Genomic DNA, 144,179 nt, shown 5'->3' with positions numbered 1-144,179 from the left:
CCTGGTCCAACAGCCGGGGATTTATCTCTTTCACCTTCACCCCGAAAACGTTTAGCGCTTTGTGCAAAGAAGTGTGAACCTGACTGACAAAACCCTCCCGGATAAAACCCAGTTTCGTTATTATTACTGTTATTAAGTCAAAGCGGTTATGAGCTGCGAACATCGCTTTCAAATTTCGTGAATTAAAAATAATCCAAAAATCCAACTGAATCTCGATTCAACTCCTGATCTTTATTTACTATCATTATTTATTATTTATGTGAATTCTTTTCGGAGGATCTACGGAAGAGGTCAAACACAGAGAAAACTTCCTTTCGGTTTTCGCCGAGCTTTCGACAGTTTTTATACTGTCATCTTCAGGACCTGTTTTATTATCATATAAAAAAATAATAATAAAAAAATCAAAAAATTAAAAATTAAAAAAACGAGTTTATCCCGTAGCCTTTGTTCCTCTCGTCGAAGAGGGTTTGTTTTTTTGTTTATATATATATAAGAAACGCACTGTGATCGCATGTACCTGAAAACAAAGCAAGGAAGATTTTACTCGTTTTTTAGACTTTTATGAGCTAACCTTTTCTCGACCACGTTTTTTAATTTTTAATTTTTATTGTACTTTTAGTTGTAATTTTTAATTATTAATTTATTCTATTTAAATAATGTTTAGATGCTGAGCCCCAACAAACGTAATGTACTTCTGTGCCCAAAACACCATGTCTTTTATTTCCCCATTAAGGTTTAAGTAAGATATTTCAATTTTTGTGCAATTTGTTTTTCATGTTTTTATGGTTTTTTTATGGTAATAAAACAGGCCGTGAAGATGACAGTATAAAAATTGTCGAAAGCTCGGCAAAAACCGAAAGGAAGTTTTCTCTGTGTTTGACCTCTTCCGTAGATCCTCCGAAAAGACTTCATGGTTCCAGCAGGTCGATAATCTAGCTCATCGTTACATTTATGTGAATGTTGTTTTAATTTATACACGTAACAATATGAGCCATCATAATATTAAGTATCCAACTAAAAAAAAAAATATTAAAGTTCAATTCTGTCCATATATGCAATTGTGCAGAACAGAAGAGTTTTGCAGGTCCGGGGGCAGATCATGGTCACATCCTTAGCACCGTCGTCTTAGGCTAAGGGGAAATGGACACCAAGGTCATATCAACCTCCAATTTTGCAGTTTTAACCTAACCTGCTCACTCTGTCAGTTATTTTTAAATTCATTGCCTCTCACTTACTTTTCACTCAAGCAGTAATAACAAGCACTTTATCATAGTTTATCACGCATATAGACACATACTTAAGTGCCTAGTTTGATTGAGTGTCAATGGCATACTTGATAATCCGCCGACGACACTCTTGTACTACAGATTCACGCATATAAATACATTCCGTGGCAATACTTAAAACACCTATATCTAAATTTAGTACAATTAATTAAGGTTTTCAGTTGAGATAAAAAAGTCAATGGCACGAGCGGGATTCGAACCCACGATCTTCGGCTTGATACGCCGCTGCTCTACCACTTGAGCTATCGTGACCTCGATCCACTTGTACACCAACCTCCCATCTCAACCAAACCGTACGAATTTCCCCTCCTTTTTGCCATTTTTCAAAGGTGGTTGAGATGGGAGGTTGGTGTACGAGTGGATCGAGGTCACGATAGTTGAAGTGGTACAGCAGCGGCGAATCAAGCCGAAGATCGTGGGTTCGAATCCCGCTCGTGCCATTGACTTTTTTATCTCAACTGAAAACCTTAATTAATTGTAAGATATTAATTGGTCAAGCGGACCACGAAACTAGTGAATTTACTAAATTTAGTGTACAACAATAGAACCTGTAAGAAACAAAAGTTCTATATGTACAAAAATCTTCCATAACTCGGAATAGGAGACCCAAAGATTCGCAGCAGTGGTCAAGCACACTTCTTATATCGGGCCGAATTCTTACTCGCCCCCTATATGGAGTCTTCTATTCCTTGGGACACATTGACCAACATTACTCTGACTACCGGACATTTGCCCAAAGGTTTGGCCAATTCTATGTCGGGTTAGGATAAACCTTCTCTCCGGTTTAGATTCTCGGATGCCTCCTCCCACGCCAACTTTCCTATACTATATTCTTTACTGCTTGTTTAGCAGCGGGTCGGATGGCTATAATAGATATTCACGTTTATCAGGCGTGTAGACACATATACTTAAATTCCTAGTTTGATTGAGGGTCGATGGCGTACTTGATGTTCCGCCATCGACACTCTTATACTACAGATTCACGCATATAAATACATTCTCTGGCAATAGTTAAAACACCTATATCTAAATTTAGAGTACAACCACTGTACCTGTAATAAACAAATCTATATAAACAGAAATCCTCCATACTTCAAAATAGGAGACCCAAAGAATCGCAGCCGTGGTCAAGTACAATTCTTATACCAGGCCGAATTCCTACTCGCCCCATATAAGGAGCCCTCTATTCCAGGGTTACCCAACACATTCCTTGCTTTGACTACCGGGCTTTTGACCAAAAGTTTGGCCAATATTAAGTCGGGTTAGGATAAACCTTCTTCTGGTTTAGGTTCACAGATGCCTCCTCCTACTAGATACTATATTCTTTATTGCTAGTTCAGCAGCGGGTCGGATCACGATAATCGATAGTCTGAACGTTCCTTGCCGTCTAGCCCGACTTCTCCAGGTACCCAGAAAACTAACACTGATTTTTTGATATCTTTCTTACCAAAAGAGGACGAGCGGATCCACCTAGAATCTGTCATTTAGGGCCCACACTTAAAGAATCAATGAAGAAGAGTTCTCCACGGATTGAACGAGTCCAAGAGACACACTGCAATGCAGGGGTGAGGTCCACGAAGTTCTCTATTCCAAGAACAGCGAGATATGGATCGAGGCAGTCGATTTAGCCAGGGTCGCCAACCGTAAGGACCCAGGGTGGAATCGGTTTCCCAGCTCGAGTACCGTTCCTCGTGTCATTCCAGCTAAGTTATCATTATACTCTTTGGCATCAAAGCTAAATCCAAAAATGACAGATACTCACCGAATTGGACGAAAATGTTCAAAAACGAAAACGTTTTTTAAGTAAATCATGATAGTTTATTTTACGACAAAAATTGAAACAGAATAAATTTTATATTTTGTTTGAAAACATTACAAATATACAAACTAGAAATAATATTGTTATTACTAAAACTACTTATTGTTAATTCTCTTCTTGGCCCGAACTACTAATTAAATCATTTCGAAAAGTTCTAGGACCGTGATCCTATTATGTGATATTGTGATGACCTTATTACATTATCTACCCAAATGCTTGGACAACCAAGTACGGCAGAACTTTGTGCATCCTATTCCGACTGGAAAACGACGTCGTCCCTCCTATTATTTACTCCTCGAAAGTTTCGCCCTCGGTCCGAGTTTGTACTGGTTAACGCGTTGTTGTTAAAATAGCCAAAACTACAGCTGAAATTCTGCCGTACATGGCACGTTTTAATAGCGTCATGAAATTATTTATTAGATTGTGGTTAGGTTTAAAAAATAAGAAATACAAATTGGAAGAATTATATGGTATTATATGATAAAAAATTACGACGATATGAGAGGACAGAAATATTGTCATTGTCCAAAACGGTGGCCTTTCCATAGTGCCAGCTAGATTCTAAATGTTGTCTTAACAAGATGTTTTGGCAAGGCCATAATCAACACAAACGATTAATCGTTTGTGGGAAGTTGGCCGCACATCTTGTACTCCTTTGAGATGACCTGCAGCAACAGCACGTCACTAGCAACTCAGGAGAATACGAAGGGTCTACCAAGGATAAAGGATGCATACGACAGTCTGTCTCCCTTCAGTGCAGTTTTGAGGTTGCGGTGCAATGGTCTGATCTGTGATCTATACTAGAGGACGAACTGGACGCCATACTATTGAAGGCGACTTCAACGCAGTCCGTTATGTCCAAGAAATTATCGAAGTATACATCCCACAACCTAGAGATCTCATTGGCAGGGATTTTCGATTTCTGGATGACAATGTAGACCTCATAGAAGCAGAGTTGTTCAACAAAGTTCAAAAAATCTGGAAATTTTCCTTCTCCCCTTTCACCATTGTCTCCCGACCTCAAACCCATTGAACAACTGAGTTGGCGCGGTTGACACACGGTCACATGCTTTTGGGCCAAAGCCCGCCGAGGTTTAATAAAGGTACAAGTTTTTAAATTATTATTTTATTTTATGACCTTATGTTTTATATATTTCTGAACAATTATGTGGAATATATTAATTTTACATACTTTTTTAATGTCAATTTGCTAAAAGAAGGAGATAAATTATATATTATAAAACAAATTGATTTTCTGAAAGCTTTTGAAAAGTGCAATTCGATTTTCGAAAAATTCAATTTCGTTCCAGAAAAAATTCACTTTTATTTGATAAAGTACACTATGGGTTTGGAAACAATGTCAATTTGATTTGCAAAAAGTACCATTTACCTTTTCAAAAGTTAATCTTTTTTGTAAAATCACTATTTGACTTTGAAATGTCAATGTGATTCGTTAAAGTATGATTTGGTTTGGAAAATTTTCATTTTGAATCGCAAAAAGTACCATTTAGCTTTTGTAAAGTTCTATTTATCCTGGTTGAAAAATTTGACATTTGGCTATGAAAAAGTACAATTTGCTTTTCAAAAAGGACCAGTGCAATTTGATTTTTGAAAAATTCGATTTGATTTGATAGTACGATGTGGGTTAGAAAAATTTCAATTTGAATTAGAATAAGTACCACTTGGCTTTGGGAATGTGCAATTTCATTTTTGAAAAATTCAATTTTATTTGATGCTGTACAATTTGAATTTGGAAAATTTTCAATTTGATTTGTAAAAAGGACCGCTTGGCTTTTAAAAATAAAATTTGATTTTCGAAAAATTCCATTTTCTTGTATAAAAAATTCAATTTTATTTTTGAAAAATACCATTTATTTGTATAAAAAATTCAATTCGATTTGATACTATAAGATTTGGGTTTGGAGAAATTTCGATTTGATTTATAAAAGGTATCATTTAGCTATTGAAAAGTGCAATTTGATTTTCGAAAAATTCCAATTACGTGTATAAAAAATTCAATTCGATTTGATACTATAAGATAAGGGTTTGAAAATATTTCAATTTTATTTGTAAAAAGTACCGCTTGGCTTTTAAAAATAAAATTTGATTTTTGAAAAATTCCATTTACTTGTACAAAACATTCAATATTTTTTGATACTGTACGATTTGGGTTTGGAAAAATTTCAATTTGATTTGTAAAAAGTACCATTTGGCTTATAAAAATTGCAATTTGATTTTCAAAAAATTCAATTTTATTGTAAAAAATTTCAATTTGATTTGATACAGTACGATTTGGGTTTGGAAAAATTTCAATTTGATTTGTAAAAAGTACCATTTAGCTATCGAAAAGTGCAATTTGATTTTCGAAAAATTCAATTTGATTTGACACTGAACGATTTGGGTTTGGAAAAATTTCGATTTGATTTGTAAAAAGGACCATTTGGCTTGTGAACAGTGCAATTTGATTTTCGAATAATTCAATTTGATTTTATACAGTCCGATTTGGGTCTGGAAAAATTTCAGTTTTATTTTTTATGGCCTTATTTTATATATGTGAACCTAGTAATAACTTTCATTTCTAAACAATTATGTGGATTATTTTAATTTTATATATTTTTTAATGTGAATTTTCTAAAAAAAAGGTAAATTAAATATTACAAAACAAATTGATCTTTATTTTACCGATTCAAATCTTTATCGTAGATCATCATTAACTAATAAATGTCTTTTTTATATAGCTTCAATATCAAGATCAATTTTTTTAACATTAAATCGATGCCCATCCCGAAGTACCTCAACATCCGACCCGTAATAAAATTTTAATTAAAAGCTTCAAAACTAAACGTCCTTGTTCAAAGGACTCTTTTACACTTAATAAAGCAGACAAAGTATAAACGATTAGGATCAAATAATAAAGGTTTCCCGGGTCGAAAGTCATAACAGGCGTAGAGGCGTTTGTCAAAAAATGAAATAAGCCAAGCGATAAGGGGAGACATATTGAGCGAGCGTGTGTACAATGGAAGAAATTATTACCAGCGGCTGTGTGCCTGGAGAACACTTTTGCCGAATAACAAACACCCCTGTAATTAATGGGCAATTGGAGATAATCGAATGGGACTTTAAATCTCAGACGGTCAGAACGCCTTTTTACTTTTGCAACCCTTTGCTTCCCATAAGGAATGTTTACGAATTGAGTAAAATCCATCCTTAAGGTACAGTTGTTATAACATCCTCTGTATACAAAACTAACAATTTTTATCATATTAAATCAATTTTCATTTCAACTTTATTGCTAGAACTCTGAAGTTCAAACATAAATCTAGCTTTTTTAAATAAGGTACATTTGAGGAGTAAGTGATCACAGGTTTGATCACATCAAAATAATCTTAAACCTAAAAAATACAACAAGCAAAGGCATACATAAACCAGGCGTCAAAATGTTAAAAGATGTATCAAGTCATTACTAATACCATAATACCTTATTATGGATTTAGAAATGTGCAATTTAATTAGGAGAAAGGCCAATTAGTCAATTAAGCTTTTGAAAAGCTCAATTTGCGCAGCATTGCAAAATCCGCCATTTGGCTGTAGAAAAATTCGATTTGATTTGTAAAAAGGACCATTTGGCATTTGAAAAGTGCAATTTGATTTTTGAAAAATTCCATTTACTTGTTCAAAAAATTCAATTTGATTAGATTCTGTAAAACTTTGGTTTGGAAAATTTCAATTTGATTTGGAAAAAGTATTATTTGGATTTTGATAAGCGCAATTGGATTTTCAAAAAATTCAATTTTCTTGTAGAAAAAATTCAATTTGATTTCATACAGTACGATTTGGGTTTGGAAAAATTTCAATTTGATTTGGAAAAAGGACCATTTGGCTTGTGAAAAGTGCAATTTGAGTTTCAAAAAATTCAATATTGTTGTCGAAAAAATTCTATTTTATTTGACACTGTACGATTTGGGTTTCGAAAATTTCAATTTGATTTGGAAAAAGTACCATTTGGATTTTGATAAGCGCAATAGGATTTTCAAAAAATTCAAATTTGTTGTAGAAAAAATTCAATTTTATTTGATACTGTACGATATGGATTTGGAAAAATTTCAATTTGATTTGGAAAAAGTACCATTTGGTGTTTGATAAGCGCAATTTGATTTTTTTTTTATTTAATTTTATTGTAAAATAATTTAATTTGATTTGATACTGTACAATTTGGATTTGAAAAAGTTCAATTTAATTTGTAAAAAGTACCATTTTGCTTTGAAAAGCGCAATTTGATTTTTGAAAAATTCTATATTGCTGTCGAAAAAATTCTATTTTATTTGATAATGTACGATTTGGATTTGGAAAAATTTCAATTTGATTTGGAAAAAGTACCATTTGGTTTTTGATAAGCGCAATTTGATATTCGAAAAATTCAATTTTCTTGTAGAAAAAATTCAATTTGATTTGATACTCTACGATTTAGGTTGGGAAAAATTTCAATTTGATTTGTAAAAAGGACCATTTGGCTTGTGAAAAGTGCAATTTGATTTGTGAAAAATTACATTTACTTGTACAAAACATTCAATATTTTTTGATACTGTACGATTTGGGTTCGGAAAATTTCAATTTGATTTGTAAAAAATACTATTTGGCTTTTAAAAAGCGTAATTTATTTTTGAAAAATTACATTTACTTATATAAAAAATCAATTGATTTAATACTGTACGATTTGTGTTTAAAAAAGTTTCAATTTGGCTTTTGAAAAACCCAATTTGATTTTCAAAAAATTCAAATTTGTTGTAGAAAAAATTCAATTTTATTTGATACTGTACGATTTGGATTTGGAAAAATTTCCATTTGATTTGGAAAAAGTACCATTTCATCTTTTGATAAGCGCAATTTGATTTTCAAAAAAAGTAATTTTATTTTTTTTTAATTCTGTTTTTTTTTTATACGATTTGGGTTTGGGAAAATTTCCATTGATTTGTAAAAAGTATTGTTTGTCTTTTAAAAGTGCAATTTGATTTTCAAAAAATTCAATTTGATTTAATACGGTACGATTTGGGTTTAGAAAAATTTCTCGACAATGAGGTCACATCCAAATTTTGACCTTTATCTGACCTACTTACCTTACAGAATTTTACAAAGTTGGTTAAAATGTAGAAAAAGAACAGTATTTTGATGATTTTTCTTTTTAAAACGTAACAAATTAAAATATTCTTCGTCGTAGAACGTTTTACTGCAGGGAGCAATGACATTATTACAGCAAAATAATATTTTTTAATCTATGAATAACGATTTATGGTCATTTAATTAAATTTACTTTATAATTTGAATTTTTAATAGTAAAAATTATTTAAAAAATTATAAGTATAAAGTAAATACAGTTCAATTCTAGGTTGATATTTAATTTTTTTTCTCTAATTAAAAATTTAAGAAATTCCGGTTTGTACAAATGATTATCACGTACTAACTAAAAGACAAGAGTTTTACCAGTTATCTCACCTTGCGGTTGATAGAGGTTTAGAACTTGACCGCAATCGAAGGTAGTCCGTTGCCCGTGAGATTAACGAGGGACCGTGGTGTCTTGCTGGTTAAAACACACTAAAATCCCTTTGTCATCAGATCCGTTGTATAAATTTGCATAAACTAAAGTAAGGTTAAGCGTAAACATTAACTCTCAGAAGGATTAACATTCATTAAAATCCTTCTATAAATTTGCCACAAAACAATTTGAAAATGTTAAAGACTACTGGAATTTTTTTTAAAAAACACGATTCAAAATTATTTGATTAAACCGTGTAAGTTATTAGTTTCCGATTCGAAAATAATTTTATAAATATTTCTTTTATTTACAAGGTGGTAAATGAAATATAAAAAGATTCGATTTATACTTTCGGCAATTCCCCCCCCCCTTCGGCTAAGCCCCGAAGCATGAAGTATTGCAGGTTCGGGCCAGTAAAAGGGATTCTAGAACCCTTTAGCAAGATCATCTGCTCTCTCATTTCCATCTTTATGACCTGGTATCCGTATAAGTTTAACACTCATGTTCTTAGATACAATCTAAACTTCTCCTTTCCGTTCTTGAGTTAATAGTCTTCCTCTTGAAGAACGTTTTGGCAATTTTTTTCCACGTATAGAGTGTTCTTATACACTTTCAACTTTTTGTGACATGAAAAATATCAGAAAACGTTTCAGCGAACAAGATTCTCAGTGTGTAACTTAAGTGGATTTAATTTTTTATTAACAACATAATTAATAACATAAATTTTTCTTACTATCCTAACTCATGTGGTATTAAATATTAAGGAATGAAAGAGTTAGATCATCATGATGAACGATTAATTTATCAATCACAGCACAAAATTTGGTCTCAAGGACCATTCTTATACCTAATGTGAAATAATGATTACTAAATTTACTCTACTTTTAATTTCTTAAAAATTAATTATTTTTAATTACTTGGTTATTGTTGTCAATAAGTTACATCTATTTGTTTTACATTGAACTACATACGTATTCACTTCAAATTGCCAATTGAAATGAATACTCTAGTTTGCAGAATAATTGCACAATTTAAAGTAAATTACTAATATTGTAAGTGAAAAAATGCTTTTTCAATACATTTTAATCACCAATTTGTATTAAGCAAAAAAGAAAATAAGTAAGTTTTAAGAGAGTGAATTTTTAGCATCAATCATTGCTGGATAAGAGGTGATTTCTAAGACTATTCTGGAAATAGTTGATAATTTCACATAGCATTATGTATATAGTAATTCCATAAGAAGAGAGAGAGAGAGAGAGAGCTAGTGAGGAAAAGAAAAGCAAGTAAGAAAGATAGAAAAGAAAAACTAAGAAAAGAGAGAAATAAAAGATAGAGATAAAAAAGAAAGAAAGGAAGAAAGGGAGAGAGAGAGAGAGAGAGATCGCTAGTGAGGAAAATAAAAGAAAGATAGAAAAAACACAGGAAAGAGAGAAAGAAAATAACGGAAAATGAAAGAGACAATGTGTACGATAGAGAGAGAGAAATAAAAAAAAGAAACAATGAAAGTGAGAAGGACAAAGGAAAAGATGAGAGAGTGAGAAAGAGAGTGAGGGGAAGGGACAGAAATAAAAGAAAGCGAGGGAAAGAAATGAATCGTAGCGAGAGAAGTGAGAGAAGCAGGGCCAGAGAGAAAGGAAAGGAAAAGTGAGAATGAGGTAGTGAGTGAAGAAAAATTTATAACGAAAATTAAATTTAAGTCAGTGAATTTTTAGAATCAATTATTGCTTGATAAGAGGAGATTTTAACACTATTCTGGAAATCGTTGATAATTTTACATAGTATTATGTATATAGTGATGCTTGAAAAAAAAGAGAGAGAGAGAGAGAGAGAGAGAGAGAGAGAGAGAGGAAAAGAAAAGCAAGTAAGAAAGATAGAAAAGAAAAACATAGAAAAGAGAACAAAAAGAAAGAAAGGGAGAGAGGTCGCTAGTGAAGAAAATAAAAGAAAATAAGAAAGATACAAAAAAACATAGGAAAGAGAGAAAGAAAAGATCGAACAGTGAGAGAGACCGTGTGTACACTAGAGAGATAAATAAAAGAAAGAAAAAATGAGAGTAAGAAGATGAAAGAAAAGAGAGAGTGAGAAATAAATGAAAGAAAGAGAGAGAGTGAAAAGGAGAGGAACATAAGAAAGCGAGAGAAAAAAATGATTGCAAAAGAAATGAATCGTAGCGAGAGAAGAGACAGAAGCAGGGCAAGAGAGAAAGGAAAGAAAAAGTGAAAATGAGGTAGTGAGTTAAGCGAAAAAGTTATAACTAAAATTAAATTTATGATAATGAATTTTTAGCATCAATCATTGCTTGATAAGAGGAGATTTTTAAAACTATTCTGGAAATCATTGATAATCTACATAGTATTATGTATATAGTGATTCTTGAAAAAGAGAGAGAGAGAGAGAGAGAGAGAGAGAGAGAGAGAGAGAGAGAGGAAAAGAAAAGCAAGTAAGGAAGATGAAAAAGAAAAACATAGAAAAGACAGAAAGAAAAGAAAGAGAGCAAAAAGAAAGAAAGGGAGGGAAAGAGAGAGTGAGAGAGAGAGAGAGAGGTCGCTAGTGAGGAAAATACAAGAAAATAAGAAAGATAGAAAAACACATAGGAAAGGGAGAAAGAAAAGAACGGAACGTGCGGGAGACCGTGTGTACGCTAGAGAGAGAAATAGAAGAAAGAAAAAATGAGAATAAGAAGATGAAAGAAAAAATAGAGTGAGAAATAAATGAAAGAAAGAGAGAGTGAAAATGAGAGGCACATAAGAAAAAGAGAGAGAAAAAAAAGATTGCGAAAGAAATGAATCGTAGCGAGAGAAGTGAGAGGGGCTGGGCGATGAAAAAATGAAAAAAAAGAAGTGAAAATGAGATAGTGAGTTAAGTGAAAAAGTTATAACAAAAATTAAATTTATGAATTGAGTAAATGAGTTGAGTGAATTTTTAGCATCAATCATAACTTGACAAGAGGTGATTTTTAAGACTATTCTGGAAATCGTTGATAATTTTATATAGTATGATGTATATAGTGATTCTAGAAAAAAGGAGAGAAAGAGGGAGACAGAGAAAGAAATGGTGCTAGTGAGGAAAAGAAAAGCAAGTAAAAAAGAAAAGAAAGACATAGAAAAGGGCGAAAGAAAAAAGAGAACATAAAAAGAATGGGAGAAAGAGAGAGAAAGAGAGAAAGGTCGCTAGAGGGGAAAATAAAAGAAAATAAGAAAGATAGAAAAGAAAAACAGGAAAAAGAGAGAGAAAAGAAGGAATGAAAACACACACACATATTCTCTCTCTCTCTCTGTCTCTCTCTCCCTCTCGCTTTCTCTCGCCCATTATTTTTTGTTCTCTTTTTTTCTTTCTCTCTTTTATATGTCTTTCTTTTCTATCGTTCTTACTTGCTTTTCTTTTCCTCACGTGCACCATGTCTTTCTCTCTCCCCCTGTCTCTCTCTCTTTCTCTCTCTCTCTCTCTCTCTCTCTCTCTCTCTCACTCTCTCTCTCTCTCCTTTTCTTTCTTTTTGCTCTCTTTCTTTTCTTTCTCTCTTTTCTATGTTTTTCTTTTCTATCTTTCTTACTTGCTTTTCTTTTCTTCTCTCTCTCTCTTTTTCAAGAATCACTATGAACATAATGCTATGTAAAATTATCAACAATTTTCAGAATAGTTTTAAAAATCTCCTAATATCAAGCAATGATTGATGCCAAAAATTTACTGACTTAAATTTAATTTTTGTTATAAATTTTTCTTCGCTCACTACCTCATTCTCACTTTTTCTTTCCTTTCTCTCTCGCCCTGCTTCTCTTACTTCTCTCGCTTTTCATTTCTTGCGCAATCTTTTCTTTCTCACGCTTTCTTTTATTTCTCTCCCTTTCCCTCACTCTTTCTTTCATTTATTTCTCATTCTCTCTTCTTTTTCTTTGTCCTTCTCTCTCTCTCTTTCTCTCTCTCTCTCTCTCTCTCTCTCTCTCTCTCTCTCTCTCTCTCTCTCTCCCCCTCTCGATCTGTCAGTGATGGTTATATATGAAATTTAAGTACATGTCTCAGATCCATAATAGAGATACTAGATTTGCAAACTCCCGTCTGCGATTCGTTAATCACAAAACTCAAACTTTGCCACAATCACTAGAATAAGAGCTGACCTTGGTCCTTGCGGGCGTTTGTCCATAAGATTAAACGTTGGATCTAGTTCAAACTCTTCAACTTGTGACATGACCGATGCGCGATGAGTAGGAACAAAAAAGGAAAGTTTTCGAGGCATTCGATGCCATGAAAGGAGTCATAAAACGAACGTATAACGGGAAGTCGCTGCTTGCCGATGATAGCGATAGTACTTTCTTATAGGTCTATTTTTTCAATTTTCAAAGCATGCGAAATTGAAGTGTGAATGATTTAACAAACTAGTAAGGTAAAAAAATATTCTAATAAAAGATCAAATTAAGTTACAAATAAATAACTAGTGGATGGATGGCATAGGCAAGGCCACAAAACTTTATATTTTGGTATGTTTTAGTTTAACATAAATAAATTTTTCTCACCTCATCGGATCTTTGTTTTTGGAAAGCCTGATGATTAAAACATTCCAGTACCGACGGGACTGAAAGAGTTCGCCCATCTTAAATTTCAAATCTGACGGAAATTCAAAATGACAAGATCGGCCTCTCGTCACAACTCAGGGCTGAGCGGAACTCGGAACAAATCATGAATAATTCACGCAATTTTCCATTTGGCCAATCAAAACCATTTCCTACGAGCCAGCCGGAGACTCCATCATCGGATTCTCCACGTTGATTGACTATACGATTTATTAATTAACACAATTAAAACAGGAAATCCTGTGAATACTCACCTAGAGTTGTCTCAAGAAAACAAAGCCTAGGTGTATTTTCGTATTTGTAAATCCCTCTTAGTCTAAATAGATAAAAAAATTTGACCAATAAGAGGATTTAATGATTATTATTTTTACGATTATGATCAAAACCTTTTTGGCAATTTTGTAAAACTGAATTTTTGATCTTAAAAAAGAATTAACAAAACTTAAGATCTTTCCTCTTTATTGTAGCACCGTTTGTCATCGTATGACTGAAAAATTTGGCTCATAAGAATAATCTATCTACGAGGTGCATAAACAAAATTAGATGATATGATTTTTTTAAAAGAACATGCTTGTTTTCATGGCATTTTTTACAATAAGTTGAAGTCGGGAGGTCAAGAATGAGGTAGTTTAGAAAAACGTTTCGACCTTTATTCGGGTCATCTTCAGGTTGATTGGAAAAAATACAATTTAAGCTGTAAATATAAATTTTGAACCAAGTATTTCATATTCTAACTAAAGACTCTAAAGACTAGAAAATTAATTTGGATTGGACGAGTTCAGATTAATCAAATATGCAGACAATTGGACTTCTTGAAGAAAAAAATTTTAAGCCAAATTACGTTCTATACTGTGTTGAATTACAAAGAAAAAGTACGTTTTTACTTTGTTTAATTTTTTTGCCGAAAAAGGAGTTTCTTTAAAATACTTCATTCTTGTCCGTTCGCCACGAAACAATGTATAGTACTTAATTTTTCTTTGTAATTTTGCTTAATTTTTTTTCAAGAAATCCAATTGTCTGCATGTTTGATTAGTCTGACCTCGTCCAGTCCAAATTAATCCGGATAATTTGAGTTCTATTGTATTTATCAAAAAATGACCACAGTTTGATATAAAAAAATGATTTAAAAAATGCATGTCTTTTAGTGATCAGTTGTTTCATAATTTGTTGAAGTCGTGAGGAGCGGTCAAAAATGTGGGGGTATAGAAAAACACCCTTTTCGGCAAAAAAATGTAAAAGGAGTTTTTCTAAAATACTTCATTTTTGTCCGTTCGCCACGAATTCAACAAAGTATAGTACTTAATTTATCTTTGTAATTTTGCTTAAAACTTTTTTTCAAGAAATCCAATTGTCTGCATATTTGATTAATCTGACCTCGTCCAGTCCAAATTAATCCGGATAATTTGAGTTCTTTTGTATTTATCAAAAAAAGGACCACAGTTTGACATAAAAAAAAATGATTTAAAAAATGCATGTTTTTTAGTGATCAGTTGTTTCATAATTTGTTGAAGTCGTGAGGAGCAGTAAAAAATCTGGCGGTTTTTCGGCAAAAAAATGAAAAATGAGTTTTTCTATAATTCTTCTTTCTTGCCCGCTCTTCTTTGATCACTAAGAAACATGCATTTTTTTACTTTGACTTAAATATTTATACCTTTTAGAATATAAATTACATGTTGCCGTAATTAACAGGTCTGGGTCAAAAACAACTGATTCAAAAGGGATTAGAGGTTTTAAAAAGCTATTAATCACTATAATTTATCTTTTTGGAAGGGTGGGTGGGTTGTTTAACTACAGCTCCGTTCAAAGTGGGACTTAATAAACTTGTTCGTTATAAATTTGCAACCTTCACTTAATTTTTCCTAAGGCTATAATTCTCAGTCTATAATTTTTCTGAATATGGCCGGGCGAAATTGCCGGAATCTGTTTGAACAAACTTTTAATAGCTGCCCAACGCTGGAAGAGCTGACATAAATTTCAACTTTGCAACCGCCGCTGTTCGGGTTCAACATCCTGTAAATACTGAATCCGTTTTGTTTTGTTTTATGACACTCTCAACCTCAAGTTGTTAGAAGTTGCAACGGCGAAAATATTCAAAAGGTAAATATAAACAACAATTTCAATCATTCGAAACTAAGCCAATGGAAAAATTTAAAATTTTAATTTTTGTTCTTTCGCATGGCAGGAAGTATGTTGATCCTATGTTCCGAATTTTGGTAGAAACAGTTTTATCGTATGAGTATTGATCCTGTCCATTGTCCAACGAGTGTTGACGGTGAATGTATTTATTAGCGAGAATGTGCAGTATTGCCATCTCAGCCTCACTTCTCGAATTTTCCCTCCTTTTTGCCATTTTTCAGAGGTGAGCTTGAGATGGAAAGTTTGTGTTCAAGAGAATCGAAGTCATGATAGCTCAAATGGTAGAGCAGCGGCGAATTTAGCGTCGTGGGTTCGAATCCCGCTCGTGACACTGACTTTTTTATCTCGACCAAGACCTTACCTTAAGCTTGTATATTAAATTAATTATTTAGATCGAACTTAATTAAAATAAAAATATGTTTTAAATAATTATGACAAAGCTGCCTTAATATTACGTTGTTTTCGTTAAAAGCCCGTTTATATAATTTATTTTGTTTGTCGTTCAAGAGATAGGAATTATGATGGAGTGTGGGTGGACTTGACGTGACTTTGGGTTGAACATAAAGTGAGAGGGCACAGTGAAAAATTCTCGATCCTCACTTCGTGCCCGGAGTGTCAATTACGACTTTCCTTAATTTTTGAAAAATTGGACCGTCAATCGAAATAATCCCTTGGACTGGATCGGTGTCTATTTTGAAAATTTGTCGTTTTACTAAACGATCTTGACCTTATGTCGTAAATTCAAGTAAAAGTGGGAATCTTCTGAAATGGGGAATCTTATAATTGATTGGGATCCGTTTGTTGACTAATTTTTCCCATAAAAGACATCTGTAATATTTTTTTTCAAAAAAGCCAAACAAAATCTATTTTCTTTGTTTTTTAGGAAGAAAGTTTATTTTAAAATTTTTCAAGTTTTCTTGCGTAAAATCCGGAAATTATCGGCGGCGTGTTCCTCGATGTCTTAACAAACCATTTCGGAATAACAGAAGAGATACGGTTTTCAAATATTGATTCAGCTGTGATATTATGCTGATCCGGGTGTCGGTACCCCTTTTATTATTTTTACCCATAACCGTTTTCGCACTTCTCGATAGGGGGGAGCATAATGAGAAACCTCACTCCAAATCGTTCCTGTGAAAGTACAAGGGTTCGTCCAGAAGCGATGCCCTTCTTCAATAATTCATCAACCCATTTCTTTTCTAATTCACCCCGACTTGTCTCTACAGGCCGTGGCAAATGGTGAACGAACTTTACAGTTGTGCTGGTTTAACATTAATAAGATAACGATCGGATATTCCGCACTTAGATAATTTGTGAATTAGGTCACCAAATATTTATCCGTTTATGAAATATGCGTGTTTTTGTTAAAAAATCATTACAAAAAAAATGGAAAAAATGGATGCTCGAGCCTCCTATGAGCATAAGCGATTTGAGGCGAGTAAACTCAGTACAAGAATAGGCTTATTTCCTTTGATTAATACGTTAATAAAAGAAAGTGAGTCAATTTTCGGTGCACCATAGAAAAATCAAGGTTGGTGCGTCTAATTATGACTCGGCACATTTTATTTTGTTAGTCTCGTACCAAAAAATAGGCGAGTCACTTTTCGACGCACCATTCGTTACAAATTAATTTTAGTAGGTTGGAAGGAAAATAAATAAAACCAATATTATTAAAACATTATTCAAATACAATTTAAAAATTTAAAAAAAAATCTTCACAAATTAATCTGATTAAGGTTTAAGAGTGTTTTTTTTCGTCCGATCATCGTTTTAAGATAGACTAGGCTATTGTGTTGCAGCAAATGGAGGTCTGTTCGAACAATTATTATAATTATTCAGAAATCGTGAGATGCGGTCTGGTGTGATGTAGGTCTCAGAAAAACGTTTTCTTTATTGTGCCAACGTTTCGATCTTTATTGAGATCATCTTCAGAGCTCAAAGTGTTTGTCTTCTGTATAATTGTGCCATTCTTGCGTGTCGTGTTGAGAGTGCCCACTTTGAATAATGTTTTAATAATATTGGTTTCGTTTATTTTCCTTCCAACCTACTAAAATTAAATTGTAACGAATGGTGCGTCGAAAAATGACTCGCCTATTTTTTGGTACGAGACTAACAAAATAAAATGTGCCGAGTCATAATTAGACGCACCAACGTTGATTTTCCTATCGTGCACCGAACTCACTTCCTTTTTTAATGTTAAAATCAAAAGAAATAGTTCTTGAGTCAGATTTAAACGGACCAACGTTGATTTTCCAACGGTGCACGGAAAATTGACTCACTTTCTTTTATTAACGTATTAATCATAGGAAATAAGCCTCGAGTCAGATTTAAAGCACCCACGTTGATTTTCCAATGGTGCATCAAAAAATGACTCACCCTGTGTATATATGTATATATATATACATAATAACGTCGGTTTTGGCGTAGTGAGGTATATAAAAAAACGGATTGGATCATAAATTAATGGTGGACATGCACGTCCAAAGTATTAACGAACAGTATAAAAAACTCCTGATTTTGAAAATTTACAAATTTACTGACAGCTTCGACCGCCCCGAGAAATATCGAGTACTCTGGGGGAATGAATGTGACCAGACTTCTACGTTTCTATCGAGTGTTGTGTTTGTGTTAATTTATTGTAAGGAATGTAATTTATTAGCGTGAAAGGGTGGGTTGCTTATAACATCGTCCCGAGGAATATCGAGTACTCTGGGGTGAGTGTGTATTATGTCTGGAGAGTAAAAGTAATTTATTAGCGTGAAAGGAAGGGGGTTGCTGATAACCGCGCCCCGAGGAATAGCGAGTAGTATGGGGTGAGTGTGTGATGTCTAGAGGGTAAAAGTAATTTATTAGCGTGAAAGGAAGGGGGTTGCTGATAACCGCGCCCCGAGGAATAGCGAGTAGTATGGGGTGAGTGTGTGTGATGTCTGGGAAATAAAAGTAATTTATTAGCGTGAAAGGAAGGGGGTTGCTGATAACCGCGCCCCGAGGAATATCGAGCACTCTGGGGTGAGTGTGTGGTGTCTAGAGAGTAAAAGTAATTTATTAGCGTGAAAGGAAGGGGTTGCTTATAACCCCGCCCTGAGAAATATCGAGTACTCTGGGGTGAGTGAATTTGACCAGACTTCTCAGACTTCTACGTTTTTATCGAGTGTTGTGTTTGTGTTAATTTATTGTAAGGAATGTAATTTATTAGCGTGAAAGGAAGGGGTTGCTTATAACATCATCCCGACGAATATCGAGTACTCTGGGGCGAGTGTGTGGTGTCTAGAGAGTAAAAGTAATTTATTAGCGTGAAAGGAAGGGAGTTGCTGATAACCCCCCCCCCGAGGACTATCGAGTACTCTTAGGTGAATGTGTGTGATGTCTGGGAAATAAAAGTAATTTATTAGCGTGAAAGGAAGGGGGTTGCTTATAACTCCGCCCCGAGGAATATTGAGTACTCTGAGGTGAATGTCTGACGTTTGGAGAGTAAAAGTATTTTATTAGCGAGAATGGAGTGGGCTCAACCCCACCCCGAGGACTATCGAGTACTCTATGGTGAGTGTATGAGTCTGGAGAAGAAAAGTAATTTATTAGCGTGAAAGGAAGGGGTTGCTTATAACCCCTACCCCGAGGAATAGCGAGTACGGGTGAGTAAATGTGACCAGACTTCTATGTTTTTATCGAGTGCTGTAATTGTGTTAATTTATTGGAAGGAATGTAATTTATTAGCATGAAAGGAAGGGGTTGTTGACAACCCCGCCCCGAGGAATATCGAATACTCTGGGAGAGTGAATGTGACCAGATATCCATGTTTGTGGTGATGTACATATATGTATTTTATGTTTTGTTCCTATTCTGTATTTGACAACCTGAGGTACAAACGAGAGACTAGCATTCTAGGATACGTAGAATATATTTGAAATCAGAGAGTCAGTAACCAGATCGAGACGTTCAAATGGCTGGAGTTTAAAACAAAATACGCGTGAATGAAGAGAAAAAGAAGGAAAACACGCAGAGGGCCGGCGATGACCTCAGCTGTTTATCGGCCCATAAACGTCCCACTTCATTAATAGCTTCGAAAATTTCAAAACAAAAGATTATTCAGTTTTTTAAAATATTCGGGTGTGATGCAATAGAAAAAATGCGGCCAACTGTAGGTGGACTCTTAGCAGGTAAGCAGCAATACGCGTCACTTTTGGAGTGGCAAGAAAGTACTGTCACCGTTGACGAAAAGTGGCGTAACTTAGTCCTTTGTCGAGCTTTAAAGCATAGATGTATGTATTTATCAGGAAAAGTGGCAAATTTCGAGTTGTCTGTTTTTCCTTGTTTAGTGAAGCATTTAATGCAGTACTGGAGTCAAATTTTCACTTTATGAAAAAAACAGTTGTGCAAATATGTTTTTCCTAATGTCACATTAATATAGGCCCTAATGGTGACTTTAAAATAGGTCGAAACTTGGCAGTAACAACCGAATTTGCTTTTATCTTCAAGACCTTGATCTAGAGTGTTCATGAATTATTTTAATTTCATTTGTTCTATCCTTTACATCATTTATACTGCTGACCTAATACGTCCTGACCCTATTATCACCACCTACGATAACGCAATCCTATCCTTTAACTCGAATACTGCCCAAGCTACTTCCAACATCCAGGAACACCTTGAGCTTATCGAAGACTGGTGTAAAAAAGTGGAGGACAATTTGAACGAAGAAAAATGCGCTCAGTGTATTTTTACGTTTAAAAAGTAGTTTTGCCCTCCGTTATACATCAACAACAAAGTGATACCAGTTTCCACTCAAGTTAAATACCTGGGACTATATCTCGACAGCAGACTGAATGACTTAAACTTATTACAAGACTTGGACTATTACAAAATTATACGGGGGTGGGAATTATATTTCTCTTTATTTATTTTGTTTACAGCTGCAAATAAGTATTTCTATAAAAGGAAAATGCGGAAGCTGAAAAAATAATTGGAGCAATAAACATATATTTTGTTATAAAATATTTCTTGCTTGGCAGAAACCAATCGTTCTCCTTTCGATTTTGCTGAGGGAGAATTTGAATTATACTTTCACTTGTATCTTATTTTGAAGGCTTCTAAGACCAAAATCGACTTGGACAACTAAGACAAAACAACACTGTATAAGACTTTACTGAGACAAATATGGACGTACTGTGGAGTACTGCCAAGCCACCCAATATCCAACGGATCCAGTCCATCCATCGAAAGTCCTTAGACAAATTGTCAAACCATCTTATTATATCTCTATCCACAAGACCTCAACATTCCTTTTGTCCTAGCCGCTTCCGGCGTTTTTTCGTCCTCCAGACCTAAGTCTCCGGGTACCCAGTCAACAACCAACGTTTTGCCAAGACGCTACATGGTATTTCTTTCACTTATTTGGTCCGTCTTCGTGGGTTTGTTGAACTACCCAATCGCGTTTCGGCATTGCACCATCTTCAATGAGGAACGGTCAGTACGATTTATAGAACTTTTTTCAGTAGAGTGAGTATGGCAAGTCACTTTTCAAAAAAGATAATTCTACTCACAGAGTTTCTTCACTTGCATGCTGGTCGGATAAGACCTCTGACCCCTGACAGCCAATCCCCGAGGTATGTGATTTTCGAAGCGTGCCGGTAATTTATTGTCAATTACACAAAAGCTGGACTAGATACAACTTTCCACGCGTGAGGGCTTGATTGCATATGACCCGAGTGCATATGAGCGTGCTTAACTGAGCACACATAATATCTGTAATCAGTGATCACTATAATAAATAAACCCATACAAACTCGACAATACTGCACGATTTTTTTGAAGTTCAAAAGAAATATTATAATATTATAAAACAAAAAGCTTTAAATTCACAGTTTATTAACAATAATATTCCACCTAAATATTCCATTTTATATATTAAAATATTTTCATAATTTAAAAACGATTTATTATACTTATTTACATATTTCAGCATTACAAATCTATTAATTTGGTTTCCGTATTAGAAATGGTACATCCCTTAAAAAGAGATGCTCCAAAAAAAAGAATGCATTAAAAATAAAATTTAAATATATTATAATATTCGATCCACACGGACACTGACTTCCCACTAACTTGAAAAATGGCAAAAAGGAGGGAAAATTCAAAAGTTGGGGTTGAGGTGGGAAGTTGGTGTCCTAGAGGATCGAAGTCACTATAGCTCAAGTGGTAGAGCAGCGGCGAATGTCTTGGGTTCGAATCCCGCTTGTGACACTTACATTTTATCTCAACCAAAGCCTTAATTAAATATTAATTAATTGAAAAGAATTTATTTGGTCATACGCCCAAGAAGAATGTTTGTTATTTCAGAAGTATTAAGATCTATTTTCCTTTTATCTTACATTTTCCATTTATGGTTGTTTATTAGTTAAATAATTTTATTTTCTTGTGAATTATATTTTTATTTTTATATAAGTGAAATTTATCTTAAGATCCAATAATTGCGTTGTAAAGTAAAAACATTTAAATAAAAAAAAATTTGATTTTTTAAATTAAATTAAATAAATAATTAAAAATACTATTAGTTCTTATTTCTAAAATATGCGGATATCGTGCGCGCCGGGAAAAGGGTGGTAAGGCCTGGATCCTGGCCGCGAAGGCGGATACTCGCGTCTGTCGCAGTGATGATGTTGTGACCATTCCGATTCGGCCTTACGACGTAAAGAGAATAGTGAAAAATATGATATTAGAAATGTGGAAGCGTCGTTGGGCCGACTCGACTGACGGGCTTGAAGGTCAACCGGTGGATCCCGGAAGAGATATCCCGAAGGGAAAGCTTTGTACTGACCCACATGCGGATCGGTCACACACGTGCGACTAATCGGCGCTAGTCGACCCAGGTGCCCAGCATGCCAAGATAACAGACTCACGGTGTCGCACGTGTTGGAGGGGTGTTGGGTGGTTCAGTGTGGACAAGGCTCGGGGCCCTGAAAAGGTGCACCTTGTGTCCTCGTTCACGTCCATTTCTCACTCCAGGTTCCTTGTTTCTTTTCCTTGCGACCTCTCCCAACCTTTGGTAACAAGGGGGTGTTCAGACGCAGCATAATGGTGTAGCCTTGAGGACGAGGCAACCCCTCTAAAGCACAAGCTGTACTCGTGTCGGCCTCGGGTCGGCATGGGGCAGCAGGTGCCTTATCAGAGGCACACGAGGGTTAAGGTGCCAGATCCTGTCTGCATAGACGGGGGACCATCTGAACTACGGGGTAGAAGAAATGGTCCAAAGTTCAGACTCTGCTACATTGGTAATGGACTCGTACGTGGTACGTGGTGATGCCCCTGGCGGGAACTTACAGAAGAGGTTGTCTTCTATCTGTGACCTTCTCAGAAAACTTGCGTATGACCATCGTTATACACCCGGTCTCACGGGATACGGCGTTCATGCCGCTACGATTATGCTGAATAGTTCCTCGAATGCGTGAGTAGTGGCGGATGGAAATGAGTAGTGAATCGGTTGCTGCTATTCGAGTATGCTTTGCACTCAGATGTAGGCCGAGCTCGATTGGCGGTTTTTACCGTAGGCAGTCTCCTCTAGGGGGTCGTTAGTAATACCACTTTAAACAAAACCGCGGCCGGGGTGGATCCGGTAGTTTCTACATTTGAGAAGCCCTAATACTCTGGGAGATACATTGGCCTTCTCTATCTAGGGAGTGCGCGAGAAACCAGACTGATATAGGTAGCCCTTTGCGCGCGGCATACGGTTCGATGCCGTTGCGGACCCAACCACTCGGAATGGGCAAGCGGGGAGAGAACAACATTTAACACAACACTTCAAATTTATCGTTGGCAGTCTATGGTTCTTTGTAATAGTCGAAAGGGTGTCGATGATTTTTCCAGAATCTCGGTTGTTGTTGAAAAATGTGCCCATTCTTGAAAAAATCTATGTTAACCGGAAGGCGTTTAGTATCGGCAGATGTGAATGAATTGTTGATCAAGCCGGAATTCCTGAGCTCTAGGAGTAAGATAAAAAAGGAACGGAGTGGAAACCGCTTTATCCGTCTAACTGACAGCGAGTAACATGAATCAAACCGAAAGGGGCTCCTTTCTTTGCACTTCGCCCTGATTCATTACGCATATTGTGCTCCGCCTTGAAAAGGGATATAAATCAAAATGGAAAAAAAATCGATAAAGAAAATGGAAGAGCTTTCATAAAGACGGTACAGCCCTAGTTCTCCTTGCCTCGGAGAGATGACAATCCTAATTTATTTGTAACGAACTTTTCAGTTAGGTATCTCGACGGGCATAGGAATACCAAGTTAATTTTCCCGCACTCTTTTTTAAGCAATTGTCCTATTTATTTTAAATATATCCAATTAACGGAATATATTTTGTTTTAACTCGAAACATTATACCCATCAATGCTCTTATCTCAATCAATCCATTTACAAGTCATTTTATATCTGAAGAAAAATTAAACTGTATTATTTATAATAAATTTTACAAGAACAATTAACCTACGCAGACCGACAATTATACATACACGGTTTTCCATTCGAGCTAAATCCCCGCATAAATCAGCCAAGCAGAGAAAGATTATCCAATATGTTCAATTGAAGGGTGTAATTTCTTATCTCCATATAGAGAGCGGATATTAATTACTTACTGATGTATTTTTGTATATCCATGGACATTAGTAGTATATTATTTAAGAAATAAAATTTGATTTGATTTTTTTAATTAAAATAAATAGATTTTAGGCAATTTCAATATTCCATCATCAGCTGGCGATGTTTCAACCTACATTCGGAATATGTCGCTGGACGAAGTCATCAAAATTTGTGCATCAGACATGTATTTTTTATTGTTTTTGTAAGTGATATGTAAAAAATAGTTTAAAAAATAAACTATTTTTATTATTTCATACAACACGGCGCTTCACCAAACACTTCGGTAAGACTACACTACGTCGCGGGTTTGCCTATTCTTAACTCCAATTAACTCCTAAACTAATTAATTTTAATTTCAGTTTTTTTTTGTTTTTTTTTACTGTAGAAAGATACCTTATTAATTCGTTACTCGGTAAGATATAAATGAACATGGTAAAAAATACAAATTGTATTTTAAAAAAAGAATCTATTTATTTCAGCTTCACTAACTACAGAAGATAAAAGATTTACAAATCAAAAACAAATTTTGAGCCAAATTCCCTTTTATTAAAATAAATAAATTTTGAGCAAATTTCAGTATCCCATCTTTAGCTCAGGGGGACCGCGGTAGCCGAGTGGTTAGCATGAGAGACTCTCACGCCGCGGTCGTGGGTTCGATTCCCGCCGCGGTCGTGGGTTCGATTCCCACCGTTGCCCCTGGCCCTTTTTTCCCAATAACCCCCAAATTTGAACACACATATACGAATTTGTCACATGGCTAATATGCATAGTTCATAACGCCAAAAAAAAAAAAAAAAAAAATCTTTAGCTCACGATGTTTCAACTTATATTCGGAATAATTCGCTGCACGAAGTTATCTACATATGTGTATCACACATGTAATTTTTTTTTTTTTTGTAAATGATCTGAAACAGAAATACTTTAATAAAAAATAAATGATTTTTATTAATGTATACAACACGGCGCTGGGCCAAACACTTCCGCAAGCTTGAGCTGTGTTGCGGGTTTGCCTATTCTGAACGCCAAATAACTTCTGTATTATCTCAATTCGAAAATGACATTTTTCGACTTTTTCCATTACTTTTGGTTTACTTCTAAGATACCTTAAACATATATTACACCGTAAGATGTAAATGAACATGGAAAAAAATACAAGCTGAATTTAAAAAAAGAATCAATTTAGTTCAGCTTCACTAACAGAACAAGATAAAAGATTTGCAATTCAAAAACGAATTTTGAGCCAAATTCCCTTATATCTACGGTATACACAGAAAAATTCCTCAATACGTGTGGGTGTAATTCCTTAGCTCCGAGTAAATGATCTGTAAAAAAATAGTTTCATAATAAATAAATGATTTTTATTAATGTATACAACACGGCGCTGGGCCAAACACTTCCGCAAGCCTGAGCTGCGTTGCGGGTTTACCTATTCTTAACGCCAAATAACTTCTGTATTATCTCAATTCAAAAATGATATTTTTCGACTTGTTCCATTACTTTTGGTTTACTTCTAATAAACCTTATACATATATTACACGGTAAGATGTAAATGAACCTGAAAAAAAATAAAAGTTGAATTTAAAAAAACAATCAATTTACTTCAGCTTCATTAACAAAACAAGATAAAAGATTTACAATTCAAAAACAACTTTTGAGCCAAATTCCCTCATGAACGGCAAACAGAGAAAAATTCCTCAATATGTGTGGGTGTAATTCCATATTTATAACTCCACTAGCAGGGTAAATTCAAAAGGTGGGGGTTGAGGTTGGAAGTTGGTGTCCGAGTGGATCGAAGTTACGATAGCTCAAGTGGAAGAGTAGCGGCGTATCTTGCCGAAGGTCGGGGGGTCGAATCCCGCTCGTGACACTGACTTTTTTATCTGAACTTAAAACCTTAATTAATTTAACATATTTATAACGTTGTGGGAGCGTCAATTTATGACGTTGGGAATTAATAAAGTTATAAAAAATAAAATAAAAATAAGTCTATAACCGTTAAAAATAAAAGGTTCTTATATTAATAACAAATAATTGAATCAAATAAATCTTATAAATGGTTACAAAGAATTTAGGGAGGAAAAGAGAATATTTTCTTATGATTGAAAAGTACTTTCAACAATTAAGTATAAAGTTATTTTTTGGTATCCTTTTCACTAGGCAAGATGTAAACTATAACGTAATGAACCTTGTTAAATTGAGCACCACCCGACAAGAATTCTTCACAAGCAGTTTTTTTTTAGTCTTTGTGCACATCACACACTTTAGTTTATTTTCTAACGTTGCAAGCGAGCGAAGCTCCATATAGAGAGCGAGTAGCAAACTGAAGAATTTCTGTATACGGGCATTAGTATTATTTCATTTAAGAAATCCAGTATTTTAATGTGTTTCTTTTATTAAAATAAATAAATTTTGGGCAAATTTCAGTATCCCATCTTCAGCTCACGATGTTTCAACTTACATTCGAAATACTTCGCTGCACGAAGTTATCTAAATATTTGTATGACATGTACTTTTTAAGTATTTTTGTAAATGATCTGTAAAAAACTAGTTTAATAACAAATAAATTATTTTTATTATTGTGTACAACACGGCGCTGCGGCAACACTTCGGCAAGTCTGGACTGTGTTGCGGGTTTGCCTATTCTGAACGCCAAATAATCTCTGCATTATCTGAATTTAAAAAATGACATTTTTCGTCTTTTTCCATTACTTTTGATTTAATTTCAGTTTTTTTGGTTTACTCTACTCTTAAGTCTACTAAGATTCCTTATACATACATTACACGGTAAAATGTAAATGAACATGGTAAAAAATGCAAGTTGTCCTAAAAAAATAATCAATTTAGTTCAGCTTCACTGACAAAACAAGATAAAAGATTGAACATGTAAAATACACTTTTTCCTATTAGAGCATGACTTCATTACCAATTACAACAAGTATAAACAAGAAATTATAAACAAGTGAACAATAGTTTTTAACTTTCTGAGAAGAAAAATCGGGTATTTTTGAAAATGTGGTAAACTCATCGAACATTTGTTGGTAAAAAAATGTAGACCTTAAAAATCTTTTCTTTATAAGCTTAAATGTACTTTCTATGCGGTACTTATGATGAAAGAATAACAAAATTGAATTTTTAAAAGTTAAAAAATTTTTAAGTGACTTTTTTAAATTGAATAAGGATTTGAAAAACATTTGGGGTAAAAAAAATCCAATTTGGTAAAATAATAAATGGTACAAAGTTTAATTTCAGGTATAAAATAAAAATAGGCAATATATGGCAATACCATCTCCAAATAGGCGTGAAAGAGTGTCAGAAGGCGAAATGAAAGGTACGAAGCTTGTAATTTTTCCCAGAGCTAACCTTTTCAACGTACTTCAGTGATGGTGTGGGCGGGAATTTCAGTTAAGGGTCGAACAGAGTTGGTTGTCGTTCGTGGATGATCTTTGGCGGCCACTCCCTATGCGGATGAAATGTTGCCACATCATGAGTTGCCTTCCTCTATGAAATCAGCGACAATCTTATTCTAATGAACGATAATGCTCGTCGACTTGTCGCTCGCATAGTACACACCTTCAACAACATAACATCAGGGTCTTAGCCTGGCCAGCCCGTCTTCCAGACATGGGATAACCTCAAAAAACGAATAAGAGCACGTCCTTCACTTCCTGATAACTCCACGATTTTGAACGGTCTCTTCGTGAAAAATAGTCTAACCTCCAGGAAAGAGGCATTTCCAGTCTGGCAGAAAGTATGCCGAGGCTTCTTCGAGATATAATTAAGGCAAGAGGAGGATTGAATATGATATTGAAATGTTAATTAAAAATTCACTAATTTTCGTGGTCCTCTTGGCCAGTTAATATCTTTAAATTAATTAAGGTTTTTACTTGAGATAAAAAAGTCAGTGGCACGAGTGGGATTCGAACCCACGACCTTGGGCTTGATACGCTTCTGCTCTACCACTTGAGCTATCGTGACTTCGATCCACTCGGACACTAACGTCCCATCTCAACCCCACCTTTTGAATTTTCCTTCTTTTTGCCATTTTTCAAATGTCGTGTAATCTATTTGATTCTCGGCGACAAACGAATGGCCACGGAGAGCTTTAGTGAAGGTATACTTCATTTTAACTTCTTAAATTCACTCGTTTTCGTGGTCCGCTTGATCAATTAATACCTTTCAATTAATTAAGGTTTTTAGTTGAGATAAAAAGGCCCGTGGCACGAGCGGGATTCGAACCCAAGATCTTCGGCTGCTCTACCACTTGAGCTATCGTGACCTCGATCTACCTCCATGAAAATTGACAAAAAGGAGGGAAAATTCAAAAGGTGGGGTAAAGATGGGATCGAGGTCACGATAGCACAAGTGGTAGAGCAGCGGCGTATCTAGCCGAAGGTCATGGGTTCGAATCCCGCTCGTGACACTGACTTTTTTATTTCAACTGAAAACCTTAATTAATTGAAAGTTAATTAAAAATCTAAAACAAAATTTAAACAATTTTTATCTGTCTGTCTTTTTTTAATTACTTTTCTTCTTTTTTACTTTTTTTTTATTACTTTTATTAAACGTTAAAAAACGTAAAACTGATTAATATATAAAAATGTATACAAATGAAGTTATACTACAGGTGGGTGGAATTTTGTGCCTGTCAGCGTACAGTATCGAATATTACCGATCGCATAGAATATAATAGAATCATTTATTGTCGTTTTATGCACTGTATGTAGCTTTGAATATGTTTTGAAAGCTTTCAATGTTGAGAAAAATACCTACAATAGTATCTTTTTACGAAGGTTGGATCCTCATGCGCGATCAATGTTCCAAATAAAAACCGTTCGTCAGACCGTCCTTATTCAACAAAGGATAAGGATCGGCCGTCCCACAAAGCCCGGTGACTCCTAAGCCGAAAATTCCTGATTTCAAAGGAAACAGACATCTCCGATTTTTTCCTTTCTTATTTCCATCCGTTTATCTCTTTGTATTGCAATATTACAAACAGTATGTTGCTTTAAATTCTTGTATAAATATTTCATCAATGGGGGAAAAGGCTGATGTTTAATTACCCATTGTCATTACGGACAAATGGCGTCGACAGACTGTTGTAATCATCGGCGAGGCCGAAGATTGCAATAACAGAGACATCGGGGCAGCCAACGGGAAAATTGAACAGCCCGGATTAGATCTATAGAGGGCAATCTTGTATTAATTGCATTTGCGATGTTGGAGGAAAAAATTTTTTAATTACAATAGCGCGAGCCTATTAAATTACTCAGGACTCAATCCGGACGCCCTATTATAAATGGATAAAAAAGAATAGAAATTGTGAGCGCAACGAAAAATTATTAAGTTTATTTTTGTGCGAAATTTGTACCTACATCTAGAGATGGAACAAACAAATGATATACACCCATATACATACATATAATATTAAAAAAATAGAGTAAAATAAAAAATAAATGTCGTGAAGACTGATAAAGGTCAGACACATAATGATGGCCTAACGTAGTTGGTATTAAGTAGGTCTCTTGGCCACTGTAGATTTAGGCGGCGGGTTGACCAGGCGGGATTTCGTAGGGAGCATATCTTTTGGACAAGTGGGTTAGTGTGTATACTTATGGAATTATGGAATTTTGTGTAACGGGAAAGGGGGAGAACTAGTCCATTCTCCTCCCATAACTCCACTGCGATTCTGGGCTCGGATTCTCTCAAGCTCTGGTGTGAGGGGCAGTCGGTCTTTGGGGAATAGCAGGCACCCGAGAGGGAGTTTGTGAAAGCCTGGGGATTCGGTCGCCCACCAAGAGCGCACCATTGTGGAGAATGAATACCTGAGATTGAACAATCCCAATCTGACCTGCGGGCCGTGAGGCCACGCAGTCTCAGATTCGTCCACTCGAGGTGACTGGTCGGGACAGAGCTGATTCGTTCGGCTCTTGAACGGCCATGTCACCCACTCAGGAAGTTGAAGCCCACTCAATGTGGAACTACAGTGACGAATGTGGTTAAGGCTCGGAGTCCTGAAAAGGTGCACCTAGTGTCCTCATCCACGTCCCTTTCTCAATCCAGGTTCCTTCATTCTATCCTGTAATCACCTCCCAACCCTTGGTTACAAGGGGGGTGTCCGGGGGCAAAATAAAGTGTATCCCAGAGGGCGTGGTAATCTCTTTAAAGCACAAGATGTACTCGTGTCGGCCTCGGGTCGGCATGGGCGGCCGGTGCCTTATCAGAGGCCACCAGGGTACCAGATCCTGTCTGCATAGACAGGGGAGGGTGCATAACCATCACCATCCAAAATCTAGCCCCTGTTACTTAGACAGAGGCTGTCTTCTATCTGGGACCTTTCGTGAAGCTTGCGTATGGCCAATGTATTACCCCTCGTTCCTCACGGGAGACGTTGCGACCGGACGACAGCATGTAAGCGTTGAGGACGTCATGATCATGCTACAGTCCCTCGAATGCGTAAGTAAGCGATTGGAAAAGGGTAGTGATATCGGCGGTCTTTGACTCGAGTATGCTTTGCATTGTTTTGCGTATGACCGGCGTGGTACCCTTGGGGAAGCGAAGGATCGGACCACCTAGGCTAGACCTATGGCGTCCCTCGATTACGCGCAACAGGTGTAGGCTGAGCTCGATAAGAGATCTTTTACCGTAGACAGTGCTCATCTAGGGGGTGGGTAGCAATCCCATTATAATCCGAAACCGTTGTCGGGGCGTTCCCGGAAGTTTCTACGCTGGAGGAACCTCTACACTCAGAGTGATAGAGTTGCCTTCTCTATCTAGGGAGTACGCGAGGGGGGGGGGACGGGCTGATGTATTTCGGCCCGTTAGCCCCTCGCGTGCAGCGTACGACCCGACGCACAATGCGGGCCCGACCATTCGGAGTGGACAAGCGGAGAGCGTGGCTACTGACCCTTAGGGGCCGGGACACCACTACACCAATGCTGCGGCGGTAACACTTTTCCGTCGTATGCAGAGGTGCGTCAGCTCTCATCTTGAGAATCAAAACGTCCGATAAGGCTGTATAGGCTAGGTGCGGACGTTAAAGATCCTCTTGTCTTGTTGACGATGAGTAATCGGGAACCCAAAGCCCCTGTTACAATGGGAATGGATTCGTAGTGGTAAGTGGTGATGCCCCTGGCGGGAACTTAGAGAAGAAGCTGTCTTATACATGTGACCTTCGCTCGAAACTTGCGTATGACACCGTTAAACACCCGGCATACGGCGGATCGGACGGCAGCGTACAAGCGTTGAGGACGCTAAGATTATGCTGTAATGTCCCTCGAATGCGTTGAGTAGTAGCGGATGGGAACGGGTAGTGAATCGTTTGCTCCTACTCGAGTATGCTTTGCACGTAGGTGTAGGCTGAGCTCGATTGGAAGCTTGTACCTTAGGCGGTACTTCGACTAAGGTGGTTAGCAATTCCACTATAAACAAAACCTCGGTCGGAGTGGATCCAGTAGTTTCAACACTTGGGAAGCCCTAATACTCTGGGAGATCCAGACTCTCTTTTACCCCTCATCTAAAATCCAAAGCTTCAGTGGCGAAGGTTGATTTGAATAGAACATGGTGTTACGTTTTGGCCCAGAATCTAATCCCGGTTTACTCTAAGTACAAGGTATTTAATGCAATGTGCCGTTCTATTTTGTATTATGCAGGCCAGGTGTGGGGGTTTCAGGATTATGAAGTGATAGAAAGAGTGCAACGTTTTTTTATTAGGAAGATCTTCTCACTGCCTAATTCTACTCCAAACTATATGCTTTATATGGAGTCGGCAGTGGATAAAATTTTCCTTTTTACGCTTTCCCTGCATTTTTCATTTGTTTTAAGGGTACTTAAGGGCCCTGTTGCCCGAATCTCCAAAATTACTGCTCTCGAGGTTATTAAATCTAATGGTTCTTGGTTTCGGCAATGGAATACTTTAGCTTCACAATATGGTTGCGATTTTTCTTTTTGTGTAGAAAACCTCTCGAGTTGGCCCAATTATACCAAGAAACTTTTGTGCAGACTACGTGATCAATATCGTGTGAGTTGAGAGCATCGAGCTCAGGTCTCCAACAGGCATCTTCTCTTTAAGGACCTAGACCACTCTAAGGAAACTTTTAACCTAAATGTTCAAGCTAGTGGGTCTATAAAACTTCCGACTCTTCGATGGCTTCTTAAACTCAGATGCGAGCAAGTGTTCCTCAGTTCTGTGCCATGGAAAGAAGACGACGGAAATTTCTTGTGCACGCTCTGTAACCTAAGAGTTAGGGAAGATATCTTTCATTTTGTTGCCCAGTGTCCCATACTGTCTGAACTCCGTATCCTGTATCTAGGCTATAAATCGCTTTCCAGGTCTCAGCTGCTTGATCTGTTAAATATCGTGGATTTGGAGAAGTCGAAAGGTCTAGCACACTATGCACGTCATGCCTGGCAATGTAGGTACGATTATAATACCGAGTCATAATTGTTTAACTTGTATCTAAAATCACCTAGTTTTTATAATATAGATTTTACTTATAGTTTTCTATTATTACCATTATTATATAGTTTATTTTTTATTTTTCGCTCGCCTGAAAAAGAACAGCCAACTTCCGGCAGACGGATAAGCATCCATGCTGTAAAATGCTTTTAATATTGTATATTATGTAATGCTTCTCTTTAATAAAGCATGTTATCTATCTATTTATCTACTCTGGGAGGTAGAGTGGCCTTCTCTATCTAGGGAGTGTCGGGGAGACCGGGCTGATGTATTTCGGCTTAGGTAGCCCTTTGCGCGCGGCATACGGTCTGATACTTAATGCAGGCCCGACCACTCGGAATGGGCAAGCGGGGAGCGAAGTCTTGGCCTTTCGGGGCTGAGCTGCCTCTACACCAACGCTGCGGCAGTAACACCCTTCTGTCGTATGCGGAGGTGTGTCAACTCTCATCTTGAGAATCAAAGCCCGATAAGGCCGAATAGGCTAGGTGCGGACGTTAAAGATCCTCATTGTCCTTTTTAGGACGACCGAGTATACGGTAAAGACTGTAACGGGAAAGGTTGGGTAACCCTCACCCCTCAGGCAACGTGTGCATCAGTAAGAGTTGGTACGATCGCTATTGTTAAAGCAGTTTTGGATATGTCGAACTGCAGAGGGTAATATGTGGATGCATTTATTTTGATTAATTTTTATTTTCCATCATTTGGTCCATTGATGGATATCGTTTAGATGGCCTTGGCAGGATGGCAGGTCTAGGTTTTGATGCGATGAAAGAATAAGCGTGTTGTCTGCGAATATAGCAAGGAATGTGTTATATCGTATATATGAGAGGACCTAGGATGCCTCCTTGTGGTACCAGCCTCGATAAAGAAGAAAGAGGAAAAATCTGCATCTCGTCAGACTTGGCAATACCTATCGTACAGGTAGGATTCTAAGACCAGGTAATAAGTTGAGGGGAAAAGAGTTTTTAACTTGGAGAGATGCCTTAGGTGCCAGGATCGATCGAAGATTTGAGCCACGTCAAGAAAACGTTTAACGAAAATTTTATCTAAGACTTTCGATAGAAATGAGAGTAAGGAAATAGGCCTGCATCGCTAGGTGGGAAGGTTTATTGGGATTTGGGATCATAGAAATTATTGAATATTTCCAGAGCATGAAATAATGGGTTGTTTAAAGGACTGAATTGAAAAGGTAAAAATATGGGTTTTTTTAAGGAAGATTGCATAGCACGTTCGGAGTAATTAGGTCGTATCCTGTTTTTATTTTTTTAAGGCAATTCAGTGGTACATTTCGCGGGAGGAAATAAGGAAAAAGTTTCGTCTAAAGTACGTTTATGTTGTCTGAGTTTGTTTGGTTTAATATGTCAGAGTGTAGAGTGAAGACCATGGCAAGATATTCTGTGATTAAATTTGCTTTTTCAGCGTAATTATTAAGTTGAAAAAGAAGATCGGTAATATACTTTTTGTGTGTAAGCATAAGTCCTATGTCACATTGCAGATAAGGTTCCAAATTCTAACCATCCCTAATAAGATTAAATTTTTTATGTGCTTTTATGTTTTTCTCACGAAAAAATGATCAACTTTTGAAATGGATATTTTCTCAGCCTTTTAAATTACAGAACTGCGTTAGGACTCATCTTTTATAGAATTTTACGCTGGACAAGATAGCTTTTTTTTAAAATATTTTCCTGCGTTCAGTAGTTCATCAGTAGATTCAATGGGGACCGCGGTAGCCGAGTGGTTAGCATGAGAGACTCTCACGCCGCGGTCGTGGGTTCGATTCCCACCGTCGCCTCTGGCCCTTTTTTCCCGATAACCCCCAATTTGAACAAGAATTCGTACTATGACTAATATGCAAGATCATAAGGCCAATTTAAAAAAAAATCAGTAGATTCAAAAATTCTGGTGTCAATTATTCCTGCACTTTTACGAAAACTTCAAATTGAGCTGTAGAGCCTGGAGCGACGCCGATTAGCAATCTATAGGAAATTTTAATAAAATTTTAATTGGTCACCTTCCACTTTGCCCGATTTCTCAAACGTTTTCGAGTTATTTGCGATTTTTGGGGAAAAACGTGAATTTTTACGTGTTCATGAAAAAAAAACCATCACTCTCTCTTCCGAATTTGTTTTCGCAAATTTTACGTTCTAGAAATTTTGTTCCGAGGGTTTTTTCAAAAAAGTGACCAGGTAAGCAAGAATTCTAATTTTTTCTTATTTTGGCCTCTTGGGATGCTGAAGGCTTGTCTATAACCATTTACTTCAGACCAAAAAAAACCTGGTTATTCCAACTTTTCTTATAAACTCATAAAGCCACCCACTCATAACTGCGTTTATTTAAAAATTCCGATCTCGCTTCATTTTAAGGCCGAATATCTTAGCCGTCGGCATATATAATTACTCAACTAAACTCGGAATTAATCTCCAAGAATCGCAGTACGTGCCATCTCGACTCCAACGTAAGCCGTTACAAGTAAGCAATTAGCATTCCGTTTCTAACGGATTTAATTAAACCCAGTAAGAGAAGGACGGATGCAATTCCAGTTAATAGTTTTCACTATGAATGTACGAAATTTCTCTCTGGATATTTTTACCTAGTTGTTGATTACAGGTGCAAAAAAAAGTACTGTAAATTGCAAGATTATTTCAATCTAGTGTAAACGTGTCACACAGAAAAATCTCTGAATACTATTTACAAGCAAATTTTGATGTTTTACATAATAATTAAACTAACGTTAAATTGTTTTTCATTAAGTTTTCGTTCCAGGTTTTAAAATATTCTATGTATAATAAGTTATAAATAAATGTTAAATATGACAGGAAAAAGTAAAACATGGTGATGTTCAAGTTGGAAAATGTTAAGAATAATAGTTGAGATCCTTCGAAAATACTTTCCGAGAAAAATCTTTTCACTTTATTCCTCCATCACATCCATTTATCTCGCCTATTCACTCACTGACGATCACGCATTCAGGAAGAAAAAAGGTAAAATGTGGGTTCGTGCCATGTTCAAACGTTCAAACAAAACTCGTTAGACTAAACCCGCAACGCGCAACGGTCTTGCCGAAGTGTCGATCGTTACCCCGTTAGAATTGACAGAACGTGTAGGAATAAATAAATTATGAGGGGTTAACCAAAGAGAAATTAGATATAATAAAATATAAATAATAAAAAAAGGAAGAGAGAAAAAGAAAAGAAATAATCCGGGAACATACACTACCAATAAGAAGGGATAAAACCAAGCCGATGACAACTAAAAAGAAGAAAACTTGGTCCGACTTAAAAACCCACCTAGTGACAACAAGACACAAACCCGATCTAATAAAGAACATTCTGATGAAGTAAAAAAATATTCTCAACTAGAAATCACCAAATATGAGAAAAAAATTAAATATTAGCCTCAACATTCAATTAACGGATTTCCGACCTATTTTACTTATATTTACGTATTTAACTTATCCACAAGAAACGTAAGTCCAGTGGACATCTTCAATAAGTCTCCATCACACTGTTCTCAAAAAGATTTAAAAAAATAGTAGTAGATCGCGAGAGTAATTATTTAAATAAAAATTGTGAATTTTAAATTATTAATTCCTGTGAGTAGAAATCAAATATGAAATTATAAATATTATACAAATTAAATTGATTGTAATCAATTAATTAAGGGTTTTAGTTAAGGTAAAAAAGCTAGTGTCATTAGCGGGATTCGAACCCACGATCTTCGGCTAGATACGCCGCTGCTCTACCACTTGAGCTATCGTGACCTCGATCCACTCGGACACTAACTTCCCATCTCAACCCCACCTTTTATATTTTCCCTCCTTTTTGCCATTTTTCAGATGTCTTATAATCTTTTTGATTCTCGTCGACAAATGTAATTTATCTCAACTAAAAACCTTAATTAATTGATAGATATTAATTGGTCAAGCGAACCACGAAAACTAGTGAATTGATTGTAATATTCAGTTATTTTTCTAGCCCTGATAATGCTTTAATAAAACTAAACTTGTTGGCAAAAGAAGGGAAGTTTTATTTGAAATTTGCTTTCAAACAAATCTTGGCAAGAAAAACAAAAAAGGACTAAAACGCATTTACTTTTGCGTTCATCGGAGAATTTTCATGTTTATTAAACATGAACATAAATAAACAACACTTAATCGTGCACAGTTTATTAATATTAGGTTAATATTTCCGGTCATTACAAAACTTCTTAAATGGCCAAAACTTTAAAAATTTTCAAAATACCCAGTCATTCAAACGTTTCTCCACTCAAAAAATGAAAACATTTATGCGAAAGGAATAGTCATACCTGAATATGCAAAAATAATTGCAAACAATGTACAATACATCTCCGTTAGAAAAAATAGAAGTCAATAATTTTGTTTTTGGTAGCCCAAGAGGAAAACCCATAGGCTGCTCGTTTCAGTTGTAATTTTCCCAGTAGGATATGAGTTTAAAGCCGTCGTGAGTGGTTGCCCCCGGCTCCAGTTTCACATCAAAACTAATAACTACAAGTTCAAATCTGCCGTCACGATTAGACTGGATTTATGCCAAGGACGTGTAGAGTCGTTTCATATGTGCGACTATTATTCGAAATAGTGCTTGTTGATATTATAATTACATGCAAAAAAAAATTTTTTTAACAATAATTTTAATTTAGGGCGGAAAATTCAACCCTTTATTCCATTCAGTTACAGGGAGAGAGGATATATTCCTTTTTAGATGGCCCTGCTTAATCTCTCTTGAACCAACCAAATTCAAATTTTGACCTTTTTTAGAGAAAAATTACGTTGGGTAATAATAATAATAATAATTCAATTAATTAATCATTACATAAGGTATTGGTTGAGATAAAAAAGTCAGTGTCACGAGAGAGATTCGAACCCACGACCTTCGGCTGCTCTACCACTTGAGCTATCGTGACTTCGATCCGCTCGGACACCAACTTCTCATCTCAATCCCACATTTCGAATTTTCACTCCTTTTTGCCACTTTTCAGATGTGGGGTTGAGATGTCGATTTGAGAGACTGAAGTAATCATTCTTCCATACATCCTATGGACTGATAATCCAAGTTGACCTCTAATGGCATTCTAAACTTTTGGAATTTTCGAACGTGGGCAGAGGAAAATCCGAGAATTTCTAACTCTTGACATGGTCAGGTGGTTCACAGTATCAACGTTTGGTGTGAACTTCTACTTCCAGGTGGATAGGATCTGTTGGCCACCTCGGACACCCGATTTTAACTCCACTTGGCTATTTTCGAGAAAAAAAAATGTGCCTACGCCAATAATCCTCGATTTGGGAGGCTAAACAAACCGTTCTTCCATACACCCTATGAACTGATTAAGCCAAAGGAAATTGCGAAAATTTCGTCCTGTTGTCATCATCAGGTGATTCCCCCCTGAACATTTGGTGTGGACTTCTCGGAAATTGGACCTTAATTCTACGAAAATAATTTAAATGGTGCTGTTTCTCAATTTTATGAGGGAGGTTGTTTGGAGATCGTGAGGTGCGGTCTGGTGTGATGTGGTTTTAGGAAAACATTTTCTTTATCGTGCCAACGTTTCGATCATTATTGAGATCATCTTCAGGGCTCAAGTGCTTTTCTTCCTACGTCTCACCAGACCGCACCTCACGATCTCCAGATAATCATTGGCTAAAGGTCACCAAACACCACACATTTATGAGGGAGTTTTGAGCAACATTCTTAGATGATGTTCTTCGCCAACAACGACAAAGAATGGTTCTCCAGCTTGATGGATGCACCTCAGAATTGTTTGTAGGTGAAACGTTATTTGAAACGTCACTTCCGGGATGGGTGGATATGACCTCATGGTCCGATCTGTTGGCCTCCTCGGTCACCCGATTTAACTCCACTTGACTATTTTCTGTCATTTAAAAATCAGTGTCTACGCCGAACATAACCGAGCAATCTCAGTAGAAGAACGGATACAAAGGATAGAAAATTTCTCCTAACTCAATCGCTATGAGCACTGGTGAAGTGTGGTTGAAAATAGCAAATCTTTGTATCTTTAGGCAAGACAGGCAGTTCGAACACGAAATGTAATTAATAAATAGTTTGCTGATGATAGTTTTTTTGCTAACTTTTTATCATAATTTAAAATCCGATTGCGCCATTGTTGTCAGCTTAAAAATCCTTTAAAATGGTATGTCAGGATCTATATGGTCGTATTTAAAATTTTGATGTTGAACTGAGCCTGAGGTACCCTGTATAATGTTTCTCCAAAAAAAGGTAAAAATTTGAAACTAGTTTAAAAACTTTTAAACTTTTTTTATAGATACCATCTAAAAAGGACACCCTGTGTAATAGTTATATGTATCCATTACAGTTGATCGTGTCCATTGGCCTACAGTGTTGAGAGTGAATGTATTTATTAGCGAGAATGTGTAGTAGTATGGCCATCTCAGCCTCACCTCTCGAATTATCCCTCCTTTTTGCTATTTTTCAGAGGTGAGGTTGAGATGGGAAGTTAGTGTCCGAGTGGATCGAAGTCACGATAGCTCAAGTGGTAGAGCAGGGGCGTATCTAGCGGAAGATCGTGGGTTCGAATCCCGCTCGTGCCATTGACTTTTTTATCTCAAGCAATACCTTTCATAAAGATTAATTAATTGAAAAAAATTATATGTATATTAGGCAAATTTATTATGTTTTACAACTTTCCATCCCGGCTTTTTCCCCGTCTCACCGGGCAAAGTAATCACGAAAACCATCGGATTTATACGGGTTTTTTTCTGTTTTTGGCAGCGGCTGGTACGGACCGGAGTTAAAAATTCGGAAGGGCTGAAAGGATCGTATCATTTGTATTAATGAATCCTCATATATATCGCGGTCTCGCGGTCTGCTTCATTTATGTCTCCTGCATGCAAATCGTGAGGACAATATAAAATACGCGGGGAAAATTCCAACGATACACCATCCACGGGTCGAATTTTTTTGACAAGGAAAAACGTAAAAATTCGTACCGTACGAGGAAAGAACGTTTACGAATGGGTAAACAAAACCCTTATGATATACCAACAAAAACTCAAAGAATATCAAATATTTGAATACATATCTTAAGCTATTTTCAACCAGGATTTTTTTAGCAAAATCAAACGAAACATTTTTTATTTTATTAAATATGCTTTATTATTTATTTTGTATTGCCAATTTTGTAATTTAGACTGCTTTGGTTTTTACAATTATATTTTATAAAGAAGAAAAAAATTAATTTTTTTTTGACAAATTTTTTGTGTAATAATAATAAAGTGGGAAGTTTATGGGCCAACAAACAGCTGAGATCATCGCCGGCCCTCTGCGTATTTTCCTTCTTTTTCTCGCCTCCTCTGTTTTAAACTCCAGCCATTTGAACGTCTCGATCTGGTTACTGACTCTCTGATTTCAAATATATTCTACGTATCCTAGAATGCTAGTCTCCCGTTTGTACCTCAGATTGTCAAATACAGAATAGGAACAAAACATAAAATACATATATATACCACCACAAACATAGATGTCTGGTCACATTTACTCCCACGTACTCGCTATTCCTCGGGCGTGGTTATCAGCAACCCCCTTCCATTCACGATAATAAATTACTTTTACTCTCTAGACATCACACACATTCACCTCAGAGACTCGACATTCCTCGGGGCGGGGTTGAACCCACTTCAATCTCGCTAATAAATTACTTTTACTCTCCAGATGTCACATTACTCTCCAGACATCACACACTCACCCCAGAGTACCTGATATTCCTCGTGGTGGGGTTAAATCACCCCTTCCTTTCACGCTAATAAATTACTTTTACTCTCCAGACGTCATACAGTCAACCAAGAGTACTCGATATTCCTCGTGGTAGGGTTAAATCACCTCTTCCTTTCACGCTAATAAATTACTTTTACTCTCCAGACGTCACACATTCAACCAAGAGTACTCGATATTCCTCGGGGTGGGGTTAAATCACCCCTTCCTTTCATTCTTTTCAATTTTCTTACTTTCTTGAACTTAAACACAACATTATTAATCTAAAAAGTAGAAAACTATTTACTTATTTTAAAGGATTTTAATTTAAACGGAATTTTTAAGGCCGATTTGTCCTTGTGTATCTCCTGGGATAGATTGCTAAGTCCCAAAAAGAGTTCTATCTTTTTTTTTTTAATGCAGAAAAAGAAAACTTTCTGTTCTATCTGCATAAGTACTGCCTGCGAGCCTAAAACCTCCAAGGGCTCTTAGGCTTAAAAAGTGGTGGCCGAGCTAATTTTTGGTCGCAGAAGCAAAGAAATGCCACAAAAAAGATATAAGGATTATTTTTACATATTTTCTCTTATTTTTCCTGTGGATTATATTAGCCAAAAGCCTCGACATCCTTTTTGCCAGCCTGTGATGCAAGCTCGAAGAGCTGTCGTCTGAACTTTGAAAGAGCAGCTTACCCTCGGCCGGAATCCAGGTCAAATCAGGACATCCGCATTTTTAGATGCCAGTAAAGGTTAATATTAGAAGTTAGCAACGGTACATCTGCTCCGCAACCGGTCTTCTTGTAACTTACATCCAAGTATACCTGTTTTCGCCTTTTCATATGTCCAACGTGGGTGCATTTCATGGTCGCTCCAGCAACACTTGGGTGTATTTACATGACGGACTTGTTTGGTATTTAATTTGGGGTGGTTCGAGACGATGATGGTTCAGACTGCCTTGCCTACACGAGTCCTCTGTGGACCCTCTCGTCGTGCTCTTGTAGTTGAGATTCCCTGAAATTGAGCTTACCGATAAAACGGTTGTGGGTCCCGGGCCATTAGGTCTGTAAAATACGTCCCAACCTTACCTGGCCCAGGCGATCCTAAGCCACTAACATGCAATAAACAAAGGGAAACGGGTCGGATCGTCGGAGAAGCTCATGTCACACCAAGAGCATTAACGGATGACCCTCGGAGGATCTGAATCGTGGGGATCATCTTCACCCGATTGGACATGCTAGGTTGACACATGTACACTTTTGCCTCAAAGCCTATGTATTTGTCCATGCTGCAAAAGGTTGCTGGAAATTTCCCGATTAATTGACGACATTCCTTAGCTCAATATACAATCGTGCTAGAAAACGGCACCGGGTATTCTAACTTCCCGTTTTATATTGGAAATGAATGTATTTATTAGAGTGAATGTAGTGTGAAAGCCAAAGGTGAAATATCGTACTACACTACCCTAGGGTGAATGGTATGTATTTAAGAATGAGGCGAATCAGCTCACGTTAGGGGCTTAAATAACCTCCCTGTTCACCCGATTAAGAATAGGCCATGCGAGGCTGACACACACTTGGGCCAAGGCCCGTGTATGTGTCCAGCATGCAGAGAAAAGTAGCTCGATGTGCCCCACCTAATTGAAGGGTCTAATTCCCAGGCTCCAAGAAGATGGTGTATAGTAATGCCACCTGATATGAGAATCGTGTTGAGCAAGGCACTGAGTATTTGCATCTCCTTTTCCAATTCTTGGAGAAAACAGAGTTGTGTATACCTAGTTGTGAGTGAATGTACTTATTAGTGTAATGTGCGGTTAGGGTCAATCAAGTACTCCAACATTTAGGTTAGTTGTATATGGAGGAATGTTGAGTTCTCCCCATCGTAATTGAACGAGCAGTGAGCATATTTAAGAATGAATGTGAGTACTAATGGATTTGGAACAGTGTTGGGTTCTAAATTGACTGTTAACAGCACCCCACCCCCCAGAGACCAAACTCAGTGGATAAGACTTATAAGGTCTGCCACACTGCCAGCACTCAAGTCTGCCGGCAATTTACTGTAAATAGTAAAAGCTGGAATTGCCGATGAACTATGAGAAGAGAATAGACTCAATCCAAATTTTATATATTTCACAAAAAAATACTGTTGTATACTTAATTTCTATGAATTAGTAAATGTATACCCGAATGGTTTGAAAGATATAAAAAATAAATACTTTCTTCAAGACATTTTTGTAATTTTTAAAAAATCCTTAACAATAAAATAATGTTATTATATAACTGTCACTTTTATTATCATTTTTCATTATAATTTTATACATCTTGTCTGCTGTATAGAGAAAAGAAGATTACAAAAATAATATTTTTATCGCTTTTGTAATTTTTTTTTTTTTTTTAACAAGTGTCATTTCAAGTTCCATGTTGTAGCATAAGCCAATATTCATGCACAAATACATGCAAACGTTTTTTTCTCACTTACCTCAACCGTTTTCAAAACGTTATTTATTAAATTGGTCATTATTTCAAGGAGAGCAAAATCTAAAAATTCGTACAAAAAAAGAGGGTAAATCTCAAAAATGTAATACACATCAAGGGCTACATTTATTACAAAAATCTGGAATAAAATTTTTAAAAATAAAAGGAGAATCCAATTAAAATACACTGTCTTCTGCTCACTTGGTTTGCAATTCATCCTCATAATAATTTAATTTTTTTTAAAAGGATTCTTTCTGGTCTGTTCATAATATACATATATATTGTATATGTATATTATATTCCATGTATAAAATAACAATTAATTGCATAGTTTAAAACAGTACGAAAATATGCAATATAATTTAGTCTTTCACAAATTCTATCTTATCCGTATAGGATTTTTACATTATATATATATATTTTTTTTTTTTTGTTAGCTCTTTTTATTTGGAGTAACCTGGTACTTAAAAGTCTTCAGGCCTTATCATACAAATTCATTTTTTATTATATATATTAATTTGTTTTTTCTTTTTTGTTACAAAAATAAACACATTTTTTCTCATAACTAGTTCAATACATACAGTATGTAAAATGTTTAAAAAAACACCAACGGCAGAAAAAAATTTAAGACCAATATAACAATGACTTGTACACATATTTTGTACAAAAACAATAGAATAACATATACAAAAATATTCAATGCGAATGAAGGTGTAATTATTCTAACATTCAAGACAGATTCAGTTTAGTTGTTTATATAATATAGGACTATCATTCCTTTTTACAATATTATTAAATACAAAATAAGTGTTTCCTTGCTGTAACTGAAAAAAATTTCCCTCAATCGAGTCGGATCCAACGGAGACATTCAGTTAAAATTAAAACATAACTCAAGTATTGAAAACATCGTTTAAATAATCACCACCTCAGAAATCGCACACTCAGTTGCGCCGGTACGGATGGTACTGCTGTGCAGGAGCCGCTGAGTAATTGCCCCTCTGGGGTCCTGGGGCCGCTGTGTAACTTCCGGGTGTATCTCCACCTGCGTTTGCAGTAGACAAAGTCAGATATGGGACAGCACCAGTGATCATGCATGGCGGATATTCGCTCAATCGGCCATCGAATTTCGTATCTATTCACAAAAGGAAGGAAAAGGAATTAGGATAAGGAAAGGTATGTATTTCAAAGGAATAATATTGATCTTTTTTTCTTTTTTTTTGGAATATTTGTTTTGACAGATTGTTTATAAAAGCGCTTACTGTCTTATGTTATATAATAAAAAAAATTCATTCACACATTATAATGTACAAAATGAAAAGAAAAACCGTGAGAATCAAATGGAAATGATACATTTTTTTTACGCTTAAAACAGTAATAAAAAAAGAAACAACATTAAGTTCTGAAGGAGAAAAACACAAAATATACTCACTTTCATACATCATTCCAACAAACATACAGCTAGGGCAGACATAAGGCTTAATTTGTAAGGGATATTGTGAATGATACGAAATTGTTTACCTTCACAAAAAAAAAAATTGTTTTTCGTGGAAAGGAAGATAGAGAAAGAGGAAAAAACAGCAAGTTGTTATTTAAATGAATATAAGTGAAATTAAGAAAGCGGTTAGAAAAGAAAGAAAAAATGAAAACGCCTATAAATAAGGTTTTGGGACATAATTATTGTACAACAGAAAACAGTTGTATTTTATTTTATGAAAAACCAATTCTGTCCTTTGTCTGTTTAAAAGTGAATTTTTTTTCAAAAAAGTGTAATTTATATAAAGCATACTGTACATACCTGCAGTGTTTTTATTCAAATTTTTTTTTTGTGCTGTTAAAGGAAATATGTTTTTGGTTTTAATTAATTAAAATTCCTACATCAAAATCTACATAAATTTTTGTTTATTAGTTTTCTTTTAAGGGGCAACAATAACAACGATAAGAAAGATGAAATAATTTAAGATATTACATAACAATTCATTTGAAGAGAAAAAGATTTAAAAAACATAAAATTAAGAATATAGCAACAATTGAAGACTTTTTTAAAAATACGAAATAAAATACCTTCACATCTATTTGGCAACAAATTTTAACAAATTCTACAAAAAAAATGAGTTCTTTTATAATTTAGATATTCTACTGAATATAATAAATAAATAAAAACTTATGTTTAAAGTAAAAATTATAAAACTATTGTTTGACGTCATGCTGATAAAATAAAAATAAAAATACTAGAAAGTGCAAACTACTAAATCTAGGTTGAATTAAATATATATATGTATATAATATAAAAGTGGACAAGTGCAAAAACCCAAAATGAAAAATTCTTATCCATAAATCGATTCATGATTCAGTTTCATAAATGTTGAATTATTATATACAACAAAAAAAAATGATTGGGGCTAATTAACATCCAATGGTCAGGAGAGAAAGAAGTAGAAAAAAAATACTGTAAAGTCGGAAAGGAAAGGGAAGATAATTTAGCAACACTGCAAGTACTTGCTGCTGATATCAACAAACCGGCCATTTGTTTTTTTTTTATATTAAAAAAAACGAATAGTAAATCACTAAAAAAAAAGTTAATGTGATTGATGTTATAGGCAAACCAAACTGAATAATAAATCATGATTACTTCAACTTGCCCTCAAGGAATAGAACAATAGTAGTATAATTAATAATGATAAACAATAAGGTGAGTACTCGCAATGTTGCCGAGTTAAAACAGGATATTTAAAACAAAGACAACTTTTGTGATCTCTCATCGCTATATTGCGTTCAGCATCATTAACACAATAATACATCGTCTAATAGGAATTTTCTTACGTTTTAATAGCATCACGGACTTGAACTTTTGTCAAGTATTTATAGAAAAAATACAAAATAAAACTCTCAGAATAAAAACAGGCAAAACAAACATTTAAATAACCATAATCAATAATAAAAATAGCAGTTTAAAAATTACATAACTCCAATAAGTGGAATCTTACAATTGTACTCTGTTCCAGTCAGATATAGTTAGATATATTTCTAAACCTAAATATTTATATTAAGCCTGAATAAACCTATTTAAATTTAATTATGATTAATTGTATAAATTACTTATTTTACCTTTAAAATTTAAATGTGTAATCCTAGGATAAAAATAAAATTTGTACAATTTTCTGATAGTATTTAACAAAGTTCATACTAAGTAATAATCTATGTTTTCAATTTTATTTTACTTATTGCTCCTTATATAAAAACAATGGCCTCTTAAAATTAATGACTGTTCACTTATTATCATTATTAAATTACAGAGGAAGGAAGGGATATCTCAGGGCAAGTGGGACAACAGGTTTAACATTCAGGGACAAGTTAAAGTAACCACAATTTCATTAAATATACTTAATTACGATTTGTTTTACCTTAAGAAATTTCCTATTACCTGTATGTACAATCAGTCGATGGATCGTTAAAAACTAAGCGATTTAAAAGACACTTTTGCTTGTCCTTTGTTTAAATATGTAATATTAGTACATTTATAATAATAATAAGGACATTTACTTTTCACTATTTATGTTAATTTAATTAGACAATAATTACGCCCTAATCTCACTTATATTTGACCAATAGGTCGGAGATAACACATGGCAGGCCTGTGTCAATCATGAGGAGGGCCATTCCTTAAACTCATAAGGCTTGTTGTACCCACCTCCTGTACCTTGAGCGCCACTTTCCGGCCCGTAATTTCTTCCGCCGCCGTAGCTAGTAGATTCCTACAACAGAGGACACACAACTGTTGAGCCGCCCGGTCTTAGAAACACCAATTAAGTCTGATTTTGGCTATTACCATTTATTTCCTCTGTTATCTCTTACAAAAATCAAATCCCCTCCTCCCACCAGCAGTATAATAGAGTAATTAAATATATTAGATTTTTTTCCTTTTATGTTTAATTTAGTGAATAATTAATTGTAGAAATTTTGAGCTTTCATTTGGAAATTAAATTCAATACAATAATTGATTTGTTTGTTATTCAGTTGTATAAATGAAAAAATAAAATAAAAATATAGCACAATTGCAATAAGTGTGCTAATTTCACTAAAATATGTTAATGGCACAAATGTAAAAAAAGAATAAAAAAAGAGAAAAAAAATAGCTCAAATGTTATTCCTATGAATTTTAATACATTTAAACAATCTGCTTTTATAGACTCTTTCAAAAAAATATATATTCACATGTTTCTATCAACATACTTTTACAACTTTTTATTCTTTATATTTTTTTCATTAAAATAGAACTGTTTCTGTTAACTGTTAAAATAATGAAACAAACAGAAAAAAAATCCTAAGAATTTAAAAACGTGAAACCAAGCTACAACAAAAGCGAATTTTTCCTACAGTCAACCTTCCCCCCTTTAAGCTGCAAAAACTTTTGCCCCTAACGAGTTCGGGTAAAATATTTAGTGTAAAGAGTGAGTTAGTAAAAAAGACTACATAAAAAGTCAGTGGCACTTTATGAAAAACATCTAATAAATATTTAAAAACTTTTTTTAAATATATTTACCCTGTATTAAAATACAAACTGATCCAAATAATTTTAGATTTTTAGTCAACGTAAGATAAAGCTTGTTTCCTTTGGTGTTCAGGTATTTTTGTTACGAACGAGATCTGACAATATAATCATATAAATTTCAGAACTCTAGCAGAAATCATCACTACACCAAAAATTAATTTTTAACATTTAACAATTTTTTTAAAACAAATTCCATTTATTATTTCTTTTTATCTTCTTTTTTATTATTTCCGCAGGTGGGCAACAATTTTTGAAAAATCTTTTCAAAGTAAATCCTGTACATATGTTCTCTATGTACAATATTTAATGTTAAAGATAACATTTTTCAAAACCAGGCAATAGAAAATTCTAGTAGTTTTATTTATTTTAATAGATTAACAATTATTTTATTTATATGAATATTTTATAGGGAAAAAATTAATAAAAGCCCCTTTCATTTCCCTATGTACTATTTTTTTTCTCTTGTTCTAATTGGAAAAACTTGTGAATGACAAGTAGTAAAAAAAAGTTGATTCATCCCAGATTTTAATAACAAAAATTAATGTTTTTTAAAAATTAATTCTCAGCTAACTATGAGCTGTTTTTTTTTTTCCAGAGTATTTCAACTACGAGGTTATATGAAACCTCGGGGGTGTTTTTGAGGCAAAGCCAGTTGTAAGTACGTTGGGTTCAAAAATGCGAAGCATCGAACCTGGGACCTTTACCTTAGGTGATGTGTGCCATGTCAATGCATAAACTGTTATTGCCACCCTAGCTAATTATCATTACAGTAGTATTATTTTTATTATTTAATCCTTTTTTTTTTCTTTTTTTTTAAAGGGTGTCCATTTTACAACATAACAAATGAAAAATTTTTTAGTTCAGTTGTTAAATTAATCCAAACAAGATCTGATATAATCACTTTAAAGTTTAAGAAATCTATCAGAAATCTTTAACACACCATGACATATTGTCTCAACAACTAAAAAAATCTTTTAAAAAAAAGTCCTAGTAAATTTCTACCTTTGTCTTCACATTCTCGATCCCTCAAACAAATGTTTGCACCACATCACTCAATGGAAAGAGGGGGGGAGCCTCTATATCTCGAGGTTATTTCACCTGTGAGATTTTTATGAACCCTCGAAGTGCCGGTACCTACCTAACAGCGATGAACGCTGTGTCAACGCCTAAACTGTTGCGGCCACCGACACCCCCATCCCCGAGGCTTTTTTGACAACTTTATATACAGGACCTTTTGAATTTTGAATTTGGGGGAGGAATAAAAAATTCAAGACTGCTTGATTCGAACCTGGTACCTTGATCTTACAGTGATGAGCGTCGTGTGAACGCCATTGCGGCCACAAACGTACCCAGGAAGGTTTTACTGCTCTAAGTACTCATTAGTAACTTGAAGTTTTCTATTCAAAAATTTGGGGGGAATTTTTTTTCCAGACTAGTCGTTACCCACTTGTTCACACGCATTAACTACTTGGCCAATGTGATCCCCTCCTAACTGTTCTTAACAAAAAAAGTTGCCGACAAAATTTTTAAAAAGAAGCAACCTTTGGAATAATAACAATTAAAAACAAAGTTAATAAGAAAGTTATAGTTTATTTTATTTTATTATGTTTTTATTTAAAAGCTATTCAACTATATAATTATTTTGTCAACTGAAAAAATTAAATCATAGCAAGGGTTTTTTAATTAATTATATATTAATCACCTATTGGCTCATTCTCAAGACTAGAATAATCAATGTTCAATAAAAATTATGTGTAATAATTAAAAATAGGCCTTTTTTGTTTATATAATTTTATCACTCAATTTAACAATGTTAGGTTAACCTTAACAATTTCCAGGTATTTACAAAGCAATTTAAAGTTTCCTTTTGGTGCTCAGTAATTATTTTAATACGAACGAGATCTGATATTATAATCATGTAAAAGTTTCAGAACTCTAGCAGAAATCATCATCACACCAAAAATTGGTTAAGTATAACAATATAGTAATGTAAGTTAAAATATAATGAACAATCATTTCAATGCTCAGAAAACATAAATAATATTAGGACTTGTATTGGGGGAAGAAGAGGCTTATTTTTAATGAGGGTATTTCAACTATGAGGTTACATGATTCCTCAGAGTGCCAGTGTTTTTGGAGAAAAAAAAAATTGTAACGTCGGGTTCGAATGCATTGCCGCTGGATTCATCATCCTGGTACCTTCATCTTACAGAGATAAGTGCCGTGTCAACGCCTAAACCATTAGGGTCACCGATACACCCAGGGAGGTTTAAATACTTTAAGTATTCAATAGTAACGTTTTCTATTTAAAAGTTTGGAGGGCGATTTTTTTTAGACTAGCCATGATTCAAACCCAGGACCTTTACCTAACAGTGATGAACACTGTGTCAACACCTAAACTGTTGCGGCCACCGACACCCCCATCCCCGAGGCTTTTTTGACAACTTTATATACAGGACCTTTTGAATTTTCCCTCCTTTTTGCCATTTTTCAATTCGAATCCCGTTGATGACACTGACTTTTTTTATCTCAACTTAAAACCTTAATTAATTGAATGATATTAATTCAAGCGGACCACGAAAAATAGTGAATTTATATACACGGTTGCGCGCAATCTAATAATTCTAGTTTTAATAACTTAAAAATGTTCACGAATTTACTAAGTAATTTTAATGTTTTGGTGCTCAGTACTTATTTTAATACGAACGAGATCTGATATTGTAATCACATTAAATTTCAGAACTCTAGCAGAAATCATCATCACACCAAAAATTGGTTAAGCATAACAATGTAGTAATTAAAGTAAAATGAACAATTATTTCAATGCTCAGAAAACATAAATAATATTAGGACTTGTATTGGGGAAGAAAAGGCTTATTTTTAATGAGGGTATTTCAGCTATGAGGTTACATGATTCCTCAGGGTGCCGGTGTTTTTAGAGAAAAAAAAATTGTAACGTCGTAATCCAGCACTGCATTCGAACCTGGGACCTTCCATCTTACAGTGATGAGTGCCTTGTCAACGCCTAAACCATTAAGGTCACCGATGCACCCAGGGGAGGTTTAAATACTTTAAGTACTCAATAGTAACGCTTTCTATTTAAAAATTTGGAGGGCGATTTTTTTCAGACTAGCCATGATTCAAACCCAGGACCTTTACCTAACAGTGATGAGCACTGTGTCAACGCCTAAACTGTTGTGGCCACCGACACCCCCATCCCTGAGGCTTTTTGACAATTTTATATATAGAGTTGTGCGCAATCGAATAATTCTATTTTTATAGCTTAAAAATGTTCACGAATTTACTATGTAATTTTAATGTTTTTTGTTTATATAATTACATCACCCAATTTAACAATGTTAGTTTTAACAGCTTAACAATTTCCAGGAATTTACAAAGCAATTTAAAGTTTACTTTTGGTGCTCAGTAGTTATTTTAATACGAACGAGATCTGATATTATAATCACATTAAGTTTCAGAACTCTAGCAGAAATCATCATCACACCAAAAATTGGTTAAAATATATTGGAAATTGTCCAACTGTATTTATAAATCCATTAGATGTCACGGTCTGATTGACCAAATAATTTCTTTCAATTAATTAATCTTTATGTAAGGTATTGGTTGAAATGAAAAAGCTAGTGTCACGTTATAAATTTTTCTCAACTGGAAAATTAAATCATAAAAAGGATTGATTAATTAAATTTACCTTAATGACCTAGTGGTTCTTTCTAAATATTAGAATAATCATTGCAATATTTAATTTAAAAAATTTACAATAGGTCTTGCATTGCATAAAAAATAGACCTTTATACCTTTATTTTATTATTATTATTTTTTTAATTGCCAACTGAAAACCCAGATATTGGATGAGCAATGAATCATACATTGCTAATTTTTTCTTCTTGTTTTTATCATAAGTACTGACTCTCATTAATGAGATGCATTACAATGTTAATATTAGACCTGTATTGTACAAATAGCCATTGTTTAAAGTTATTGACACATTAAATATTTCTGGAAATTTAATGATTTATGGAAAGTATAAATTTTATTATTTTCTTTTTTGTTTTCAATCTAAACTGCTATTGAACGAGGTCTGAGAATTATAATCACAGATGTTTCAAGTAACTTTTATTTATATTTGTTTATATAATTCATTATTGATATTTTATTAAAGTAAAAATAAAATTTAAGCGAGTTTTGTTCTACCTTTCCCACATAGTACAAACAATAATTGTAGCGACTGACATTTGAAATTTGAACTTTTCTTCAACCCCAGGTCAACGAAAACGACCAAACCAGTGGAGAAAAAAGCGAGCCATTGTATAAATATTTTAAAAAAATTCAGTTTAATTTTTGCAATAATTCTCTAATTAACAAATCTGCTGATGGAGCAAAAACTGAAAAAGTTTACTTTTTCTTTTTTTTAGAAAGAAGTATGTTCAATAATTTATGTTATTCAAATGTTTTATTGTCTGATTGATTCTTTGGTTGTATTTTCTTGAAAAATGGGTACGAATTGTGACGTAAGGGGACATTATAATAAGACAATGTTTAAATTTGATGATCCCTTGCTAAAATTTTGAGTTTAAGATGTAATAAAAAAAAATATCAAATTTAATAATTATTTTTTTACAAATTCTTAAAAACTTTCCTTTACTGTTTATAGCTCACTAATAAATCACTATACCGGAGAAAAAACTAATAAATAATAACCTGCAACTTGAATAATAAAAAAAATCAAGGATCCATGCCATGTTTTGTTATTCTTGTTTGCCGATGTCTGTCGTAATTGTTGTAAATTGTTTGTGTCTGTTAAAGTTTTAAATCAGGGGAAATAAAGCTGAAAAAGATTTTTAACAGGAGTCGGATAATAGGATTTTTGGCCTGGTTAATTATTGTATGAAATTAAGAGAATTTGGCGCAGCCAAGATGCTGGAATTCGCCAAACTATAAATTCGAGGCTTTTTTTCTTTTCAATGTTAACAAATTTTATAATTTTGTAAAAACCAACTGGTCATTTATTTAAAATCCAATTTTTAATAAGTTATAAAAACAAATTCATCTAGCAATTTTTAATTTGAGCAATAACTTTACCATTGCTTAACACAAAATAGTAAGAAAAAGATCACACTAAACTAATTTTTACAATTTATCACTTTTTAATTAAGGCCCAACCTAAAATATATCATACAATTAGAGGAGCAATGATTGTTGAATATTATTCATTATGAATTGCAAAAAGGTGAAAACTAAAGGCTAAAACTTACTTGTTGGTATCCAGTGTAGCCAAAACTATAGTCACTGGATTTAGGTGGAGCAGTTGCTCCTGGAGGCGTTGGTCCCGACGGAGCACCTCCAGCACCAGCCCCTCTTGAGTACATATCTCCTAAAACAAGAAAATTCAAAGTTGAAGCTCATTATTGATGATTTTTCTTTTCTTTTTTTACCTTGAGGGCCGCCCTGGGTCGCAGGCCCATTCTGAGGCATGTTCCAATTCCAATTACTGCTATACCCTGCTTGATTGGAGCCTGACGGAAAGAAGTCTGTAAGTCTTTTCAAAGTGGAAGATAAAGTAACGTTGAAAATACGTACCGTATGACCCGTAACCAGTTTGTTGGGGAGGGGCTGCGTAATTAGAGCCCCACTGAGGTGGCATCTGCTGGGCTTGTGGTCCGGGAGGAGCTCCCCAACTCTGATATCCACCGTGCGCTGAAGGGTTACCATAACCTGAAAATAAAAACATTCTCAACAGAGGAAAAACAAAAATTATATTTAATAGATCATTACAGATATGTATAATAATTTCACCAAGTTCTAAAAACATACAATTTCATATAAACTAATGGTATTAAAAAATTTTAAAAAATGCAGGTTAGCTAATTTATATATAAAAAAATTTCATAAATGCACTATACTAATTTCATATTTGATATCAAAACCTAGATAAAGTAACAAAATAATAGACCAACTAGTGAAACCATCCCATATGTGGAAATTGAATAGATATTACTACATGCTCTTAATTTGATCAACACTTAGACAAAAAAAAAAACAGTCACAATAATAAAAGCCTCTTTAAAAAGGCAGGGAGCCTGAAACATCTACATCACACTTTTGAACATATTTGCATTTTTGTAAATAAATTATTCTTATTTCTTCTCAAAGAAGATCCGAGCTATTTTTATGTTTCTGAATCAACCAATGAAGAATTTTTTTAATAGGAAAATTATTAAAAATGATATCAACTGTTCAACCCTTCTAGAATTTTTTGATCTTCATTTAATAAATACACTACATAGAACTTTTTTATTGCATGTCGTTCAACTACATATGGAGAACTGTAGATGGAATAATGAACATAGCCAATAATTCCCTCAACTAAATTTTTTCTCATAATTTAAGATTTCATTAAACAACTTAACTTGTAAAATTCTTTCTTTTTTTTTAATTTTTTTAATGCATTTTTATTTTATAGAATTTTTCACTTGAAAGATACATTTTTATTTATAAACATTTAAAAATGTTCGTTATTTCAACTAAATTATTGGCTTATTTTTTTTTAATTAATTTTTTTTTTACTTGTTATATTCTTCATTNTATAAAATGCAAAATAATAGTTTCTATTTTACTTTCTTTCTTTTTAGTATTTTTTTTCTCCTTTGATATTTATTCAAAAATTAAATAGATATATATGTGCATATTTAGATTTTATTTCACAAATAAATCTGGTCTCTAATTGTGTAAGAATTATTTGGAGATCGTGAGATGCGGTCTGTTGTGACAAAGTTTTAGAAAATCGTTTTCTTTATCGCGCCGTTTCAATTTCAACCTTTATTGAGATCAACTTCAGGGCCAGGGATTTATAAAATTTGTTTAAATTTTACAAATAAACGTAGGAGGCGAGAAAAAAAATTTATACAAAGCTAGAAAATTTTAGATTAAAAAAAACGGTAAAAAAAATAATTAGTCAAGCGGACCACAAAAAATAGTGAATTTAAAAAAAAATTAATTTATACAATGCTAAGTTGTGTAAGAACTTGGCTATTTGACAATAGCGACAGCGCTGAGAAACATCTACGAATGTCTCTGACTACCAGTCCCTAGTAAAATCCTCGGAGTGTTTCTACGGTCTGAAACCAGTCACAAACCTGGTCTGAAAATGTGACGAAAAACTGACAGTTTGAGTTTGGGTTGGAGCATCACGGAACGCCAAAACTCAGCTGCGCATGCACCTGCCAGATTGCTGACGGTTTGGAAAATTGATGAAAAAAAAACCTTAGGCTTTTAATTTTTAATATTGTCACTCATACCAACAATAAATTAATTAATGAGGGTGAAGTAAAAAATGTATCAGTACACCAACTAACAACAAAATATATTAGGTTTGGCTGATGAAATTCCTTTGTTATGATAATATTTGATGGGTAAAGAATTTGCGTTAAGTTGAAAATGAATATAAGGTTATTTTTATTTGTTTATAATAAACTGCTTCATAGAAAAACAAGCTAATTTTAAACTTTTTTTTTTTTAATTTCAGCACTAACAAAAACTATGTTTACAGCAAGAATATTCACCACAGTTGTAAAAACGAAGATAAAATTTAATAAAAACATTACTTTCCAGTCCAATGGTTTTAGAACAAGTCGAATTTCCTAGTTTTAGGCAAAGACAGTTGAGAAAAAAAAATTAGTGTCACGAGCGAGACATTACACTAATTTTTCTTCTCAACTGTCTGCATAAAAATTGGAAATAATAATAATAAATGATAACTAATTAAATAATTATACGTGACATTTCAAATGAATACTAGAAAACCAACATACATTTGTATAATGTATAAAATATGCATGCAATTTGGATTATATTACTGCCTATGTTTCTACTTTAACGCTGCAATTACTCTAACGACTAGAATAATTATTACTAATGCTTTTTATTTTTTATTTTAGTGAATAATTAATACGTGCAAATGGTGTGTCAGTAATCCTAATAACTTTTCATTAAATTCTTAACTCACCCGATTCATATTTACTCTATTATTTATTGGTTGTATTATGTAGCATAGATGTTTTTTAACGAATTATTATAAATCATAAAATAATGAAAAGTGTTATTTTATGGGTTTTTTTTATAAAAAAAAAAACTTTATTTTTTATTATTCTGTTTTATTTTTACATTAACATTTCAGATTTTAATGTAAAAATAAAGCAGAAAATTTAAAAAAAGAAGAAAAAAATGAAAAGTTTTTTTTATAAAAATCAACCAAAATATATTAATATTATATTATTAATAAATAATATTTAATAAAGGAAATCCAACCAGAGAAAGAGTCTAAGAACCTAAGCTTGAGCGACAACAACTAATTGTGAGCAAAAATTTATGGTGGAGAGTTTTGCAAAATCCTCGACAAAAACTCAAGATGTACGAACACTTTAGTCAAATTATAGAAAATTAAAATTTTTCAGCTTATACTACTAAATCCTTCCGTAGTGAAGTGTAATTAAAATATACAAATTGTAATGAAATTTTGCTTTTCGCTCTCGGCTTATAGACCCATGGTGATCGTGGGTTCGATTTGCACTGTTGCCCCTGGCCTTTTTTTTACACAACTCTCCCCCCAAAACTATATATCAGAAATAATCAACATAATCATTTTCTGGCTAATATGCAAGCCCATAAGACTATTAAAAAAAAAAAAATTGACATGTTCTTGAGTATACATAGTAAAACTATATGTAAGAAATAATCAACGGAATCATACTCTGGCTAATATATAAGCACATAACTCTATTTTAAAAAAGTAGAATGTTCAGAATAAAGAAAAGTAGAATACAGTGAAACTTTCCTATAACGGACACTCTTTAGGAATGAAATATTGACGCCTACACAAGGTGTTTACATTTAGGAGATGAGTGGCAAGAATGTTTAATATTTCAAAATGGGCCATAATCAATCAATCTAGTTCATATTTACTTACAAACGATTTATTAAACAAGAAATAAAAGAAAAAGTCCACATATGTTTAGCAGTCATAACTAACCTTACTTTTTATCTAAGGTCTTGGTTGAGATTAAAAAATTAGGAGCCTCCTCGTGACTCATTTATAATGAACTTCAAGGGTCCAAAAAATTTTGTATGTTATAATCGGTATTCATTAATAATTCGTTAAATCTGAACATTTCACCCAATTGACAGGCGTGTACTTTATAGCAGAGCAGTTTTCATTATGTAAGTAATTATATAATTAGTAATTATATAATGCATCCGGGTTTATGAGGAAGTACAAAATACATTCTTACCCTGCTGACGTAATTTATTTCATAAATGTTTTTAAAACATTTATGCTTATATGTACATATGTATGTACAAATATAAATGTACTTATTTGACTACAGTATCATTGTAGTATGTATTCTGTTACCTTTTTTTTTTTCTTTTTTGCCCATATTTTTTTTAACTTTATGACATTTATTAAATTGTTTGATTATTTTCTCTTTATTTTTCATCATTCCTGATATTTTGGGAACGAGACGTCCCCGTTCCACTGTGAGACTGCTCGCACAATCTTCCAATTTGATCCAAGAAATTATCGCTAATTTTTCCTCAACAGAAGAGTCTAAGGTCGTGGCTTTTTATTTTTTTTAATTTATTTTTCCTTGGGTTACTGGTTATAACTGATAGTTTGTTATGAACAAATCCCTATTTTTTCCTTATGACATTTCACGGGGCCAGAGATTGTATGTTATAATCGGTAGTTCCTTATAACCAGTATTTTATAAACAGTTTCTATTGTACAATTAATTTAAATAGAACAAAAAATATAATTCAATTTACAAGGACAGAAAATCAGACATGACGAAACTCATTCCTGACACTCCTTTGAAACTTCCACCCTGATAATGTGTCATTTTTTAACTAAATAGTTTTATCTGGAAGTGTTAAAAAAAAAATAAGGCGGTCTTATCTAAATTAAAAATATTACGGGGTTTAAAATTGGCCCAGTATTGTTAAAGTTTTTCCACAAAAAAATCTTATGCTGTGCTGTAAATTTGTCAAGCCAACTTGTAGATGCTTTTTAAAATCCATTTGACTGAAAAGTTTGGCAAATTCTAAGGCTTTTCTTTATATAATTGAGGGATTGGTCATTTCTGGGTTTGTAAAATTTATCTTAAAGTTCTTTTTATTTTATTCTTTAGAATTGTATTTTTCTTTCCAATGGAAAACTTCGCACCCTACTCTCGAAAAGTAATTTTTCACTTTATTTTATTTATTTATTTTATTTTATTTTATTTTTTTAAATTGTCAAACACACGTGGGAAGACATTTTATATATTCGCATCGAAATCCGAGTCAAACTGAATTAGTACATACACATGTTTGCAAACTGGTACAATCAAAATCTAGATATTCAAGACAAAAGACGATATTGGAAGGCCAGCAAAACACTTAAGAAATGGTGTTTTGGGAGAGTTTTAGTCAGAATATAGCCATAAAAAACTGTCTACATCCACTATTGGGAACTGTCCATTTTATAGATTTTAATGTGAAGACGGGGAATTAAAATTGATTCATTCAAGAGAGGCACTTAAAAAAAAAATTTATACAGAGAACTGGAGGCATTGAGTAAAGAAGTACAGAACCCACCCAAGACTGTCTACACCCTTTTTTTTAATGTGATTTTTTTTTTTTTTCGTTATGAACTATGCATATTAGCCATGTGACAATTCTTATGTGTGTTCAAATTGGGGGGGTTATTGTGAAAAAAGGGCCAGAGGCAACGGTGGGAATCGAACCCACGACCGCGGCGTGAGTCTCTCATGCTAACCACTCGGCTACCGCGGTCCCCCTAGTGATTGTTTCATACTGTATATGTAGTTGAGGGGAAGGGTAGTGTGAAAAAAGGCCAGAGGCGTCGGTGGGCATCGAACCCATGACTGTGTGGCCCATGCTGACCACTCAACTACTATGGGGTTCCCGTGCAGTGGTAAGTTATCAAAATAAGGTTAAGTTTAAGTCATTAATTCACTACTTTCGTGGTCTGCTTGACCGATTAATACATGACAATTAATTAAGGTTTTTCATCTCAACTAAAAACCTTAATTAATTGTTAAGTTTAAGGTTAAAGAAATTGTTCCTCATATTTAAAGGTGAATAAACACTACTGTACAGACAAAAGACCATTATGGTTTTGGGGCTAATGATATGGCGGAGAGTACGGCAAAGCAAGAAAGCCGGTTGCCAAAACCTTCTTGGCCCAACTGCCAAAAGATAGCTCATCCTTGGACTTGCGTCAAATGACAAAGTCTAAAAATCTCTGTAAATCCATTAAAAAAATTTAAATTTAATTACAAATGTCCTTTCTGATGTTTGTGTTAGTGCATTGTTCTTTACTTGCGTTCAATTAACATTAAGTTATTGCATTGTTAACATGTGATTTATCAATTAAAAAAGCCAAAATAATAATAAATTAATTATGAAACAGGGTGTTTTACTACTTTTTCAAATTGTACAACCAGTTTCTAGGTTGCTGCTTACTCAAGGCTAAATACTGATTACTGATTTGTATAAGACCGACTACTTTACTAATTTTTATAAATTAGACAGGCTTTGAGAATCTTGATATTTGGGAATCCAGGGTCAGAACTTGTCTATCAGTCGGGATCCATGGGCTAATCAAGCTAGGTCTTTTCAGCTAAAAACATCGCTAAATTCACTCACACTGTCACTCTTCGCATTCTTTTCTATTTACATACCATTCACTTAGTTAAAGCGTTGGAGTACTTGATATTCCTCCATCAACCTCCACACATATTATACAACTAACATAATTAAGGGTCGATGGGTGACTAATAAATACATTCATTCTCAATATGCAAAGTAACACAAGACGCCTATAAAATATTATATACAGTAAAATAGCCCTGTTTCCACCAAAAATTACAAAACGAGACCCAGCTCAAGCACAATTCTAATACCGGATGGCATTACTACACGCTCTCTATACAGAACCAAGGGCTGGCGCCCTTTAATTAAGTGGGACATAGAGAGCTTTCACCCACAATGGCTAAATAAAAATCCATTTACGAAGTAAGGATGAACCGACCATCAGGATCAATAAGTTAAAGATCAGGGATGTGGTCATCAAATTTTGTAACTTATGCCAAGCTTTCAAACTTTATTTAGGTCATCATCAGAGCTCTACAAGTAACAACATTTATAATTAATAATAAGTAACACGATAATGTGAGAAAACGATGGATAACTTACTCGTCACAATTTTAAAAGTAAAATATTATAATGAAAACGGTAAAAAAACAATACATATATTTGTAACCAAATGAGAGGTAACCATTTGTGGTTATAGACACAGAATGACACAACACAGAAAGGACTAAATTAAAATAAATGTGTCTTAATCTCATTGACAGGGCATTTAGATTGAGTGATAATTATTTTCGTGGAGATAACGAGCTTAAAATCATATCCATGTTGAAAAATAATGGTTATCTAGCATCCCTGCTTATCTTATCTCAAAAAGAAAGGCATCCTGACAACAGTATTAGCAGGGATCGGATGAAGAGATTTTCACCTTTATATTGTAGATGCTCCTAAAAATATTAAGCTTCTGTTGGAGAGCCATCTAAATAATTTGAAAGTTGTTTTCGAATGTAACAATAGAAAATTTGCATAAAAATAAAGTGTGTTGTGCATTTCAGATTGTCTAAGTTGGTTTACTCTATCCCAGGTAAAAACTGCCCCTTAGTTTACTATGGTGGTCAGACCAAAGCATAGATATGATTGATCTGAGAACAATAGGCCAAGAACAGATTTGTCAAGGATGTGGTTGTGGTTGACAGGGAGAAACTCTTGGACAGAAGATTATTTTTAAAAAATGTTACAAAATAAATCTGATGTTAATTCACTAAATTTGAAAAGGGAAAAATGCATTTAATTAATCTAAATGGTTTTAAAAAAATTAAAGATGCTTGGTATAATAAACGTTTAGGGACAAGAGCAATTTTATGATGGAAGTCTAAGAATCCATTGTCTGTGATATTATTTTCTCTATCGTCGCTATAAACTAAGAAGACCACGACATAATAAATATTAGGTCATATTTTAAGAGATAAATTCACAAATTACTTCATTCACTATCAAATTACATGAAAATGAACCAAAAATTTTCAATTATTTTAGAATTTCAATTAACTCATGATTTTTTGCACTTCATTAAGGGCGATATTTCATCAAGACCTCAGTGTGTGAAGGATTCCATCCCGCCTGAAGAAAGACTCGCCAAAAAAACACCAATAACGTTGACATTGCACAACAAAGAGTGCTTCAACTTTTAAAAATACATCGGAGAAGTTAAAAGCTCCTTCGAAAAGTTTAAACAAGCTCCAGAACTTCTGTATCATGCTGAACTGCTTGATGGTAAAACCACCTCTAAATCACTGGAATGTGAAGAATGTGGTGGTTGTGACAGATTTGAAGGAGCTGTAATAAATATAATAATCGCTCCACTTCACGTCCCACAATGCAGGTCTTTTTTCAATTCGATCAGAAGATCAGTGAATTAAAAACTAAATTTTTTAATTTTAAAATTCTACATCATGACAATTAAACCACATGTTAATAAGTTCAAATCATGCATATCAAAACAATGAACACCATTTGGAATGAATAACTAGCATAAAGTAATAAGAAATAAAAATATGGACACTTCCAAAAATTAACACCATTTTTTTTAAATATATATTTTTTGCCATATATGAATGACTGGTACCAAGTGAAAACAAAATTAATATATAATTATATTTTTGTTAAGGGCTTAAAAGACTGAAAGACTACTTATACCGATCTAATACTGATGAATTTGCAATTTCCCAAATCTAAAACTAGAAGGAAAGGACATTCATATCATGCACTAAGTAAACTAAAAAAAAAAAAATAATAATAAGTTTAAAAAAACAGACACAATAAGCCAACTCCAATAAAAAATGCAAATAATGTAATGCAAAAACAAAATTAAAAAAAAAATAAAAATCCACATAAGCCAGACCTACCATTCATGGGAGGCTGATTCGAAGGGCCCCATTGCCCTGAAATGACAACATAGAAAATAATGAAACCCTATTCACTCAAAATATTTAATAAAATAGATAATTGAAAAACAAAAATTAAACAAAATTAATGAAAATAGAAAACTAGATCACAAAATTGAGGCTAATTATACCGAGGGGATGCTAAAAAATATTCTCAATTATCAGGTTCTAGCATGAACCTTTTACATATTTTCTGACACTTTTGTCTTATATATTTTTTAAGAGTAAACGTTTAAAATATTGTTTGAGTCGGGGTGTTCTTTTTTTTAATTGTTCTGTCAAAAAAAGAGAGGTTCTCACCTGGGTAACCACTCTGAGGAGTCGATCCCCAACCTTGATAGCTCTGCATCATGTTGTTAGGCGCCATTGGTCCCATACCGCTCATTGGACCACCCATTCCTCCTCCTGCATTCCCCATTCCCATGCCCTGAAACAAATTTATTTCAACAATCCTAATATAATCCTAATAATTTTTTTTTTTGTTATTAATTTTAAGGTATACAAGCAAAATGAGAACTTAGAATTTTTTTTTCAAGTTTTAAATATAACATTATTGTATTAATAAACTCTCCAGAAATGCAGCAAAATTACTATTAAAAGTAATTTTTAATAATACTTACACCGCCCATGGACATATGACCCCCTTGCTGAGGACCCCAGGAGCTACCACCAGCATTATCATTCATCTTATTGGCATCCCTTGGCTCTGCCTTCTTAATTTCAACCTATAATTAACAGAGAAAGCAACAGATATGTATTACCAATTTTGCGCCTCGGCAAAAAGGAAGTCTCTTCATTTGAATATTAATTTTATCTCTCTAACCATTGAACTCTTAGTATATTCTTCGTAGTATATTATGAAGTAAATTAAAGTTACGACTTATTAACTAAATATAAGAGATATGAATAATTTTTCCCCTAAAAAAAATATATATATACCATGATATTACAGTAATGTTTAACTTACACACCACAATTAAATATTTAAGCCTTCTGACTTATCGTTAACACATAAATATTGAAATCTTAACTACAGTTTTTTAATTTTTTCTTTTAAATAAAATATTCTTTTTATTACACATCACAAGATAACATAAGATATAGGAAAATCTTAAAAAATATACAAACATATATCTAAGTTTTGAAAACTTATATTTTTAATAAATAATACACAATTTGGAATAGTGAAACTAAACCTTAAAAATCTAGTTCTTAATTTACAAACATTCTTATGATATATTAATTTTAATACACTATTTAAGATATACTAAGATTTCAATTGTCACACGCTTCATTTAAACTTTTTAAATTAAAATCACTCAATTCAAATCAAACATCGATTCAAAATTTACAGTAAAATATTTGGATTAGTAATTTAAATATTACCGACAGTGGTTTCAATTGTTAATTGTGTTAAATAAAGTATAAACTTTAACCTAAGAAACATGTTAATGTAAAACATAACGGTTAATAAAGAAAGTTGTTAATAAAAAAAAATTAAATTGTAAATTTGTTAAAAATATTTATCGATAATGAAACCTATGTTCGGCAATATAATGAGAATAAAGACTGGATAGGTGGCTGTTAAGTACCTGTTTGCCACTTAAGTTGACGAAATGCTCCGATACGCACCGTTCCACAGAATCTTCATCTTCAAATGATAAAAACCCAAACCCTAAACACAAAGAATGCAATGTGGTGGTGTGGTTGATGGAGTTGTTGGTAGGGGCTTCACAGCCGTCATCACTGCTGCTCAAGATTCCCAAAACTTTTGTTAAATTTTTGAAATGAAAAAAGTTCAAAAAGTTTTTTCCTCAATTTTTTTTTTTTCCAATGGGCATTCAACCAATACAATGTCCCATCAGTGCCCTTTTTTGAGTGATGTGTCACCTTGTTCTTTTATTAAGGAGAGACAATAATTAATTTGGTGCAATTACACTAAAAATTTTGACTTAAAATTTATAACTACAAATGTTTAGATTTATCATATTTATTTTTGTTGAGCACAAAATATTTATTTAATCCCTTTTTCTTTTAGACTAGAGGCACATTCTCCAACAATAACAAAACAAGATATTTTGGAAAGAAAAAAATTAACAATCCACTAGTGTGATAACTAATAGAAGTTTTATATTAGTCATAAAACAGATAAAACTATAAGTTTAACAACTGATAACTGGAGTGGGAATGCAAAAATAATATTGTCAGTGTGTTTCAAGGTCAAAAAAATTTGAAAAAGTAAAAAGTTGATTAAAAGACTACAGCCTATTTCATAAGAATTTTATATTAATATTGCTGTTTGCTTTTTGGGTTTTCTGGGATTTTATTACAGTGAGTCCGATCCTCCATTGAACAATTTCTTTTAAACAGGGGAGATGGGCCCGGAAGGTTTCTGAAGGCCACTACTGGGTTTGCTCAAATGATAGTTTGCATATATATGTGCCTTGTATGAGTATATTTAGTGTATACTGGCATTTTGTGATTTGTACTTAAAAGTACGATCAGACAGGATTTTAGGATGAGGTTTTGAGTCTCCAACAAGGGTGTGTGCTACACTCAAAGTAACAGCTGCCTTGCATCTAGGTCTAGGAAAGCACCCAAGCAGTATTCCTTCCGCTCAAGGGGGTGAAATGGTAGAAACGACAGGATGGAATGACGGAGTTTCAAGGAAGGGATGTACTCGTTTCAAGAAGATTTTATAAAGAACTTCCCAAATAATTGTATCAAACTGATAGGACATGATGTAGGGACGTACAGAGATTTTTGAGGCATGGAAAGAATAACTTTTATGATTGATAATTCTCTTTCGATTGGAAAGTTCTTAGAAATATAGATGTGGTAATAATGTCAAGAAGGAGGATTTCAGATATTTTTACTTAGAAGAATAATAATGAAGTTCTTTGATAGAATGAAAGGTTTATGGGGAATAGAGCATGGTAAAGACCAGCTGAAAATATTCATCATGTCTCAGACTGCTTAGGTCTGGGTGAAGTTGTAAAGATGTCTATAAGTAGGATGCAAAGGTACATCAGATTTAAAAACATCACCATTCTTCATAGAAAAATTCCTGCCAAAACGTTAGTTTTTTTAATTACTTCAACATGTATAGGGAAATGATACCCATTGGCCTCACGATATTTTACAGATTGCTTAAGAATGTACCTCTTTTAGCCGGAAAAGGAAAATTATGTGCTAAAAATATAATGATAATGATAAAATATAAATCTAAATGATGATACTAAACTTAATACATAAAAATTCACAAGAATAATTTAGATCTAAACTTAATATCTATGTTTATTCTATCATAAAAAAATAAACATATTTTATTTTAAATTATATTTTTAAAAATAATCATAGTCAAGAAAAAAAGTTATTAATTTTTTTTTTAAGGAAGAAAATTTGTATCGTTTTGATTTAAAAAAAAAAGACCAAAAAATATAAGCAAAATAAGTAAAAGAACAATTGGGCTAGAGGTAACATATTCAGCAAATGGAATAAACGTACGAATTATTGTAAAGGTTAAATGCCCTAATATGCGACTTAAAAGAAAAAAAAAAGTGAAAACAATTATTATCTGTGAAAAACTAAAATCATAATTTAATCTTCGACAAGTGGTAATTATTGTTACATAATGGAAAATTCAGCAGCAGTGAGTGCTTCCGTGAAAATAAACATTGATAAAAAACCTAAAATAATATACACAAAAAAATTATTATTTGTATTTCAATTATGAATTTTTTTTTGAAACCTCTACCCTTTACCGGATTTTATGTTACCTCAAAGAGCAAAAATTTTTTTTTTACAAAAATAAAATTATTTTTCAAATACAAATGGATTTTGCTTGAATGTGAAAGTTAAAAAACACTTTTCAGCCTTGTAAGCTTAAAATATGGGATTGTAGAGAAGTAATATTAATAATAGTAATTAAAACCAGACATAAACAATTTTACAATAAATTTTACAATTTTAGAAGATTAACTAAAATATGCTTAACACATTAACAATTAATAACTAGGAATTATCTTACTTAAAATTTCACAGAATACATCTAAATATAATTTTTGCCTAACTTCATCACTAGAAAAATTACTAGGTTTTTGTTGTAAAAACTTAAAAATATTTAAAATATAAATGACACAAAAATTTATAATTAAATTATAAAATATTTTTAAGTAACTATTGTTGCCCTAGACAAAAAAAATGTAGAAAACAAGGGGAAAAATTTATTTAAAAAAAACACTACCTACTTCTAGAAAAATCTTATAAAAATGTTGTTTATTCACATTCAGCAAAATTCACAAATGAACTCATATTCCAATAAAAACCATTATTAATGCTGTAACGGTTCTTTTAAGCCAATTTATTAAATGAACTGGACTCACCTCTAGATTTCTTTTTTTCTTGATCGTACATAATTACAACTTCCATTACTTTCCCAAAACGCGCAAAATAGGTCCGTAAATCAGTTTCGGTCACATTGCTCGGGAGACCACCAAGAAACACTTTAGGATAACTCGAGCTCCTCTTCGGTTTCTGCAATGTCCTTGGGTTACAAGGTTTTGGGTCAATCTGGAGTTAAAAAAAATTACACATTAAAATACAGAAAAATGGCCTCCTTTAAAATGGTCAATGAAAAATACTGAGAATTAATTTGAAGCCAGAAATTATATATACTGAAAGGCTAAAAAAGTGGCCATCCTTAGTTTTTTTGGTAATTTCAATATTTATATTTTTTTTACTGGATATTTTTAAAGAAAACTAAGATAAAGCTAAACCAAAAATTAAACTGAGAACAACAATTTTAAAAATGTTGCTATTGACAATGAAGAAAATATTCAATTCCATAAGAAGAAATGCCTCCTCTTCAGGTAATCAACACTTGAATTCGATGATTTTATGCGGTTTGAATGAAATGCTGGTGGAATATTTTCATACACTTCCAACAGCGTAATTCTTAATTCCTGCAAACTTTCTGACATCACTGGGATATGTTTTACTCTCTCTGACAACTCATCCCAAGGCTGTTTGATAGGGTTTAAGTCAGGCCTACATGTTGGCCATTCCAAGAATTAAATTGAAGCACATTCCAAGTAGTCAGAAATGATCCTAGCTGTCATGCATAAAAATTAAACCATCGCCAAATAGTGGATTATTAGTCAACTTCTAATAACACATCTTCAATGTATCGTGCCACTGTTATAGAACCAATGAAGACCAAGTTTGTGCGATCTTCCAGAGAAATGCCTACCCAGGCCAAAACACCACCACCTCCACAGGTTCTCCAGAGTGAAAATGTTTCAGGGATATATCGCTCTCCAGTTCTTCTATGAACCCTCTTTCGGCCATCAGAAGACCACAAAACAAAGCCTCATCTGAATACAAGATTTTAGTCCAATCTTGCTAACACCAACAGATGAGATTTCTTCTAAATTTAACCGAGAAGTTCTATAACAATGGTCTTCTTGCACGTAATCCAGCTATTCTGATTCTAACCGAATCTGTATCGCTTAGAAACATCTCTCAAACAAATTCGAACCTTAAAAATGGTTCAACTTAAAAAAAATCAAACCCGGAATGTTAGAAAGAAGCTTTACAAAAAAACAACAGAGGTACTCTTCAAAAAAAAATTTTTTTTTCTTTTTTTTAATAAGGGTTTGTAACAGCAGAGGTTATAATAACCCATGGGGTGTTGTTGTTTTTTACCCATTTGTAAGTATGCCAGGTTTGATTGCAGGGTCGCTGGATTCGAACCTGGGACAATTACCTTTTACCTTACAGTGGGCACTATGCCAACGCATAATAATAATCAATGGAGGATTGTCTAAGAAATAATTTAACATATTAAGAGTGGCCACTTTTTTTCCCCTCTCAGTGTATTATTAACATTTAAAACTAATGAATTATATTGTGAACAACCTGTTTGAGAAATGTTGCAAATAATAAAACTACAAAATGTTCCATAAATAAAGGAAAATTCATAAAAGGAACTTTCATTAAAATATATGTAAATACAGTGGAAACCCGTTTATCCAAGCCCGTTTGTTAAAATATTTTTTATAAATTTTTCATAATTCGCAATGTATTGATATACAGGGTGAATTGCTACTCGTGCTTTTTTTTGCCCAAAAATCGCGAATAACTCAAAAACGGTTCAGAAATTGGGCAAAGTGGAAAGTGACCAATAGAAATCTTATTAAAATTTCCTATCGATTGCTAAAGGACAATTTTCTGGCGTCAAAGCTCAATTTGAAGTTGTAAAAAGTGCAAAAATTAATGTGTTCCCGAATTTTTGAATTTACTGATGAAAGTCTAAAGGTACAAAAATATTTAAAATAGCAATCTTGTTCATCTTCTAGCCAATAGATCTGTGAGTTAAAAGGCTGAGAAAATATGCATTTCCAAAGTTGGCCTTTTTTCGAAAACCAGTTTTTCTTCTTTTTCTTTTTGATGGGCGGTATATAAAACAATCAATCAATGGTGATTTTGTGTTGTCCAATCTTGCATACAGTAAAAAAAAAAATAGAATATATTGTTATTTTTTATAAACAAAATTTATAATTGACTGTAGGTGTGGGATTCAGTCATCGTTATTTGAAAAACAGTTTGTACTTTTTTCCTTTACGTTCACCAACTTTTCAGGGATCTTTGCCCGAAAACATACAATATTCATTTATTAATAAAAATGTTCATTAGGCATAAATTAGGTTATTTATTATAACCACTAATAATAATAACCAATAGTTCAAACCCTACGGGGGAAACCATAAGATGAAAGTTCTTAGCCATGATTAAAATGGCAGCTTTTCAAAAGGGCTAATTGCTCAGGTAAGACCATAAACCATGAGCTAACCCCATTCAGAATGGATTATGAGAATAATGGATTTCCAAAATTAGAAAGTGGCCTGTCACTTTATACTTTCAACATTCACAAGCATTTTGTTTAACAAATTTTCTTACCCTTTCGTACTGAAAAGTCAAATGATCAAGAAAACTTTTTTAAAAGTCAGGTAATTAAACACTGGTTGCACTGCTATTTTTAAAAGTTTTTGGGAGAAATACACGAATGTCTACTACCATTTAATGATAGCAATGAACAAAAAATTGTTATGACATACTTTGTAGGATGGTATAATGAATCAAGATTATTGAAACAGATAAAAAAAAAATATATTTTGCAATTTAACTCTATCTTTCAAGAGATGGGAGGATATTTATTTAAAATAATATCAAAGTTATGAATTAATTTTGCATATCAACTAAATACAAAATAATTTAGTTTCAAACAACAGGCCAAGAAAATCGAAAGTTCTTGTTTGCGATTGTTAACAATTTTTTCCTTTTAGTCAATTTTTGCCTAGCACTCACCGTACGCCCATCCAGCTGGTGTGGGCCATTTTGGATGACAAGCGGCACGTTTTCAGGGTCGGAGAAGGTGACAAATCCAAAACCCCTCGACCTGCCGCTTTCACTATTTTTCATAACTACGCAGTCGATCACCTCCCCATAGCGGCTGAAATATCTCTGAAGATTTTCTGCAGACAGAAACAAAAACATCGTTAAGTAGGGGGAAATATATTTATTATTAATTTTGTTTATATTACCTTGGCTGGTCTCCCAACTAAGCCCGCCAACAAAAAGTTTTCTGTAAAGCAAAACATAATAGGTTAATTTACTCACGTATAAGGGTAAAAAATTAAATACATTAACTACAATTTAAACTATGACAGAGCAGATTAATTTATTTAATGCAGAAGTACGTATATTTTTTTTCTAGTGACATTAACCACATGGTTGGTCATTAACCTTTCTACAATACAAACAGGCACAAAACTAATATATTTAATTTTCATTTTTTTATTCATTGAAACAGTTACTTCTAACTTGATTTGTGATGTAGAAAGGAATTGGTATTAAAAAAAAAAAAAAAAAAAAAAAAATAGGTCGTTTAAGCTTGTAAAAGCCAATGGACTTTGTTTGATTCGAGGTCAATGAACTTCCAACAACCTTCTGGTTTAAAAGCTTATCTCAACTAAATTGAATCCTAATTTTCAGGTAATTTTTACCAATTTCAAGTTAAAAAAAAACCATCACAGATTATGTAGAGAATATAACCTAATGAATTTTTCATCTTCTACTTTCTTGTTTACATGAAGAAACATCGAAGAAACATTGATTTTTATACCCAATCAAAATAATATATAATCCCAATTAATTAGTCTTTTTATCTAAGGTTTTTTGGCTGAGATGAAAAATTAGTGTCATGAGCAGGATTTGAACCCACAACCTTCGGCTGCTTTAGCCACTTGAGCTATCGTGACTTCGATCCCTTCCGGACACCAACTCCCCATCTCAACCTACAACTGTTTGAATTTTCCCTCTTTTTGCCATATTTTCAGTCGTATTTAAACCCAAATGTCGTGGGTTTGAATCCCGCCCATGACACTAATATTTTATCTCAACCAAAAACCTTAGATAAAATGAATAATTAAATGGAATAATTAATATGGTCACTTATGACCATTAAGTAAATATGGAATATATAATGTTAATTAAACAAGAAAAAAAATTGATAAAATAAGAACACTAGAGAGCAACTAGAGTTGTAACATACTTGAAAAATACCACGATAAGACTGGTTTGAAAGCCTGCATTTAGTTCATAATATAAAAAGTAAAGGTGTTGCATAAAGATTAATACAAATAAACATTTATTTTGCTGTTCATTCCTTTCAAATATAACACTATTTATTACATTTAATTATTATATTTACTTATTTTATATCATATCTGTAAGCATCAAATACTTTTATGAACTTAATTTTCAGGTCAAATCGTGACTTACAATTACGGCCATTTTAACTGGGCAGAGTAATTAATATGGAAAGCCATTTAATAGGTTCAGGGAGTAGATGTATTAATTAAGTGGCACATGCATAAATTACTTTTCTATAAGTATATAGTGGAAAGATTTATTTTATGAAGCTAAAAATATATATCTCTTTCATTTGATTCTGATTTTCATACCTGAACGTATTTGTAAGTAGCAAAATGGTCAAACCTTTTATTAAAAATATAGAATTCAAGAGAGAATATAAATTTAAAATTATCATTTAAGTGCATAAATTTATTGAAAACCTTCACTAGCAGTTACTTCATTTATTAAAAATATTAAATCCGGAAGGTTTTACCACTACATTCCTTGTAAATAAAATAATTTCTTTTCTTTATTTCCCTAAGTTGAACAGTTTGGCTAAACAGCGTGATAATTTCACAAAACTTACAATTGTCGAGTAATATGGATTCAAACTAGATTTTTAAAAATCAAACAAAATATATAGATGCTTTTTATCTAGTCCTGTTAAAATCATCGTTCTAAATATATTTTTTAATTGTTACGTTTTTTAAACATCTGTACAATGTATTGCTTTTCAAGTAGTACTTGGAGCCCTTCCCTCCAATGGCATGTAGATAAACCCAACAGAAGGTTCATTGTGATTTTTTTATTTATTGCCTGAAGGTAATATGTCTGAATGTTAAAATTTATCATTTTAATTTGGGATATATGTTTGAATACCTAAAATTGGGCGCAACGATCCCTCAAGACAAAATGCCTGGCACCTGTTTGGATTTTATTAAGATTTGAGCTTACCAATACCAAAAACCAGTTGAGTTTACAAGTCAAACTGTGCTTTTTAAAGCTTTTGATCTAACTTAAATTTTAAAAAATTTTGACCAAATTTCAACTGGATTTATGCTAGTACCATGGCAAACCCAACCCGAATGAACTGCAAATGTAGAAATTGTCTAGCATATGTCAAAGGCTGGTTGAAATTTTAACATCTGAAGCTTTTTTCTAGCATTACCAAATTTTAAAATCAATATGGTGAGCAATATACTCTTACGAAGGATCTATACGATTTTTGTATTATCATAATTTTTTTTAACGAGGGTTCGCAACGGCAGTGTAAGTATGTAGGATTCGAAGCAGGACTGCTGGATTCGAACCCGGGACCTGTACCTTTTACAGTGATGAGCGCCATGTCAACGCCTAAACCATTGTGGCCACCAACGCCCCCCTTTATACGATTTTAATGGTTTAGAAAGAGAAAAAATAGGGGGAGGATAAACAAAATTTCAATAAAACTTTTCACTTCGCACTACTTTCTCAGTTTAATCTTTAAGAAACCATCTCATACATAATTGGAAAGAGTAACTTTTTTCTACAAAATAAACCTAATTTGAAATTTGCAATCAATTGCTTTCAGTAATTATTTTAATACGGAAGTGAGCTGTGAGTTTTTTGTTTGGATTAAAATTGTGAACAAATTTCCACAAGGACTGTATTTTTTTCTTTTTTTACACAGTACTTAAACAGCTATTTAATACCAATTGAATAAAAAAATAATTGGGAAAAACAGATTACAATTCGCAAAGTTACAATACAACAGAAAGGACAATTTGAAAAAGGGAAAAATGCTAAGTTCCTTCATCATTTACCTCTTTAGCCTTATCTTTGGATTTTTTTAATTTAAAAAAATTTAGCTATAAATTTTGCTTTCGAGGCTTTTTTTTTTAAGCCAACCTGATAAAAATCTAGAGGCACGTAAGTTTTTGAGCTCATTTATTTGGAGTTGCTCTTCTTTTACCTATTGTATAAAACTAATGGGGGCACTGCTCTCCTGCCCATGGGTCGCCTACTAGGTTTTTGTGAGGGATGAGAGGGCAATGAAAAAATGGAGTGGCGAAACCACGAGCAGCAGCAAAGCAGTCTGAAGGTCAGCAAGCAAAGAGAGCAGGGGGTTGAGCTCCCTTAGTACTTAAAAAAACTATTTTCATAAAACTAATCCTGAATGCTCGTACAGAAATTAACAAGTCTACAAACTGGGCAGTTATAATTTCAATTTTTGAAGCTTTTTGTACAAATCGACACTAACAAAGCTCGACTAGCTTCAGCACATTTAAAAATGTAAGCTGACTGCCAATTTGCTCACCACAACTGAAAAGTAGACTGTGGAATTAACTCACTTTCTTCGAGTTTAGTCAAATAGTATCAAGATATTTGTAACCATATGAATTATTTCTAGATAATTGATTTCTGCCTTCAATAAATTAAGTTTGTACTAAAAAAATTTTTTAAAAACAAACAGAAAGGACAATTTGAAAAAGGGAAAAATGTAAGTGTGTTCCTTCATCATCTACCTCTTTAGCCTTATCTTTCGATTTTTTAATTTAAAAATATTCAGCTATAAATTTTGCTTTTGAAGCTTTTTGGCCAAATCAGCACTGCAATCACATCGTCTAGCAGCACCATTCTTTTTTTTTAGTCATGTAAATGAGCATCGCCCTTCACGACAGAAAAAGTATAATGAAAAATACCCAACAAGTCAGGTTACTTTCTTAAACATTTTGTCCTATCTTCATAAAATTGACCCCTTTTCTACTGATTTGCTTATATCTAAACTGATCGATTATTATTTCAACTTTTGGAACATTTGATTTGCCCTAAAATTTCATCATCTTGTATCAATAAACTGTAAATTCGGGTTGATGAGTAGTGATAGGCCCTTCACATCAGAAATATTAGATGAAGAAATTCCAACATATGTCAATACTTTCATCAACATTTTGGCCATTTGTATCAAATTAACCCTGTTCCTAGTGAAATTTATTTGTCTGAAACTGGTTCATTATTATTTTTACTTTCAAACTTTTAACAAACTTACACTAAAATTAAATCATCTAGCACCACCAAATTTTTAATTTAAGATAAGCAATACACTTTTCACAGCAGAAATAATAGATGAAAAAGTACCCAATATAAAGTGCACAAAAATGAATAGGGATAATTGTATATTATTAAATTTACCGAAATATTCTTGTTAGTTGTATAAAGCAAAGTAGAAAATACAAACCAAAAACAAACAAAAAATGTTAATCCTCTTTTTTAATAATGAATTTCCTTAAGAATATTAAACATGAAAATTACTCATTTTATAAACAAAACAAACACTTTTCTTGTCTTTTCTCCATTTTAATCCAGTTGTATTCTCTTTAACAGCAGAGACATCATCTTGAACCTGAAGTTCGCAATATTATTGTGAGAATGTCATCGAGGTCACTGGCAAGTGGATTTTTGGTTTATCCAATTAATACGAATATATCGGTTAATTCTAAATTAAAATTAAGAATTAATAAGAATAAATTTCAAATATTCCTATTCAATTTTGTGCAGTTTATGCTATATTAACAAACATTTTGACCATTTTTATAAAACTAACCCTCTAGAGATTTTACCGTGTTCCATTCTGGTTTATTTTTAAGTTTTGAAGCTTTTTCGTCCAACTTACACTGAAAGTATATTTGCCAAATTTTATATTTGTTATAAGGATCAATATGCCTTTCACAGATGAAAAATAAAACAGAAGAAATAACCAGATGCCATTCTAAAAACCAAAACTAACCTTGTCTCTAGAGAAGTTTACTAATCTCCAAATTGGTACAGTTATCCTTTTGAAGCTTTTTCATCAAGCCTGCACTACAACTACATCACCTCCAAATTTTCAATTCGAGAAAGCACTTCACGATTGAAAAGTATGAGTGACACTTTTAGAGGATTTTAATGCTCTCCAAACAGGTCAATAACTTATAACTTTTGAAGGTTTTTAATCAAACCTGCACTAAAACTACATCATCTAACACCACCAAATTTTTAATTTCAGTTAGTCCTTCATGACTAAAAAGTAAGATTGATGAAATACCCAGCATTTGCCAAGTACACTCATCAACTTTTTGAAAAACAAAACTAAGTCTGTTTCTAGAGGATTTTAATGCACTACAAACAGGTCAATGAAAACTCAACTTATAATTTTTGAAGCTCTTAAAGCTACATCATCTAACACCACCAAATTTTTAATTCGAGGTGGCCTCTCATGATTTAAAAGTACAATTGATGAAATAAACACCATATGCCAAATATTCTCATAAACATTCTAAAAACCAAACACTAACCCTGGTACTAGAGAAATTTATTAATCTCCAAAATGTTATCCTTTTGAAGCTTTTTTCGTCAAGCGTACACTTAAACTACATCATTTTAACTTTTAATTTGCGATAGCACTTCACTATTGAAAAGTAAGATTGATGAAAAAACCAGCAAATGTCAAGTACATTGATAATCTAAAAACCAAAACTAACCCTGTTTGGAGAAAAATTTCATCAATCTACTCTAAAACTGCATCATCTAACCACACTAAATTTTTAATTTGAGAAAAGGTTAATTATGCTATTCAAGATTTAGAAGTACGATTGATTAAATAACCACCATATACCAAGTACACTCATAAACATTCTAAAAACCAAAACTAACCCTGGTTCTAGAAAAATTTGCTAATCTCCACACAGGTCAATCAAATTTTTAAGCTTTTTTGTCAAATCTACACTACAACTACACCATCCAACACCACAAAAAATTTAATTGGGGATAGCCCTTCACAGAAAAATACAATCGATGAAATATCCACCATATGTCATGTACAATCATTTTAACATGAACAACTAAATTGGTTTCTAGAGGTATTTACTAAGCCCCAAACAGGTAAATGATAAACTTTTTAAGTTTTCCATCAAACTGCATCATCTAATTCTAAATCAGTATCTCTAAAACTGCAGCATCTAACATTGCCAAATTTTTAATTCAAAGGGTCAATATGCCCTTCATGGATGATAAGTAAAGTAGAAGGAATAACCAGATGCCAAGTACAGTTAAACATTTTAAAAACTAAACTAAGTCTGTTTTCAGAGAATTTTACTAGTCTCCAAACTGGTTGCTATACTTTATGAACCTTTTTTTATGAAACCTGCACGAAAACTGCATCCTTTAACACCACCAAATTTTTAATTCAAAATAAGGGTCAATATGCCCATCATGGATGGAAAGTAAAGCAGAAGGAATAACCAGCTGCCAAGTACAGTTAAACATTTTAAAAACTGAACTAAGTCTGTTTTCAGAGAATTTTACTAGTCTCCAAACTGGTTGCTATATGTTATGAACCTTTTTCATCAAACCTGTACTAAAACTGCATCATCTAACACCATCAAATTTTTATTTTATGATAGCCCTTCACAATTGAAGAAATAACTAGCATATGTCAAGTGCTGTAATGCAGCCTGTAAATATAATATTAACATTTTAATCATTTATTTAAAATTGTAACCCTAAAGGTTTTGGGAAGAAAATCGTGTGGAAACAGATGTGGAATTTTTATAGATTAGTGGTTTTTTCTTTCTTAATCGTTCATAACTTTTGTCTAAATGGATTTTGGTCAAGCCTTGGATAGAAATAGTCAGGAATATGTTAAAATTAGACGATTGTTGAAAATTTGACTAGCCATATGTCAAGTTGAAAGGGTTCAAGCAACAAATGTGTATAAGCGGTCAGCATATGTCAAAATGCCGTTTCAGGCGGTCATACTGAAAACATATTTTTATTGCTGGGTCGAGCTTTAAAGGCTTAATATTTATTCGGGAATCGTTTTAATTCCGAGTTTTCACAGTTCTAGGGATGAGATCGATAAAATAAATGTTAAATTTCCTTGGTGACGGAATTGACTGGATTCGACGGATTTCCATACGGGGGCGGAAAACGGCCGGTCGAACTGGAAACGGGACGGGTCACGTGGGAAAATCCTGGGATCCAGTTGCGAACGGCCAACTCCCCTCCGGGTGCGAATTCCGTAATAAAAGAACGGGGCGAACTCGTACAAATCGAAAACCGGCCGATTTAAATTGGAAAAGGGTGTAAATTGGATAAAAATGCGGTGGAAACGTGCCGGGGGCGGCGGCGTCGGAGAAAAAAACCCGATTTAATTTCCAATATGGCTTAAATGGAAAGTGGCTTGACGGACTGGATTGAAGCCGAAAGGGAAATAGGAAAAAGGGTGAGATCCGTAAAATTGGGGTTTTTCCGACACCTCCGCCTCCCTGGTAATTGTTAATAAAATGCTTACCCTTGCTCGTCCTCGTCCATCTCGGTTTTAACGCGCATTTTACAAATGTTGAACAATTAGGCGCCGGGTCACTAAGCGTCTTTCTGTATCCGTGTGTACAGCAAAGAACCAAAATGGCTACCGTTACTCGTTCGATGTGAAGGTAAGAACAGGCATGCGCTAAAATACCCTTAAAAATGAATTTTCCGCTTTTCTCCTCGTCCGACGGCTCGTTCCGTCGGGAAAAAATCGCTTTTCCTCGAGACGGACTTTTGAATAAATCTCGCTTTAAGATTAGGGTTATAAGGAGGATGGACCGAAACGAACCCGACCGAATCTAGTCAATCGGGCCGTTATCAATATCGTAAGGGCAGAACTGCTCCGAGCTTCGTTTTATTAATTGACTAATACAATCCGAAAACCGGTTTAAAAATCGAACATTTATTGAAAAATTTTAAAAATTTGTTTCAACGATTTCTCCCGGAGTTTCTTATTTTCGAGTAAGGCGACCGTCAGATCAACTGTTTGACTTTCCCTCCCCTTTTCGAACCGTTCGCCGGCCGTCAGGATAAAACAGGAGACAAAAACAAATGACTCCCAGGAAATTTATTTGTTTTAAAATGTCAAAAGAAAATATACAAAAGAAAATAGTTATTAAAAGCTTGAGAAAATACAACACAGTAAGTGTTTACAGCATTAATTAAAAATTGAAGCTCTAACGAATGATAAAAAATAGTTCACAAATGACACAATTACCCAATGGCCACCAAACCAATACAGACACCAACAAACACCAGTTATTAAAACAAAACTTTATGTTTAGTAAATTATTTATATATTTAATTGCGAATCTACATAGTAAGTTGTTACAGTAGTAATTATATTGTATTTCTAACAAATGATAAGAAGAGGTCATAAATGTGACAATTACCGCAATGGCGGCTAATTTAATACAGACCCAACAAATACCAGTTATTAAAAAAACGTTTATGTTTAATAAATTATGTATATATTTAATGTATCATGTTTAGTAATTCATATATCGTGAGATGCGGTCGGGTGTGATGTAGGTTTCAGAAAAACATTTTCTTTATCGTGCCAACGTTTCGATCTTTTATTGAGATCATCTTCAGGGCCTGGGATTTACAAACAATGTTTACATTTAACAAATACATTTAGGATGTGGATAAGTGAATTTATACAACACACTTATCCACATCCTAAATGTATTTGTTAAATGTAAACATTGTTTGTAAATCCCAGGCCCTGAAGATGATCTCAATAAAAGATCGAAACGTTGGCACGATAAAGAAAATGTTTTTCTGAAACCTACATCATACCAGACCGCATCTCACGATATATGAATTACTATCGATTAATGGTCACTAATCTCTACACATGTATCATGTTTAGTGACTGTTAATTAATGATTATTTAGAGATCGTGAGATGCGGTCTGGTGTGACGTAGATTTAGAAAAACATTTTCTTTGTCGTGCCAACATTTCAATCTTTATTGAGATCATCTTCAGAGCCTGGGATTTATAAACATTGCTTAAATTTTACAAATACATGTAGGATGTAAAAAAGGAACAAAGAGTATAAATTCATTTTTTCTTTCTTTTTTGTTTACATATTTTTACACAGAAGATGATCTCAATAAAGATCGAAATGTTGGCATAATAGAAAAAATGTTTTACTAAAGCCTACGTCACACCAGACCGCACCTCACGATCTCCAAATAATCATTGGCTAACAGTCACTAAAAACTGCACATTTAAACACCAGTTTAAAAAAATCTGTTTAATAAATTATTTATACATTCACAATTACAAATCTACACAGTAAGTTGTAAGGAGTAATTATAGTGAATTTATAATGAATGATAAGAACAGTTCATAAAAGCCACAATTACCACGATGGTGGCTAATTTATTGCAGACCCAGCAAACACAAGTTATTTTTAAAAAAATCTGTTTAATAAATTATTTATATATTTAATGTGTTGTGTTTAGTGACCATTAATTAACGATTATTCACAGATCGTGAGATGCGGTGTGGTGTGACATAGGTTTAGAAAAACATTTTCTTTATCGCGCCAACGTTTCAATCTTTATTAAGATCATCTTCAGGGCCTGGGATTTATAAACATTGTTTAAATTTTACAAATACATATAGGATGTGAAAAAAGAACAAAGAGTATAGCATTGTACAAATTCTTTTTTTCCTTCTTTTTTTTTTACATCCTACAGGTATTTGTAAAATTTAAACAATGTTTATAAATCCCAGGCCCTGAAGATGATCTCAATAAAGATCGAAACGTTGGCATGATAAAGAAATTGATTTTCTAAAAGCTACGTCACACCAGACCGCACCTCACGATCTCCGAATAATCATCGGCTAATGAAAACATTCTGTTTAATATATTATTTATATATTTAATTACAAATCTACATAGTAAGATGTTATAGAAGTGATTATATTCAATTTATAATAAATGATAAAAACAATTCATAAATGCCACAATAGCTTCTGAAATTATTTAAAAATTTGTACATTTTATTATTTTTGATTGTTATGATAAAACCAAAGAAAGTGCAATTAATATACCATCTTTAGGAATATTAAATGATAGTTTAAAAAAAACTACTTGCTTGAAATTTAAAATTCAAATTTGATGGTAGTAACTATGGTTTAGGTCTTGCTTATTGAATAGTTAGGTTTTGTTATCATCCATGTTCTATCTTGAGTCATATTTTATTTTTAAGGTGCATATAATTTTTTCTTCTATAATTCTTTTTAAACAAGAACTGAAACTTTATTTTTCCAAATTTCCACATCAAAAATGCATCCTGATATATTGATTAAAAATTGTTTTGAGAAAATGAATATGGCAAGCTGTTATAATAATATTGAAAAGAAGTTCAATTAATGCTGAGGCAAAAGGTACAATTTGCCAGAATGTTGCAGTGCTTGGGGAACAAAAACCCCGCTCCTTAGTATCCTCATGCTGAGGCAGACATCTGTAATTAAAAAGGACTTTTTGTTATATATAATAAAATATTATTTATTAATTTTTTGAATTTGTGAGGATCAGTAAAAAATGAGGTAGTTTAGAAAAACACCTTTTTTTCATTTTTTTGGCCAATGTTTTGACCTTTATTTGGAACATCTTTAGGGCATAAATTGTGGTACTAATCTTGTGGTGTCATATTGGTCGAAACGTCGGCAAAAAAGTGAAAAAAGGTGTTTTTCTAAACTACTTCATTCTTGACTGTTCCCCATGACTTCAACAAATTATGAAACAACAGGTCACTAAGGAACACATATTTATTGTTCTATTATTTAATGACAAATTAATTATGAGATTTCTCTGTGTTGGTGAGCTTGAAATTTGGTCATTACCAATCATTTGGGCTGCTTCTGGGTTAATCTGCCAGACATGTTTCAGCATTTCTCCAACGTTCAGTGGTCAGTCTGTTTTAAAATTATAAAACTAGACAAACCAACCACTGAAGAAGGTTTAGTGTTGAAATATGTTTGATTGGACAAAGCAGTGAAGCAGAACTAGATGATCGGAAACTACACAATAATGTTTCGCAATTTTTATAATAAAGAAAAGAAACTTGTGATAAAAATGCTGATTGTGAGTAGCTAAAATGCCAAATAATAATTTCATGTAATCATACTTTTTATCTAAGGCCTTGGTTGAGATGAAAAAGGAAGTATCATGAGCGGGATTTGAACCCACAATCTTCAGCTCAATATACTGCTACTCTAACCACTTGAGCTATCGTGACAAGTGGTTAAAGCAGCAGTGTATTGAGCCGAAGGTCACAGGTTCGAATCTCGTTCGTGACAATAACTTTTTCATATCAAGACTTTAGATAAGAAGTGTAATTACTTGAAATAATTAATACGTCAATTATGACTGTGAAACATATATTAATTAATTAATAATAGTTAAAATATTTCAATCACTTTCTGATTGTTTTAATAATTTGTAAAAATCAATTATAAAATTGTTTAATAGTTGTTGCTTTTCAAAGTTAATAAAGTTCTTTTTAATAACTTAATTGATAAAAAATAGAGTTTGAGTTCATCTAAAACATTAGTTTCAAACAATTTTAAGTTATCTTTAAAATAAATAAAATAATCTTAAAAGGTTTATCCATTAAAATATATGTACCCATTAAAGAGGTCAGTGTCAATAAAATTAGCAGAAGAATTATTAATTATTGTGCTTATAATAACTAATTTCACTATGAAATTTCTTTAAAGTCAGTGAGTGGTATGATGAAAAATGAAGTTGGGGTTTGATCTGTTTTGGTATGTCAGTTCAATTTTGGCAGGATTTTCTATTTCATATCCATCTTCTGATACTTATTGCAAGTATTTGTAGGCCGTTTCATACCTTGATGGATGTCCAGATTTATTATTAAAAAAAAAATTACCTTTCAATTCATGCTTACAACCAGGTAATAGGGGGCATCGGTGGCCGCAACGGTTTAGGCAATGGCCCTGCATTAGAACCCAATATACTTTTACAAATGATTTTTTTTTTTTTTTTTCAAAAACACCGGCACCCCGAGGGTTGATATAACCTCTGCTGTTGCGAACCCTCGTTAAAATCTAGGTGCCTAATAAAATAAACAAATAAAATAATGGTCCTTAATGATATAAGACTGTCTGTACATGGCTAGTTAGGCTGTGTAAAAAATTTGCAAATCACAAAATCAACCCAGAAATGTTTTGCTCAGTTCATTTATTTCCAATTCCAACATATTTAACATTAAACTTATGTAACAAAATTCCTAATTGACTAAAAATTAAAAGGTATCCCTAGTCCTACTGCATGTTTCAACTCCATTGATACAATTTCAATACTAAATTTAAATAAATATCAGTCAAAAATTATTATACTTATTAAATTGGATAATTATTAATCTGAATAATAGTAAAATGAAGTAAATTTAAAAGAGTCTTAGAAAAAATCTATTGCAAAAAAGAAATATTCATTTACATATCAATCAAATTTTTTGACACCTTAAAAATTAAGTACTTAATTAATAATATAACAATTTTTATTAATAATTAAAATCCATTACCAAATTCCTTGCTTAATTAGTTATTTATTTGTCCTCTTAATGGATTGAGGTTAAATTTAATTCATATTTCAAGTTGAATGGCGCAATAAAGTATTTAAATAGTTACAAATTCAGATAGCTCAGCTTATAAATTTTTTATTACTGTCTTAGCTAAATTTTTGAAATTGTTCTGTTGTTTAAATTCTAAAATATTAATTTTTTGGATTTTCAACTGATTCACCAATAACTTTATAGGCTGCAAAAGTATTTTTGCAGTTGGATGAAAAAGATAATTAAAAAAGTTTTACCACATTTTCGTGAGTGTATGTTTTCACTAAAAAATGAGTCGTAGTTCCAGAAGTCCATACTTTTCATGTGAAACTGTAAAGACAGTTAGCTCTAATAACTCTTGTTTTAAAAGCTGGATTTCTACTGAACAATGAACTCCATCCAGTATTGTTTTGTTGCAGATGATAGGTCTGTAATTCTCTGTTTATTTACAAAAAATCAACACTAAACTTTAGTTGTTTTTAAATGAGGATAAACAAAGCATGCTGGATTTCTTAAATCTTCTGTAGGATTATTTTTTCAGTTCAATTTGTTTGTGATAACATTGAAATTAATTTTATAGTGTTTGATTGACAGCCTAGTCTGCCTATCCTCGACTCTCTTGACCGGAAAATGTATGAATGTATTATTTATGAGCCGACAAACATCATGTGGTCATTGTCTTTCTTTCCCGCATCTTTGACACTGACTGTCTCATATTTTCTTCAATTGTTGACCTCTGAAAGTACCTCATGCTACTTATTAGCAATTAAGAGAACAAGAAAATCATAATCACATAACACAAAAGATTTTCAAGCTTCCCCCTCCCTTGGAAACCGCTAGAGACAAGAAGCCTGACTCCCGGATGGAACCACCCGTACAGTGTATTGTATGGAGGAACCCCACCAGGGCTTTAGTCCCGCAACGGGAAAGCATGGATATTCCGATGACGCTGATATCTTGTCACCTCTTATAACAAGACAAATCTGGTCACATTCACTCCTCCAGAGTACTTGATATTCCTAACAGAGGGTTTAAACCCTCCATTCACGCCAATAAATTACTTTAACTCTCCTGAAAACACACTCTAACACCAGTGTACTTGATATTCCTAAGAGATGGTTTTACCCTCCATTCACGCTAATAAATTACTTTAATTCTCTATAAAACACACTCTCACTTTAGAGTACCTGATAGTCCTAAGAGAAGGTTTATAACCCTCCATTCACGCTAATAAATTAATTTAACTCTCCAGAAAACACACTCACCCCAGAGTACTTGATATTCCTAAGAACGAGTTTAAACCCTCCATGCACGCTAATAAATTACTTCAACTTTCTGGAAACCACTAGTTTCCCTAGAGTACTCAATAATCGTCGGGGCGCCTCCATTCCCGCTAATAAATTACATTCACACACATAATACGTAAAACACACAGAACGTATATTTAAAAATTCTTATAGCCTAAGGTACTGAAACAGCGATCCGTGCCCACTGGTCGTGTCGTAAGGCAAAGCATAGGTCAACAGGAACTCCATAGCTCATACCTGCAGGCTTCTAGTTTTCTGCGTTGTAAAATATGTTCCACACATAATCTTTCGTGATATAGTTGCTCTTTCCCGCCAGCAAGTGCCCATGTGTAAGCCGAGTTTGACCTATACGACCTGGTACGTTTTGCCCTTTCTCTTCTCGATACGGCATCCGTGCGCCAGGGACCAATGCCTTCCACCGTAATTCGACATAATTTTGTGCCCAGCGATTTTTCCACTTTTGTTTTACATTATTTTTCATTAATCTTACCACATCTGCTTGGCAGACTGGATAGGGGTCGTATGTGGGCTGAAGCGGCCTCTTTGTCGATCGGAAAACAATGGGAAATCTGGCTACAAAAGCCAAAATATCATTAAAAATTAATCAATCATAATAACAATCAATGCCTAGGACGCAATCATTCCAAATTATAGTGAGTTAGGGCTCGAAATGTCCGTATGTAATGTAAATCCGATGTAAATCACTAGAGAAAAAAAATTAGTTGGAAAGATTTTGACATATGGCTTGTTAAATTTTAGGATCGGGAAGGAAGTCTTAAAGTAATAATTATAAGCTTTGCCTGATGGTTTTTATCTTTGGTTTATATAAAAAACCTAAGAATTAGACAATTCTCAAAAAAGATAACATTTATCAAACTTTTAGCAATCAAAACTACCTAGGTCGTATCAGTTCAAATGTCAGTGGGAAGAAAAATGATATTTTCAATCTATAATATAAACATTACCCCAGTGAAAATGAGCTATTACATGATGACATAGTGACGTGAAATATGACTAAAACTTAAGAGAAAGCCTTCGGGCATTTTACGTTATTATTCTCTCATAGTTCTTGTACCACTGAATCCTTATTTTGGAAAAATTACTTTAATCTTTTCTAATATGTTCACTATTTGGTCTAAAAGACATTTTGTGCACCGTTTCTCAGAATACGTACTAAACTTGTTGATTGGCAAGTCAACTCGTCATCAATTGTGCATCTATACCATCGCGGCATTCCTATCCGAATCATCGTCGCACTTTCTTTGTAGTAAATAAGTCCTAAAGTTCATTACCTCTAATAGACAATAGCTTGTATTTTTGGTCTTTCATATTCCGTGCATCGTGTCTTAGAGGAGTGGCTCTCATTGGCTCATATGTACGCAACGTTGGGAAGGAACTTTTATTATAGATTATCACATCCTTGTTTAGGTTTGGACTGGCCATATTTCAAACCTTCGACGTTCTGCTCTCAGATGTCCTAATTTTCCTTAGAAACCTCAAGTACCATTTATATCTAGTAGAATATTCAAGTTTTCCTGAATTCCCTTTTGAGTCAGGGTAGTCCTTTCATAATGCCACAGAACTGTCTGCAAGAACTACTGCAATCCTTGTTATGCTTACCGTTCTAATGTGATCTATGGCTAGTGTTATATCAAATGTACAGCCAATGGTAATGTTGATACTTTGAAATTGATACATTGGATTATTGGATTTTCAATTCCTCCCACCAATTGTTCATTTTGTAAAGGATGTGTACTGCTTCAAATTAAAGCACCTAAGGTTTAACTAAGTGCGTCCACTGTTCCTTACCATGTTTTAATGTAGGGTTCCGAGTATATTAACTTGTTATAAAATAATACGTTGACTCGTTTCTTCGAATAATGTTATTACAACTACGTTTATTATTTCTGTTGCAGATGTCCAAATGTGCACTTTATGGAATTGTCGTCATCCTTGTCTTCTTATCATCGATGGATTTATTTGTCGGACGCGTTGTGGCATTTCACCAACTTCAGTCGTACGTCGGTAAGTTTGTTCTTGTTTAATATTTTTGTATATGAAGGTTTTGTATGTTTAAGAAATGTATGTTTGTTTCTTTTCCTCTCTCCCTTTCACTCTCTCGCCCCCTCCCTCTCACTCTCTTTTATATTCGAGAGAAAAATTACTTTAATATGTTTGAATCATTTGTTAAAACGAAACTCATTTTTGTTGTAGATTTTATGATATATCAATCAAACTATCAAATATTTTACAAGTGCGTATTATCTAAATCTCGGATTGATATATGACCTTCTTTTTAAGGTGTTACTGAGATTAATGATATAACGATTGTGTCAGCATAACTTTTTTCTGTTCTGCCTGTCACAATTGTTACAATTTATTATTTTATTTTTCCTTATAACACATACTTTCTTTAAATTTAATTATTTATTATTGAAGAGTTCTATGTTATATCAATTGTCGTTTTAGTATAGCTTCGTTTGATGTCGTATCATACAACCCCTGTATAAAATAATTGTCGAAATACAGACAATTTCTGGTCTATTTTAAATCTCGTCATACCATAAGAGCATGAAACATAATGTAATAAACCTGTCAATAGTTCGATTGAATTACTGATTTTTTCTATCCAAATTTCTGTAGTTCGTGCATAGCTACTCAGTTGAGGAGGTTTTTTATTTTGCAGACGCATGGGGATCAGTTTGGCAGTAAAAAAAAACTTGGCAGAACATGTAAAACCTTTTATTTCTTAGCAATTCCCTTTTATTCTTCTATTTTTACCCTTTCGCTCTATGTTTTCCCTCGTTCATTGCTTTCTATTTCTCTCTTTCTTACATTCTATTACTCATCTAATTGTCCCTTTTTCTATATTTCTGTCTCTATTTTTTTTAACATTCTTTTTCCTATCATTGACTCTCTTACTTGTGTTTTTCTCTTTTTTTCTGTATCTCTTTCTTTCATGCTCATTATTTTCTCTTCTCTCACTCTCACTTTCTATCCTTCGCTTATTCTCCACTCTCTCTCACTTTTTCAGTATCTCTTTCTCTCATGCTCACTCTTCCTCTCTTCTCTCTCTCTCTCTCTCTCTCTTTCTTTCTCTCTTTCTCTCTTTCTCTTTCTCTTTCTTCTATTACTCTTATCTCTGCCCCTTTTTCTATATTTCTGTCTCTCTTTTGTTCTGCACTTTCTGGTTTACTGTCATTCATTATCTTACTCGTACTTTTCTCTCTTTCTCTCATGCTTTCTCTCTTCTCTCTTTCTTTTCTTCATTCTTCTCCACTCTCTCTCTCCCTACCTCTGTGGTCTGTCTGTCTGTCTCTCTCTTTCTCTCACTCTCACTCTCTCTCCCGTTTTTCTTTCTCTTCTCCATTTCTCTCTCTCGCTCTCTATCTCTATCTCTCTTTTCTTCACGATTAATTCAATCATACTCTCTCTTTCCTCTCTCTCTCCCTCCCTCCTTCCCTCCCTCCAGCTTTTCTTTTCTTTCTCTTAAATTTCTCCCATTGACACTCTTCTCTTCTTAATTTACTCACTCACTTTCTCCTTTTTTCACTTTCTATCTCTCTCTATCTCTCTCTCTCTCTCTCTCTCTCTCTATCTCTATCATTCTCTCTCTCTCCCTGTCTCTCTTCCTGTCCCTCTCCCTCTTTCTCTCTCTTCATTGTCACTAATCCCCTTACTCTAATTCTCTTCAATTCCTTCTCATTATATTTTTTTCTTTTTCGCACTCTATTTTACTCATGTCTACTACTCTCCATCCCTTATTCTTCCGTTCAACTTTTTGTTTCTCACTCTCTATTTTTCTGCCTTTTCATCCCTCTCCTGTTTTCATTCTTTACTCTTTTAAAACATTATTAAGAGTAATACGAGTACTTTTATTATTTTCTAAGTGAATAACTTATTGGTGAGTAGTAGTTTAATAGTAATTTAGTACTATTTTTTTATCCTTTCGTTTTACTAGTATGTTTGGATGAATCAGTGTAATGTAAACCACTCAACTAGGGAATTGAATCATTCAAATTTGTTTATAAACAGGAACTTATTTTAAACGAAAAACTGAATCATTTTGTATATTTAAACTTTTATATAAATTTTTAGCCGAGGGATATTTGGGAATAAGAAAATCGGCCGATGATTTGATGGAGGGACCAATGAAGTCGACGAGACGCTGTTTCCCCAGCTGCGGATTCCTGCATCCTCATCTGCATCCTGCGTCGATGCTGCACCCTCGTCGTCACTTATTTTGCGTCGAATGGGGGGGGGGCGAAAATTGGAAAATTATATGCCCAGGAGATGTAGACGTCGGGGCAGAACCGGTTGGGTGTTGCGACGTGACGTGTGGAACCGCGCGTGCCCCCTCCAAGCCTTGGGACGTCTTTTTATTATATTCCACAAGGCCGATGTCCCTTCAGTTCTTCCCTCACTGGCCATACAGCTGTTCCTTCGACGGTAAGTTTATATCAAGATAATATTAACGATGTATAAATTATACCTGCATCATGAACAACCGCATTGTACAATGCTAACTGCAAAATTGAGAAAAATTTTGAAAAATTATATGGTGATTGTACGACAAAAAAATATATTAAAACAAGGTATCCGGCAGATTTGCACTATATTTCGGTTTCTGAGGTAAAACAATAGTTTTTTAATAAATAAAAAGAACAGTCATCAAAAATAATAATTAATCTCATTTATAATTGTTTTTAATCACTAGTCAAATCCCAATTATTACTTTTGTATTCAAAACTGATACGTATTATGTTATTTCTAGCGGTACATAAAATATTGGTATCTAAATTGTCATTGTTTTTCATATTTTAAATGTTCTTTGTCTTTTTGTAATTATTGAAATAAAATGGGCTATTGCCCGTAAATAAAAAAATAAAAATTTAAAAAAAAAGCAAATCCATTATACACGGTGTTAGGCTAACTTTGCCAGTAGATACTACATACAAAATAGAACCAAAAAGTCCTAATTAACTATGGTCCAAATCTCAACAGTTTCGGAGTTATTCCTCTTCATCTGATTTTTAAAATTTCACGACCTTGCTTAAAATAAACAATGATAACTCCTAAACTAATTTTTTTTTAGTTTTGTAATTTTTAACCATGTTTGGTTCAACAATATGAAAATCGAACGAGCCCAGGTTATAATTTTCATGCTTATTTACTTTAAATCCTGTTAGAAAATTATACGTATAAAGACACTTTGCCATAAGTGGGCTTTTAGATTTTCAAAACTGATACGTATTATGTTATTTCTAGCGGTGCATAAAATTTTTAAACATTAACAATGAACATTTTGAAGAAAACAGTCAATACAATTTTTTTTTATCCCAGGCTTGTAAAACTAAACAATTTCGAAGCATAAAGGGTCACAAACATAAAAGAACCCTTATAGGCATAAAACATTTTGTGACCAATTTTTATTTTGTAGTCTTGAGTAAAACGTATGTCGTACAAATCATTTTAAAGTGGTACCGGCGACATCATCATACATTCCGTTTAAAATTAGAAGCCAGCTGTTTTATTTAAGGGATGATGTCTATGAACTTTTCTCGAGGGTTGCCGAAGAAGAAAAAATTTCAAAAATTTCTAAACTACCATTTCGAAACCTAGAAACCTGCAAATCTCAGAAAACGTACTCCATTTAATATCCTTTTTAGTGGTGTGATTGCTTTTTTAATAATTACTTATTTTCAAGATGAAGAAATTTATGAAGGAAAGGAAAAAACATGGTTGACAGATTGGTAAGGTGTAAAGATTAAAAAAACTTAAGGGCATTTTGAATGAATTTATTAAACGTTTTTTAATTTGGTTCGAAACCGAAATAATCCTTTAAACAAAGCTGCCGTCGTGTTGGTAAATAATTAATAAATAAACACATGCACTATTTCGGTTTCGATCCCAAATTAAAAAAACGTTTAATAAATTCATTCAAAATTTCCTTTAGTTTTTTTTTTTTAATCTTTCCACCTTACCAATGCGACAACAATGGTTTTTCCTTTCCTTCATACATTTCTTCATCTTTGAAAAAAGTAATTATTAAACCAGCAATTACATCACTAAAAGGGATATTAAATGGAATACGTTTTCTGAAATTTGCTGGTCTCTAGGTTTGGAAATAGTAGTTTAAAATCACCGTAAGTTTTTTACTTTGAAAAAAAAAATTTCTGTTCTGGCTACTGAAACGCTTATTACACCAACGTTTACAAGTTTAATATTTATCACATCCTATTGGAAATTTAACGTATTTTTCAATGGTATTTATGGATTTGTGCAAAAGATTTTAGTTCGGGAGTTATCATTGTTTATTTGAAACATGGTCGTGAAATTTTAAAAAATCAGAAAAAGGGTGAATAACACCGAAACTGTTAAGATTCGGACCATAGTTAATTAGGACTTTTTGGTTTTATTTTGAATATAGAATATACTGGCAAAGTTTGTAACACCGGTAGCCGTACACCCGTATAAATATTTATCTTTTTTTTTTTTAAATCTCAATTTGAAATTTTCTCTTCTTTGGCAACCCTCGAGAAAAGTTCATAGATATCATCCCTTAAAAAAACAGCTGGCTTTTAATTTTAAAAAGAATGATAAATGTTTTAAAATGAATTGTTCGAAGTACGCCTTACCGAAGGCTACAAATATAAATCGGTCATAAATTTTTTTATAGCTATAAGGGTTCTTTAATGTTTCTGCCCCTTTGTGCTTCAAAATTCTTTAGTTTTACAAGCCTGGAATAAAAAAAAAATATTGATTCTATTAACTGTTTTCTTTACATTCACACATACCCAATGTTCATTGTTAACATTTAAACAAATATTATGTACTGCCAGAAATAACATAATACGTATCGGTTTTGAAAGTCTAAAAGCCCACTTATGGCAAATTGTCTTTACACGTATAATTTTCTAACAGAATTTAATGCAAATAAGTATAAATTATAACCTGGCCACCTTCGATTTTTAAATTGTTGAAGCAAACAGGGCTAAAAGTTGTTAGGTAGTTTATAAGACTTACCATTTTCGTCTATTATCTATGTCTACGGGTCAATCTGGTCTTTCCATGCCACCATGCTGTTTTGTCTGACAGCCGTCCTTATGAATTTTACCATCCTCAATGGTTGGTCTTTACGTTTTTTCCCCCTGGATCTGATATTCATTATGTAATACCGAGAGAACGAAGCTACATTTTTTTTGTAAAGAAATATCCAGTCCTGCCAAAAACAACATAACAGTTTTGAAACTCTAAAAGCCCAATTGTGTCGAATTGTTTTTATAGCTATAAATTTCTAACAAGATAAAAAAAAGAAGAATAAAAATTATAACTTGTCCATCTCCCACTTTAAATTGGTGAAGCAAACGAGTTAAAATTTATAAAACTTACAATTTTTTCCAATTTTGAAATTTCTGCATATGATCATCCTGTTCTGTCTATGCTTGCCAGTTTTCTCTGCATGCTTCTGCATTGAGCCATAATCAGTGGTTGATCTGTACGTATTTTCTTGAATGTGCCTCCATTGTAGATCATTTTTATAATAGGTTTTAAAGCAAACAAGGACAGAAATTACAACTTGGCCATCTTCGATTTTAAAATGTCGTTTTAAAACTATGGTAAAAGTTTTAAACAATATTTTATCTAGTGTGAAATACATTTTTTTCATGTTTTCACCATTTCTTGGTCTAGTTGTTTTTCTTAAGTCTACCCTTATCGTATGGTAGGTTTTACTAGCTTAATGATAGAGAATATTAAAGTAGTTGATTTTAGCATAGTAAGATTTTTTTTAAAGGAATGCGTGATGAACGAGGTCCGTTTAGTGTAGGGATGTTGAACAGGCGCTGGGTCCGTCTACCTCCCCGGGGTTTGAGTTGAACGCATTTCAGCCTTGTGCCCTCGTCAGCGAGGTTTCAGTTTTCGAACAGAAATCCTCACTGAATTTTGAAAAAGGAAAAACCCCATGGGTTCGCCGTTTAGAAGACCCAATAACTTTAGTCATAAGGATATTCAAAAGGAGATTGAACTAATAATCCGATTTTTGTCTTAATAGCCAAAAAATATTAAAAAAGCAAGAAAAAATAAGATTTTCCGTTCTAGTTTTAAAATGAAATACTTGACGAATTTTTTTGTAAATTCATACTGAACGGTTTATTGTTTATGCCGGGCTTATTTGACGTTTTGCGCATTAAACTACAATATTAAAAAATTAATCTTTGAAATGAACTACAAAATTTATGTGATGATTTTTGTTTTGTAAACGATAACGTTCAATACAATTTTAATTAGAATTTTTTAAACGATTTTCGTTGGTGTACTGTATCCATTGTCGTTCAGATTGTAACATTTCGACATTTTTGCAAGCAGTTTGACGTACTTGCGTGTTGTTAGAAAACAACAGATAAACGAGTGTAGGGGAAAGTAGAACACGTTCTTTTTTGGCGTTTTTTAAATTCACTTGTTCCTTTGTAACACAAAATCAAAGATATTGCCAAATCGAAGGGAAAAAAACACCTAGTAATAAGTTTGAAATAATCTAGCTTTTTATGAATATATCCTAATATTTGAAACTTTAATTAGATGATCATATCTGTTGACCACGTGAAGTATTAAAAATAGTTTCAAATTAGTGATGAAGAGGTCGAAAGCTTGACGAAGGAACTAAGTGTTTCCTTTATTTTAAAATTAGCCTTAACTTCGATTTTGTAAATTAAAATATTTGAATACAAAAGTAATAATTGGGATTTGACTAGTCAATAAAAACAAAATTATAATATTAAATACTGGGCACTCTCAACACGACAGACTAGAATGACACATCTACACGGAAAACAAACACTTTGAGCTCTGAAGATGATCTCAATAAAGACCGAAACGTTGGCACGATAAAGAAAACGTTTTTCTAAAACCTACATCACACCAGATCGCACCTCTCGACCTCATAATAATAATCATTAAATATCAAATAATATCAGTTATATCGTGTTATAGGAAATTTAAATGTTTTTGCAAAATCAAATAAATTTGAAGTATTTGGACTTGTATAAGCTCAAATCCGCGCATTTGTGTACAATACATACATACACATTTGTCTTTTTCTAGTCCATCGGCAATTCCAGCTTTTGTAATTTACAATAAATTACCAGCACTCGGGTGCTGGCAGCAGGTAGGTCAGTTCAGCACCCAACACATGCAGTTCCTAGATCCCAATCTATTCACATTCTGAATCATTATTAAATACATGCTTTACTTCATTTACATTAACTCAGGGTGGTAGAGTATTTGGTATTCCTCCATTATCCTTAACACCTATTATAACTAACCTATTTGAGGGCCGATGGGTAATCAATATCCCGCCATCTTACACTACACATTCACGCTAATAAATACATTCGCTTTCAACACATGCTCGGGACAGAAAACTATATACAATACAACAATCCTGTTTCCTCCAAGAATCGGAACAGGTGACTTAAGCTTGAAATAAATTAATAATCTGCGATTTTTTGAACCAAGGTGGGAAAAAAATCCTAGATATAATTTGTAAATTTAAAATAAAGAAATGATCTGTGAATTCATTTTGTCAAGTAGATTTCTATTCGGACGTGAACAAAAGCGCCTTTAGTGATATCAATGAGTCCTGAGGGGAAAGATGAAACAGAAATTTCATTGTTGCTTGTTTATCCCTTAGGCGTTCATAGTTTCATCAGTAAACAAATACCACTTTCTAGGAAATCCGCGATCGAGAAAAAAAGCATTAAGAAAACAACGGGACAGATAAGATAAAAACTTAAATTTCTCTTTTATCGTTTTATCGTCTTGCATTCCAATTGGATGGAAAACATTGTAGAATTTAAAAACTTATCATGTTTTCGATGCTACCATATTACATTTTTTATGGGATGATATATTAGTTTGAATAATTCTATGATTAAAAACAATTATGTAGTATAATTGATTTGTTTTTATAGTATATACAGGTGATTGACGAATTCTTTAATAAACATCAGAAGTGTGTCTACATCCAAAATGCAACACAAATTTTTCTCTTAACCTCTGTCTGATTCTCTATTATTATAAAGATTTTTTCCAGAAAAACTCGAGTTTGTTAGTAAAGTAAGGGCATATTTTTTGAACCATTAGTGTTAGTACAAATTTGAACCCAACGCTAAAAAACTGATCAACTTTCATCCCAAAAAGAAAAACAACCTAATAACTCCCTTCACCCTTTCCCAACTATCTACAAAAGCTATTATCTTCATAAACTACTATTCAACGCCCATTTCCCTACGCTTTGGAAATTTTCTTCCAACAGAATAAACCTAAAACCTGAAAAAACCCCAATCCTGGCTCTTACTGACCCATCAGCCTTTTGCCCATCTTTGGCAGAATACTGGAAAAGATCCTAGATCCGCCTGTCAAGAAAATTCCTACAAACAGAATTACCCATCATCAATTCGAGTTTGGAAGTTGCCACTCGACTGTCCAGAAAGCACACTGCATCGAAGACTTCATTTATACATTCCTTGTGCTAAAGCAATATTGCCCTGGTGTGTTCTTGGATTACCAAGCCTTTGGCTGAGTATGTCACTTTGAACTATCGTGGAAGCTCAAAAACTAGCACCTATTACCTAGGTCTCTACGTCCAAAGGTTCTTAACTAACGTCACTTCCAAATATCCTATAAAACTTCATTATCTCCTATCCATCAAATTCTAGCAGGTGTCCCACAGGGTAGCGTCCTCGCTCCTCTGCTTTACTCAGTTTATACCTTCCACTTACCGTCTTGTTCTTTTTTTCTCATCGAGCCAAACTAGCCAAATCCCTGTTACTAGAGTTTCCATTCATAGCTATATTCATCATCTGAACCCTTTCGTCAAAAACCTGTCAACCACCAGGTTACTTAATAATCCTCAAAGAAGATTGATACAATAACGGCTTCCATAGCTGGATGGTTGATGTCCATGTTTCCCTTTTATTGTTCCTATGTATGAACTATCTGTCTTTCTTGTTACATCGAACGAACAGTCCAGTTGTAAAATAGAAGAAAATTAAAAAAAAATAGGAAACGTCTTATTAAGGCTTTTGTTCAATTTTATTTGGAGCAGAAATAATCCAAATATACAGACATTTTAAAATGGCAAAATTTAGAAAAAGTTTCAATTGAATTGTGAATTTTTCGTTTAGATAGTATTTCGCAAAAAATTCACTTATCTTTGCTCCTCCCAACGGTACACTCAAGTTCGCAATTCCAACTTAAATTGTGGATGAAAATTAAGCAATAATGTGAAAAACGCTGAGTTCAAAACAAATTTATCCCCTAACAATCTAATCGCAAATAGCGCATAAAACATAAACAGAATAAATAATGGTAGTAAGCAATGTAATTTTGTACCTAGTGTACAAGATTGTGAATTAGAACGTCATGAATGCTGACATGACAAAAAGAAATCTTTTATTCAACAAGAAAATTGAACCAGACCATTTTAATTTTTATCCTGTGTAATCAGGCAGTGTTTCAATAGTTTAACAATTAGTGGTTTACTAGAAAGGTTTTTATAAACTGTTAAATAAATTGACTTTATTAATTTCTAAACTTTTACAAAATTGGCACAGTATACTCAACAAAATGTTCCCTGGTGATAGCAAATTATTTAAAATAAAATACAATTAAATCTACAAATATTCTGCCTATCTCATTAAAAAGGTGGACATGCTCGAATCAATTTATTGGTAACAGTTATGCTTACAGCCCAGAACATAAAGCGATATGTTCAAATATATGGAAAAAAATTCGGTCGAACAATTCTAACCTTGTCGTTCCCCCTTTTTCACGCAAATTAATATCACACTTAAAAAACAATAAAACGCCAGCTCAGACGGAATGTGAAATAATTTATTTAAGCGTTATACACTGCAAAAATGTGCTCATGTACTGTCACTTTCCAAATATACGGAAAACCGTTCATTTTCGTTTTAAAACAGACTTTTTTTTACGAGGGTTCGCAACAGAAGAGGTCATATAAACCCTCACGGTGCCGGTGTTTTTGAAAAAAAGCCCATTTGTAATTGGAGCGCCGTGTCAACGCCTAAACCGTTACGGCCACCGACGCCCCCCTACTATCTGTCTTATGAAATAGTTAAAATGGTTGTTCTAACAAGAATCAACAGAACAATGTTTCTAATAGTAAGTGCCATACAAGAGTCGTGGGTCCCAAGGTTCAATTCATGGGCCCATACTATTCACCATTTACATTAATGACGTCACTAAATTAAAGTTGAACTATATGATTCTGATGACGCTGATGACACAGCTTTTTTTCAAACAAAGGGCACTTTATAATTCCATAGTGAGGCCGACATGGATTTACGGACAGATAGTGTGGGATTCAGCCAAACATTCCTATTTCCCCTGAATCTTAAGTGGCCAATCCACAGTCGTAAGAAAATTCCTTGACGGTCCTTTTTATGTTCACAAAGAGAGTACCCATATAGACCTAAAAATTCTCCCCGTTATCGCCAATTTCATACAAACCTCACAACCACCATAATGAACCTCAAAATGAAAACTCTCATTCAAACGAATTCTGTCCAACCCTCTTCGACGATAAAAAAAAGACGATAATCGAGAGATCTCCTTTCCAGGATAGTGAAACTAACCATAATATTCTGTTAAAAAATCTTAGTTTCTGTAATAATTCCATTATAAATAAACAGGGCAGAAATCCTGCTTAAACCTCATGGTAAAAAATGAATTTTTAAAGAAACTATATAAATCTGTAAGACCAACAGCTGAGGTCATCGCCGGCTCTCTGCGGTTATTCTTCTTTTTCTTTGTCTTTCACGTTTATTGTTTTAAAATGTCAGGTTGTCAACTACATATAGTATACATGTACACATCACCACCCGAAGCAAACAGAAGTTTATAGAAATGATGAATGATGGAGTGAGTGTTCATTTCAAGTTCAATCCTTTTTTAAAAAAGATATTTCCTACTCACAATAAGTTGTTTTCCAACGATCCGGATTTCGAATCCTTACCTCATCATCAGGTTGAAGGATTTCTACAACCATGCCCAAACAACTTACTGTGAGTAGGAACTATTTTTTAACAAAAGGATTAAACAGAAGTTTGGTCACATTCACCCCTCCCCCCCGGTATCGATACTCCTCGGGGCAGGGTTGAACCCACTCCATTCTCGCTAACAAGTTCTTTTTACTCTCCAGACATCATACACTCATCCCAGAGTACTCGATATTCCTCGGGGCAGAGTTAAACTACACCTACCTTTTACGCTAATAAATGACATTCATTGTAATAAATTAATATAAACACAGCACCCTCTATCCAGACAAAGAAATCTGGTCACATCACTCCCCCGGAATACTCGACATTCCCTGGGGCATGATCGAACCCACGCCTTTCTCGCTAATAACTTCTTTTTATTCTCCAGATGTCATATTCTCACCCCAAAGTACTCGATATTCCTCGGGGTGGAAATTGTGAGATTGTGTGGTCATCATCTTTCAGACACGCAATATGGTTAATGTGTTGGCAACTTAGATACTCATTAAAATCATAATCTCCCAGATAGATAGGTAAAAAGATGTAAATTTTAACAATATATTAAGTAGTAACGTGACAGAACCAACGATAAAGATTGTGAAAGACAGCCAAACCCAGCTAGGGTAGGCGGACCAAAATAATCGATAACGACCAAATATTTTCTATAGTGTGGTTGATCAAGAAATATCTAGACTTGGTTACATTTTTGACATCTCGAACTCCCCAAGTGAACTGAATTGTGCAAACCTTTTGACTAAAAACTGTATTTTCTCTTGGTTACAAGGACTTGATTCATTAATATGAAAATTTTTTATGTGACTGATATTTTCTACGAGGTATCTAATTTTTTTTTAAATTTAAAACTATTGATGCAAAATCGAAAATCATACTTTTCTGTCATCTTGAAATGATAGTTATTTATAAAATAAGAAAGTTGTAAGATGCTTCTGGTTGAATATTATAAAATAATAGTCACAATTTTAAAATAAAAATTCGAAGTAATTCGCGTTTTTTTTTTAATTTTTGCGATATTCTAAGAGCTTTCTTCAGACTGGGAAAAGATAAGAATAAAACAGATAAGAAATGGACAAGAGTCGATTGATTGCAACATATCCTCGCTTGAAAAAAATCGAACATTTTTCAACTAAGTTTGTTGCTATTTTGTTGAAATATTTTCTGATAATCTGGGATTGCGGCGTTGCATATAAAAAATTGAAAAATGGCAAATATAATAGGTTGCAAGCTCTTGAAATGTGAATTTTTAAACAAAGAACTTGCCTATTTGCAGAAAAAAATTATGAAGTATTATTGAGCAGTTATTGTGGTGTTTATTTATCAGCATAAAATGAGATTGGTTGTAAGATCTGCCAAATTATTTTCCCATGCTATTTCTGCTTATCTTATCTGTTTCGTAAAAAAATACATCTAACACAAAGCAAACACGGAACCGATCCTCGCCAACACTGGTCATCAAAATTCCGAATCGACGGAATTCGAAGAGGAATTTTCATAAAGGCCATTCGGATCAAATGAAAAGTTGATATCAACATGAAAAGGGGCCCGCAGTGGCCGGCAGGGCAGTGAATTGGCTCTATTATTTAATAGGTCTGAGTCCACCGAGTAAATTTTTTGCACCGTCATCATTTAGAGCCAATGCAGCTTTTTACGTACGCAAAAACTAGGCACTGTCTTACGAAAAAAATTTAAAATTTATTTAACAAAATTTTTTCTAATAGTACAAATTGACCTTTTAAACCATGATTGTTTTCACCCAAAACAAACTTTTTTCCAAATTAAATTAAATATTTACAAACGAATTCATCCTTGATTTAGAAAAGTTAAGGTCTAATTGACCAAATTATCTATTTCAATTAATTATTCCTTTTATGTAAAGTCTTGGTTGAGATGAAAAAATAAGTGTCACGAGCAGGATTCGAACCTACCGGGAATCCAGCCGAAGGTCGTGGGTTCGAATCCCGCTCGTGACACAGACTTTTTCATCTCAACCTAGACCTTACATAAAAAGAAAAATTAATTGAAATAATTAAAGTAAAAAGTTAAAGTAAAGTTCGTTCAGGTATTATTGTTTCACTTACTAACGCAATCATAAAAATATCAGAAAACACCAACAAAACTTTTTTTCGAGAACCCTCGAGCTAAACTAGTATTGCCCAGGTTCTTGGATATACGTCAAGCCTTTGATCAGTTATGTCATTCCGGATTCTTGCAGATGCTTATGTGCATTCTACCAGTTAACTTATACTAAGATACTACCTTATCTATCAGTATCTATAACATTCTACGTGGAGTCCCACAGGGCGGTGTCTTCGCTCCCTTGCTCAACTCACTTTACGTCCGACACTTTCACCCTTACATTCTTCCGTGAAACTTCAATAATTTGTTTTGATAATGAACCACTCACATCTTACAGAAATCTCCAAAACCAAGTGCATATTCGCGAATCTCGGCTCTGATAGTGGAAAATTAAAACCGACAAAACAAATATTCACAACGCTGCTTAAATTCGTATCATTTTTTGTGATGTATCCAGCTTTAAGTGATCGATATATCGACCAGTTTTTTATTCACGAATAATCACGACATGGTCTTGATGACAAAAAAGCAAACAATTATTACTGCCAAGCTTTCGACCTATTTTAAGGCCATCTTCAGGGCGTTTGAATACATCCCAAAGTCGGGGCTAAGTCTGTCTTCGAAAAAAATTGAAATATTCTATTAAAAATTTAATTATGTCAATTTGTAGAAATATTTAAGATTGTTTTGCTCAGACGATGACCTTAAAAAAGGTGGAACTTTTGGCAATAATCATTGAGCTGCTTTTTTCATGTAGACTATATCGTGGTCCAGATTATTCGTGATTTTAATAAAGTTCCATTTCGTTTTTCCATTTGGTTTTTTTCCTAAAGCGCAGACATTTAAAAAAAATTCCAAAATCAATTTAATATTGAAAATGTTTAATTTTTCTTGCTAAGAATTCGATTTTATTTATAAAAGATGTTCAGTTTAATTTGAAAAAGTTTTAATTAAATTTGAAAACAGTATGTACTTAATATATAGCATAATTTTTTAAATTGCTTTTCCTGTTGCTTCCATATTCTGTGTTCATATTTCAGTGAAAGTAAAATTATTTACTATTCATTAGTGAAAAAGACGTCCATAGATGTAATAATAAACACAGAATATACAAATAAAAGCAAAAACAATTTGCAAAAATAAAATAAATATATAAATTTTTCAATAGGCTTGTTATAGAATGGTTGTTTTCTATTTGTAATTTTATTGTACATGAAAATTTAGGGGTAAGGTCCAGGAAAAAGGCGTTCAAATTGGCATTATATCTAATTTTCAATATGAAATTTTACAAATATTTTAAGTTATAAGTGTAGCAGTTTTATATTCAAACCTAGGGATTCGGCCAAGAAAAGAAACTGAAAAGCTGATATTAATCATATCTAAATAATTTTGTGTACATTTTTTTAATAATTATTCAGAAATCGTGAGATGCGGTCTGGTGTGATTTAGGTTTCAGAAAAACATTTTCTTTATCGTGCCAACGTTTCGAGTTTTATTGAGATCATCTTCAGGGCTCAAAGTGTTTGTCTTCTGTGCAATCGTGCCATTCTTGCGTGTCGTGTTGAGAGTGCCAGTGCGATATATGGTCACTAATCGCCACACATTTTTCTAATATTTTACTAGGCTGTGTTACTGTATAAAAAATAAATATTCCATTGGATTCAGTCAAATTTAATTGTGATTGAACTCGTTCGTTGGTTATTTACGGGTTTTATCGTTTTATATTTATATTTTTCACTTTCATGGAAAACTGCTTTCACTTAATGTCAGTTAAGCCGGTGCAAGAATATTTCAAAAACAATTATTTGTAAGTATTGAAGTTTTAAGCTGTGCTTCAAAGTGTGGGAGTATCAATATAATTTATTAAATTTTTTAAGTCTCATGCAACTCTATTACAACACGATAACGTTTTCAGTAAATACTCGGTCAACTTAACCTTTCCGTACTTTGCCCTTAAATAATCCGTCGTGAATGATGGATGGCTCTAGGTATTCCCAGGTATTCGAGTGGATTTGGCGGCGTGGCATGGGTAATCGGCCAGGTATTAAGACAGGCAATATGTCAAAGCTCCACAATAGGCCGGTGACAAAACGTCTCAAAAATATATATCCCAAGCAAAAAAATTCCCATTGTCGAAAAATATAGTTAATCAATCTGGTTAAGTGTTATTCATGGGAGACGTCGGGAGAAACCCGTAGTCACAGGTTCTTCTGAGGTGAATAAAAGCCTACGTGGTCATGGATGACTAAGAAGAATCAAAATCGTCTGTATTCAAATAATTTGTAATTTTTGTAATCTCAATACTGTTTAAATTATTAAACAGCTCAATTATTGTATTATTGCATTAAATATTAATAAACAATAATTAGATGATTAAAAAAAAAAGAAATTCCAATTAAAAAATTTTGATAGATGGTGTGCGGGGAGTTCACGAGGGAGAAAGAGAAGGAGAAAGAGAGAGAGAGAGAGAGAGAGAGAGAGAGAGAGAGAGAGAGAGAGAGAGAGAGAGAGAGAGAGAGAAATATATAGGAATTGATTGAATGTTTAACCATTTATTTGTAAAAATACGTCTCTATGACGTTTCTTACACAGAAAGAGAGAGAGAGAGAGAGAGAGAGAGAGAGAGAGAGAGAGAGAGTGAGAGAGAGAGAGAGAGTGAGAGAGATATATGAATTGATTGATTGTTTAACCATTTATTTATAAAAATACGTCCCTATGACTTTTCTTACACAGGAAGAGAGAGAATGAGAGAGAGAGAGAGAGAGAGAGAGAGAGAGAGAGAGAGAGAGAGAGAGAACTGACTAAACATTACATATATATTTAAACAATAAAATTTGGTAACTACATTTTGTATTTTTTCAAGTACTGGTTTATTTATTTGTTATGAAAAAGGATCGTCTGCACAAAAAAAATGTTATTTTGAGTTTGAGTTGTTTAAAGTTTCTTGAGGTGAGAATATCAAAAGTGGTTCGGATTTTTTGTTTGATCTTGAAGGACAAAAAAAAGTGATCTTGACTAATTAAGGGTTATGTTTCAGGGGCTGCGATGGAGGGGATGAGGGCTAACTGCTATGGGGTAGTTGTTGCCTCAGTCCGAATGGGATGGCCGTCAAAGAAGGCAAGGATGTGGCCACCAACAACAACCATGTGTACCATCCTATTACCGAGCTAGTATCGTTCCAGCCGAAGAGAAGCCGATTCAAGTTGTACGCACCGGTAATTATGTACCCGAGGAAGCGGCGGTTCGTGTACCTACTGCTGTTCTTCTCCATTAGCTTTTCATTCGGTTTGATGTTCTTCACGAAAAGGCCGGTCGACAAGTGTCAACGGGGAAAGCAGCCGTTTCCCGAAATGGTCACCGCGGATATAAAACCCAAGGCGAAAATCTCCGGTGGGAAGAAGTCGCTCCTTTTCGTTGGGGTGATGACGGCGAAGAAATATTTGTCGACTCGGGCCACGGCCGTATACGAGACTTGGGGTCGAAATGTTCCCGGTAAGATAGAATTTTTTTCCTCCGAATGGTCCACCGCCCCTAGCAACAGACCGGACCTGCCTCTAGTCGCGTTAAAAGGCGTCGACGACTCATATCCTCCGCAGAAAAAGTCTTTCCTCATGCTTCAGTACATGTGGGAAAATTACGGAGACGAATTCGAGTGGTTCTTAAGAGCGGACGACGACGTCTACATCCGGCCGGATAAAATCGAACCCTTCTTGAGGTCCGTCGACTCCAGCAAGGCTCTGTTCATCGGCCAGGCGGGCAGGGGCAACCAGGAAGAATTCGGCTTACTCAGCCTCGAGTACGACGAGAACTTCTGCATGGGCGGCCCGGGTGTAATCATGAGCAGGGAAACGCTCGCCAGGGTGGCACCTCACGTCAAATACTGTCTCAGGAACCTCTACACGAACCACGAAGACGTGGAACTGGGACGATGCGTCCAAAAATTCGCAGGGATACCATGCACTTGGTCCTACGAGGTATGTAATATTTTTTTCACAGTTTCAATATCAAAAGGAAGAGGAATTAATAGACTCATACATATTTCTGAACTGGTGATTAACTACTGGAAAAAAAATTTATAGTCTTTTTTTCATTCAAGGCTTTCAAGACCTATTGATTGTTTGCAAATTAGAATATGGTATTTTTGCCACCACAATGACAAGTTGAATAATTAACTTCCTTAAGAAATGCGTATGAACATGTAAGGAAATTAAATCATTCTTGAACCCGTTGACCCAACGCCATAAATCCATGCAAACTAAATCAAGCTAATATAAAGTCGTATTAAATTCACTACTAAATGTCCAGATATTGCTTCTCCTTTTATGATAGTAAGCATAACAAATTTTATTAAAGTTACAATATTGTGGATTTACTTGTTCTTAGTACATAATTCTCTCCCTGTAATAGTAAACTTTCGGTTTGTAATTAAGGAATTTAAAAGATTATTAAACAAAATAATTGTATGCCCCCTCTTTTCTTTGACTGCTAAAGTATTACCCTTCTCCTTGCTAAAAGGAGGACTCGATACCGTTAAAATTATAAGGACTATGAGCCTTTTAAAGAAATTCAGGAGGAAATGGTACAGAATGCAGAATTGGCGAGAACCGGTTACTCAACCGAGATCAAATTCGCCCAATGTAATAAACGTGCTTTTGTTACCTGGAAAAAATTAACTGTTAATTTTTTTTTTGAATGGTTTTATAATTTGTAAATCGGTTCAAAGCAGACTTGGAAAGTAAGACCAGAAATGTAAGAAATAGACATCGTTTGGTGTGCTTTTCTCGCTTAGATTTTGTCTATTTTTAGAAAATCTGTTTATTTGGCTATTACCACTATTAAAGCTTTATAATCTAGGTCAATGGTTTTACGGAACGTAAAATACTTCAAACAGGTCCTGAATTAGCTGTTACACTTTATATTTTCAAACTGTAGATATTTTATTGAAATATTCTTTTGGCTCGACGATAGGAGTGGCATTTTTGATTGATAAGGTGAGAGAATTGATTTACGAGCACTTCATGACATGAAGTAAAATCTAGTTTCTCCAATCTAATAGAAGCTTTATTTTGTAACTTTTCAAATTTTAGTATGCTTTATTATAAATCAGAAATCTTAAAAATATTAGCTTCTAATTTATTTCTGGACACTCCGGGCAAAAATGGATAAATCCAAAAGCATCAGTTTTCAGGATTGCAATTTTAAAGTTTAGACCTTTAGTACATTTTTGGCAATTTTGTTTTTTCCCGACTTTAACAATTAAAACTGTTCAGTTAGTTTTGGGAGAGTTGGACATGTTGGAATGAAATGATAAATTTACTATTGAATGTGAATATAATAGTTGCATACCTTTTCTTAATTTATTGATACACAGTAATGAAAAAAATAAATTTTCTCTAAATTTATATAAAAACCATACACATGTAAACGTTTTATTACATTATTATTTTATTTTATTAGATTACTCATCACACCCCTTCAATTAAAAATATTATTAAAATATTTTTTACATACAGTGATATGATATATCATATAATAAATCTCGAGGAGGTATGTAACTTATTATATATAAACAACTATCCAGATGAATTGGCCATAGATATTATTAAAACATAAAAAAAACTATTTTTTACAATAATGTAAAGGTTGACAATAAGGTCAATCTTCAGAATTTTTGGTGATTGTTAGATTTTTTAATCTTCGGAATGTTTATTGAATGTTAGATTTTTACAATATTCGGACTGTTCGGTGAATGTCAGATTTTTAAAATCTTCACAATGTTTAGAGAATATTAGATTTTTAAAATATTCAGAATATTTGTTGAATGCTAGATTTTATATTCAGAACATTTGGTGAATGTCAGATTTTTAAAATCTTCAGAATGTTTGGTGAATATTATATTTTTAAAATATTCATAATTTTTGGTGAATGTTATATTTTATATTCAGAATAGTTGGTGAATGTTAGATTTTTAAAATATTGAGAATTCTTGGTGAATGTTAGATTTTATATTCAGAATAGTTCGTGAATGTAAGATTTTTAAAATCTTGGGACTGTTTGGTGAATGTCAGATTTTTAAAATCTTCAGAATATTTAGTGAATATTAGATTTTTAAAATATTCAGAATTTTTGGTGAATGTTATCTTTTATATGCAGAATAGTTAGTAAATGTTAGATTTTTAAAATATTGAGATTATTTGGTGAATATTAAATATTTAAAATATTCAGAATTTTTGGTGAATGTTATATTTTATCTTCAGGATAGATGCTGAATGTTAGATTTTTAAAATATTGAGAATATTTGGTGAATGTTAGATTTTATATTCAGAATAGTTGGTGAATGTTAGATTTTTAAAATATTCAGAATTGTCGGTTGTCGTCAGATTTTTAAAATCTTTTCAATGTTTAGTGAATGTTACATTTTTAAAATATTCAGAATATTAGGTGAATGTTAGATTTTCAACATATTCAGAATTTTTGTTAACTGTCAGATTTTTAAAGTCTTCGGACTGTTTGGTGAATATCACAATTTTAAAATTTTTGGACTGTTTGGTGAATGTTAGATTTTTAAAATATTCAGAATTGTTGGTGATTGTCAGATTTTTGAAATCTTCGGACTGTTTGGTGAATATTAGATATTTATAATATTCAGAATATTTGTTGAATGTTAAATAGTTTAAAATTATTAGTAGTTACTATTAGTTTAAAATATTCATAATTTATAGTGATTGGCAGATTTTTAAAATCTTCGGAATTTTTAATGAATGTTAGATTTTTAAAATCTTTAGATTGTTTGGTGAATACTCGATTTTTGAAATATTCGGAATGTTTAGTGAATGTTAGGTTTGTAAAATATTTTGAATGTTTGGTGAATATTCGATTTTTGAAATATTCGGACTGTTTGGTGAATGTTAGATTATTAAAATCTTCAAAATGTTTGGTAAATGTTAGATTTTTAAAAGGTGCAGGATTTTGATTTTTAAAGAGTTATGAGTGAAAGAGTATTAGCTATTCGGATTTCAGAAATATAACTTGTTTGATTTAAATCTCTGTCGTGGTTCTTGGCTCGATTTTCCGTGTAGAAATTTTTATCGGTAAATTGAATTGAGCAGATTTCATTAATAGGACTTATACGTCGTATACGAGAAACAACGGGCCAGTCAACAATCCATACTATTTTTGGCAGGAATTACTTTCCCTGAGAATGAACATTCGCTTTTACGCCTTTCGGGAAATCAAATTTCACAAATATTATTTAAAGGTTCAAACAATACGATCTAATCTGGTTTGAAGTCTTCAGCCTGAATGGAAGAGTAGCGCTTCTCGAAGGCCAGTTAAACCAAAGTCCTTTTTTTAGCAAGGTCATTTCTCTCATGTTCAAGATTAATAAACCAGATGTTCATATAAGTTTTACACTCATTGTTCAGACGTGATTTTATTGCACTATTAAATCTGATTATCTGAAAAGCGTCATCAGGAGCCAATCAAATTCTTTCGGATTCTTGCTTTTGGTACACTGAATATGTTAAGCAATCTAGTCGTTAGATTAACAGTCAAAATGTCAAAAAGGTCAGTAATTTACTGGTTTTGTATTGTGTGTAGGTCGAGGTGGAAAAATTGTTCAACATGGGAGAAAAAGTATCCCCTTGTGTTGAAAAAAAGCCAGCCCTCATATTCTTAATACTAATTATAATAAAGTCAATTATAAAAATATAAAGTTTTGTCTATTCTAAATAGCATAAATAAACTTGTACCTAGAGTTGTGAGTTTTTCTTGAGGTCTGCGAGTTGATTTGTAATTTGGTCGTTTCCGATCATTGTCGACTGCCTATCCTACCTGTTTTGAACAGTCGGTTCGAATTTTTACGATCTTCAGTCTTGGGTGTTTTACCAAATGACAAATAAAGAAAAACAGCAATGCTAGGCAAACCGAAACTTTCGGAACCTACCACATTACATTTACATATAATATGTAGATAATGGAGACTTCCTTGCTTGGCAAACGCCCAAAATTTAAGTCTTTTTAGCTTTTTCTGAAACTTATATAAACAATAAAAACTAATTAGCCATACTAAAAATTGTTTTAGAGTTAGATCTATGACACCATGTTACGATATCTATCATACGATGCACAAAGTTGCATAAATCGTTCGAAATTATTTTTAAAATAATCTCCACCGGTTTTTAAAATAGAAAAGATTGCCAGGTCATATGCTAAAGAGAGCGACTAATTTAGAACAATTGAATAATCTGTTTCCTTCTGCCGGCGAGCCGCCGGGTAAGAATAAGCCCTACCAGTCCCTTATTATGGTTTACCCTCTCAGTAATAAGCACGGGCGTAAAAGAGGCAATACGGGAGGATTTTTACACAGGCTTAGCCGTATTATTAGACCTTTTTTCAACAGGCGAATGGGCTTTTTTTTACCTGCCGGGGCTATAAAGCTGCACCTATGAAAGTGGCTAGGGGGATAAAAAGACGACGCCCGTATCTGTACTTCTTGTGACTAGTCGGCCCTTCACATGCAATAAATATTTTATAAGTTTAAAATTGTCTGCTGATTAATGAATCTATTATTATTTTCGATTTTGATTAGTATATTAAAATGAATCCACACTCACGATTGTTCTTGTTTAGCTAGAACCAGGCTAGTTTTAACTAGGTTTTTTCCAAATATTTCGTGATAATGTTTGGCCTAGTAAAAATCCAGGCATATTGATAAAGTTTAAACTATTTGCGTTATCAAATAGGAACGGGTTTTCAAACTCGAAGTGGATAATTGGCAAATTGCAAAAGAAGTTTGATTTATTCTGTACTCTTGAGCTTTTTCAAACTTGATTCAAGATTAATTTCTGACGATTTTAGGATGATGTACTTCAGAACATACTATTAATCGATATTATTCCGAAGTTGTTTTTGTATACCAACAGGTAATTTGCTATCATTAAAGATGGCAAATAAATAAATTGGTGATATGTTGAAGAAATGTATTTCTTTTGTCGGAAAAATAATGGTGAATTACTTCAGAACAGTTGCTCCAAATCAACCACTTTAATTCAGCGTCAAAATAACTTTCAAAAAATTTAATTAATTAATATCCTACTATTTGATATGGTTAAGGCCTTATTCAAATCCCGCTATCCTGAAAAAGACCATGATTTTTTGGCACATGTTGGCTTATGAGAAACTAGGCAAAAAATAAAAGTTTACGATTTTATAATAAAAAATATTGGGAAAACACGAGTTAAACTCACCCTGTATATCTGCCTCTATCTATTTTAGAGAATTTATTGTTTTCTCTGCCCCTTTCTATTTTTTCTTTCTTTCTTTCTCACTTATTCTCTCTCTCTCTCTCTCTCTCTCTCTCTCTCACTTTTTATCTTCGTCTCTGTGTTCTAAACTGCCTTTTTATGTTTTTCTCTCTCACTTACTCTCTTTCTTTTTCTTCCTCTTTCTCCCTCACTTTGCTTTCTCTCTTCCTCGCTACCTCACTTTTTTATATTTGTCTGCCTGTTCTAACACTCCCTCTTTTATGTTTCTCTCTCTCTCTCTCTCTCTCTCTCTCTCTGTCTTTCTCCTTTGCTTTTCTTTCTCCCATATCCTCTCTCTTTTCTTTCTCTCGTACTCTCATACTCTCTCTCTCTCTCTCTCTCGCTTCCGCTTTCTCTTTCTCTCTCTTTTGTTCTTTCTTTTTCTTGCTCTCTCTCTTTCTGTTTCTTTCTATCTTATTTTTTCTTCATTTCTCTGTTCTAAAATTCCCTCTTTATGTTTCTCTCTCACATACTCTATCTATTTCTCTTTCTCCCTCTCTTATCTTTCTCTCGTACTCTCATTCTCTTTCTCTCTCTTTCTCTCTCTCACTTTATCTCTGTATTTCTAGTTATTTACCTTTTCTTTCTATTTATTCTTCGTCCTCAGACTTACTGAGCATATTTTTCTACTTTTGTCCCAAGCTCTCTCTCTCTCTCTCGCGCTCTCTCTCGCTCTTTTGTTCTCGCTTTCTATTGCTCTCTCTCTTTCTGTTTCATTTTTTCTTCGCTTCTCTTTTCTAAAACTCCTTCTTTATGTTTCTCTCAGATTTACTCTCTCTCTCTCTCTCTCTCTCTCTCTCTCTCTCTCTCTTTCTTTTTCTCCCTCTCTTACCTTCTCTCGTACTTATTCTCTTACTCTCTCACTTTATCTCCGTATTTCTAGTTATCTACCTTTTCTTTCAATTTATTTCTCGTTCCCAGACTTAATGTTTATGTTTGTCTACTCTTGTCCCAAGCTCTCTCTTTCTCTCTCTCTCTCTCTCTCTCTCTCTCTCTCTCTCTCTCTCTCTCTCTCTTTCCCTACTTACGTATTAGGTTTTCTTGTATTCATTTGTCTCTCACGGACTTGCTAATAAATTTAACCAGCTTTTTCCCAGATTTTCTCTTCTTTTCGTTCTTTTTTTCCCTTCTCTACCTCCCTTTTTAATTCACATCACCTTCTATACTTTATACTTTTTTCATTTTTTAATATTTCAGATAATATTGGACTCTGAACTATTTTGTTTGTAAATTATGCCGTAAAATAAAATAAATTTAATATAAAACCCTAACGTAATAATTTTTAATTGTTTAATGAAAATGAAATCATACTCTTGAAGATGGCTAATACAAATATCTTGAACCTTCTAGACTTTATTTTAATTTATCACTTAAATAGATCATACAAATTTTATAAAATATCTGAGGAAAAGTGGTATCTTTTGGTCAATATACATAAATATTAGATTAATTAAAAAATAGTATAGAATCTAACCAGTAGCTCGTTTGTTGTTAATGTGTTATTAGGATTTTTTAAACCATTTATCTTTGGACTTTGGACTTAGTGAGTTTGTAGTTATGAAAGTAAAAATGTGATCGAACTACATTGGCTTTGAGTTATTTATCTCTAGTTAGCTATTTATTTATTTACTTTTTTTAAACAAGAGAGGTAGAATCACCGTCATGGTGTTTTTGATAAAAACATTAGATTTTAAGCTATTGTGACTACAATGTTTATCTTTGTATAGCAATATCCAAAATCAACGAGTTCTTAATCGCCCCTTTTCTAGCAAAAAAAAACCTGCCAATGAAAATTTATGCATCTTAGTTCTAAGAAACTTTAATTTTGGCTGTTACAAAAACCAGAAATCTATTTCTATTTACAGCTTGTGCTGATTTGCCTCTTTTTTAAACATCATTCCTCCTACGTAAAGTATTACTTTTTTTACTCTTTCCAACTTGGAAAATGTGTTTGGAATACTTTTGGAATTAATCTGAGATAAAGGATTTTGCCGATCCTGCTGAACTGAAGTCCGAATAACAAAAGCCCGGCTTCGTCCTTGTATTATGCATGCTTTCGTCCATGACAAAAGTGATGTATTGTACGTTCAATGCCTCATCGGATCGCAGAGAATTCACTCAGTGGGTCGAGAGAGAGAAAAAAAGGAACGTCAGATAATCCGTTTCGAGCATTTCTTCAACTGGGATTTCCTGAATCCTTTTGTCGACTCCTTTTTAATCGGGACGAGAGCAATAATTCTTCGTTGGCCCAGTACCGTTCGTCTCAATCCAGATAGAAACCATACTCCATTGTGCTTTATGAAAAATTAATGGCCTCACAAGGCTCAAGTGATGTATTCCGGTACTAGACTTTCACTATGACCTAATTGTCCAATCTCTTACGAGATGCATGCTCGAACATAGATAAAAGCTTACAATATAAAGACAATTAAAATACTNACCACGAAATCTAATGAATTTACTTTTCAATATTGAATGCCGAATCACAAATCCAATCCAGAAAATCCCCATTCTCGACTTTCTTTGAGTTAAATAAAACCGCCTATGATCAAAGAAATTTTCCCAGATTTAACGAGTCCGCCACCCTGTCAAAATAAAAACAGCAGAACACAAATTCATATTTTACAGCACTATCACACAAAACCAATACGACAACACAAAACTAGCACACTTTATGTGAGTATGAAATAACTAGTTCAAAATTTATATTTGCATCTTAAATTGTATTTTTTCTAATCAACGTAAGTTTTGTAATTTACCCAGGCCCTGAAGATGACCCGAATAAAGGTCGAAACGTCGGCAAAAAATTTCTAAACTACCTCATTCTTGATCGCTCCTCACAACTCCAACAAATTACTTAAATAATGTTGTTGTTTTTAAGTTATTATAAAAATTCAACAGGCTGTTAATTAGCTCATTGATGTTTCTCATAAAAACGTCATTAATTTAGACAAGTTCGCGTAATTTGGTCGTTACCGACCTGTTAAATATTCATGATAGGAACTTATTTGTGGATAGTACGTTGTTTTACTTTTCAGCCGTAGTATAATAAGGCGTTTTCAGCAATTAGTTCTAGTCCAGCTTTGTTGAAAAGGTTCTATACCTGGAATTATGTAGTACTATGTTCTCTTAAAGCCTTCCGAGGATATCTTTTATGTCAAATAACTTCAAGGGACATTGAAAGACATTGCCATTGTTAAACTGCGCCGGCCTTCGAGCCGATGAACTCGAGCTATACGATCAAAAGTCTTTATACAGGAATAGATTTTTTTGGAGAGATTTACCAGTAGAAACGATTATTTTTTAAAAGTGTATTGTGAAAATTATAGAAAAGAATAAATTTGAAACGCGAACTTTCTTAATTGTTGAGATTTAGGTAGCATATTCACGGTTTTTCGGGTTAAATGTGTTATTATGCTTATAAGATATGAATATTGGTAAACTTTGACGATTTTTTTTCCTGTTGAGGGTTTTTTCCTTTCTCATTCTTTCTGAACCTGGTAGGAAAACCGCAATATCCCGACACCAAGCACATGGACAAGATGAAAGGAGACTATGATGTAGGGGCTTTATTTTTCAAGGACTTCTGGTTTATTGTACTTACCTCAGTCTGTCGATCCGATCCTTCTTTTAAAGAGTACTAGGTCATTTATTGCCTGTCGTTGCTGATTCCTTTCCCTGGGTTTTCTTGTATACCAGGTTATGTCTCCACTGAGCGGTTGCGTCACATTCGAAGATGATATGGGTGGCTGTATCTTCCTCATCGTTGCATAATCTGCAAATTGGATCATCATTGAATAGGCCCATGTTGTCTGGATTTTTTCTCAGAATAAATAAATAAATATTATAATAGGTAAATATTTATTTAACTCCACTGAGTCCAGCACTGTGGCAGTGAGTTTGCTAGTCTTTGTGAAGGTTGTTTTAGCGCAAGTTTACTGTCTAGCGCACTTAGAGTTTATCCACTTCTTATTTCTTTTTTGAGTCTATTCTGTGATAGAGGATTCTATGTTTGTTATCACATGTTTGTTCTCTTATACAGGATATTCGTCTACTCGTGTTACAAACTTTACCAGTGGATTCTACATTCAAAATGACACCAAAAAGTCCTAATTAACTATGGTCCGAATCTCAACAATTTTGGAGTTATTTCTCTTTTTCTTCATTTTTAAGATTTCACGACCTGGCTTCAAATAAACAATGATAGCTCTATAACTAAAACTAATCCGTTGTTACCATTGAAAACTACGTTAAATTTCCAATAGGATGTGATAAATACTAAACTTGTAAACGTTGGTGAAATAAGCGTTTCAGTAGCCAGAACATGAAAAATAATTTTTTTTCCAAAGTAAAAAAACTACCGAGAGACCAGCAAATTTCAGAAAACGTACTCTATTTAATACCCTTTTTAGTCGTGCAATTGCTTTCTTTACTTTTTTCAAAGATGAAGAAATTGATGAAGGAAAGGAAAAAACCGTGGTTGACGGATTGGAAATGTGGAACAATTAAAAAAAAAACTTGAAGACATTTTGAAATATGAAACTTTTTTTTTAATTTGGGAATCACTATATTAAGTTTTTAACTTTCTCGCTACTAAAACGCTTATTTCACCAACGTTTACAAGTTTTGTATTTATCACATCTTATTAGAAATTTAACGTAGTTTTCAATGGTATCAACGGATTAGTTTTAGTTTTAGAGTTATCATTGTTTATTTGAAGGAAGGTCGTGAAATCTTAAAAAATCAGAAAAAGTGGAATAACTCCGAACCTGTTGAAATTCGGACAATTGTTAATTAGGACTTTTTGGTTAATATTTGAATGTAGATTCTACTGGCAAAGTTTGTAACACGAGTAGGCGAACACCCTGTATGAAAAATTTAAAGTAAATTTTTCCTGACGCATATCCTTAATTCCTTATGCTGACACTCTAACTCGTTCCACTGTCTCATCATTTTCCGCTGATCTAAGAAATATCTAAAATTCGACTAAAACTGTAATATCACTTTTTTCTTAATTGTACCAACTAAAATGCAACTTTTTTCTTTTTATATTGCAAAATTATTATTTTTTTTATACTACAAGTAACATTTTTGATATGTACAAGTTTTAAAACAAACTATAATTAAATCTGGCAGAATTAAATAAAATAAACTTTGACACTAGTTGCGAAAAATCACCTCATGGTGACTCTTTTAGTAGATTCGACGTTCTATGTCTCGCTGATCAGATTATTGGGAATGGTTCGGGATGTTAGGTTTAAAACTAAGGGACTGGGATGTAATGAAAGAGAGTTGTAGAATTTTATGTACCGGGATTTTATGACATTTCTCACAAAAGGAATTTTAAGGTCATTGTAGTACAACTTCACCAAGAAGTACAAAGTACTGATACCAGAACGGGAAGAACGGGCCAAGGGAACGTAACTAAAGGCAAATTCCTACTGGTATGCTGACGGATCCAAAACCGACAAGGGTACGGGAGGGTGGGGTCTTAGGGATGAACCACAAGACCGAACTGACGATAAACCTAGGCAAGTACGCTACAGTTTTCCAGTCTGAAATCATGCGATCGAACAATGTGCCAGAGAAATAAAAAGGAATACATTCCTGGAAGATAACCATTTTCTCAGACAGCCAGGCAGCACTCAGGCAAAGAGTGTTTTGAACTGCATGGAGGCCCTGACGGAAGTCAGCGACACTAATGACCCGACCCTGGCATGGGTCCCTGGACATTCGGGGCATAGAGGCAACGAAAAGGTTGACATGTTGACCAAAAAGGGAGCCAACATGGACTCTATGGGCCCAGAACCCTACTGCAGCCTAGCAACCTGCCACAAAAGAGGATACATCTTAAAATGGATCCTTAATGAGGCCAAAACCTGGTGGAACAATACCACAAGTATGAGGCACGGGAAAAGATTCATAGCAGGACCATTCGCAAAAATTACAAAAGAATGACTGGAAGGCAACCGCAAGCGACGAGGATTCTGGTTGGACTCCTCACGAGGCACTGCCACGTAAGAAAGCACATGCACCGGATAGGAGTACAATCAGAAGAAACACCGTGCAGATACTGCCAGGAAGAGGAGGAGACCGCAGAACACATTTTGTGTTTTTGTGAAGGTCTATGGAGGTGCAGGTTCTTGCAACTAGGATAAGAAAAACCACAAGGAAGATCCTACACCAAGGAAGTGCTGGCAAAGCTGTGGAGGCCAGTGAGTTATAAACGACAGTGGAGCACAATAAATCTCTTCAGGTTAAAGTGCAGTAGGCTTTGTAGTAGGCAGTAGGCCGCCTTTCTTATCCCTATCCCTAAGGTCATTGTGGATTGTGTGATTAGATATGTTGAAGACGTTAACTAATTTTCAGAGGATTTTGGATTACGAAATTTGGATGCGATGATAGTTGGAATGTTTGGCTGAACCCCCGGTCAATGCCGTCCAAATAAGTTTTGCTATCGTATAATATACATCAGTCGTTGTTTATGAAGTCGTGGGGGTATTTTGTAACATGTAGTCAGTTCCTGCATTTTTATTATTGTTTGTAGGATCCAAATCAGTCTTTGATCAATATACAGCCATAGGTATAATTATAATATATGACATAAGGTTCTAGGTCAATATGTGAGCCTGTGGGAAGCTACCAGCTAGCGGTATACATTGAATAAAGGAAGGGACCAAGGATACTTCCCTGTGGTACTCCGACCTTGACAGACAAACTAGATAGTTTTGCTGTTTGTGACCTGAATTATTATTAATATTATTTTTTGTTGTTAATTTTTGATTTTCATTGAAGTTGTAGATTTTATTTTATTGAGATTTTCCTTAGATGTAGTTTTAAAATTCTTTCAAGATTTCAAACTTTAAATATATGCTGACTGAAGTTATGCCAAAATGACTTAATTTTGAGTCTTTATGTCTATTGCAATGAAATGCATTTTCATTTGCATAGAACCAAGATGATTCTGAAGCTTTTTTTTAAAGCTTATTATTCATTCAGGTAGAGTCGTTTCCATGCAAAATCGAAGACGTGTCAAGAGACGAGTCGAAACAAATAATCTTTCCTTCTTTCCATTTACAAAAGAAGCCAGCAATCGAGGTAGAAATTTTTCTTTAGCCACGTCTCAAATATCATAAACACCGCTAGTCCCATCAACTGGGCTTTCAAATTTTCGAAAATGGAAGTGTCAAAAAGCCATGTGGCCGGCTGGCGTGCACGTGTTGGGGTAGCGGCGGTGCAAGTTGTAAATCATCTGCTTGGCATTCATTGCCAGTCAGATCCGTTTTCATTCTTTACTGTAAACAAAACCCAGATTGTACCCGTCTTGGGGGCACAACTGCCAATGATTACTACCAATGGTCGAATCCATAAGACGCTTTTTCAGAAGTTCATGTGGCTACTTTTCAAACGTCAGACAAGTTCCGACTAAATGCCGAATTTTCATATCATAGTAATCTCAAAAAATGCAATTATCCCTTTTTTATATTTACAATATTACAACTTGAAACATCCAACAAGCTTATAATCCTCCCGCCAATATAAAAAAAACTCAAAATCATTTAAAATAATGATGAAAAAATTATTCTTCATTTAATAAAATAGCAATTTTACAGAAATTTTTTAATTTCAAACATTTTTTAAGCATGTAATTTTTGAACAATACATGTGCAAGGGTGGTCAAAAATGCCTCAGAGACCAGTTTTGCAGTTTTGTAATTTTTATTTTATATTATAAACCAGGGATGAGGCAAAATTAAAAAAAAACTCAGTCTTATTGTCAATCTTTTGAGCAATATCCCTTTCATCGTACTGAAAGTGGTTTCAAGCAACATTACGAGAGAGAGAGAGAGAGAGAGAGAGAGAGAGAGAGAGAGAGAGAGAGAGAGAGAGANAGAGAGAGAGAGACAGACAGCCAGTCTGACAGATAGTCAGACAGACGGAAATATAGTGTGTGAAAGGTCATCGTACTCATTAAACAAACTAAACATCAACGTTAAAGAAAGATAAATAAAAAATTGTTGACCTTGCTGATTTTAACAAGTTATTTTGGGGAAAAAATTTTTATCTATCTGATTAATCTCGAGATGATAGTGACGACCTTCCAAACGCATTTTCACCGTCCTATCAGTTTATTGCTAATTTTTGAAAAAAAAATCTGAAAAACGACAAATCCATTACTATCCCGGACCATCAATTTTGATCCAAGTGACTCAATTCTACTAGAAAATAGTAAAAATCGTGCTGATGTCATGACCACCAGAGACACGTTTTGGATGTGTGTCAAACTTTTAGAATCTGGCATCATGGTTTACTCTGGAAGCTAAAGGGCGTTCTATATCATTTTCTAATAGATACTTTAGAGTTTGGGTTGTATCGTCTTGCATAGGGTCTATAGAGGAGTTCGTAGGGTCATGGGTCCATTATTACACACAGTACATACTGCCGATATCCCATTTCATTCTGGCACAACGATTATCACAATTGTTGACATATTTTCATCAAAATCCGATTCTACAGCTCACCTCTTCATCTAAAAGCATAAACATTACCCTCACTCTCCCTCCAGTCTATTAAAGTTAGAATTATCTTCCAACCGAAAACGTCTGTATACAAGTGACTCACCCGGACTCTACATACACAAATAAAAATAGACGCTATTCTATATGGCTAACTGAAAAAATTTTATTGGGGCCGGCGTAGTAGGAGCGCAAGTCAGACGAAAGACTGTCGTGGGTTCGATTCCCACCGTAACCCATGGCAATTCTGGCCCCTCTCCCTCTCACCGAAATATTGTTCATTCGTCTACGTACAATGGCTATTATTAAAAAACAAAAGACCACTTTAAAAAATGAGTCTTCAAGTAAGCAGCGCATGAAACCATGTTGTATGTATGGTTTTAGGCTCAAGAACCATCAGACAGTGCAAGTTCAAAACAGACTATAGGAAATAGAATCCGAAACGGAACATCAACAGTAGAATGTGTGGTGTTTAGTACCGTTAGTCAATGATTATTCGGAGATGTGATGATTTTCTTTATCGTGCCAACGTTTCGACCTTTATTGAGACCATCTTCAGGGCTCAAAGTGTTTGTTTTCTGCGTAATTATGCCATTCTTGTGTGTCGTGTTGAGAGTGCCCCATACGACAGACAAGAATAACACATCTACACGAAAAACAAGCACTTTGCGCCCTGAAGATGATCTCAATAATGATCGAAACGTTGGCACAATAAAGAAAATGTTTTTCTAAAACCTACGTCACACCAGACCGCGCATCTCACGATCTGCGAATAATCAAAAGTAAAATTATCATTTTATGAGAAACGTGAGATTTTATGTCAGAAAGTTGTGAAAGGTTGAATTAACTTGAAAAGTGAAAGATCTATATAAAAGATCTGTATAAACCTTTGGAATTATAGACGTCCCTGTATATACAAAATATTTTTCTATAGTTGTTTCTTATATTCATATTTCTTACTCATTCTAACTTATTTAAAATTCAAAGCCGAGAAATCATCGAATCTTTGAAATCTTGTGAATAAAATACCCATAATAAGTAGACGTTATTATAAAATATTTACCCGGATCTTTTTGTATTTATGTTCCCCTAGTTTTGCTGCAATATTGTCATATCACAAACAACTAAATAATAATAGGTAATAATAAATAAAAATATTCTTAATTTTGAACATAGCTATACGGAGATCGTGAGATGCGGTCTGGTGTGGTGTAGGTTTTAGAAAAATATTTTCTTTACCGTGCCAACGTTTCGATCTTTATTGAGGTCATCTTCAGGGCCTGGGATTTATAAACATTGTTTGAATTTTACAAATACATGTAGGATGTGGAAATACATTATGAATTTAAACAATGCCAGAAAATTTTCGAAAATTTGAATTTATACCATGGCAGAAAATTTTAGATTAAAAACTTTTTTTTGCACATCCTACATGTATTTGTATCTCGGAATAATCATTGACTAACGGCCACTAAACCCCACACATTTGAACATAGCAAAAAAATATTAGGATTAATTTTGGATAAACACTTAAATTGGAATATACAATTAATAAAACATGAAAATATACTCAACTTTATACCAACTTAACAAATTGTTCAGAACTAGAAACATAAACATTAAGCTTGTTTTAATGCTTCCACATGTTACATACTGTTTGTCTGTAATATCATATCTGAATTGTAAAAATAATAATAAATTAAAAATAGTTCACTAGTTTTCGTGGTCCGCTTGACCAATTAATATCATTCAATTAATTAAGGTTTTTAGTTGAGATAAAAAAGTCAGTGTCACAGGCGGGATTCGAACCCACAACCTTCGGCTTGATACGCCGCTACCCTACCACGATAGCTCAAGTGGGAGAGTAGCGGCGTATCAAGCCAAAGGTCGTGGGTTCGAATCCCGCCCGTGACACTGACTTTTTTATCTCAACTAAAAACCTTAATTAATTGTCATGTGTTATATTAAATTTATTTTATTTTACGGCATAATTTACAAACAAAAGAGTTCAGAGTCCAATATTATCTGAAAGATTAAAAAATGAAAAAAGTTTAAAGTATAGAGGGTGATGTGAATTAAAAAGAGAAGTAGAGAAGGGAAAAAAAGAGCGAAAAGTAAGAGAGAATCTTGGAAAAAGCTGGTTAAATTTATGAGCAATTCCGAGAGAGACAAATGAATACAAAGAAAACAATATGTAAGTAGGGAAAGCGAGCGAGAGAGAGAGAGAGAGAGAAAGAGAGAGAGAAAGAGAGAGAGAGAGAGAGACAGACAGACAGAGAGACAGAGAGAGACAGAGAGAGAGAGAGAGAGAGAGAGTGAGAGAGAGAGAGACCAGACAGACAGACAGACAGAAAGAGGGAGAGACAGAGTGAGAGAGAGAGTAGACAAACATACACCGTAAGTCTGCGAACGAGGAAGCAACGGCGTATCAACCCGAAGGTCGTGGGGTCGAAACTCGCTCATGACACTGACTTTTTTATCTCAACTAAAAACCTTAATTAATTGAATGATTACAAATAGTCTTAAACTCATGCATAAAGATACATAAGTGATCGAAAATACTATTCGAGAATACATGGCAAATATAAAGCTCTAGACCTTCTGAAAATAGATGAAATAAAAAAATATAATATATTAACCGTTTAACAATTTGAGAATGACGAACAAACCTGGTAGAAATGATAACAACCAATGAATTTTAAAGCTATACTTTTAAATATGATGTATAGAAATTCATTATGTAGAACTAGGGATGAGCATCAATAAAAAAACATCGATGGTTACCATCGATTAAAAATCGGAACCTCACCATTGATGGTGGTACAGCCATCGACTCTATGGTATTCTACACATCGATAGTTTTTTGAGTACTCATTACTCAAACCACAAATTATTTTCATATGGACACATCATTGCCATCAAGTGCCACTTTAGAAAAATAAGCTAATTCAAATTTCGTTATAACATTTATTAGGAATTATTTTTGCCTTTGGTTTCATTTATAGTTGTATATAGATCTCCCGGTCCCTTTTAAATACAAGACGTCTATTGTTAAAGTATTTTGTGCCTGTGAATTTTATTCAAAATACCTCGCTGTTTTTCTTCGATACTTTGGAAAACATCCATAATACACCCAAGCCCAATTCTTGTCCTTGCTCAAAAAAAAGGTACAGGTTTAACATGTACGTAACTAAAATCACCCATATCCTTAATTTATTGGAATTAATGTATCCAAATTCTATAATAAAACACTACCACATCTTCTCCGGAACGCAATTAAAAAACGTAGATTTAAAGCCAATTTATTCTCTAAACGAGTTCTGATTTTCCAAATAATCTACCCAGCTTTGGAAAATAATCCTTCAGAGGGACAGATATCATATCAGAAGAATATGGGTCATTCCCTATTCACAAAAGTGGAAATTAGGAAAAATTGCAAAATGTTTATAAAACATCGACAGCCCACCATCGATGGTCAAAAAACATCGACACAGTAACATCGATGTTGAAAACATCGACCATCCATGCTTATCCCTGTGTAGAACACAATCATTTTTTTTTTTTTTTTTNTTGTTAAAGTATTTTGTGCCTGTGAATTTTATTCAAAATACCTCGCTGTTTTTCTTCGATACTTTGGAAAACATCCATAATACACCCAAGCCCAATTCTTGCCCTTGCTCAAAAAAAAGGTAAAGGTTTAACATGTACGTAACTAAAATCACCCATATCCTTAATTTATTGGAATTAATGTATCCAAATTCTACAATAAAACACTACCACATCTTCTCCGGAACGCAATTAAAAAACGTAGATTTAAAGCCTATTTATCCTCTAAACGATTTCTGATTTTCCAGTTAATCTGTCCAGCTTTGAAAAATAATCCTTCAGAGGGAACAGATGTCATATCAGAAGAATATGGGTCATTCCCTATTCACAAAAGTGGAAATTAGGAAAAACTGCAAAAAGTTACAAAACATCGACAGCCCACCATCGATGGTAAAAAAACATCGACACAGTAACATCGATGTTGAAAACATTGACCATTCATGCTCATCCCTGTGTAGAACACAATCATATTAAAATTCATTTATTCCAAAAAGTATTAAATTTTATACAAAAAACATGTAAATGTTATGTTAATTAATATAATTAATAAGATATATTGCACTTTATAAAACATATTACATTTTACAAGCTTGAAGTACAACAAAGAATTATCTTGCTTTATGATTAATAAAAATTAATGATATTATTATTACCGCTATTTTTATTGTAAGAGCTATTTTGAATACGTGCAATTCAGTTTTATTTATTTGTTTATTTTTGTTATGTTTTTTCTTCTTCATCATATGAGTAGAAGTTTTCATAATGATTTTCTGCAATTGTAATGTAAACATTTTCATGCTTGTAAGATCGAGTCTAATTTAATTTGATATTAAACACATAACTAAGAAGACATAATTATGTAATGAATTTAACTTTTGGTTGGTGCAAATTATTTATGAGGGCGATGTGCAAGAAAGGTCCTTGGACTCTAATTTTGCGAGTAAAAATAAAATGATAGAATCAAAATCTCTCTCTCTCTCTCTCTCTCTCTCTCTCTCTCTCACTCTTTCTCTTTATAAAAGAAGCGATTCATATCAAATGACATTATCACATTAATTAATATAGTTGATTATAACGGAGATCGGTTCATAGTTACGATCATCTCTTTGGTTCCGCTTTATCCAGTGGGTTATCTTGACAGCTGATCTACTTTCTTTAAGTGTTAAAAAAACTTGATCTTTGTGACTCGGTTGAACTGTAGACGTAAGTGTACACCCGTAATAATATCCCATGAAATGTGATACTCACTGACCTTGTGTTTTGATAATTTGCTCATAAAAATGACTAAAGGAAAAAAACATTTGATTCCAAACGGTTGAAAAGAGGAATTTGTGTTTGAAACAGTTTCTGATGGAATCCAGGCAATTTTAAAATATTGCTTCTAGTAGAAAAAAAATTTAATGACAGATGGTATCTTAAAATTGAATATGAGCCTGATTACTTGACTCATTTATTGTTATAAAACTACCTTATAAATTTGACTAAATGAAACAAAAATATTTGATTTCAAACGGTTGAAAAGAGGAATTTGTATTTGAAACAGTTGCTGATGGAATCCAGGCAATTTTAAAATATTGCTTCTTTTAAGAAAAAAAAATATTTTGATGACAGATGGTAGTCTTAAAATTGAACGTGAAACTGATTACTTTACTGATTTATTGTTATAAACTTCCTCATAAAAATGACTAAAGGAAAAAAACCATTTGATTCCAAGCGGTTGAAAAGAGCAATTTGTGTTTGAAACAGTGCTGATGGAATCCAGGCATTTTAAAGTATTGCTTCTAGTAGAAAACAAATTATTTTGATGACAGATGGTAGTCTTAAAATTGAATATGAAACTGATTACTTTGCTGATTTATTGTTATAAAACTACCTCATAAAATTGACTAAATGAAACTAAAACATTTGATTCCAAACGGTTGAAAAGAGGAATTTGTTTGAAACAGTTGCAGATGGAATCCAGGCAATTTTAAAATATTGCTTCTTTTAGAAAAAAAAATTTTTTTAAGACAGACGGTAGTCTTAAAATTGAATATGAAACTGTTTACTTTACTGATTTATTGTTATAAAACTACCTCATAAAATTGAATAAATGAAACAAAAACAACAATTTTAAAATATTGCTTCTAGTAGAAAAAAAATTTAATGACAGATGGTATCTTAAAATTGAATATGAGCCTGATTACTTGACTCATTTATTGTTATAAAACTACCTTATAAATTTGACTAAATGAAACAAAAATATTTGATTTCAAACGGTTGAAAAGAGGAATTTGTATTTGAAACAGTTGCTGATGGAATCCAGGCAATTTTAAAATATTGCTTCTGTAAGAAAAAAAAATTATTTTGATGACAGATGGTAGTCATATTGAATATGCGTCTGATTACTTTAATGATTTATTGTTGTAAACTTCCTCATAAAATTGACTAAATGAAAAAAACATTTAATTCCATACGGTTGAAAGAGGAATTTGTATTTGAAACAGTCGCTGATTAATTTTTAATGGCATTCTATGTTCTTTACATTGTTACACGTAAATTATATTAAGGAAACTTTAAATTTGTAATTTATTTGTGGAATATTATATATTTACTTTATTAAGCGTTATATTTTTTCTTTCTTTTTTTCGTAGATTTCATTGTATTATTATAAATTAAATAACTATAAATTATTATGTACCCGCGTATCGAAGCAGCATATTGTCGTTGGGTTCTTTAATTTCGGATTTTCCGTACAAAGTTTTTAAACCAGGCCGACCGAATACTTAATGAGGAAGTGGGGAAAATCCGAGTGGGGTTCGCTTTTACCATGTGCTTACCATTTGTGAAGTGCCGTCGGATACTTGTGAGTCAGCTACATGTGCATTAACACTTCTGGCGTCCCTAAAAAGCTCCCCCTGGGGACTTCGTGGCCGTCAGCGTTTCTCCCGGGCAGAAATACACGATTGTAAAATATGTTTTGTTCTAGATGAAAACATTGATATGTCCCTTTATTTTAAACTATGACGTGGGTTAAGATTGTATTTTATTATTCACCTTGTGTGATTAATCAACTGACTTTTATCAAAGATTGGTTGTTATTATTATATTCATAATATAAATAATATCACGTGAACAGATGTCAATACTTCAGTAGGTCATCCTAAGTGTCCAATTGGACTAAAAAGACCCTGGTCCAAAGTCTGATTCACAATTGCATTCCAGATCTTTCACTTTTTAGGTTACTTTTAACACTTCACCACTTTATTATAAAGTCCCCCATATCTCATTGTTAAAATTTTATATTGGTGATAACCTTCCTTTCAGTCCGTCGTATTTGCATAACTAAGAAAATCTTACTTAAAATACATAGAAGAATTTACGTAAAAATGTAAAAGTTAAGTACATTAGATTTCGTGGTCTGATTGTCCAAATAACATCTTCTAATTAATTAATCTTTATGCAAGGTATTGGTTCAGGTAAAAAAGTCAGCGTCACAAGTGGGATTCGAACCCACGACCTTCGGCTAAATACGCCGCTGCTCTACCACTTGAGCTATCGTGACTTCGATCCACTCGGACACCAACCTCCTACATCAACCCAAACATTCGAATTTTCACTCCTTTTTGTCATTTTTCAAACTCATTTTCTATTTATCGCCGAGAATCAAATACATAATTTACACGAGATTTAAAAAATGGCAAAAGGAGGGAAAATTCGAAAGGTGGGGTTGAGATGGGGAGTTGGTGTACGAGTGGATCGAAGGAGCGATAGCTCAAGTGGTAGAGTAGCAGCGTATTTAGCCAAAGGTCGTGGGTTCGAATCCCGCTGGTGACGCTGACTGTTTTTTATCTCAACCAATAACTTGCATAAAGATTAATTAAGTAAAAGTTAAGGTTACAAAAAAAATCTCATTTGGGTTTCTATGTTCTTTCAATTGGTGTAATCAAAATTAACAGTACATTTATCATTTTACGTATGTACGTGTGACTTTATGTGATAAAGTTGTAAAGGTTGAATTAACACGAAAAGTGAAATGTCTTTATAAAAGATAAACTCCGGAAGTATAGAGTTCTGTTCATGGGATACGTTATATAAAATTCCTTTAAAATTCTTTTTTATATTCATACTTTTTATTCGTTCTAACTTATTTGAAATTCAAAGTTGTGTATTCGTCGGATCTTTTATATTCTATGCAAGTCATCTTTCAGAATTTGAAGCTTGACGCTTTCAGCTTGGATGCAAACGGCTAACTTAATATCCTCGTCGTTTTTAAATTTCGCCCTTTCAAATAATTTCAGAATAATGAGTAATATCCTTTCTAAACCTGTAAGGGTTATAAGGAGGGCGATGCGGGATTAAAAGCCTGTAGGCATGTTAAATTTATCTTCTTGGTTTGTCTACTCTTGCAGGTATAGATGCCATTTTAACGGGTTACTTCACGCCATCTTCATAGAACAACAATTCAGCTTGAAACAGTTCTAAGGGTACTGTCGTTTTTTGGTGTCGGACAAAGTCGATCGTTATTTTTCTATATCTCTCAGTCTCTCACACTCTCTCGCTCTTTTTTCTCTCTCTGACCTCTACTCTTCTCTCCTCCTCTCTCTCTCTCGTTCTATTTTATATATTTCTCTATTATATATTTTTCTATATTTATCTATCTGTCTTGTTTCTCTATTTTTTCTCCATCTCGGTCTTGCTTTGTTGACCAGTTTCTCTCACTCGCAGCCTTTCTCTTTTCCCCCTTTCTCTCTCTTTCATGTCTGTCTGTCTATGTAGTTATCTGTTTATCCCTCTATCTATTCATCTACCTGTCTATCCANTCTCTTTCTCTCTCTTTCATATCTGTTTGTCTATGTAGCTATCTGTCTATCTGTCCATCTATGTTTCTCTCTCTCACACTCTGTTTATCTCTTTCTTTCTTTTTCTCAAACTATCTACTGTCGTCTGTTATTCGTCTCTTCTCTCCTTTGTACCTCTCTCTTTATCTGTATTTATCTAAGTATCTGTCTATCTATCTTTGTATCTATGTTTTGCTCTCTCTCTCTCCCTCTTTCTTTCTCTCATTCTCTTTCTGTCTTGCTGTCTGTCTATTTGTCCGTCTGTCTGTCTTTCTCTTTCTGTCTGTGTGTCTCTCTCCCTCTCTCTCTCTCTCTCTCTCTCTCTCTCCCTCTCTCTCTTTCTCTCTCTTTCTGTTGTTATTGTCCATAAGGGAATCTGGTCCCAGGACATAAAAAGATTGTCTTTCTTTCTCTTTCTACTTTTTTCCAGTTATCTATCTATCTAGTAAAATAATATATAATGCTATTAAACTTATTTTTCATAAAATTTCTATAAATAGATTATAAATTCTGAATATTATCTTTTTTAAAATGTTGTTTCGGTACCGTTTGCTATCAAAGATCATCTTAAAAAGCAAAATCGAAATAAAATAAAATTTCAATTGAACCTATCTCTATGTCCCGATTTCATTTTTTTCGCAACCCTTATCATATAGGCCTCTGGGCACGTAACAACAGGGCGTACTCAGCGCAATTCTAGTTTGTAATTTATTTTTGAAAAATGTATATATCATGTTAAGCCAGAGTTGGTCGAAAAGATTCGATCGGGTTGCATGACCCATTCTGAGGTTTAGTATGTTTCTTTAATATTCGTTTACTCTATCATTTATTTTACGTATAGCTTCAAATATGTACGATTTTTTCATGACATAAATAACGGTTTATGGATTAAAATTAGTATTTAATATATTGTCACATGCTAAAAAAGACAAAAAATGTTAATAAATTGTAGAAGAGAAATCAACAAACCTACAGTCAAGGAATATAATATATAAAAACTATTTTTATATAGTACTCCGTAAGGATGACGAAATCATAAATGATGTGGTCCAATAAATAAAAAGTTACATATTCCGTCTATTATTTATTTCTGACCGGTTTCAACTGAGAAAACGTTTTATCGTCTGAATATAAAGCACGCTGCGCTCCCTCGTCTTGCCTTTTAACGCCATGCTTTCAAATTTCAAGCTTTTGGTTCTTATCGTGTCTCTTCTTCTGGATGAAGTCCAACCTCCATAACAAAAGCCGAAATTGGCAAAACAAAGTGTAAAAAAACTTCCAAAAACACTGGCTGTTTTATACAAAAGGAGTAAAACGTCGACGGACTTCTTCAACAACTTCTAAGCTTTCAATCAATTGCACAACTTTGAGCTTTCATCTACCACGGAGTGTAAAGAAAGTAAAATTAAAGTGAATAAAATAGAAAGGCGGCGGATATTAACTACCGCTTATAAGGTTATGGCTTGTACGGTAGTGATTTTTACCGGTAAATTTTTTTTATTTGTACACTGCGGAGAGAGATGAGAGACGGGAGAAAGAGATCATCTCAAAAACCGGTCCATCATCGCCAAATCTCTTAACGCGTGTTTACCTCAAATTTCCGACAGTTGCTTCTGCCGGTGGACGACCCTTCACCTCAGGAGCCCGATCACGTCTCATTCGCTGGAATTTCTCGCCAGGCTCAAAGCTGTGTCGAAGGTTAACCGTGTCGAAACAAAATTTAAAAAATGTTATAAAAATTCTGCTATGGCTGAATATATCAAATAAATTGTATATACATGACATATATACACAGAATGTCAGGGTACTCAAAATTTGGCAGTGAATTTAACGCCTCCGGAGTGACAAAAATCATGGTGCGATTTTTAACCCTTTTTTGTCACAAATCGTAGCTCGTGAACTAGCCATTCTTAGAGAAATCCAAAGAAATTATAGAAAAGAACAAAAATTTTGACTTTAAATTAAGTAAACACCCTTCTAGAAATTTAAATTTAATTTTTGATTTAAGAAATATTAGATTTTTTGAAAATTACTAAATTGAAAATTTACAAAAAAAACTAATTTTTCAATCTCGTTGGAAAATTTTACAGTAAAGCTTGGCAAATTTCATAACACTTTCTCCGTTAATTAAGCTTTCTAGCGGTGTAACCTTTTCTTTAATTCGATCGAACCAAAAGGCTGAAATTTTATTCTAAATGGGAAAAAGTATCCACGGTGTGAAAATGTGGGTTGGGTTAATCGGGTGACTCAGCTTTTTGTTCTGTTAAATAATAAAGCACAAAAACAAAGAAAAATGAAACAATACGCATAAAAAAGAGATTAAAAACCAAAGCAGACAAATTGGACAAAATGTCTGCATTAAACACAGACAAAAGAAAAAAAGAACAATACATTGCCAAACCCAGCTCTAACCTAATAAAAATACACCAAAAATTAACGTAATTTGGTTGTTCACTACGTTCATTGTACTATTTTATGTATTTTACTTTGGATTATGTTTTTTTGTGCGTTTTTATTAGGCTACAACTGTGTTTTGCTACTTCTGTATTGCTGTTCTTTTCTTTTGTGTGATTGACGCAGACATTTTGTCCAATTTTACTGCTTTGGTTGGTCGCTATGTTGACTGTCTCTTTTTTATGTGATTTGTTTAATTTCTTTTTCTTTTTATGCTTTTTTTGTTAAGGTAGAGTTAGAAATAAATTATGTCCAAGATAAAAAGTTTAATTACCAGATTAATCCTAGTCCTTTTTTTCGTAAAAAGAGACAATCAACATACCGACCAACCACCGAATACCGTCCATAAAAATAAGCAGAAAAACTAGACAAAATGTCTGCATTAAACACACAAAAAAAGAACAGCAATACAGAATTCCTAACTTAATACTTTTTCCTAATTAAATTGAACTTTTCCCATCTTTTTCCCATTCAAATTGAATTTTTTTCAACCCATATTGTTCTTTTTCCAAATCAAGCATCTATTTCCTACTTAAATTGAACTTTTCCCAAACTAAATTAAAGTTTTTCCAACTCAAAATGACTTTTTTCAACCCATAGTAATCTTTTCCCAAATTGAAAGGATCTTTTGATGTTTTACCAAAACATAAGCATCTTTTTCATACTCAAATTGAACTTTTTCAACTCATATTGATCTTTTCCCAAACCAAAAAGTTCTTTTACAACTCAAATTGATTTTTTAACACCCAAATTGATCTTTTACCAAATCAAAAGGGTCTTTTTCCAATTCAAATTGAATTGTTTTCAACCCAAGCTTTTTTGTGCGTTTTTATTAGGCAAGGACTTGGTTTTGCTACTTCTGTATTGCTGTTCTTTTCTTTTGTGTGTGTGTTTTTAGTTCAGATATTTTGTCCAGTTTTACTCCTTTGGTTGGTCGCTATGTTAACTGTCTCTTTTTTATGTGTTTTAGTTTTTTTTTCTTTTTATGCTTTTTTGTTAAGGTAAAGTTGGAAATAAATTGTGTCCAAGATAAAAAGTTTAATTACCAGATTAACCCCAGACCTTTTTTTCATAAAAAGAGACAGTCAACATAGCGACCGACCAAAGCAGAAAAACTAGACATAATATCTGCATTAAACACACAAAAGAAGAACAGCAATACGGAAGTCCTAACTTAATAAAAAACACCAACAGCCTAATCCAAAATAAAAATAAAAAGAAAGGCATAAAATACTATAATGAACATAGTGAACAACAAATTACATAAATATTTTGTGTTTTTTTATTAGGTTAGGAGAGCGGGAGTAGGGTTGAGAAAAAAGAGAACCTGAAAGTGAAAAAGAAAGGAGGGAGAGAGAGTGAGAATGAGTGAATGAGAGAGAGGGAGGGAGAGAAAGAGAAGAATATTTAATCAACGTGGAAAGAAAAAATATCTTCTTCTGTTATTAAACTCCCCCACTCTCCTTTTCTCCTCTCTTTCTCTCTCTCTCTCTCTCTCTCTCTCTCTCTCTCTCTCTCTCTCTTTATATCTATCTATGTATCTATCTATCTCTCCCTCCCACTGTTTCTTTCTCTCTCCACCTGTCTCTCTCATATAGTCACATTACCCTCTTTATCTCTTGTCATCTTTCTGTTAGGGGTCTTATTTTCTCTCACTCTAGTTTTCTAGTTTAATTGTTCACTCATTCATTATCTATCTTTCTCATCTTTTATCTCACTGTCCAACTCTTTTTTCTCTTCCTCCACTTTTCATTTTTAAATTCATTTTTTATGCTTTTTTCCTCACTCTCACACCCTTTCACTACATTTCTATGTTTCTGTCACTCTACCTTTCTCTCACTTTCTCTCTCTCTTTCTCTTTCTCTCTCTCTCTCTCTCAGCTTTTATCTCTCTTTCTAACCCCTGTCTCTCTTCCCCATCCTCTCATTTTTATTCATTCTTTTTGTGCTTTCCTCACTCTCACACCCTTTCACTACGTCTCTACGTTTCTGTCGCTCTATCTTTCTCTCACTTTCATTCTCTCTACCTTTCTTACACTGTTACTCTATCTTTCTCTCTCTCTCACTCTCTTTCTCTCTATCTCTATCTATCTATATTTCTATCTATCTCCTGATAATTTACCTCTAGTTCTACTTTCTCTTGTATATTCACTTTCTTTCTATCTTTCCTTGTTTATCTTTCTTTTTCGCGATCTCACTCTTACTTTCATTCATCGTCATTTTTTTACTATCACCTACATGTCTTTCTGATTCTCTCTCTCTCTCTCTCTTTCTCTCTCGTGCTCACCCTCTTCTCTTTCTTTTCCCTTTACTTTCATTCATTTTCTTTTCTCCTACCTTCCTACACTGATACTCTCATATCTGAATGTATTTATGTATAGAATACGCAATATACTTTTTTTGTGCATGGATCATTTTCGACAGGAAATTTTCATTTAAAAAAATCAACTACTAACTGCCTAGATAAGTGCGTGCTGCATAACACGGCTAAAGTTTTCACGTTATTTTTGTTCTTATGCAACGAATGCTGGCAAACGGTAAGCTAAACTGCTTTTAAAGCCGCATCACCTACGCCGAGAGGAATGGAACGACTTTCACGCAGCATTTCCTGGTTCAGACAAAAAACGAATCCGTAATTATTTACCTCCTTGAGGTTTTCCTAGGGATCACGACCCGGGGCGAATGCCAAAACCTGTGCACGTTTTCGAATTAATTTCGAGGGATGCCGATATCGAGCGAAAAAAGGGGAAAATTTGCCATTCAAATGTCGCGGAGATGTTTCAGCCCAGAAGTATATAACGTACCCTTGGCATAAAATAATTTAAATATATTAATTAAAGGATTGAAAGTTGTAATTTTCTTAAATTAACGAAAGCACAAACTGCCACATATATTAAAAACAAAACTTTCTAGGCTTACACACACACACCCACACACACACACACACACACACACACACACACACACACACACACACACACACACACACACACACAGAGAGAGAGAGAGAGAGAAAACAGAGAGAGAGAGAGAGAGAGAGAGAGAGACAGGCAAAAAATTCTACCCAATTGATTTTTTTTTTTTTTTCATTTTCTCGATAACATAAAATTCTGCCATTAATTTGTCTCATTGTTTTTACCAATAAATATATATTTAAGCTATGTTTTAAATTGGATATATCAATTGGAGGTAGTATAAAGCAATTTTTAAATTAATTAAGGTTTTTAGTTGAGATAAAAAAGTCAGTGTCACGAGCGGGATTGAATTTTCCCTCCTTTTTGGGTGGGGTTGAGATGGGAAGTTAGACTAGCGACATGTATAGCCGAAGGTTGTGGGTTCGAATCCCGCTCCTGACACTGACTTTTTTATCTCAATTAAAAGCCTTAATTATTTGAAAGATATTAATTGGTCAAACGGACCACGAAAACTAGTGGATTTTTTCAATGGTTACTTTTTGCGGAATTTAAAATGCTTATTCAGTTTCATTTGAATCCGGAAGCATGTTTTCATCTTTATTTTCTAAATTTCAATTTTTAAACTTAAAAATGCCATTTAGTGCTGAGGATGATGCGTGTGGTGTGGCAGTTACTGATGATGGACGTTCCGTCAGGTATGATGCGGCTATTGCCATCGGAGGTCCCTGCGAAACAGCGAGACGCCGTTAGACGTTTTCGAGAAACTGAGTCCTACCATAAAAGGTTTGATTCTGGAATCCCTAGGGTAAAAGAACCACAGGATGACCGTTTTTTAGCTTTGTGAATTTGGCGAATCCGGTGTTTAAGCGATTCATCAGCACCAGGAAGTTCGATGTGTCCAAATTTCTGAACGCACATTTCGAAGAAGATTAAATCAGTATGGACCGATGGCTTTTCGCCTAGTAAGAGGACCAGAATTGACCAGAACACACGGAGTTTCGCGGCTCCCATTTGCTCGAGAACACAGCCATCTGTTTTCGGATGATTGGTCTTGCAGTACGTTTTAACGATGAGCGTAGATTTGCTCTGTACTCTCCAGATGAGAAAGGGTGTGAAGAAGGCGAAATGAAAGGTACGAAGCCCGTAATTTTCCCCAGAGCCGAACTTTTCAACGTAGCTCAGTGATGGTGTGGGCGGGAATTTCAATGGAGAATCGCACAGAGTTGGTAGTCGTTCACGGAGGGTCTTTGACGGCCACTGGCTATGTGGATGAAATCTTGGAACATCATTGCCTATCCTCGATGAAATCGGCGACAGTCCTATTCTAATGACAATGCCCTTCTACATGTCGCTCACATAGTATAAACCTTCAACAGCATAACGTCATGGTCTTAGCCTTGCCAGCCCGTCCTCCAGACCTGAACCCCATCGAACACGAGATAACCTCAAAAGACGAATCCTTCACCTCCTGATACACTCCACGTTCTTGAAATGACTCTTCGTAAAGAATGTGATAACCTCCAAGAAGGAGATATGTCCAGACTGGTAAAAAGTATGACGAGGTGTCTAGCAATTTATATTTATTTTTACTTTGTCAGACAAATCAAGTTATTCTACAAGTAGGTTGAATTTTTGAATATGTGCTAGCCCGCGTTCCACAAGGGAGTAGTTTTAGTCCCATTCTTTTTATCACTTATACTGTTCAACTTTGTACACCCTAATACCGTCATCACCGCCTAGCGGACGATACCGCAAATTTGTCCTTTAACTCCCACCATCCAAGCCACCTCCAGCATCCAAGAACACCTTGAGCTTATCTGACTGGTACAAAAAAGTAGAGGTAAGTAAGAAAAACGAACTCAGTGTACATTCACAATAAGAAAATTTGCTTGTCCTCCACTGTACCTTCAACAAGAAAGTGATAGTCGGTTACGGTACGTGAATGGAATCTACGTCCATTCCCGTACCGAATTGATTATTCAGAATCGTTCTTTGACTGCACTAAGGTACATTGAGGACGTTCTACTGGAAGTTGTAAGCCCACTCGCTCCAGAGACGATTTCATGTTAATGCAAGATAAACCACTATTAAGTCAAACTAAGCATCTCTTTGTTTACCAAGGAACTCTCAATTCCTTAGGCAACCGTGGCCCATAAAATCTAGGAAAGATTTTATAATACTTTCCATGTAACAGACCTAAATTGAGGCGTTTCGAAAGAAGGAATGCTTCGTTGCAAAACGGATTAGGATTACGGCCAGTGAATAAATTCAAAACATGATCCAAGGAAGACAACTGAGCCCTTATCTTTTATTGGAATGCTTCACAAGCGGACCCACGCTGAATTTCAATTCGAACCCGGTTCGCCTTTTCACAATTAGACCACTACCTGTAAAACTATTACGAAATAGGGTAAATTCGACTTGGAACTATTTCCTAACATGAACATTTAAAATATAAAAAAATATCTCTTTACAATGTGAATTTTTTTTAAATTAAATCGGTCCGGAATTATTTTGATATATGACCAAAAAATGGAAAGAATGGTGTTAATTTTTGAGTTCATTACACCAATTTAAGTAGAAAAGCAATAATCATAATAGAAAGGGGCATCGTTGGCCGCAACGGTTTAGGCGCTGACACGGCGCTCATCACTGTAAGGTAAAGGTCCCGGGTTCGAATCCAGCGGCCCTGCATTCTTAAACATATTTCAAAAAACAACAACACCCTGAGTGTTTATACGACCTCTGCTGTTGCGTGCGAACCCTCGTAAAAAATAATAATAATAGAATCTTTGTGTTTTTAAACTTCCCTATATTTTATAATATAATTATATTTATTTGATGAAAATCGATAACGTGGACTTTCGTTCAGGCCTAATCACAAAGTCGTACCTACGTTTAAACATTAGTTTTCTAGCAACTTCTGGAGTTCCTCAAGGGTCTCACTTAGGGCCTTTTCTGTTTAAAATCTATATAAATGATATCTTTGATTCCCTTCCATTCGTTATGTCTGTTCGGAAATCGTGCGGTCTGGTGTGATGTAGGTTTCAAAAAAACATTTTCTTATCGTGCCAACGTTTCGAGCTTTATTGATTTCATCTTCAGAGCTCAAAGGTTTGTCTTCTGTGTAATTGTGCCATTCTTGCGTGTCGTGTTGACAGTGCCCTCAGTTTTGTAAACTTCTCACTTGATGCATTCAACAAGGGTAATTCCACTGTAACTTTTATAGACTTAAGTAATTCTTTCTACTGTGTATCTCATAGATTACTTTTCGAAAAATTATTATTATATCGTTTTAGTAATGATAAGGTATCTGAAAAATAGAAGACAAGTGGTAATGTATAAAGGATGGTTTTCTTCGGAACCTGGAGAAACAGTGGGAGTGCCTCAGGGTCCCATTCTAGGCCCCATGTAGATGTAATTTCAGGGTATAGTATACTGGGCCCTTTAAGAGCTATTTTATCCCCCGTGCTCTGCCTAAAGCACAGCAGTCCTGTTTCATCAAGAAACTTGATTAATAGGCCCGGTTTTCATTGATTGAAGCTCTTCTATGGTCACATTGTACATCCCCAAACACATCCTCCGCAGCCTGTCAGTAGATGTGCTGGTGTCTCCTCTGCCTAACTGCAGAATCTGCAAGTGCCGTCTTGGATTATTCCAATCTTCTTTAAGTGTCCAGTTAGCTTGCAGTGTCCTGTTAAGAATCCTATTAGGATTCGCAGTCTGTTCCTGCTTCCTTTGACAAATTCTGTAATTTCTTTCCTACCAAAATTGGTTAGAAGATTCTTGGATTGTCTATGTCCAATGAGTGAATTCCATTGTTCCTTCATTTTTCTTTTTGTCCTTCTGTCTTATTCTTTAACAGTGTGGGTTCCTATGCCATAGAAGGGTTCAGTTCCTATCAGCGGTGTAGCAGCTCTTTGCCTTGCAAGGGTGTCTGCTTTCTTGTTGCCTTCAACTCCCATATGTCCTGGGACCCAGCAGAGGCTGACTTTATTCTGCGTACCTAATATATTTAGTTTGGTTCTGCAGTTCAGCACCAACCTTGAACTAATGATATTTGAGCATAGTGCTTTGTTGGCTGCTTGGCTACCTGACATGATAGTTATGTCCTTGTTTTTGTACCCTTTTCTTAGGTTGAGTTGGGTACATCTTTCGACTGCATGAATCTCAGTTTGGAAGATACTGGTGTATTTTCCCATGGTTTCTGAGTATTTGGTTCCAAATACTCCTGCCCCTGTACCTTCTTGTGTTCTAGATCCATCTGTTTACCAAAGGATGGTGCCATTTTTAAAAAAGTTGTTTCCTCTCTTTCCCATTCTTTTTTGGTGCCCAGGTTTATTCGGAAGTTTTGGTTAAATTCAAACATCCTGTTCATGTCGTCTCTTGGAGCCATGAGTATCGGATGGTCTTTCCATAGTTTATTGTTTTCTCTCCATTTTAGTTTTATTCCTGTTGGAGGTTTCTCTTTGGAAAAGTTGATGATGGTTTTCTGCGCTGTCCTTATGTGATGTAAGGGGATTAATCATAGTATTTTTTCCATGCTAATTGTTCATGTTCTTATTGCTCCCGTTATGCAGATGCATGCAAGTCTCTGTATTTTTGTGAGTTCTTTTCTTTTAGTTACTTGTTCTGCTTTATCAACCCAGGCTATAGCTGCGTTCTAGGCCCTTTACTGTACATGTCATGAACGATCTTTACAATTACTTTCTAACAATTCACTTTAAAGCATGTGCTGATAATCGCAGTTCCCAGTCGAAGTGAGACAGATCGACCAAAACAATAAACTGAAATCTAATTTTGAAATGATCATTGAGAATAAGATAAAAAAATGCTTCATTGGTCATGCCTTTTACGACTTTGAAGAGTTTTTCACGTGGGATAAAACACATTAATTTGTACTAATCTTGACGAATGTGATGACCAAACTTGTATTTTGTTTCCTTAACACAGTAAAATTTTTGTATCTTTTGTTAAATCGCGTTTTCCCAACTTTTCCCTAATTTAATTGCAGTTTTGGCTCATTTTTCGAAAAGGCGTTAGATTTTCTATAGGACTACACCATTTTCATTTGCGACATGTTTAAAGGACATTTATAATATAAGAAATGCAAAATTGATCAAAAATCCGGAATTTTCAGAGAAATCCAAAAATTTGCCTCTCTTTTACAAATAATCTTAGAGATTGTCGAATCACAGAAAAAAATTTTCATTTCATAACCTTTCTAATGATATATGCATTACTGTGACTGATACTTCTTCGGTAGGAGAAACCATGCTTCAAAGGTGAAAAAACGTGTTCTCGGCTTTGGGAAGGGGATGGAAGTAGTTTATCACGTTCGCATTCCTTTCCTTTCTTTTTATACTCATTTTAGAAAAAAAAAACACTAAACAAACCTAAAATGCGTTCAGGATAAAATTTTATAAAACATGGCTGCCTGAACGGTCCCATGTGCGGAATGGGGCGAGGTGATGCCATTGCGTGGCCAACTAGGTCCCCTGATTTCAACCCTCTGGACTTCTTCGTTTGGAGTTTTCACAAACAATACGTACAAGGTACAGGTCAAAAACGAAGAAGATTTAAAGAGAAGAATAATTGCTTAAGCGTAAAAACTTACGAGAAAGAAAATCTCTCAGTGCGAGTGTTTCGGAAACGAGCGAGGTTGTCATCAGGAAAAGGGGAAGCTATTTATTAGTAAATTTTATTCTGAATACATTATTCTTTTGTTTAATGTGCCTTTTTGCTAAAAAGAAAGGAAAGGAGTGCGCAAATGACTGTTGTACATAGGACACCCGCTCTTGCGGCATTCTACCCTATTCACAATGGAGTTTCAAAAAAAAAAATCACACTGATACCCACCCTATATAGAATACACGAATACGGTAAGCATATTTAATAGTGGGCAGATATATATTAACCTATGTGCGCGTATGTGTCTGGACTAATGAAGAGAGAGAGAGAGAGAGAGAGAGAGAGAGAGAGAGAGAACCGAGAAGAGAGAGATAAAGAATAGCCCGATAGAGAGAGAGAGAGAGAGAGAGAGAGAGAGAGAGAGAGAGAGAGAGAGANATTTTTAAAAATTTATTTGTTTCCTATAAATGGTAGCTACTGTAAAAGTATAGTACACTTGAGTATTAAGTACACACGATTAATGTATCACACAGCACAACACTAGCACTAATGCCAGCACTGCTCCGGTAGAACACATGCTTTGAGGAGTCTTGTATTAAATTGTTTTTATGTCTTGTGTGGGGATTCCACGACAGTCTGCCGACGAGATATAATCCCAGGTATTTGCCTTGAGTGGAAACTAGTATCTCTTTGTTGTTGATGTATAATGCAGGGGAAGACTGCTTTTTCAGCGAAAAAGTACACTGAGTGCATTTTTCTTCATTCATGTCCTCGATTTTTTACACCAGTCTTCGATAAGCTCAAGGTGTTCCTCTTTCAAACAGAGAGAGAGAAAGAGAGAGAGAGAGAGAGAGAGAGAGAGAGAGAGAGACAGACAGAGAGAAATATAAATGAATATAAAGAGATAGGTAGGTCGATAAATAGATAGGTAGAGTGATAGAAAGAACCAAAGCAAAATAAATAGTCATAAAGAGATAGTATAGAATGAATGAATGAATGATGCAGTTTTATTTGGTTTTGCAGATAGAGAGGGAAAGAGAATGGAAGAGAGAGATGGGGGTAAGTGAGCGAAGTAGAATAACAGAGGACTAAACAATATGCTGATCACATTGAAAATAAAATAGTATATCCTTTCAGAACCAAAAACCCCGACCTAGAAACATTTTACGTATACACAAAAAAATACGCCATTCTCGTGTTTTGTGGGGCACGTTCATGCATGAGCCGAAAATTAACAAAAAAAGACGAAATTTTCCAGCAGTTGCAAGCCGAATGGAGACACAATATGCACAGCTCGCGGTACCAAATCGACAAGGTCTTATGTTTTATGTTTTAGGTCTTTTGGTATTTAATGAATAACTACCTGATTTTTTATATATGTTGTTTTCATTATCAAAATAATATTTAAAAAACTTTTTTTCAGCAACTTGCCAATAAACGTTATATTGTTTTGTTTTCCCAATCCTCAAAACTTTTCCACCTTATTACATTATTATTATATGTAACACAACAACGTAATACATAATGAAATAAATAGGTAATGGGGCCTAGGTATAAATTTTGCTTCCCGTTGGATACTAATCGGTATTTTTCGAATCCGGGCTTTTAAACAAAGTTCGCTTATATCCAAATGCCTGGGAAACTTCCCTTTTTAAACAATTTTTTCAGAAATCTTCCCAATTTTAGTACTTATACCTTTATATTTACTTCGAGAGTTTGTATAATTTTTTTTATTGTTTGGTTTGGTACTACTACTAGGCTTTAAGATTTGATTGTATTCGTGCTGCACTTATTGGGTCCGTCTTCACTCGCCGGTTCGTTGGATTTCTCAAACCAGCGAGCGAAGACGGACCCAATAAGTGACCTGTTCAGCATGAGTTCACCGACTAGCAGACCAGCACCTTGATAGAATATTAATAACTTATTTTGCATTGTATGAAACCAATATATTTCTATTTCTGGCTTTTTTCTCTTCAGGTGCTCTTTCCGTCTCAGCTTGACGTCTTGAGGTCATTTCCGGATGTTTGCTACACTGCATGCCCTGACAATAGTGGTAGACAAAGTGAAGCGTGGAAATTCCAAACGTCTAAGGGCCAATTTCCTCAAAACTGAGATTTTTTNCTCTCTATCTATCTATCTCTATCAATTCACTAAACAGCTCCCCGTGGCCACTTCATAAGTCGCTGAGAATCCAATCCCGATTAAACGACATTTGAAAATGGCAAAAAAGAGGGAAAAATTCGAACGGTTGTAAGTTGAGGTGGGAAGTTTCCGAGAAGATCGAAGTCACGATAGCTCAAGTGGTAGAACAGCTGCGTATTTAGCCGAAGGTCGTGGGTTCGAATCCCGCTCGTGACACTGACTTTTTATCTCAACCAAGACCTAACATAGAAAGAATAATTAATCGAAAGATTTAACATCAATCAGCACCATACACCTCTTTCTCTTTCTCTCTCTTTCTGTCTGTCTGTCTATCTATCTATTTTTCTATGTTTTTCTTTCTCTAAAAAGTAAAGGTAAAGATAGATAGAGATACAGATACATTGATAGATAAATAGAAAGTTAGAAAGAGAGAAGAGAGCGAGAGAAATAAATATATGTAAAGAGATAGATAGGTAGACATACAGATAAATAGATAGATAAATAGAACTGCAGATAAAGAAAGAGAGAGAGAGGGAGAGAGAGAAAGAAATAAAGAAAAATAAATATATGTAAAGAGATAGACATGAATAGATAGATATATAGGTAGATATATAAATAGAACAATAGATAGATAGATAGATTTTTAAAAATTTATTTGTTTCCTATAAATGGTAGCTACTGTAAAAGTATAGTACACTTGAGTATTAAGTACACACGATTAATGTATCACACAGCACAACACTAGCACTAATGCCAGCACTGCTCCGGTAGNTATATATATCTCACTCTCTTTTTATCTATATTTATCTAAGTATCTGTCTATCTATCTATCTCTTTGTCTATGTTTCTCTTTCTCTTTCTTTCTGTCTGTCTCTCCCTCTCTCTCTCTCTCTCTCTCTCTCTCTCTCTCTCTCCCTTTATCTCTCTTCCTTGTGTTTTCGTATACTGGTTTATTTTGCTTCAAGCCTTTTGATCGGAAGAACGATTGATGTTAGTTACTTAGCCAAAATTTGAATTTATTTATTTTAATATTTAATGTTTCTGTCTAGTCATCAAAAAATTTGACATATTTTAACACAGTAGTGTACACAGATTGCAAGAAATAAAAACATATAAAAAAATATATACTGTCTCTTTACGGTTAGCGTTGAGTTAAAACAGCGTGAAAATGGACTTATATCATTGGAAGTAGCAAGAGTTGTTCGTTCGGCGGAGCAAAAAAAGACTTTTTTCCTGCTTTCATACAAACCGGGATGAAACGGGGCTCGTCCGAATTGCAAATGAGCCGGTTTCCGTCTGAAAACGCCGCGGCGCTTAAAAATTCCGGCCGCGTTACGCATCGTTTCAAGCAGGGGCGGTCCTTATTGTACCGTACCCGCAGATACGGCTGACATTGTCCGGCGCGGCGGTCCCCTATTCACACTCCGAGAACAATAATGCATTGGCCAAGTAAGGATGTGGTCACGGTGGTTGAGGCAAGTGTTGGCTTACTATTGAGACGCTAACTCCCGTGCCTAGGACACTATTGTGTACTCCGGAATCCACCTAACTCCGGCCGGGTTGCGACATTTCGTCTGTTTTGTAATGAGCGTCATTACTTCCATCACACCTAGGGAAACAGTTGCCCGATTTCGTAGATGACTGCCTCACAGCCCTTCAAGATACCCCGCCGCCTTATTCTTCAAAACAATTATTTATTCTAAAGGATACGAATCACATCGGTAAATTTAAAATAAAATATCTTCATCGCAAATAAGTGAAATGCTGAAAATCGTCTGAGATCAAACATCTAGAATAGTAACAAGGAGGAGGAACACTTAAAAACATCTAGAATAGTAAACTATCTATCTAATCTATCTATCTACCGATCTATCTATCTAAGTATCTGACTAACTGTCTATCTATCTATTTGTCTACGTTTTTATCTCTCTCTCACCCTCTCTCTTTTTCTCACGTTTTATCTCCCTCTCTATCTATCTATCTCTATCAATTCACTAAACAGCTCCCCGTGGCCACTTCATAAGTCGCTGAGAATCCAATCCCGATTAAACGACATTTGAAAATGGCAAAAAAGAGGGAAAAATTCGAACGGTTGTAAGTTGAGGTGGGAAGTTTCCGAGAAGATCGAAGTCACGATAGCTCAAGTGGTAGAACAGCTGCGTATTTAGCCGAAGGTCGTGGGTTCGAATCCCGCTCGTGACACTGACTTTTTATCTCAACCAAGACCTAACATAGAAAGAATAATTAATCGAAAGATTTAACATCAATCAGCACCATACACCTCCAAAAAGGTCAAAAGCTTTGGCTAAATCCACTACATAATCACCCATAATGTTTATAGTAACACAAACATTTTTTAAAAAAAAGAAGCAGTTTATAGCACGAATTAGATGTTCGGATTAGTTCTTCAGGAGTCCAGTGAGCATTTCCTTTTGCCTTATAGAAGTCCAATTTCCAAGAAGCTGTAAGTTTCTGTTCGAATCCAGCGGCCCTGCATTCAAACCCGACATACTTACAAATGGGCTTTTCAAAAACATCGGCTCCCCGAGTTGCGAACCCTCGTTAAAAAAAGTCCAAGAAACTTTTCGAGCTTCTCTCTTGTCTTTGATTGAGATAGTAATATTAGGCTTTTTGAAGTTTAAGTCAAGTTCAGTTCATTATTTTTAAGATTCAGATTCGTGTCGTTTGTACCAACTGCAGGTGTGCTGACCTCCACAAATCACATACAGCATTCTTTAAGATGCGCGCTCGCGCGCTCTCTCTCTCTCTCTCTCTTTCTCTGTGTCTGTCTGTCTCTCTCTCTCTTTCTCTCACTCTCTCTCTCTCTCTCTCACTCACTCTCTCTCTCCATCCCTCTCACTCTCTCTCTCTCTCTCTTCCTGTGTAAGAAACGTCATAGAGACGTATTTTTATAAATAAATGGTTAAACAATTAATCAATTCATATATTTCTCTCTCTCTCGCTCTTTCTCTCTCTCACTCTCTCTCTCTCTCTCCCTCTCTCTTTCTCATTCTCTCTCTCTATCTATCTAGACATCTATCTAAGTACCTGTCTATCTATTCATCTATGTTCCTCTCCCTCTCATTCTCATTTGCAATCTATTTGTCGTCTGTCGACCTGTCTCTATCTATTTATTAATCTATGTTTCTTGTGTTTCTTTTCCTCTCAATCACTTTCCCTCGCTCTGTCTCTTTCTCTGTACTTCTATCTCTCTAACTATCTATCTAAGTATTTATGTATCTATATGTCTATCTATCTATTCAATTATGTTTTTCTCTTTCCCTCTATCTCCCTCACTCTCTTTTTATCTCTTTCTTTCTCTTTTTCTCTTTCTCAATCTACTATCTCTCGTCTCTCTATCTGTCTCTATTTATTTATTTATGTTTGTCCCGTTCTCTCTCACTCTCTCTCTCTCTCTGTATATATATTTAAATATCTGTCTTTATCCATTTTTATCTATATTAATCTATTTTATCTATTTTTATCTTTTTCCTTCCCTTACTTAATGTATCTATCTTTCGTCTGTCTATCCGTCTCTATTTATTTATTCATCTATGTTTCTGTCGTTCTCGCTCTCTTTCTCTATCTTTCTATCTCTCTAACCATCCACCTACTGTTTGTTCTGTCTGCCTATTTATTTATCTGTTCATCTATGTTTTTCTTCCCCCTTTATCTCTCTCACTCTCTTTTTATCACTTTCTCAATCGATCCCTACTCCGTCTATCTATCCGTCTTTATTTATTTATCTATGTTTCTTTCCTTCTCTCTATCTTGATCTTGTTTTCTTTCTCTCTTCTGAGTCTGAGTAGTAGACGTGTGAACGGGTCGACCAAGTCTTACATTCTCGAAAAATGTCTAAGAAGTTTTTTTCTTTTTTTTAATGAGGGTATTTCAACAACGAGGTTGTATGAACCCTCCAGGTACCAGTGTTTTTGAAGAATAAACATTTGTAAGTATATCGGGTTCAAATGCAGGGCCGCTGGATTCGAACTCGGGACCATTACCTTACAGTGATGAGCGCCGTGTCAACGCCTAAACCGTTGCGGCCACCGACGACCCTCACATTCGTTTAAGTTAGAAGCGTGGAAGCTGAATTTCTTCGAACAATTCTGGGAGAAAGTCTCTTGAGAAACTAGTGTTATCCGTTTACTGTCTAACCTAGAGAGAGAGAGAGAGAGAGAAAAAGAAAAAAAAAACAACGATTCGATCTTTGAATAACTCACGATCGTTTGTTCTCAACTGACACTGTTGATTTACTCAAATTTCAACCTCTCATTTAAAAGGTTAAAAGTTAAAAATTAAAGATGATTCTATTTGCTAAGACGTGATCGGCAGAAATCTCCTTTCGATCCGTGCTCATTGAGGGTGACGCGGGGTAAAAAACCTGGCAAATGGGCTTGACCGCTCGATGATGAATCAATAAATTTTTTTTTCAGAGATTACAGCGGTTTCTGATTAAGGCATAGAATTACATGTAGCCACTGGTCCGTTTGGTATCAAATAATACTTAGGAAATCCGCGTTGGCAACTTTGTTGGCGAAGGATGATGACACCTGAACATTTACTTACGTAAGTCATTACATTCCTCAAAATATATCAATATTGATTGTAGAGGTTGATTGATTGTTCGAAAGCGAGACGGAGTTTTAAAACAGAGAAGCGAAGATAAACAAGTGAGATAGTAAAAAAGAGAGAGAGAACAAGAGAGAGATAGAGAGAAAGAGAAAGGGAGAAAGAAAGAGGCTAAGACACAGACAAAAAGAGAGAGAAGGAGAAACATAGACAGATAGATAGAGAGAGAGATACTTAGATAAATAAGATAGCAAGAGAGTGAGCTAGAGAAAGAACAAGAGAAAAATAGATAAATAAATAAATAGAGACGAATAGAGAGACGAAGAATATAAACATAGATAAATAAATAGAGGCGGATAGACGGACGAAATATAGATAGATTGAGAATATGATAAAAAGAGAGTGACAGAGATAGAGGGGGAGAGAACAAATGAATAAATAGACAGACAGATTAGAGAGATAGAAAGATAGAGAAAGAGAGAAAGAACAAGTGAATCATAGATAAATAAATAGAGACAGATAGGCAGACGAAAGATAGATTGAGAAAGAGAAAGATAGAGATAAAAAGAGAGTGAGAGAGAGATAGAAAAAGATAAACATAGATAAATAAATAGAGACAGATAGGCAGACGAAAGATAGATTGAGAAAGAGAAAGATAGAGATAGAGAGAAAAAAACATAAATGAATAGATAGAAATGCACACAGATAGATAGATACATAGATTGATACATAGTTAGAGAGATAGAAACATAGAGAAAGAGGGCGAAAGAAGGAAAGAAATTGAGAGGAAAAGAAACATAGATAAATAAATAGGCAGACAGAACAAACAGTAGTTTGATAGTTAGAGAGATAGAAAGATAGAGAAAGAAAGAGAGAACGAGAGAAACATAGATAAATAAATAAATAGAGACGGATAGATAGACGAAAGATAGATACATTAAGTAAGGGAAGGAAAAATATAAAAATAGATTAATATAGATAAAAGAAATATANGAACGAGAGAAACATAGATAAATAAATAGAGACAGACAGAGAGACGAGAGATAATAGACTGAGAAAGAGAAAGAAAGAGATAAAAAGAGAGTGAGGGAGATAGAGGTAAAGAGAAAAATGTAAATGAATAGATAGATAGATAGATAGATACATAAATACTTAGATAGATAGTTAGAGAGATAGAAGTATAGAGAAAGAGACGGAGGAAGGGAAAGTGATTGAGAGGAATAGAAACACAAGAAACATAGATTAATACATAGATAGAGACAGGTCGACAGACGACAGATAGATTGAAAATGTGAAACAAAGAGAATGAGAGAGAGAGGAACATAGATGAATAGATAGACAGGTACTTAGATAGATAGAGAGAGAGAATGAGAGAGAGAGAGAGAGAGAGAGAGAGAGAGAGAGAGAGAGAGAGAGAGAGAGAGAGGGCATCTGAAAGACTGCTGTCTGTGATTTGTGGAGGTCAGCACACCTGCAGTTGGTACAAACGACACGAATCTGAATCTTAAAAATAATGAACTGAACTTGATTTAAACTTCAAAAAGCCTAATATTACCATCTCAATCAAAGACAAGAGAGATGCTCGAAAAGCTTCTTGGACTTTTTTTAACGAGGGTTCGCAACAGCAGTGGTCGTATCAACCCTCGGGGAGCCGATGTTTTTGAAAAGCCCATTTGTAAGTATGTCGGGTTTGAATGCAGGGCCGCTGGATTCGAACAGAAACTTACAGCTTCTTGGAAATTGGACTTCTATAAAGCAAAAGAAATTGCTCACTGGACTCCTGAAGAGCTAATCCGAACATCTAATTCATGCTATAAACTGCTTCTTTAAAAAAAATGTTTGTGTCATTATAAACATTATGGGTGATTATGTAGTGGATTTAGCCAAAGCTTTTGACCTTTTTGGAGGTGTATGGTGCAATGGTTTGATTTATATCTCCAGGGAAAGAAGTCTACAGTTGATGTTAAATCTTTCAATTAATTATTCTTTCTCTGTAAGGTCTTGGTTGAGATAAAAATCAGTGTCACGAGCGGGATTCGAACCCACGACCTTCGGCTATATACGCCTCTGCACTACCACTTGATCTATCGTGACTTCGATCTTCTCGGACACTAACTTTCCACCTCAACCTAACGTGGCCACGGGGAGCTGATTAGTGAAGTGATACTTCTTTTACTTACTAAATTTTAACCCATTTTATGTACGTACTGAGAATCCTACAAGACATTTGAAAATGGTAAAAAAGAGTGAAAAATTCGAAGGGTTGTAGGTAGAGATAGTGACAGTGTCCGTGGTAGAGTAGCGGTGCATTTAGCCCGAAGGTCGTGGGTTCGAATCCCGCTCG

The 144,179-nt window shown here is 34.0% G+C and overlaps 2 protein-coding genes across 9 annotated transcripts; one reads left to right on the top strand and one right to left on the bottom strand.

The window, feature by feature from the left end:
• Positions 1-42,719: 42,719 nt before the first annotated feature.
• Positions 42,720-76,466, bottom strand: LOC106669223 (heterogeneous nuclear ribonucleoprotein 27C). 6 transcript variants are annotated; one of them, XM_024228071.1, is made up of 13 exons: positions 76,298-76,466; positions 68,895-68,935; positions 68,659-68,825; positions 65,676-65,862; positions 62,883-62,965; positions 61,911-62,015; positions 61,591-61,717; positions 61,252-61,287; positions 52,778-52,912; positions 52,633-52,713; positions 52,453-52,571; positions 46,319-46,382; positions 42,720-43,762 (listed from the first exon to the last, which is right to left on the bottom strand). In XM_024228071.1, the coding sequence occupies exons 1-13, from the start codon at positions 76,333-76,335 to the stop codon at positions 43,572-43,574; spliced, it is 1,374 nt and encodes a 457-aa protein (XP_024083839.1). In that variant the 5' UTR covers positions 76,336-76,466; the 3' UTR covers positions 42,720-43,571. The 6 variants fall into 6 exon arrangements, with proteins under 6 accessions (XP_024083839.1, XP_024083841.1, XP_024083843.1 ...); XM_024228073.1 differs by having other exon boundaries at positions 42,720-43,672; positions 76,298-76,451; XM_024228074.1 differs by lacking the exon at positions 42,720-43,762 and adding an exon at positions 44,045-44,148 and having other exon boundaries at positions 76,298-76,454.
• Positions 76,467-76,769: 303 nt separating this feature from the next.
• Positions 76,770-101,970, top strand: LOC112127324 (chondroitin sulfate synthase 1-like). 3 transcript variants are annotated; one of them, XM_024228078.1, is made up of 4 exons: positions 76,770-76,956; positions 84,635-84,743; positions 86,817-87,167; positions 100,914-101,877. In XM_024228078.1, exons 1-4 carry the CDS (start codon positions 76,867-76,869, stop codon positions 101,045-101,047), a joined length of 684 nt encoding a protein of 227 aa, XP_024083846.1. In that variant the 5' UTR covers positions 76,770-76,866; the 3' UTR covers positions 101,048-101,877. The 3 variants fall into 3 exon arrangements, with proteins under 3 accessions (XP_024083846.1, XP_024083847.1, XP_024083845.1); XM_024228079.1 differs by lacking the exon at positions 76,770-76,956 and adding an exon at positions 82,016-82,043 and having other exon boundaries at positions 100,914-101,876; XM_024228077.1 differs by lacking the exons at positions 76,770-76,956; positions 84,635-84,743 and having other exon boundaries at positions 87,025-87,167; positions 100,914-101,970.
• The last annotated feature ends 42,209 nt before the right edge of the window (positions 101,971-144,179 follow it).

This window comes from Cimex lectularius, unplaced genomic scaffold, assembly GCF_000648675.2.
Source record: "Cimex lectularius strain Harlan isolate CLEC.00 unplaced genomic scaffold, Clec_2.1 scaffold216, whole genome shotgun sequence".
Lineage (NCBI taxonomy): Eukaryota > Metazoa > Arthropoda > Insecta > Hemiptera > Cimicidae > Cimex > Cimex lectularius.
This window is presented reverse-complemented; position numbering and strand designations above follow the sequence as displayed.

What these genes read in the sequence shown, in the direction of transcription:
- LOC106669223 (XM_024228071.1), bottom strand. Translation starts at nt 76,335, where the DNA reads ATGCGCGTTAAAACCGAGATGGACGAGGACGAGCAAGG. An exon ending in GTCATATGTCCATGGGCGGT is followed by an intron (nt 61,718 to 61,910) that starts GTAAGTATTATT and finishes AATTTGTTTCAG; the next exon opens with GGCATGGGAATGGGGAATGC. An exon ending in TGGCGCTCAAGGTACAGGAG is followed by an intron (nt 43,763 to 46,318) that starts GTGGGTACAACA and finishes TTTTGTGAATAG; the next exon opens with ATACGAAATTCGATGGCCGA.
- LOC112127324 (XM_024228077.1), top strand. Translation starts at nt 100,978, where the DNA reads ATGGCCGTCAAAGAAGGCAAGGATGTGGCCACCAACAACAACCATGTG.